The sequence below is a fragment of the Podarcis muralis genome, chromosome 5, assembly GCF_964188315.1.
Source record: "Podarcis muralis chromosome 5, rPodMur119.hap1.1, whole genome shotgun sequence".
NCBI classification, from domain to species: domain Eukaryota; kingdom Metazoa; phylum Chordata; class Lepidosauria; order Squamata; family Lacertidae; genus Podarcis; species Podarcis muralis.
The window spans coordinates 85124054-85268232 of record NC_135659.1 but is presented as its reverse complement, the minus strand read 5'-3'; the positions used below and the strand labels follow the sequence as shown (position 1 = coordinate 85268232).

Below are 144179 nucleotides of genomic sequence, written 5' to 3'. Positions count from 1 at the left end.
AAACTTTCCCCATGATCAGCTCCCACCCGGAAACTGGGGAAGGCCTGTGGATCCAGAATTGGCCTCCACAGTCACTTATGGACTCACTTTAAAAACCGTGTTTATGGAAGACAATCTTACTCAACTACGAGTGATCGAAGAAGAAGAAGAAGAAGCAGCTTCTGAAGACCAGTTCCTGGAAAATGCAGGAGGGGAAAGTACTCCTGAACTCAGGACCTGTTTGCAGGTTTTCCACAGGTACCTGGTTGGCCACTGGGAGAATAGGGTGCTGATCCAAGTAGGGCCTCTCTTATTCTTATGAAGTGGTGCTTAACCTCTTAGGAAATGCATTTCTTGGAGGTGCAGGGTTGAAGGTGGGGAAGAAGAAAAAACTTTTTTTGGTGCATGGTCAAGATTTGGTCCTGTCTAGTCTTTGTACCTGAGGTCTGCTCAAAGGAGAGGCAGGACTTCCCATTCCCAACCATGCACAGCTTCTTTGAAGTTCCAAACTCTGAGTTTTATGCACAGTCTTTCTGGAATGAGAGGAACTGAACAACACTGTCCTTCCCGTAGGACCTTTCACTATCTAAAAGAGATGTGGCTGGCCTTGAGATTGACCCAAATCTCCATGTCATAGCTGGTTAATGATTGGAGGCCACACACACTTATAAATGTGTGTGTCCACCTCCCATTTAGTTTCAAGAAAATGCCACTGTTCGTTTATTTCATGGGAGAACCTCTCCATATTAACACGGCCTGGTTGCACCCGATGACACAGAATGAGAAACTCTATCAAAACAGTTGACAGGAGGATTAAGTTTCGCAGTCATTGGGTTCATTCTGGAAAAAACACACACAATGGCAAAATGAATTCTTTCACTTGCCTTCCACTATTGTGATTAAATCCCAGATCATGTCAGAATGACATACTTTGTGTTAAACAAATATTTGATTTTTCTGCTGAGTACGAAGCATAGGAATGTGTGACATTTGGAGAAAAAACAACAATGCAGGACAAATAAGAGAGGAAATCCTGTGTTTTATGTAAGGCAGCAATACAGCTAAGCACATTCATAGCACAATTCTATTCATTACTCGGAAGTAAATTCCACTGGGGCTTATTCCCTGGTAAACGTGATTAGGATTGTAGCTTTAACCTACAGGAAGGCTGCAATCCAGCTAAAGTTAGCTCTGCTTAAGATTGAAACCCTGCAAAGTGTAAAAAAATAATAATACTGTTTTGATAATGGATGAATTTGGGGGACAATCATAACTTTGGGCATCACAGCAAGGGACTTACAAAAGGAAGCAGTAAAAAGGTGTTTGTTTGTTTAAAAAAAGAATGGCAATAATAATGGTTTTTATCCAATGTAGCACTATGCAACTCATTCCATTAGCACACAGATTTATGCTTCATTAGCAAAGTCATATAAATAACATATATGGAGTCCAGACAGAAAGTGAAGTGATAACACATTACTCTGTAAAACTGGATAAAAACAGTATATAATTTGAGGAGAAAGGAACGGAGGTTTTGTCTTTTGTTAAGAGTTCTGAGAATTGTAGCTAAGGGGAAATTACAGTTCCCAGGATATAACACTTTCAATTAAACAGGAAGCTAAGATAATTTTACCTATAACAATAACAGGGGAATTCAAATGCTGTTTGCTATGAGATAATACAAAACCATACCTGGCACCAAGTTACCATTTGTCCTGAAGGAATGGACCTTTCAACGCGCAAGGCAACCTTCAGTGCTGATCTTTCGAAGTATTTCTGAGAAAGGGTGATAATTATGACCTTCCTAGGAAAAAAATATGTTTAATTTATTTGATTTTTATAAACATACAAACATTACTGAGTAGTTTTACAGTATCCGAATGACTTTGTCTGTTCTATGTCAATTGTATATCACATTTCCCCAACATTCACAGTATAAAATGTGACTGGCCCGGGACTGTGATAGCAGCACCGCATATTCCTTATTTTTATTAATGTAAAGGATTGTGTAAATGATTATTTGTTTCACTCTTCATCCCGCTGAATTCAAATGAATTTATTCCCAGGTGTATGGATGGCTCTATATCACCTTTGGAATCAGTGGCAGCATTCTTTGACATTTTAAACAATTATGCAGTTGAAAGGGTGGAGGGAATCCTTATCAAATCTGCATGTGGCACATAACTGGGTAGCTAACACTTCAGAGGATATGAATCTAAATCAAAATGAACTTGATAGAATGGGAAACTAGCAAAGTGAAATTCAGGGGCAGATGCAAAGTTGTGTACAACCCTTTATATTTTCTTTTCATGTGGTGCGTGCTGCACAACCACCCTGTGATGCAGTTTAGGCTGTGGGAATACCTTTCCTCCATGGTTTCCAGGCATGGTGCGCACTTTAAAACTCTGTGTTTGAGCACCCTTTTTTGCTGTTGTTCCAGAGCTTCCCCGCTAAAAACAACAACTCGCTTTTTAAAACTGAATTGGAACAAACAATAATCTGCAGCAAACCCAAACAGAGAGGACGTTACATCCACACCATTTAAAACACATGGCTTTCCCCCAGAGGATCTTGGGAACTGCAGTTTACCCTTCACAGAGCTACAGTTCCCAGCACCCTTAACAACCAAAGTTCCCAGGAACTTCTCCATGTGCAGTGGGGCTTTCCCCCATCTCCTCTTCCTGCTTGCCCCCGCACCCCACAAAATTGGCTCTGGAAAAGAATCAGGAGAACTCCCCAGAAGAGTGCACAGTGAGCAAGGAGTGAACAGTGATTCTGTCTGGCTCTGGCAAGCCCAGATGCTTGCTTTACAGATCAACTGATGCAGTGCCACTTTGATTTCCTCCCCATGTGCTTTAAATGTGCTGGTGTGGATGTGCACAGCATGAGTGGCTGAAGGTCACCAGCAAGCTCCACGGTTCATCAGGGATTTGAACCCTGGATACTCTGGTTATACTGTAACCTGTTCCAATAATCTGGTAGAGATTAGCATGCACGGGTAAAGCTGCCCTTAGACTCCATTTACATAATCAATATGCTAGAACAAACAATCGCCTAAGATTCGGTCACGGCTACAGAGCAAGTTAACTCCGAATCAGACACGTTCTTAGTTTGCACCATTAAATAAGCATTTAAATGTACTCCCCATTCTGTCTCCCAGGCTCCAGACAGCTCGTAACATTGACAAAGACATGATGACTGTTTAATAGTGATGCTCAGGGTCGGCTTCCTAACACTCTCGTCTTATTGAACGGAAGCATTCCCAGTCTTGTTTACTGCTGCATATTCCAGGCGATGTCAAAAGAGCTGCCAAGTTATCCAGAAAAGGAAAGCAATCCTATGGAGGTTACGGGCAGTAGAAGAGAACAGTAACTTCTTAAGTCAAGCTGGATTTGTGCCAGCCATAGCACAAGTGGCTGTTGGTGGCTTTTCTGCTCTGTCCAACCTTTCACAACTAAATCAATCAATCCCTCTCATTTGTTGCATTGGAGATAAACTAACAGCTCCAAGTCTGAGGCAGGTATAGCTGATCTCCTTTGTCAGGGGCTTGTCAGTTGGGATGTGCAAGTCTGTCTATTTCAGTTTCTCATTTTTCTAGTCTTAAATTCAGCTCTCTGCATTTCCACATTGCTATTTATTATCCCCTTTAAAAGTCCCCATTAAACGTCACCAGCATTTTAGTGCAAAACTGCAAAACTCACATATTTTTTATGTGCATTGCCTGGCTGGCAGTGGCGTAGCGTGGGGGGTGCAGGGGGGGCCGGCCGCACCGGGCGCAACATCTGGGGTTAGGGCAAATCCACAGGTTAGGGGGCGCAAATCCACGGGTTAGGGGGCGCAAATTACTTGCCTTGCCCCGGGTGCTGACAACCCACGCTACGCCACTGCTGGCTGGTGAGACTGCCAAGTTGGGAGCAGTGTGAATTTTGATTGATAGCTGTGTATTATTTCAGACAGTGAATCTGGTCACTTTGCCTTCAAATGCAAACTGAACAGAATTTCTCCCCTGTCCTTATATCAGGGGCACAGGAGGGCTTAATGAAGAGTGCAGATCCAAGATACATAGGAACACAGGAAGCTGCCATCCAGCTCAGCATTGTCCACAATGCATTTCAGGCAGAGTGTCTCTCCCAGCCCTATCTAGAGATGCTGGGGATTGCACCTGAGAACTTCTGCATGCAAAGCAGATGATCTGCTACTGAGCCATGGTCCTTGGCATCTCCGAGAACCCTGAGATGTCCCTTTTCGCCAGCGGAGCAGCAACAGGGAAAGAGGTCTCCACCATTGCAAAGAGAAATCCTCCAGAGGTGGACCTCCTTCTCTGCTCATGGAGGGAGGTCAGAAGAATCCAACAGCCTCTCTGCCACAGTTCCCAGGAGTGTGGGATTTTTCCCTTAGAGCTAAACTTGTTTGTTTATTTATTTTTACACCACACAATCTGCAGGGATTTGTGCAACTCTCAGCAGTGGAGTCATATCAACATGACTGGCACCCTCAGCAGATTTGGCGAGATGCCTTCTGCATTGTGCCAAAACCAAAATAAGGATATTTGGCAACAAGCTCTTCATTATGCGCTCATTATGATGCACAAAGTGCTCTGATGACATGAAATATGGCTGGAAGCATCATAAACATGAATATGGAGTGCAGAAATGTTAACAAGGGTGCTGCAATTTCACATGGCTTGGCTCGTTTTCAGGATCGGAAGATCCATTTACCCTGTTACCAAACGACAGCAAAATAATAAAATGATCATTTCAACTTCCATCTTTATTATACAGTATAGTCCTCACATCTTTTATGGCATGTATGCAATCTCCAGGCTGAGTCCTGCAACAGCTTGTGCTTAAACAAACCCAGCACATCAAAAAACAACTCTGAAAACATGAACTATCCAAGAAAACAGTAATCATTCAACATAACATTCCTGCCTTCACCCCAATCATAGTCATGTTTAACCTACTTATTAGAGGACAAAGTACTTGTTTCCAACTGCTTCATGATTCATGACTGCTGGAGGCAGGAGAGATATCTTGCAGATGCTTGGTTACTCAACAACAAATAACATTTTGGGATTCTTGGAGCATCCCAGAGGCTTATTATACAAGCAACTCTAGAAAATTCTAGTTCTGTTTGATATACCCCATAAAAGGCTTCCAAATGACCTAATTCACTTTCTGCAAGTGTGTGTTTATGTAACTCAACAGCCAGGGCTGGCTCAAAACAGTTTTGTCTGAAGCAAAGGACAAGATGGTGCCCACCCCCGTTCCATATGCAGAAGCCAACCAGACTGGCAGCTGATTCGTACTTCCACACTGGCAATGGGGCACTATCTTCCACCGCACCTGAATTCAGCAGGCTAGCTTAGGGGATGCAGGGCAAACTGAATGGGACACACCTAGTTCTGTGCTCTAACACCTTTCTCCAGCATCCACAACTGAGGCAGCCACTTTGATTTGCCCAACGGTACAGCTGGCCCTGTCAACCAAGCCAAATGCTTTGTGTGCCAGCCTCATGGAACACCTTTTTCCTTTACCATGGCCATGCCCTCCCTCCACAGAGGGAAAGACAGCTACTGCCCCTATTCAGGACATCAGGAAATCTGAGATTGGGGGGGGGGGAGAGGGAGAGGAGGAGAACAAATACCCTTTGTACGAGGTACAAGATATTTCATGCTTGCATACACAAATGTACAGAAACTGGAGTTCTACATTCCACACTAACTTGATGCCAGTTGTTTTAGGGAAGGCAATGCCATGCAAGTTCCTACCAAGTCTGTCAAGTTCCAAGCCAGAAAGCAAGGGCCTGTTGCTATGGGGCTGGCATAGGGTGGCGCTGTGGTCTAAACCACTGAGCTTCTTGGGCTTGCTGATCAGAAGGTCAGTGGTTCGAATCTCCGCATGAGCTCCCATTGTTCTGTCCCAGCTCCTGCAGCTCCAACCTAGCAGCTCGAAAGCACACCAGTGCAAGTAGATAAATAGGTACCACTATGGCAGGAAGGTAAACAGTGTTTCCATGCACTCTGGTTTCTGTCATGGTGTTCCATTGCACCAGAAGCGGTTTAGTCATGCTGGCCACATGACCCAGAAAGCTGTTTGTGGACAAACGCCAGCTCCCTTGGCCTGAAAGCAAGATGAGCGCTGCAACCCCATAGTCACCTTTGACTGAACTTAAGCATCCAAGAGTCCTTTACCTTTACCTCTGCATAATAAGCTTCCATGGTAGGCAGTTGGCAAACTGGTACCATGCAAACTAGCAACAGACAAACCAGTAACTAGGGTTGCCAGACCCTCAGGGCTGCCCTTTAGTCCCCACTTTTCCTTGGCCCCCTCCAGGTGGCAGCAGGCCATACTTGAATATCCAGGTGAGTGTAAGTGCATTAATTTTTGTTTTGTTTGCTAAGAGGGCTATGCATGCAGCTTTCAAGCTGCAGCCTGGCAGGAGGTGGCCGCAAATGACTGCATAGACTCTCTTGGGGATCTGCCTTCCTCTGTTTCCTGCTTCCCTTTCCGAATTAACGTGTTTGCATTTTTATGCCATTATACCCAATTTGCATTTCCTGAAACAATGTGCAAGCTAAGCAGATTTGAGTCCAGAGAATGCCTGCATGGGGGACCAACTGGAAACTAAATGTAGAACACAAAGTGCTCTCTATAGAAAAGCAGCAGGAGGAAATCTAATAAATCACATGCCGTAGGGTTGCCCTATCTGTCCAAATTCACGTACCATCAAGATCTTCCCATTCATGTAGAACTTGAGTCATGCCTTTCATGTCCTCACACCACCTTTTTTGAGCAGCCCTTTCATGCTGTGACAAGATCCATGGATAACGTGCACACTGTTGTTCGTCACTGCTCCTCTTCTTTTTTGGACTCTTTGGTCAAAGGTTTATTCAACAGCTTGATTTCATGCAGTTGAAGAAAACCCTGGTGCCCTCCAGGTGTTTTGGACTACATCTCCCATCAGCCCCAGCCAGAATAATCAATAGTCAGGCCACTGGCTATACCAGCTGAGGAGACAGATGGAAGTTGTAGTATCAGGATCTGTAGTATCAGGTTGGAGAAGGCTGCTCTGGAGAGTTGCTGTCAGTCAGAGTAGACAATATGGGTCTAAACAAACTAATGGCAGAATGGCTTGAGAGATGAAGACGACAACGACAACAACGATGATGATGATGATGCTCTGCCCATCCGACTATATTGCCCCAGTCACTCTGGGCAGTTTCCAACATATCTGAATTTATTATGAAGTGCACAAAATCAAAATAAGGTAAAAGGAAGCAATGGAAGGTATTTGAGTGGCAGGTTTAAAACTCAGTGATATAGCAGCTTTTTTGAATTCAAAAAATTGAGGTTCAATCCTCAACATCGCCAGGCTGGGAAGGTATCCTGCCTTAAACTCTGGAGAGTCACTACCGGCCAGTATTGATGATGCAGATCTATGCTTCTCTCTTTGAATATTTTTAACTGGGAAGCAATGCATTGCAAAGGAAGCAGCTATCAAAATTGCAGACTCTGATCCTCAAGTGTCCCTGCTGGCAGAATCCAAATTTTATTCCTCTGGTATTTGGCCTACTGAAGCATCTTGAAAACTGAATTGTTAGTTATTATGCTTATTCCACAGTTTAAGCAGCTCTTGAAGGCACAATGACCCCTAGAAATGTTTTTGTTGGCCTGCCAGGCTTGTTGTGGTACTTATTTTTACCACAGCAAATTAAAGTTTTACCCAAGTTGGACTTTTGTCTATTTTTAACTTTCTTTCATAGAAAACTGACCAGGACAAACCTTCACGACTGACCCCTTGAACCTAGTGTGCTATTAATAGAAAGGGACTTTGGCCTTGTTTTCACTGAGGTGGCAAAATATGTCTTTGGTTTGTACCATTGCAGGCTGTAGCAGTGGTTCACAGCGGTGAATGCAAGAACAAAGCAAAATTTTCACACACACGGTGCGGGGAGGGAAGCCACCCATTAAACATACAATTCTTCTACACAGAAAACTAATGTAATAACTAATGTTCCCTCTGATGTTTAGTTTTCTGTGTAGGTGGAAATTTTGAATGAAGGAGCATTGAATTAGGTGAGTCATAGCACAATCCAAATCCAAGTTACGCTGGGATGAGAGTGTCAGGATTTGTCGGATATTAGGCTTTCGCAGGTCTCAGCCAGCATCAGTGTAATTTATGCTGGTATAAGTGGCAAAAAAGGGAGGCATTCTGGAAGTGTGGCCATGGCAGGCAGGGGCAAGGGAAGACTTTTACCTGTTCCAAACTTGTCAGGGGCTCAGGAACAGAGGCACAGGGGAGAGAGGAAATGGAGAGCGAGGGGGAGGAATCTGAGGGCAGCGGAGGGCAGAATGACAGTGACCCGAGAGATTCCATGAGCCTCTCCAGTGAGTCAGAAGATTCCCAGAAGGGGGCGCCGATGGCCAGGGCAAGGGGGGTCCCAGGGGGGACACACCAGAAGCAGGGGGCCAGCGGAGTCTCCCAGAGCAGTAGCTGGAAATCAGGGCCAGTTTCCCCACCGGAGCGTAGTGGGGGGGTGAAGAGTCCCATAGGTCAGAGTCAGCGTCTCCTCCGGCAAGCAGGGAGGAGGAGTCAGGCCCGGCTAGCGTCCCCGAAGAGGGGAGCAGCGACAGGAGCAGTATAACGGTCAGAAGGAAGGTGGCAGGCTGGGCGCGCGCGCCAAGTTCAAATGTACAGGCGCGCGGGACAGCAGGAAACCCGGATTGGGAACCAGGTCCTAAAGCCCGCCGGAGGGAGGGGGAAGACTCCGGGGAATCAGCGTCAGAAGAGTCTAGAAAGGGGAAAACCCCTGTGACTTTGTCACAGATCTGCCCAGCTCGAGAGGCAAAACAGCGGTGCTCGTGGTTGTAGACCTGTTCACCAAGATGGCGCATTTCATTCCGTGCGCGAAGGTGACCACGGCGGAACAAACCGGCAAGCTGTTCATAGACCACGTGTTCAGAGTTCACGGCTTGCCGAGGTCCATCCTATCCGACCGGGGGCGCCTGTTCGTCTCGAGTTTCTGGCAGAAGCTGCTGGGCATCCTGAACGTCAAGATCAACTTAGCGTCGGCACGACACCCGCAGACCAACGGACAAGCGGAGAGGGTAAACGCCATCATGCAGCAGTACCTGCGATGCTACGCGAACCAACAACCCTCGACCTGGGTGGACTACCTACCGCTGGCCGAGTTTGCCTACAACAACACGAAGCACGCGTCTACAGGGGTGACGCCGTTCTTCGCCAACAATGGGCGGCATCCCAGAACCTTCCCGGGGTTAGAGATGAAGGGGGAGGGGGAGCCACAGGGGGCAGAGCACTTGGCAGCAGAGTTGCAAGAGGTCCACGAGCAACTCCAAAGGAACTTAGAACTAGCAAAACAAGCCTACAAAGTACAGGCAGACAGGCACAGGAGAGTCGGGGAAGACATCCAGGTGGGGGACTGGGTATGGTTAGCAGCCCAGGCAGTGCCAGCCAGAACGTTAGCTAAGAAGAAGCTTAGACACAAGCAGCTAGGGCCTTACCAAGTCGAGGCGCAGATCAATCCAGTGGCCTTCCGGTTGACGCTCCCGGAGGGTTCCAGAATGCACCCGGTCTTTCACAGGTCGGTGCTCACACCCTACAAGGAGCCCCACAGGTTTCAGACCCCAAGGGCCGCACCAGACCCACTCAGCAAATCACCAACAGGGGAGGGGTCACCGAGGGCGGCACCACTCAACGAGGTCACAGAGATTTTGGACTCGAGATGGGGGGAAGAGGGAGTTGAATATCTCCTCGCCGAGGAAGGTACCCCGGCTAGCGCCAACAGGTGGGTACCGGACTATGCCTTGGAGGAGCGATACCTCAAAGACGAGTTCCATGCACTCTTCCCTCACAGACCTATGCCGGCAGATTTTTTCGACGACTGGCTTTTCACACCCACACTCTCTGCCAGCACGTTCCAGGGGTTCTCATCAGCGGAGGAACCGGCGCCAGACACAAGCTCCCCAGAGGGATCGCTCTCGGGGTTTGGCACGGACCGCTCTTATTGGTGGGACAATCAACCGGAAGTTGGGTGGAGCAGGGGACTCTTACACGCAACCTCGCCCGAGGTGCCAGGGGGAGAGACGGACATGGACGGGTTGGGGGAGGATCCTGCATTCGAGCACAGCTACAGAGAGATGGAAGCAGAGGAGATCGACGCCGACGAGCCTATTACGAGCTGGCCGGATCCAGATGACCGGCTGCGCACCAGGGGGAGAGAACGGTATCCCGCATTCACCCCTGCAGCACTGGAGCACCCGGAACCCGCACCCGAAGAGAGGGAGGGGGGAAGGGGGGCTTCAAGGGGGGGATGGATGTCAGGGGCTCAGGAGCAGAGGCGCAGGGGAGAGAGGAAATGGAGAGCGAGGGGGAGGAATCTGAGGGCAGCGGAGGGCAGAATGACAGTGACCCGAGAGATTCCATGAGCCTCTCCAGTGAATCAGAAGATTCCCAGAAGGGGGCGCCGATGGCCAGGGCAAGGGGGGTCCCAGGGGGGACACACCAGAAGCAGGGGGCCAGCTGAGACTCCCAGAGCAGTAGCTGGAAATCAGGGCCAGTTTCCCCACCGGAGCGTAGTGGGGGGGGAAGAGTCCCATAGGTCAGAGTCAGCGTCTCCTCCGGCAAGCAGGGAGGAGGAGTCAGGCCCGGCTAGTGTCCCCGAAGAGGGGAGCAGCGACAGGAGCAGTATAACGGTCAGAAGGAAGGTGGCAGGCTGGGCGCACGCGCCAAGTTCAAATGTACAAGCGCGCGGGACAGCAGGAAACCCGGATTGGGAACCAGGTCCTAAAGCCCGCCGGAGGGAGGGGGAAGACTCGGGGGAGTCAGCGTCAGAAGAGTCTAGAAAGGGGAAAACCCCGGCGGACAGGCGGACCCAGAGGAAGAGGGAGCAGAGAAAGAGGTGGAGCAAGGCTAGGGTCTTAAACTGGTGTCTGGGGGGAGGAGACTCAGACGGAGCTTCGGTGGTCTAGGGTTTAAGACGTAGAGCTGCGCGCCGTGGCTGTAAATGAGAAACTGAACTTCAATAAAGACTATTTAATATAACAACGGACTGGCGTTGGTCCTCTGTGAGCTGGGACCTGGGGCAGCTCTGACAAAACTCTTGGTCTCAGGAACCATCATGCAAAATTTGGTTAAAGTCATTGCAGTTTTGAAAGGTTTGTTCTACCACCTTGATTCAAAATGTTGTCCAAATGTATCCAAACATAGTCAAAAGAGATCTGTGAGAAATCTGATTATGATATCTTAAAAGTTGTCAAAATGCATAGCAACTTTCCAAAATATATAGAAGAAGATCCTAACCTAAACCACTTTAGGAATATTGAATGGAAATAGATCAAATACAAACTACTACTATTTTAGAAAACATATCTGGATAGATATTACAAAAACTGATCTGCAAAAAAGTACTTTCTGATAAATGTCTTTGGGATAAAGTAGGATCTTAAATTTCTCTTGCTTGAAAAGACCTTGGGTTCTGGCTAATGAGTTTGCTTATCTGTCCAGCAAGAATCATGGCAGAAGCAATAACTTCCTGGGTTGCAGCACTGTTTCCATTTTAGCAAGGCTAGAAGTATTTTAAAACTTTTGTTCTTTATCCGAGGATAGACACAGTGTCTGGTTGGGTGCAGGAACGACTCAGGTGTCTTAGCTAATGCAGCACCTGTTTTGAGACTCTCAGCCACTGCCTGCTGGAAAGCCTGTTTCATAAAGAACCAGAAGAAGGAAGAGTCGGTGGAAGAAGATTGGAAAAAATTCAAAGTATATTTACAGAAATAGTGTAAAATTAATGAATGTTAGAAGGATGCTGGAATGAAGTTACATGGTTTTAGCAGAAATGTTATAAAGAACTAAGCAAAAATAGATTGTTAATGGGCCAAAGTGTAAAATTTAAGGTCAGATTGTGTTAAGATAAATTATAGAACAAAAATTGAGAAAGATGGAAAGGATTTGCTGAAATAGCTAATTGAACAAGAATACAAAAAAGGGAGGTGTGAGGAGGTCGATGATACAAGTAAATGAAAGGTAGAGATATAGAGATATTGGATGTGTTTTTTAAATGTTTTTGCTTTTCTTGTTGTTTTGTTGTATTGTTTTTCCCCCCTCTTTATTTTTGATGTATTGTGAACTTTTTACTGTTTCTTTCTTTTTTTCCTGTAACTATTAAACTTTTAATAAATATCTTTTTTAAAAAAAAGAACCAGAAGAAGGGCAGCAATGGTCTGGTGTTGCCCATTTATGACTGGCACCACTTGGGCACCAGGTTGAACAGTCACACAGGTCATCTGACCACAGTCTTCTCCATTCTGGGGAGCTGTATTTCCATTTAAATAATTATTCCTAGTTCTACAGCTAGATCTAAGAATAACCGTGTGAAAATGCCATGCAAATCTGTACCCTCTATTGTCCTCTTTTGAGGGGGGCTCCTAGGAATGAAGGGCGGAGGCTGCCCAGCAGCATTTTGGACCAAAATGGAGTTTCCTAGCTATTCTCAAAGGAAAATCCATGTACGATAGGTTGCAGTAGTCTAATACAGAGTTCAGGACCGAAAAACCCAAACCCTTTGCTTAAATTTGCTCAGTTCAAACCGGTTCTGGGAATTCACCCTGTCTTCAGAGAATGAGCTGTTATGGATAAAATTGACACTTTTCCTCTGGTTGTTTTTTTTTTTTAATCCTTTCCCTTTCTTTGCCACTTGTCTTCCATGTATGGTTCAAAGGCTAAGCATCACTTCCAAGAATCGTTTTGTTTCCCAAGCTTCCAGTGACTAACATAAAGTTCAAGGGCTCAGCAAAAGGTCAGTTCCTCTAAAAGCAGAAAGGAAGTGTGAGGCAATTGGCACTCCTTGAAGAACCCATTAGATGGTTATTTGATACTGAACATTGTGCAAACAAGTAGAGGCTGTGTTTTCTTTGGGTCAGGATACACTAATTCTTTAGAATTCTGCAAGATGCAGCTAGGAAAAATGACAAAGGAAATGTCAAGGAAATGTTAGCAGTGGTTCAATATACGGGGAGGTGCATGGACAGGTTTTACATTCCATGCTTCATCCCTGCCTTTGAGCATGTGCAGAGTAACTTTACATCATCACTGAATGGCATTTCAGATAATTACATTTCCTTACTCACTTTTTAAAAATTATGTAAGGGAAAGAAGTTGGGGGAAGCATTAAGAACTGGCTAAAAGCATTAAGAACCATGCTAAAACCACAGCATAATTTGGAGATTAAATAGTGCTTTGAAAAGGTATGGGAAAATATGAAGGTATTTGCCTTGAGACAAGGATGAAAAGGCATTAAGGACAGTGGCAGGCAAGGCCTCTTTTGGGCTAGCATTCCACAACGGGGCTATGGGAGCCTACTGAAAAGCCCCTTCTCTTAGGAGTATCCTCTATGATTCAGATGATGGGACATTCAGAGACTTAGAGCATCTAAGAGTTCAGATATGATCTGAAGGCACATTTGCTGAAGGTAATCAGGTCTAGGTCTGGGCAGCACCTAGATGACTGACTACAAAGGAACCCCATTTATGCTGCCTTGGGTTCCATGATGGAAGCAAAGCAGGTTATAACTGTATAAGATAAAGAAATAAAAAAGAAATGGGCTGATCATATTGTTTCTTCATTCTTCAGGCTTGAAGAATAACTACAACAAGCATATTATTTCATCTTTTCGTCTTCTGTAAACCCAACTTGCTGTTATCTGGGAAGGGCCATAGAGGAGGATTTTCAGGGGAATACAGCATATTATTTCCCCGATAAGCCATAATATGATTGGTTTACAGCACGGAAACAAACAGCAGAGAGATAATTAAGGCAGATACTATGCTGAAATGCTGCACACTCTCTTTTTCTTCTCTCTCTTTGAACCTTTCGGCACCCTGTGTACAACTTTGCCCTAATGGGCTTAACAAGACACCTGGATGAGAAAGAGTCATCAATAACACTGGGTGAGTAAGAGTCATCAATGGCAATGAGAGTGGAGATAAGAATGACAGAGGCGGCTCATTAAATCACCCTTCCCCTCTGAGAACTCTGCCAAGCACTTGGTAACCCCAGAACTTCTAGAAAACAAGTTGTAGCAGCACACAACCTTATTAAAGGAGAGGTGGGTGAGGGAAAATGCTAAGTAAATGAGGGCATGATCCACTAAAGGCCACCACTTTACACCAAGGGATTTCAGCAAAGATGCATAGGAGGAGGAGGATGTGGAGCAGTAAGGAGGAGAGTGTGCCATCCTCCCTTGCCACACCATCCAATCGGTAGGAAGATTTGTCCCCTCTGGCACTGATAAAGACTGATTTGGCAGGGATGCATGCGCTGCCCAGGGGAGACTTCTCACTTCTAGGTTTGAAGCAGCAAATTCTGTCAACGCAGTAAGTTGGTGGGCAGTGGACTAGGGGAACTAGACCAGTCCCCTAAATAATGGTTACGAGACATCCCTGTTTCCCGGGGACAGTCCCCGGATTTGCACATTTCCCCCCGGACAAATTCCATTCGCAGAATGTTCCCAGATTTCATCTAATGTCCCTGGAAAACGTGGCAGCAGCAGTGGCAGTCTCAGCAGCCCAGAACCAGCCTGGTAGTGCAGTTGGCTCTGGCTGGCTTCAGGAGCGTCCTGCTGCCGTGGCGCTCATCATTTTGCCTCGCTGGAAGTCCCCATATGATGTGTTGCGCACAAGACACATCATATGGGGACTCAGTGTAGGGGCTGAAGACGTGGTGCTGGGTGAGAGCTGTGTGGGGTCGTTGAGCTCGGTGCGCCACTGCAACTTGGCACTCAGCTCGCCATCGGCACCACTGCCCAAGGCCGTTGGCTCGGCCTCCGGGTGGTGCTTGAGTGGCTGTGGCCGCTGCTTGGCTTTGCCATTGTGCTCCTCAACTTGCAAGCGGCGGCTCAGCTTGTTGGCCAGCTCATCGTTGGCCATCGCGGACAAGAGGCAAGCAGGAGACTAGCTGATCCGGTCCAAGTGCGCCTCCTCCCGCTGCCTCACCACTAGCTCTGCCCCGGACCTGCTGACTGGGTGTGCCACGGCTCGGATGGGCAGCCACTGGACGATGCCTGCGCAGGAGACACCCAGACAGGCAGGCAGGGCAGCAGCAGCAGGAGGGGGGGGTTTCTGCTAACACTTACTCCTGAGTAAGCCTGTAGGGGATCACAGTGCAAGACGAGGGAGGGAGGGAGAGAGGGAGGGGGGAAGCCCGGCTAGTGCTCCAAGAAAGACCAGGACCTAGAGGAAGGCCACGCAACAGAGGAGACCACAGAAGAGAAGATATTACTTCTTTATTTTTTTTATAACTTTCCCCCTCTTTTTTAAAATATTGATTGACTGACTGAGTGAGTGAGTGAGTGAGTGAGTGAGTGAGTGAGTGAGTGATTGAGTCCCCAGATTCACTGAAATAAATCTGGTAACCTTACCCTAAACCTTCCTGGTAAATTATAGTATTAAAGCCCAGCACCACCTTTCCAAAGCCCAGAAAGCATCTGCCAGGCTTAGGGAGGGTGAAGCGATGCTTATGCCTTTGGCCCTAGCTGCAACAGTTTGTGCCAAATTTTTTTAAAAGAAAATGTCTTCACAATAATTCATCAGGAATGTAGGGTGATTTCCTCTTCTAACCTATACATTTCAATGCAATGCTGCCTTATATACACATTTTCCCTCCAATACAATGCATTTTGTACATTATCTTTATTAATATATGCCTTTTTGAATTCACATTCTCCTAATATACACATTTTGGGGTTGTGGAAAACTGCATCAAGAAATTCTGAAAACTGAATTTCAAAGGAAAACTGTGTTTTGGTCTGTGTATTACTTTAGGTGTTGTGAATTAGATACCTTCACATAAAGTATGAACTGAATTGAATTTTCTGCATCCCTAGAGATGAGTAATATTTCTCTCTCTCTCTCTCTCTCTCTCTCTCTCTCTCTCTCTCTCTCTCTCTCTCTGAAAGCTTTCTCCATTCAGAACATCCCTGAGGACTCCATCTAACTCTTAAGCTCCATTATGGAACCATCAATCAGTCATTGACATCATTTCTGCCTGCCAAAGGCTATGGCCCTGCGTAACAATACCTGTTTTAGCACAGCTCTGGTTGGAAATGATGGTAAAAAGTTTGCTGTTGTTATTCAAAACCTCCATGCCTTATTGAAGAATACGCCTTTCTGGAAATTTGCACATAAGCAAATTCTGGAGATTTGCACATAAGCAAAAAGATTTTCACAACCCCTGATGTTTTAGCACAAACTTCTCAAGTAAATATTGGGTTTGGAGACATGTTCAAAGCGTGCTTATGTCACTTCAGATTGCTGAATGTTTGAAAAGTCAAGTATCTCATGTGAGTGGGAATGAAGTAAACCACTTCTAAAACAAAATGGATTGGATTGCTCTTAATTTGGGACACTGTATTTACTTGGGAATGCTGGCAAAAAGCCAAAAGCAAAACTGCTTCCTGGTCTATATCTGCTTTCTTATCTAGCAGTTGCTGCACTCAACAGTCACCCCCACCCCAAAGCTTTTACACTTTGATTTATCAATAATTATTCAGTAAAGGGGCACCTCTCTCCTAGGCTGATGTCTTGAAAAAAAACTAAACTGATCACATTGCCTTTGCATCCATACATGTACTAACATCACATTCTTAGCCAAACTCACATCAAGCAGGCCGTCAAACACCCACTCACTTTTTTAAAAAATTCTTCAAAGAAACCACTGTTTCTTCAGATAAAGGTGTGGTATCATCTATTTATAGAATGGCCCCCAAATGCCATTGTAGGAAGAGTCTCCATCATATCTACAGACATGGAAGAGTGATTTTGTCGAGCCTTCAGAATTACCGGTATATTTATATAACAATATATTTATTATATTCATTTTATTATATTCATTTCCCTCTACAGCATGTGCAGAAACCACCTTCTTGGCTGTTAGACCCACTACAGTGGTACCTCTGGTTAAGAACTTAATTCGTTCTGGAGGTCCATTCTTAACCTGAAACTGTTCTTAACCTGAGGTAACACTTTAGCTAATGGGGCCTCCCGCTGCACCACCACCGTGTGATTTCTGATCTCATCCTAAAGAAAAGTTCTTAACCTGAGGTACTACTTCCGGGTTAACATAGTCTGTAACGTGAAGCGTTTGTAACCCGAGGTACCACTCTCTTGGTCTCATCCACTCAATCCATCTGAGTCTGTCTTTGCATGCAGAGGAAGACTATAACTCGCCAAGGTTTTGAGACCCATCGACTACCCTCACCTGACACCTTCTAGGAATCTCAGGTGAGTGCAGGGTGGGGACCAAAGGTGGACAAACCACCCGAGAAGCAGCATGTGAGAAGGAGCTAGTGTTTCTCAAACCACAACTTCCATGATCCTTGACCACTGGTCCTGCTAGCTAGGGAGGATGGGAGTTGGAGTCTGACAACAGCTGGGGATACAAGTTTGAGAAATACTGCCGAGACCTCACACCCCTTGAATGCCTCTGCCTGGCTGGAATGTGTCCTTGAATTGCGATAATGTCTCTTGTTTGCTTGGGAGGAGGAGAAGGAGGAGATATGTGGAGTGTCCATTTGCAAGGCTGGACTGCAACCTACTGCACGAAGGGAAGAGTTGCATCCATGGCCCTGCTCACATCTTTGCATCAGGCCCTGTCCACCACAGGCATGCCGCTGCATACTCTCCAACATTTCTCTGACGAAAACAGGGATGATCTAATCAACACACACACACACACACACACACACACACACACACACACACACAATTTATATCCTGCCCATCTAACTGGGTTGCCCCAGCCACTCTGGATAGTTTCCAACATACATAAAAACATAATAAAACATTAAACATTTTAAAGCTTCCCTATACAGGGCTGCCTTCATAGGGAAGTTGTTAAATATTTAACGTTTTATTATGTCCTAAGGAAAAGCGGGTTATTTCGGGATCAAATCAGAAACTGGGATGGCTTCTGTAAATCTGGAACTGTCCCTGGAAAATAGGGACACTTGGAGGGTCTGCCACTGTAGGAAGGTTGTCCACGAGTCTTCAGCCTGAAAAAAAATCTTATGCCACCAATGCTGTAAACCCAGGAAGGTTAAAAAAAATGCAACGAGGTGGGGTGTGCAGTTCCTGCCTCATGTCCCCATGCATGTGGGCCTGAAGAGGATTTCTATCTGTTGAGTGATTGGGAACCTTTATCATGAAATGTTTTAAATCAGGGGTGAGGAATCTATAGTTCTCCACATGATGTTGGATTACAACTCCCCTCAACTCTGCTGGCAATGCTGGCTGGGGTCGATGGGAACTGGAGTTCAACAGCACCGCAAGGCCCTTTTTAAAAATGCCCACAAGTCCTATAAAAAGGCTAGAAGTTACCTTGTGACCTAAACTTAGCTGGTACAGTGAGGAAGCTTTGACTCAGAGTCTTTTCCATTGAAATCATCAACTTCCCATTCCAGAGTAAACCATTTATTTGCACTGGAAATTGAGGTGGTGCTAAATGTATTGTGTTGTTTAATCCCATAGTTGGCAACTATCCTGTGGGGGGAGGGAACTGTTCTAAGAAACGCAACCTTTAAGAGGGGAAATTCCTAATGCATACAAATGTGTCTAAATTTTAAAAAATTGTTTTCTTTGTCGCAAGTAAAGAGACACAGAGCTGACAGTGGAAGATTTGGGTATCATGGCCTGCTGTCCATCACTAGGGTCATATATGCCAGTGTTTTTCAACCACTATTGCGCGGCACACTAGTGTGCCGTGAGATGTTGCCTGGTGTGCCGTGGGAAAAATGGGAAAATTCGAAAGATTTAAAAATAAAGTATTTTATAATTTTTCATATTTCTGTTTACCTACTATTTCATAATAAAGTAATTATAAAATACTTTCTTTGTGTTTATTTGATTCCTATTCAAGAGAATTACTTTATATATAGTCAATATAGGCACAGAGTTAATTTTTTTAACATTTTCTAATGGTGGTGTGCCTCGTGATTTTTTTCATGAAACAAGTGTGCCTTTGCCCAAAAAAGGTTGAAAAACACTGATATATGCTACTATACCACCCATTCCTTCAGTGATGAAAGTCATGGAGCTCAGAGCACAGATTTCCTGCAGCTGAAACCGCATTGGTATACAGCTGTAGAATCCTCTTATTATTGCTCAGAAGAATACAAAAGTGGAGACTGCTTAGGGTATACTTAGTGGTTAGGTAGAATGAGTGGGAAGAAAATCAGTATATCCATTTCCAGTAATGGAAACCTCCAAAAAAGTCTTTTCAAAGCAGCTGAAACCAGAGAGTTAAAAAAGACACCAAAGCACTATTTCAGGGCTGTGGGGTAGACCAGAAGATGGGAAAATCAAAAATAGAATCATGTCAAGAACCTCAAGGTCTAGGTTTCTCCTTGTAGTACAAACCAAAAAGGTCTGGGTTAGCCAAGTTTCAAATGGGTCCTGGTCAGTGGGCAGACATAATGCAGCCCAAATTGAACAATGTTGCCTCCCCGTTAACATGGACACAAGGGGTCACAGTCATAGTATGCAAAGATACGATGTACCTTATGTATAATATAAAAATAATATACTTTAATACAAAAATACAACCTAAAACCAATAAAACAACAGTATACAAGAACATAGGGACGCGGGTGGCGCTGTGGGTTAAACCACAGAGCCTAGGACTTGCCGATCAGAAGGTCAGCGGTTCGAATCCCCGTGATGGGGTGAGCTCCCGTTGCTCGGTCCCTGCTCCTGCCAACCTAGCAGTTCGAAAGCATGTCAAAGTGCAAGTAGATAAATAGGTACCACTCCAACGGGAAGGTAAATGGCATTTTTGTGCGCTGCTCTGGTTCGCTAGAAGCGGCTTAGTCATGCTGGCCACATGACCCGGAAGCTGTATGCCGGCTCCCTCGGCCAATAAAGCGAGATGAGCACCGCAACCCCAGAGTTGGCCACGACTGGACCTAATGGTCAGGGGTCCCTTTACCTTATACAAGAATATAAAGCAAAGAGTCAGAGGATCTGCACACATAAAACAGGGCCCAATCTTATGAACCAGGGAAAGACTGGGCAAAACATGGTACATCTTTACGCAACATCTAAAGCAACTGATGCTCCCTGCTTCACATATCGCAGAGGGAAGGGTTTTCCACATTATAGTAGTACATGTTGTCAGCCACGAAGTATGGATCCTGTGTTAGCAACCAATTTATAGGTGAGTAAGGATGAATCATAATGCCAAGAAGGAAAGTATGCAAATTTTGTGGTTTGGAACTAATTCCAGACAGTTCCCCTGTGGCATTGGCTGAATTTCAATTGAGGGTACTGAGTTTTATGTGGGGGTTTCCCCCCCCCCCTTGTAAATCTGTGGGAAAGCAAGGAATAAAACAGGTAGCCAACTCCACCAACCAAACCAATTGGGGACCATTTTATTCAGGGCTACACCATATGCTCTAGTAAGCTTAAATGTATAATTCATACAGGCAGGATAAAATTAGTTTGCTCCATTGTTTGTGGTTTAAGTAGCTAATGGAAGTTAAAAGAAATGAACTCGCAGTGACAAGTCAATGGTATTGCTACAACAGAAATGCATTTGGAAAGACTATGTTGAGGCATCATCGCTGTAATGGTTCTAGGGGTTGCTCGTGCGTAAGCCGGTGCAAACACCTGGCTGGATTGCCTGAGTGAACCTTTTCTGTCCGGACAGCCACTCACCCGTGGCTGTCTCAATCGCTGGCAGAATCCGTCAGTGGGCGTTTCTTAAACTTCTTCCAGCAAAGAAGCTCTTTGACGCCTAGTCTCCTCCTACTCTCTCTGCGCGAAAGCCTTCTGCGCAAGGAGGGCGTAGGCAGCGGAGGACCTCTACTCTCCCCGCTGGTCCCCGGCAAGGAGTCATGGGACCGCCTCGCTGCTTCCCCCATCTGCCCCCCTTCTCCACTGGTGCTACGCTGATTCTCTTCCCCAGAAGATGGGCTGCCTCTCCCAATCCTGGGACGCTCTCCGGAATCCCTCTGGATTTTGCTCTCTCCCTCGGGCACTGATGGCAGTTCCCTGACAATCGCCTTCCTGCCATAGGAGCTATTTCAGATTTCATTAAGGGGGAACCACATGCTTTTGGTGGGGGGAAGGAAGTGAGATGAAAGGTTAAAAGGCCCATTGTTGGATACATTCAAGGTAAATGTACACAATAAATAAATGGATGTATTCTGTGCGCTGAAAACAAAATGCGTCCTCGGTGGCTGGTGTTCTATTAATAGGAGGAGACTTTGATGGATATTTAACCGCAGGAGCTTCAAATAGCGATGCTGCCCTTTCCTTAAGGGGTAATTGACGTGTTAGACACGTAACAAAGTTCCAAAACTATTAATAAACAATAGACTTAGGGGGCTGCTGTTCTGAGCAGAGGAGGGATCCTTGCCATCTATTTTCCATGGAAAATTGTCTTCTGATCCTTTCCAGATTAATGCTTACAAATAAAAAAGAATAGAAAAAGTCGGTGATTTGTTTCATGCATTAATGTTCAACACACCCTTAATTTTGTGGGATTGATATATTATTGCCTAAATGAGATAGAAATGGCAGGGCTGTCTGCCATTAAAGCCTTGAATGTGTGACATCTTGTGATGCTGGTGATGCAATGAAAACGGTGTTAGATTCAGACCATGAAGTTCACGAGGTGACCCTGGCCCTCTCCCAATTTCTCAGCCTAACCTAATTCCTGGAGATGTTGTAGGCCCTGCCCTGCCCTGTTACTTGGTATGCCGTCACAAACTCCTTCCAGGAAGATTGGGATGAAAAACCCAACAAATGAATTATGATTAACTATCTCTTCAGTGGTTCAGCTCATCTCCTGAAATCATTGGAGGAGTTCAGGAGGTCAGGATAAAATGCAATAAATGAATTATGATTAACTATCTCTTCAATGATAAACTTTACCCAACATGTAGACAGGCTAAAAGTAGAGTGTGGGTTGAGGAACAAATCACATGTGCTCTGTAATACAGAGCTGGGCACGGGGTGTCCTTCCTAAATGATGATGTTCACCAGGGTTGGAGGCAGGTAATGTGGAAAAACAAAATTGGCCTTTCTTAGGATAAATGATGGTCCTCAGTATGTGGTATCCTCGTAACTCAGAAGCCTAGAATGTTACTGTCCAGAGATGTTCTTATGAAGTGCCAAATGTACAGGAACAGGCCAAGACCTGGGGATACACTAAGACACTCCACCATTCCTCAGATAAAAATAGGGACATTTCTCACTCCCTACCCCAGCTGGCCCTCCTCAACCCCCCCCCCCATTTTTGTCGTCACCCCCCCCCCAGCATTTTCTTTCATTAGATGGGCAAGTGCCGCCACCACTTCACCAAGAGGACACAACACACACACCCTCCACTGTCCTGAGAAAACCCCTTAATCCTGATTTTATTTTATTCTTTTGGTAGATTTACAAAAAAGAAAAAAAATACACACCAATAAATGAATATTAGAAAGGGGCAAGATTTGACGTGGACACACGAAATACAGTGGTACCTCGGGTTACAGACGCTTCAGGTTACAGACTCCGCTAACCCAGAAATAGTACCTCGGGTTAAGAACTTTACTTCAGGATGAGAACAGAAATCTCATGGTGGTGGCATGGCAGGAGGCCCCATTAGCTAAAGTGGTGCTTCAGGTTAAGAACAGTTTCAGGTTAAGAACGGACCTCCAGAATGAATTAAGTTCTTAACCCGAGGTACCACTGTGTATATGTAAGTCTCCTTGTGCTCCATTCCTCTCTCCCTTCCTTCCCACCCAGGGTAGCCCTGCCCTCTGCCTATCCCTCAGAGATGGTGTGTCATATGGGCTGGGCCTCAGCAGCCTCTCCTCCTCCTCTCCCATTTTCTAGAAGCTGCTATGACCCGCCCAAGGGAGGAGGCTGGAAGCGGCAGCTGTGGAAAGGCAACGGGATGCTCCCTCACCACTGTTGCCACTGCTTGGGACAGGCATCGGCTCATCCTCCTCTCTGAGCTCAGTGGCAGCAGCACTGGTGGGGGAAATAGGGACGTTCTAGGATCAAATCAGGAGCCGGGATGGCATTCGTAATTCTGGGACTGTCACTGGAAAATCGGGACTGAAGACTTAAGCAGAAGTTGTCATATATCTTTAGTTTTCAGCTGCAAGGGAGCGGCATTTGCTCTGATAGAGGGTGGGTGGCAAGGCAGAGGAAGCAGAGTTTTGGGGGAACATGAGACAAGAGCATGATGTATACCCTACAACATTTCTCCGACGAAAGTAGAGATGATCTATTCTATACCCTCCAATGAAAATAGGGACGTCCGAAGGAAAAATGGGACATTCCTGGATCAAATCAAACCAGGGCAACTTCTGTAAATCCGGGACTGTCCCTGGAAAATAGGGACACTTGGAGGGTCTGCAATGATGCATGTAAGATATCCCAGGTGTTGTGGCATTTTTCAAGAAAAGTTTGCTCAAACATTTGACTAAATTCATCCTAGGATCTCTTCTGCCAATTCAGAAGAGGCAGAGGCAGGGAATCTGTGGGTCTCCATATATTGCTGGACTCTACCTCATCATTCCTGACCACTGGCCATGCTGGAAGGGACTGGTGGGAGCTGAAGTCTAGGAACGCCAGGAGGGCCACGGGTTCCCCAACTCTATTTTAACACTTTGGATCCAATGGTGAATGCCTAAAAGTGGAGTTACTGATTAGAACAGGGATGGTAAATGTCTTGGGGGATTGGAGCAGTAAACCCTGATTTTTGTGAACAATCTCCTTATTAAACTAAAACCACTAATTAGGAAAACCGTCTTATATATTGCTCAACGGAGTGCTTCCCCCCCATTAGCTCCTTAATGATGTTTCACTTTCCTACTCTTAGGTTAGCTGAGTAAAGCAATACATAGGAATTTGACCTTTATCTGAAACACTTTGATGTTTTTGTAACAAATCTGTAAGGAATTCCTCCCTGTGACATGGCTTGTTCCACTTCACATTTGCAAGTTCCTAGGAACTGATCGGCACAGAAGCTGGGAAGGGAAAATAAAGCTGCTAATGAAGGAGTTTACAGAAAGCAAGAGTGGGAACTGGTCCCAGGATTTTCCTGTAGTGAGAGAGTAAATGTTTCTACATTTCCAGACTATTTCTTGCACAATTAAGCTGTGGGCATGAGACAAACCAGCAAAATGCAGGCATGATTTCGGAAAGCTAAGCTTGCAGAAGGAAGGTGCATGTGCAGCTTCTTCTTCTTCTCGTTCTGAATCCAGTACACTCTCTTGGTTTGAGAAGCGGGGCACACATGAAATTAGTCACAATCCATATCTATTCTTCAGTTTCTTCTGAAATCCTTTGTTTTGATGCATCTTCCTCCCAAACTAGCTTTGATCCAAACAGAGGAAGAATGACCTAGGCTGAGCTTTAAGTCAGTAATGTGTACACAGCCTTGGACTCCCACAACATTGGGAGGGCTACAGGTTCCCTGACTGTTTAAAATGGATGCTTTGGGCATGTTTGTTTACCATGAACTTTCATAGACATAAAATACACTCCTAGTAGGTTTTAAGGGCTTTGTATAAGCCCTTCACCAGTAGGCCCCAGAGCAGTTTATATCAATAAAAATATACAACAGTAGAACAGACTAAAAACAAATGTAATAAAATATAATAAAACAATTCACATCTGCACCACACATTTAGAGCTTATAGTATTATAAGCTTTCATGGTATTCCCCAAAGAATTCTGGGAACTGTGGTTTGTTAAGGGAGCTGAGAGTTGTTAGACTCCCTGTTCCCCTTCCCAGAGTTTCCTGGGGAAAGTGATTGGTTGTTCAACCACTCTGGGAACTGGCTACATGAAGGAGCCTCAGGATTTCACATGCTAGTTCTCCATCTTCCATGCCCACAAGGATGAGTCAATGCCTTCTGTTTTCAGTTTTAAGCTAACCACAGTTCACCACGATGTACAAATTTAGAAAACCGTGGTTTTGTTTAAACTGTGTTAGAACAAGTCAGAATCAAGCTGTGGTTTGAGATCCTGGCTGGTTCTCAAACCACAATTCTTCAAGTCTGGCTGTCATCAGGAACGCTGGTTAGTTTGAAATAGAAAGTTTCTCCTCCCCACAGCAGGAAAGAAAGGTGAGGAAAGGCCCCACTATTGGAGGAGAGCTGGCTTGTTCCATATGTCTCAAAAGGGCACTGCACCAGGAATCTCCATGTTCTCTCCCCCCAGAGTTTGGAGAGGTGTCTTCTTGCACAAAAACAGTATTTTTCATAATATATAAAAAAATAAAAATTGTCCAGTAGCACCTTAGAGACCAACTAAGTTTGTTCTTGGTATAATCCTTTGTACACACTTCTTCAGACACACAATTTTTCATAGTCAGTACATTCAGCTGTCCTCAGAGCTGTCCCAACCACTAGGCAGAGTGAGACGACCACCTCAGGCAGCAGATGCTGAGGGATGGGAGGTGGTGACAAGGTGATGGAGAGCAGAGATGTGCATGCACAGCTTGCCCACTAAGCTATTCCGCTGCTTCTCTCAAGTGCAGAAGGGGAAGGAGGTGGTGGTACCATCTTGTCCTTCTCTCTCAGCCAGCATCCCATCCTGATTGGCTTGTGGGCTGTCCAGAAAGCAGAAGACCATTTCCAAATGCTCTGAGGCAGTAGGGCACAGTTTTAAATGGGCCACATGCCCCTACTCTTAGGAGCCTTTCCAACCTACATCGCCAATGCCCACAACCTAAAGCCCCCTTCCTATTGCTTGAGGACAGTTGGGCATGTTCACAGAGGGTCCGTGTGACTTCTGTGATGGAGTTGGTATGGTGGCCTGAAGTTTAGCATTTACTGGCATTATTAGTTTTCAAGGTTAAGCTCCTTCCTTTTGGCTCAGAGTGGCAGGGTATTGTTGCATGCCACCCCCAATCTCGGTGTGGTGTGAGACTTCAGGGTTTGTGTTTCCTTTTGGAAATGAGGCTCAGCAGAGACTGTGGTATCTCTAGGATATACGGTTTATTTACACATATATACAACCTGGGCCTACAATGGAGGGGTTCACAGCATTAACACCCCAAGAGGGTCTTGTCTCTCCCATAGGCACAGTCTTGGATCCAAAACAAAAATCAGCCACTGTGCTCTGACCCTTTCTCCAGCTCATCACCTTTACTAGGCTGCAACCATTTTCCTCCAGGTCACATCCCAGCCAACCCTAAAGACTCCAGTTGAAACTTGGCCTTTGTCTTCTAACTCTGAGCTGAGGGAGGCACGCCTGCCATTCACCCTTTTCTTTGGCTTTCCTAATGGCTCATCACCTTCCTTTTGTTCTCGTAGTGGCCCATCACCCAGGCGATTTCACCAGGAAACTGGGTTGCCTTATATTTTAACATTTGCTGAATCCAGGAATTCAGTGTCTGGCACCCAGAAACTCATAACACAAGGGAATCTGAAACTCTTAACATAGAGCAGTCTGACCACCAAACTCATAACAGTATGTTTGTAGTAGAGGAGTTACCTGCACTCTCCAGAGACCAATCACGAGGAAGAACAGATATTGTGCCCTCCCACATGGCCCTGAGTCTTCCACAGTTCCATTTTCATTGGGTGATTCTGGGTTCAAGTCTTGTGAGATATGCATTAAAAAATAACATTTTATCTACTTTTTCTACACCATGCACTATTTTGTCCTCCCACACTTTCCCCTCTAAACTTCAAAAGCACACTTTTTAATAAGGACAAAAGGTGTGAAAGACATTGCCCCAAACTCCACAAACCCGATCCAGAAAATTAAATCGGGGCGGGGAGTGGTGGTGTTAAATGTGAGTTGCCAAAAAAACTGCAAAAATGTTTTACAGATAACCCAGGGTCAGGTGTACATGTATTGTGTGTATTTGTGTGAATGAGGGATTATTTCCTCAAAAGAGATTAGTCCTATGGTAGGACAGAGAGGCTGTCGGAAAATCTGTTTTCTAAGCACCTTTTCCCACTTCACTTCATGGCCTGATAGTTTTCCCGGGCAGATTGGGAATATATTTAACGGCCTGCCTTTAAAATAATTCAATACTGTCATCTGTTGACCGTATCAGGGATAGCAAGCATGTTACCTAGGCTGTGGGCATGTGCTGGTAATAAATACATAGGAAATAGAAAGCAAGTGAAATAAAATGTGATTTTGTTGGCCTAATGGGTCAGTCACGCAAATGAACAGGTATGGTAAGCATTGATGGAAGATTAGCAAAGTATTTTGCCCATGTTTTTCATGATGGGCCAAGTACTATTTTCACAGGGCTTGAGTTCCAGGTCATCATGCATGTTGACTGAATGTGCACAAGCCTGTCACACCCCCATTCTGCCCTCTTCTGGGTCCGAAACAGTCGTGCGTGCTTTGAATGTATGCAAAATGGGAGTTGCCTGTACGTAGGGCGTTTCCATACTTCTTTTTGTCACTACCTATGCATTTGTTCTGTGATTTCTAGGCATGGGTCGGAGAGGTTTTTCATTTGCCCACTTTCCCCAGGAAAACCTGCTCCCCAGGAAAATCATCTATCCCTGGCATTTTGGGGCAAGAAAAGAGAAATAGCAGTTACCACAAAAAATGGCGCCTCTCACTGGCAGAAACCATTTTATTGTGGATAGTCCTGTTTTATTTGCCCTAAATGTTACAGAGCCGTGTAATATTTGGAACATCTTTGGCAAGGTGACTCCAAGTTCATTGCAGAATGAAATTGGCAGCATCCTCCTTGAGTCTTCTGGTTCATTGGGGCCCCACGGAAGCAGAGGACCAGCCCCAGTTTGCATTCCTTGTATGCTGTTTGAGGGAGAAAGGAGCAGAGTCTGACTGAAATACGTGGAGGGAGGTTTGAATCTGTGAGCATTGCAGGTTTACTATACAGAGCAAACCTGGAAGTGCATTTTCTAGAATTTCGTTGCTCCTGACAATGACTTTAGCAGACTAGTATATGACCTCTGCAGTGGTGCAATAAGGTAATAGCCTCTGAACTTAATGTCCTTCCAGATAGCTCTACATTCACTTGACTTTCTCATATTGGATGCCCTCTCCCTCACTAACGCATTTGCAGGAATATTGTTGTTAGTCCTGTTTTAAAAGTTTTATGCTGTCCTACCTCCCAATGGAATTGAAAACATTATCATCTAAAAACATTTTGTAAATATTTTCAAGGAGACAAGTTATTTCAGCCACTAATGTGTGTTGAGTTCCTTCTGAGAGTTAATAATGCTGGAGACACACACACATCACCAGAGAGGGCATCCCACAAATGGGAACCACCACCTAGAAGGCCTTGTCAAAGGTCAACACCAACCAGACATCAGCGGCACCACCAACAGGCCCTTTCTAGTCCATTTTAGTGGCAGGTGACAGCCAAAACAGGCCCTGTCAAGTCCCACCATGCCCCACTCTTGTAGACCCATTGCTGAGTAAGTGTCCAGAGCTCAGTGGAGAGTGAGGCCAAGCAAATAGAAGAGTCTATACTTGCCTGGAGGCAGAGGCAGAATATGAAGTCAGGTCCATTCCAAGGGTTGGACAAACAGCAACCCATGTAGTCAGACAATCCAGAGGTCAGGGAGTTCAATGATCATGAAGCCAAGAGTCCAAATGGAGAGCTGAGAGCAGCAAGCATTGTGACTGCTGCTGAGAGCTCTGTTTAAGAAGGCTGCAGCCAGCTAGTTCTCATCAGTGCCAGCTGGTTCCCATCAGGGCCTTCTCCCTTGAAGGTTGATCAGTTGCAGGTGGAGTCATTCTACCTTCTCCCGCTTCAGGCTGCTGTTCAGCAAGTGAAACCATCTCCTGGCCCATGACAGCCCCTATGGCATGTGCTGACACTGGGCTTGATGATAATTCCAGGCTGGTATCTCTAGCTGGTATCTTACCCCCAAAGCAGGCCAAGCCATTTTTTTCTGGCCAGCTGGCAACCTGAATAGGCACAATGGAAAATGAGGGACCATAAGTCTGAAGCAGACAGTAATGGAGGGTGGGCAGCTAGGGCTCATCCACACTTCTGCTCTGTCAGTGATTTCTTTCATTTGTCCGAAGATTCCTAGGTGTGGGTCTGATAAGTTTTCCCTTTGTCCTGCTGCTTTCCCCAGGAAAACTTGTGGGTTACCACTGAATCGGAACAAATATCAATTCACAGAAAACTGATTGATATCTGTGAGCATTCATCCTGATTTCTTTGCAGGTAGGTTAGATTACCTTGTGTCAAAGCAAGTGTCATCCCCCAGTTTCCAGTGTTAGAGGGGGATTTTCCACTGGTGGTAGATGACAGAGACTGTGACACCATGAGACCAGCGTAAAACCAAATTAAATAAAGGACTTTATTTCAAAACAACAAACAGCAAAGCTTGTGGGTGTTTTTCCTGCAAGCAGAGTTCAAACTGCAGCTTTTCTCCTTTTGTAGTCATGGCCAGCTGTATCCAATCAGCCCAGAGCTTACAGAAACTGTTCTTAAAGGTACATGCATGTTTACTGTTTTATTGCAGAATGAATCCCAACATCCAGTGCTTTTCCCCATCACTTTCCTTATTGCAAAAAGTCCGGTCTTTATTTGGGAAGCAGGTTGGCTACTTAAAACCTCCCAGCTAGAACGGCACAACCTGAATTTACCAGTATGTGAATGAATCCCACTCAAAAATGCCACCAGTTTGGAAGCGCCCTGTGCCAGGTCTGTGAGCAGGCAAGATCTGTTTGCATGCAAATTCTACGTCAACGGGCATTCATCCTGATTTGCCCATGAGAGATTTATTCATCTTCCCGTTAATCATTTGAGCGTCCCACACTTTTCAATAGATTTATGTGTCACTTTCTTAAGCACAAAAAGTTTGTGGTTGTTTTTAAAGTGGATTTGTTGCAGTGGTGTGACAGAGCACTTTAATCCCCTTTAATTGCACAAACCTAGATTTCCGGTTTGTGCTCGAATCCCTAGAGCAAAACTGGTGGCAGTCTAGAAGCAGATCCTCCTGCTGGTGCACTGTATCAGTGTTTGCCTTGGTATTAAAAAAGCCCCAGGCTGATCCTTGCAAGAAATGTTTTCTGTTTGATTACTGGACTAGCCTGGTAGTAGCAGCTTCTGAGCTGGCACTGCAGCAAAATACAGACACCACCACCATCAGCAAAGTGACATGAAAGAGATCAGTCTAGACATGAATAAGCCATTTGTTGAGTCAGCTGAGCTCCTCATGCTTTACTCTGAAAGAGAGGAAGAGAGGGAAAAGATGTCGGAGATAACAGCCTCGCTTAAAAATGCTACAACTGCTTTGACAAGAGGAGGGGAACCGTTGTCTCCACTTTGCAGCAACTTGCAATAATGGAGCGAAATATTTCGCATGGTATTGCAATCAATGGGGCATATTTGGTGGGAACGCAGAGCAGCTCGCACAAGGGGAGCGATTGTGCTTCCCAAATGCCTGCCCCACCCACCTCCCGGGCATCCTCACAATGGCTTTCTGTTTTAGTTTTGCTTTCTGACACAGTAACCTTCTCTCTTCTCTGGAAGGCTCCTACGTGAAGAAATAGCTGCTTTCAGTTTTGTCATTCTTCTTAAACATTATTCCCTAGTTAAAAATACGAATATTAGAGGTGCACTTATTCCTATCACTTTATTAAGAGCCTCTCAAGGGACAGCCTTACCAAGATCCAGAGACAGGAGGCCTTCTCACAAGGCAAATTTGCAGGGCACCACTTAAAGGTAGTGAGTGCCTGGAGGTGGTTGGAGGATGGATGGCGGCTAACAGATGGAGGTTGAATCCTGACAAGACAGAAGTACTGTTTTTTGGGGACTGGAGGCAGGCAGATGTGGGGGATTCCCTGGTCCTGAATGGGGTAACTGTGCCCCTGAAGGACCAGGTGCGCATCCTGGGAGTCATTTTGGACTCACAGCTGTCCATGGAGGCGCAGGTCAATTCTGTGTCCAGGGCGGCTGTCTACCAGCTCCACCTGGTACGCAGACTAAGACCCTACCTGCCCGCGGACTGTCTCGCCAGAGTGGTGCATGCTCTAGTTATCTCCCGCTTGGACTACTGCAATGCGCTCTACGTGGGGCTACCTTTGAAGGTGACCCGAAAACTGCAATTAATCCAGTATGTGGCAGCTAGACTGGTGACTGGGAGTGGCCGCCGGGACCACATAACACCGGTCCTGAGAGATCTGCATTGGCTCCCAGTACATTTCCGAGCACAATTCAAAGTGTTGGTGCTGACCTTTAAAGCCCTAAACGGCCTCGGTCCAGTATACCTGAAGGAGCATCTCCACCCCCATCGTTCAGCCTGGACACTGAGATCCAGCACCGAGGGCCTTCTGGCGGTTCCCTCATTGCAAGAAGTGAGGTTACAGGGAACCAGACAGAGGGCCTTTTCGGTAGTGGCGCCCGCCCTGTGGAATGCCCTCCCATCAGATGTCAAAGAGATAAATAATTACCTGACATTCAGAAGACATCTTAAGGCAGCCCTGTTCAGGGAAGTTTTTAATATTTAATGCTGTACTGTTTTTAACACCTGATTGGGAACCGCCCAGAGTGGCTGGGGAAACTCAGCCAGATGGGCGGGGTATAAATAATAAATTATTATTATTATTATGTGGGGGACTTATCACGCAAATCCCCACCCAGCCATGAAGGATGACAGGGAATAGGGAACGGCCTTATACCGAGTCAAATCAACAGTCCATCCTGCTCTGTATTGTCTACATTTCTCCAGGACTTCAGAACTGGCAGTGTTTCTCCAGGACTTCAGATTAATTTCTCTTCCAGACACATAGACAGGGGCAAGTAGGCGAGGGAATGGGACACGGGTGCCGGATCCTAGGGAGCAGACCCTTTTGGAGGCCTCTATATTTTGGGGGTAGTGTGGAGCTGAGCATGGTGTGCCTCCAGTGGCTGTCTCCTCCTGCTGCTGCTGCCACAGAGGGGAAGGAGGGTTGAAGCAACCTCCTCCTGGAGGCGGCATCATGGAGGAAGAACCAGCTGCTGGAGGCACACCATGCTTGGCTCCGCAACCAGCTCCTCCAGACATCACACGGGTGATGTTGGGACATCATGCACGCAACATTGAGCCCCCCCAATCACCCTCGCAAGCTGGTGCCCCTCGGTAGGAAGAGCAGAAGTGGGGGAAGCAAACCAGGACAGGACACATCCATAACATCTTTTATATCTCTTCTCAAGTCTAGATTAACTATCCAACTGCTTGTGTATTTTTAGGTATTGTTACATTTATATCCCACCTTTCCACCAAGGGTGTCAAGGGGCCATGACAAGGTATTCCACCTCTCTGTGAGGCAGGCTAGGCTAGAAGACAGGGATTGGTCCAAGGTGATATTTGTGAGCATCATGGCTGAGTGAGGACTTCAACCTTCATCTCCCAGGTCCTGGACTGACACTCCAACGACCATGCCATGCATTCCATTCCAGGAACGTGGGCCTAAAGTATTTCCCAATCTATTAAATTCCCACTTTCTCATTTAGAGCCAAGAGTCCCTCAATTCACAGGTAGGAGAATAAGATCATTGGGAGGGAGAGACCTATTTGACACACAGAGAGGCATTGTCATGATGCTGAATTGCACCACCTTGAGTTCCTTAGAAGAATGGCAGGACAGCAGCAGCAACAACAACAACATTAAATTAAACTAACCATTGGAAAGGGGTGGTTGGGAGAGCTTGTTCCTTCTGTCATACTTTCCACCCCACAAACGGACCTTGATGGTAGACCCAGGCCTCCTTCAGATTATTTGTTTATTAACCATTCATCCTTACTTGCTTTACACAACGGTTAGACTTCATTGAGCATTCATTCTGATTTGTTTACGGGACAGTTACACAACAATGAACATTCATCCTGATTTGCTTGCAGGGTGTTTGCACAGCTTCCTATTAGGTGTTTGTTCATCCCACACTTTTCGATGTATCACTTTCCAAAATACCATTTTATTTTTATTTTTGCCTTTTTAAAAGTCAGTTTGTTGCGCTAGGGCTAATGCACAAGCCTAAAGTTGCAGCATGAGCTTCTATCCTTCCTGCAAAATACTGACAATGTGTAGGCATCCTCAGAAGTCATATTCTACCTACACAAAGCCAGTTAGAATACATTTTAGTGAATAAGCAGAATATTATTATTTCCACCATGAAGAGTTTCCCTTTTGCTTGTCCACATAAAATGCAGATGTTTCAATCAGCGGTTGACTCAGATCATGTGGGCCATTTCGACGCCACTGTCAGCTGTTTGGAAGCAATTACAGATCACCTCTTACTGTCACCACAATGAAGTGTAATGCTGTAAATGCACCACAAGATTACGAAATGATAATGGTGTTTCACTTGTTCACATGTGAGACAATGGCACCGCACAGGATTACAGCCCTGATGAACCAGATCTTAAGTTTCCTCCAGTAGTGGAACAAGCAGATGATAGATAAGCAGGGAAGCAAACAGAAGGCTTGCTAAGTAAACACTGAGTAAGTCCCACAACATTGAAACAGTATTAGTAATTGTCACTTGAGCCCGTTGTTCCTTTTTAGAAGCACACACCCTTCAGGTGCTTGTGGGAACACGATATGATTGTTGGATTAACAAAGCCAGTTGAAATTTATCCCACTTTGGGGGGCAACCTGAAGCTAAGGAAATTGCATGAATATAAAGACATAATAAATTAACTAGCTGAACAAAGGATCCATCTCACGCCAATAATTTGTTTTCAGCAGTGACCAACCAGGTGATCCTGAGACAATCACAAGTAAGGCATGCAAGTAAAGGTAAAGGGAGCCCTGACCGTTAGGTCCAGTCATGACCGACTCTGGGGTTGCGGCGCTCATCTCGCTTTATTGGCTGAGGGAGCAAGCATTTGTCCACAGACAGCTTCTGGGTCATGTGGCCAGCATAACTATGCCGCTTCTGGCGAACCAGAGCAGCGCACAGAAACGCCGTTTACCTTTCTGCCGGAGTGGTACCTATTTTTCTACTTGCACTTTTATGTGCTTTCAAACTGCTAGGTTGGCAGGAGCTGGGACCGAGCAATGGGAGCTCATCCCGTCGTGGAGATTCGAACTGCCAACCTTCTGATCGGCAAGCCCTAGGCTCTGTGGTTTAGACCACAGCACCACCCAGTTGTGCCTCCAGATTTTGATATTCAGAGGATAGCAGAAGTGCTGGTCAGCACTACCAGCTGCCTTTATTGCCAGGGATGAGGAGCCTTCAGACACTGATAGGCTGCAACTCCCATTATCCCATACCATTTGCCATGTGGGCTAGGGCTGATGGGAGTTGGAATCCACAACATCTGGAGGACATCAGGTTTGGATGATTCATAGCTCAGTAGGAGAGCATCTGCTTTGCACAGAGAAGGTTGCAGGTTCAATCCCGACATCTCCAGGAAGGACTGATAAAGTCTCCTACCTGAAACCCTGGAGTCACTGCCTGCCAGTGCCAACAATACTGAACTAGATGGACCCAATGGTCTGACTCTCTCCAAGGCAGCTTCATAAGTTCATCTGGTCTCCACTCCTGTTGTAAAGGCTACAATCCTCTCATTCATACTGGGGAGCCTTTATAACCCGTAGGGCTTTTATAACCTGAATACACAGAGAGGCAGTGTCGTGTAGCGGTTCAAGTGTTGTGTTAATATGTGGGAGACTCAGGTTCAAAGATTCAGTCAGGAAGCACCTTGGGCCACTCTGCCTAATCTCACAGGGTTTTCAGTTTTAAACAAACTCCAATGAAGGGGAGCCCACCACCTTCCCATGGGCCCAAAAAGGGATACCAACTTTTAGGGTCCATTTGTAAACTGGAGAAACAATTGTGGGCATTGCGCATATACTGCAAACAACTGCACACACCTGTGCACACTCGCTATTTTGAAATAGGCTTCTGGGAGAGTACAGCTGGGGAGGGGGGACTTGACCTTTCTACTCCAGCTGTAATCTCCAAGAAGGTGGTCTCTTTCCCCCACTGCCCACCTTGTATAACTATTAGGCTTGGGAAAGCCTTTTATTGGAGCCAATGGAAGACTCCTTTCAAGCCTGATTTCAGCAGGGAGATGGGCAGGGCAGGGGACGCTGTAGGTGTGGACAGCCCATGGTGCAGAGGGAGTGATGGAGTGTCTGTGAGTCAGCTGTGTTCAGAAGAAGTGACCCCTCCCCAAATGCACACACCCACCACATCCAGTTTTTCACCAGCACCTCCCCACATCACTTCTCTGGAGAGCCGTATCCATTCACTTCTCTGGTGGGTGGGCTTGGAAGCAGTTTTCTACCAACCCCCCCAAAAAAACCACATTTCTTCTCCTTTATTTCCATGCCGATGTTATCTGCAAGTAGGCAGAAGGAAAACAGAAAGAAAGCAAGGGAGTATTTTAATTTCTGGAATGCATGAGTCAGGCTGAGATCAAGCCAAGTCAGGTGACACGTTAAAGAGAAATGTCTGGATAATGAGTGCCACAGAGGGTGGAATAAACCTCAAGCAAATAAAGGAAAATGAATATCCACCAGGGCAAATACGGCAGGGCAAAGCCCAGAGGAGGACATCCTGCTTACCGCAGGCAAGTTATGGACTGGTCTTATTAAAAGGAGACAATGTGTATGGACCCAAGCACCTGGGCATTATAGAGTCAGCGGTGTTTCTCAGGCATCTAGTAAGAACAGAAACATATTTGCCAGTAATGAACTGAAACAAGTGAGGTCTATCATCAGCAAAGTTTACAAAAACAAGGTTTGGTTGGATGGCATCCAGTGCACTTGCTTGGCATCCAAACCCATTCCTGATCCCCTCCCCTAACTTAAGCAGGGGTGGGGAACTTTGTTCAGCTTAAGGGCCACACTGGCCCTTGGACAGCCTTTCAGGGGCCACATGTCAGTGGTAGAAGAAGAAGAAGAGTTTGGATTTGATATCCTGCTTTATCACTACCCGAAGGAGTCTCGAAGCGGCTAACAATCTCCTTTCCCTTCCTCCCCCACAACAAACACTCTGTGAGGTGAGTGGGGCTGAGAAGAAGAAGAGTTTGGATTTGATATCCCGCCTTTCACTCCCTTTAAGGAGTCTCAAAGCGGCTAACATTCTCCTTTCCCTTCCTCCCCCACAACAAACACTCTGTGAGGTGAGTGGGGCTGAGAGACTTCAGAGAAGTGTGACTATCCCAAGGTCACCCAGCAGCTGCATGTGGAGGAGCGGAGACGCGAACCCGGTTCCCCAGATTACGAGTCTACTGCTCTTAATCACTACACCACACTGGCTCTCTGGTGGGTCCTGGTGGGACCAGGGCTTTTTTTCAGCCAGAGCTTGGCTCCAGCATCTCTGGTGGGCAACACTGCCATTCTAAGAGAACAAGGGAGAAGTTCACGGTGAGCTCCAGCACCTCTTTTTCTAGAAAAATAGCACTGGGCAGGACCATAAATTGAAGCTGGTGGTGCAACGGATGTGATGCTTTGTACCATAGGCTACATTCCAGCCGTGCAATAAGCAGAGGTTCCACATTCCTCTCTATCCAGGCAAGCAAGAGGAATGATCCAAAACAAGCTTTCAGCCCACGTTAAAGATGCATGTAGCTGGTTCTTTGTGGTTGCTGCCTTCCCAGAAGAATGGTTGCCAGTTATCTCATGCTGGCGCTGTGGGTAAAAGCCTCAGCGCCTAGGACTTGCCGATCGCATGGTCGGCGGTTCGAATCCCCGCGGCGGGGTGCGCTCCTGTCGTTCGGTCCCAGCGCCTGCCAACCTAGCAGTTCGAAAGCACCCCCGGGTGCAAGTAGATAAATAGGGACCGCTTACTAGCGGAAAGGTAAACGGCGTTCCGTGTGCTGCGCTGGCTCGCCAGATGCAGCTTGTCACGCTGGCCACGTGACCCGGAAGTGTCTGCGGACAGCGCTGGCTCCCGGCCTATAGAGTGAGATGGGCGCACAACCCTAGAGTCTGGCAAGACTGGCCCGTACGGGCAGGGGTACCTTTACCTTTACCTTTACCTTTACCTTAGCTGGTTCTTTGTGGTTGCTGCCTTTCCAGAAGAATGGTCGCCAGTTATCACATGCTAACAGTATTGTACCCAGCATTGCTCAGGAAGTCTAAGACACCAAAACAACAGAGCAGTTTTAAAAGGTTTGGCCCGCCATCTTGATTCAAAATGGTGGCCTATTGTATGCAAACAAGCTGCTCCTTGATATCAGGAACCACCATGGAAAATTTGGTTACAATACCTTAAGAGCTGTCCCAATTCATGATGAACAAACAAACCACTTTCCAAAATATATGGTTGATGAAGATTCAGCAAAAAACAGAGGAAAATTGTCACATCTAAATATTTATTTTGCAGTGCCGAAGGGGGGGAGGGAAGAAATGAAAACAGTTCTGTGATTGTAATCTTTGCTGATCTTCAGTGTCCATTATTATTTATGACTTGAAGTGTACAAGAAACGCTAGTTATTGCCCTTTATAAAGATAATGTTTTATTACACTGGTTTGCCTATGAAAACATTGCTCATTATTCCTAATAATTCCTGGAGATCCAGGATGGCCTAAACCATGGGTAGGCAAACTAAGGCCCGGGGCCGGATCCAGCCCAATAGCCTTCTAAATCTGGCCTGCGGACGGTCCGGGAATCGGCATGTTTTTATATGGGTAGAATGTGTTCTTTTATTTAAAATGCATTTCTGGGTTATTTGTGGGGCATAGGAATTCATTCATTCTTTTTTTCAAAATATAGTCCGGCCCCCCACAAGATCTGAGGGACAGTGAACTGGCACCCTGCTGAAAAAGTTTGCTGACCCCTGGAAACACTGTGGGCCAAAGGCGGCTCTCCATGTTTCCCTTGGGACTCTCCTCAGCAATACCCCGTGTGTGTGTGTGTGTATGTGTGTGTGTGTGTGTGTGTAACCCTTAACTTTTTATATCCTGCTTCCCTTTTACCCTTTCCACCTTTATCTTATGGACATGGAACTAAGTGTGATTTACATGCAAAATGTTCAAATTGGTTATTCTCAAAAGTCCTGAAGCTTTCCTCTTAGGGATAATAGGGACGGAGGTTCCGAAAAAGATGGTTAAACTATTTACGTAAGCAATAACAGCAGCCAGAATCCTGTATGCACAGAAATGGAAAGAATGATAAGTACTAACCAAGGAGGAATGGCTTCAAAAGTTAATGGACTATGTGGAAATGGAGAAATTAACAGCAAAAATAAGAGATAAAAGAGTTGAACTATTCATGGAACTGTTCATGGAAAATGACATTTTCCATTTTTGGACTATTTGAAGAGCTGCTACAGTCAAATGAAAATGTGGACAGGGTTCAAATTATGAACAGCAGGATGAAAGCAATGGTAAGTGAAATACAGTGGTACCTCGGGTTAAGAACTTAATTCGTTCCGGAGGTCCGTTCTTAACCTGAAACTGTTCTTAACCTGAGGTACCACTGTAGCTAATGGGGCCTCCCGCTGCTGCCGTGCCACCACCGCGCAATTTCTGTTCTCATCCTGAAGCAAAGTTCTTAACCCGAGGTACTATTTCTGGGTTAGCGGAGTCTGTAACCTGAAACGTCTGTAACCTGAAGCGTCTGTAACCCGAGGTACCACTGTAGAGGATAATTGTATTAGATAAAAGTATGTTATATAAAGCGGGAATAAAAACATCACAGAGATAAGGGTGGGAAGTCAAAATACAGTGGTACCTCGGGTTACATACGCTTCAGGTTACAGATTCCGCTAACCCAGAAATAGTACTTCGGGTTAAGAACTTTGCTTCAGGCTGAGAACAGAAATTGTGCTCTGGCGGTGTGGCGGCAGCAGGAGGCCCCATTAGCTAAAGTGGTGCTTCAGGTAAATAACAGTTTCAGGTTAAGAACGGACCTCCGGAACAAATTAAGTACTTAACCCGAGGTACCACTGTATTAGAAAAAACATATATTGAAATTTAAGTAAATTTGTAAAGCTTGTGGAAATCAATAAGAATAAACCTTTTTTTAAAAAGGAACTTGGTGTGATTTACCTCTGCACAAACATCTCCTTAAATTGCATTCAGCGTACAAGGAGTGCATGATACCTGACTGTGGAGACTTTTATTTTACTCACACGGAGTTAACAGGCATCATCAACTCCAGAAAAGGACGCTTGTAACTGAACAGGTTTGGGTGGCCCTGGAAGCCAGGAAGCAAAAATACTTGAGCAGGGGCTCCACCCTCTCCATATGTGGCTAACCCAGTGTTTGCGCTATTTCGTACGGAAGATTGCCCAAGGCACAGCAAGGCACCTGTTGGCCTCTGGGAAGGACTTTTGTAAACTGCAGCACCTCTTCCTGAACAGCTCCGAGAGAACTACGCAGCAGTGCCAGGGTCTTGGCGGAAAAGCATCCAGGGTAAGCTGTCCTTTTCTTTTTGTTGCTATGGTCTTCTCAGAGCTTTCAGGCTTGGAGCATTTCCTCCTCCTCCTCCTCTCTCCCCTGCCCCAAGGCATTTAGAAAGCTGAAGGATGGCCCTTCCTATGGGATTTTGCCAGTTTCTGGAGCTGCAAAACAGTGTTGTTTTGTTTGCCTGTCAACATGGCAGTGTGTGTGTGTGTGTGTGTGTGTGTGTGTGTGTGTGCTGTTCCTTCTTGCTTCTGCCTTAGAGCAGAATCATTCCTCCTGCCCTTGTTGAAATCAGATCTCTGATAGGGGATAAGGCCAGCTCAACTCCACAAGCAATCTCAGATTTCTTAAGGGTCGCAGAAGGAAGGTGGATAAAACTCAAGAGGTGTGCTTAAGGGTCCCTTGCAAAGTCACAGAGGATCCAAAGTGGCAATGCTTTAGCTTAGGGCAGGCTACTTCATTCTCACAACAACCCTGCGAGGCAGATTAGGAGGATGATGGGCTCAGGGGTCACTCTGTGAACTGAGATTCAAGCCTAGGACTCCCCAAGTCAGTTCCAACACTCTAGTTGCCTCATCACACTGCTTCTCAGTGGGATATTGATGTGATCCTCAGGCATGGAAGATCACTTTGCCCAGTTACTGTCTCCAGGCTAATCTACCTCACAGGGTTGTTGTAAGGAAAAAATGGACTATGCTTCTTGCTTGGAGCCCCTTGGTGGAAGGTTGGGGTAAATGAAAATACAACAGGAGAGCTGTATACAGTTTGAAGTGACTTATATAGAACTGTAGCTGTATCTTCCTTCTCGTTTTGGTATAGTCTCTGCATCTAAACATACTATAGTAAGTTTTAACATGATGATGCAGCCAGGAATCCAATACATTGGAGTATTTCTGCCCATTATCATCTGAGCTTTGGACATGACTACCAAAGGTGATGGTGGTATTATATTTGTTATCGTTGTTTTAATTATGTTTATTACATACCCTTAACCAGAAGGTCTCCGGTTAGGTCACAGCAAAATAAAAAAAAAGCATTAAAGACAGTGTAAAAAAATAGTAGTGGCAGCAGTTGTTCCTCTAGTTGTTTACTTACACTGTGTGTAGCTTAGCTGGTGTAAGGTGTCATCTTTTTTAAAAAAGCATTTTCTTAATCATTTTCGCAACACTCTTCTAAGGTTGATTACTATCATTCCCATTTTATAAAAGGAAACTGAGGCAGAGAGAGAGAGAGAGAGAGAGAGAGAGAGAGAGAGAGAGAGAGAGAGAGATTTCAAACAGAGTGAGTCCAGATTGAGAGATGTTCCACGCTTTATAATGAGACAGGGATAGGAACCTCACACACACCTTTTCACACTTTTGGAGTTTGCACAACTTGAGCATTATGCTGTCGACAAGAGAATGCAGCTTGCATACTTCACCCTTTGCACAATACTCAGAAGTGTTGACAGAGGTTGCACAAATGATTTTGCACATCTCCTCTTGCCAGTGTATTGTAATGCACAAATCAACCCTGAATTCGGAATTGCTTTGATTTCTTTCATTGAAAAGTACTTCGTGGGAAAGGTGGGCTCTGTGGAGGAATGTAGTGCATTCTCATGAATTATATAAATACATTGGTTAAGTATGCCATATTTGGAACCAATTCACATGTTACAACTGGCTGCAAATTTCCTTTTTCTTCTCTCCTCCGGCTCATATTAGCAGCCACGGGTGGCACCAGCAGCCAGAATCCTTGGGCAGCTGCCAGGGCTCCACTTGCCCATTTACTACCTCTGGTGTAGTGTTGCTCCCAGGGCATTGTGGGAGATTAAAATGACAGATCACATTGCCCAGCTAGGTCAGGCCTGACCCTATGACCAGCAATCTACTATCTGATGTCTCACACAGTTATGGTGCAACAGTGCAGCAGATGCATTATGGGAGATTATATTGGCACCTCACCAGCGGCGTAGCATGGGTTGTCAGCACCCGGGGCAAGGCAAGTAATTTGCGCCCCCTAACCCGTGGATTTGCGCCCCCTAACCTGTGGATTTGCGCCCCCTAACCCATGGATTTGCCCTAACCTCAGATGTTGCGCCCGGTGCGGCCGGCCCCCCCTGCACCCCCCACGCTACGCCACTGCACCTCACTCCCTACATCCAAGTGCTGCCTCTGCGAGGTAAGCCAGACATTGGGCCCCAGGGATGCATGGGAATTCTGCTAGAGGGCATTTCAGCAATTGCCTGGCACTGACCCTGCTTGCAACCTCTATGAATTTGCAATGTTGTGAATAGGCCAGGAAATTCCAGAGCATTGCAGCAGCAGTGTTCGTGACACATGGCGCTTCCAGATTACCTCCTTACTGAGCGTTCACCCTGATTTGTGTAAAATAAATGTTGTCCACACTTTACATTGTGTTTGCCCATCATTTTTCATATATCAAAAAAAGTCTGATTTGGGGGAGGCAGGTTTGTTGCACGAGATCACCAAATCTTTGTGCAACCTGAATTTGCTGGTAATGATTGAATCCCATCTGAAAATAGCAACAGTTTGGAGGTGCCTACAGTATTTTTGACTTGCACATTACACTGGTCAGCCAAGTAAATCCTGCATACAAGGAAGCAAGGAACAGAGGCAAGCAGGGGCAATGAACATTATTACGTTAACAAGGCCTGATCCTTGCTTTTTCTGAAGAAAATGAGGTTTGACTAGAGATGTAGCAGGTGAAGAGGGGTTGCTTAACCCTTTCCACTGCCAGTCGTTTTTCTGCTCTAAATCGCCCTCCCCTGATCCATTTCATCCCTTTCAAAGTTCCCAGGACCTGTTTGCCTGTGGAGTCCATTGTGTGAGTTTCCCCTGTTAGGAGAATTCAACACAGGGAATGAGCAATCTGGAGGCTTGCCTTCAAGGCCAAGCAGAAATCGCAGAGGCTTCAAATAGGACGTGAGCTCAGCTGGGTGCCTGTTTGAATTGTTCAAGGGTGGTTCTTGTTTACTCCGAGTGACTAATCCCAGTCCCTTCCCTTAGCGGTCGGCTCTGAAGCAGAGAAATTGCTTTCAACACAGAGTAGAGACAGATAGAAAACTTTGCCCTCCAAATTTGTGGTGGGCACCACTTGGCACACATTTCCTGGGACCAGCAGGACAATTGCAGAAATGCCAAACCAGCGTTTCTACAGGTTGCCAACCCTTCTTTCCCCTCGGGTGTGTACACAGGCAGTAGCATCCGTCTACTGAGTGCCACTGCTGGCTGTGCAGCCGGATATTTGCTTAGCAATAAGTCATGTGTCTGACATATTTCACATGTTCCACATTTTTCCCCACCCGTGTCTTTTGCCGTAGGCAGGTTGGCACCTAAGGCTTCTAGGCTCATGATCCAAACTTCATATTCCTGAATTTGGTGACAAAACTTCCTGCCTTTTACATTCTATTAGATATTGTATACATCATGCAGGGTTGTCCATTGCTAAGCAAACTTTGGGCAGCTGACTAACTCTAGTTTGCTTTGTAATGTTATGTACTTAAGCCTAGATTTTTGTTTTTTGTTTTTTTATGATTGAATTTATTCTGCGTTTGCCCAATTGTTGATTTTTGTCATTCTTGAATTTACTGACATGTTCTGCATTTTGTATATATTTGTATTTCCAATGTTATGTATTTTTATGATTTGAATGATTGCTGTAAGCCCCTTTGGGCACCGTTCACTGTGGAAAAGCGTCATATAAATAAACTTGTCCAATCAATTAATCAAAGTGGATGATACTTGATGGTAACAGTCTCACGCTTTTGCATGTAGGTCTGCCCCAATCATGTGCAAAGGCAGTGCAAATTAAAATACAAAAGTGAACAGTTTGGTGTGGGGTATTAAATTTTCCTGCCTGACTTTCAGGTACTTTTTGAATTATTGTGGAAATCCCTTCCAAGTGAGATCTGCTTAAGGGACCACACAATGTCTCTCTTGTTCGCTTCATTTTTAGTGAGTAGTTTGACTTGATTTATTGGGTGCTATCTTTCTTCCTTTGCATTTTCATAATGCTGTAACAGCTAGGCTCCAACAAGTCCCAGGTAGAGTCTGTGGAATTTCTGGGAAAGATTCAGTCAGTGTAGGCAGTATTGAGTTAGACATACCAATGTCATAAGGCAGTTTTCTATGCCAGTGGTAAAATACATGCTGTACATTAGGAGTGAGAGACCTCAGCCCTCCTGTCCTCTGTCCAGCTATTGGGGCTTTCCAGGCCACATGCCCATACCAGCCCTGCTCTGCACATCCTCAAGGGATTTTGCTTGGCTCTAGTCTTGCTTGCAGGCTTCTCATAGGCATCTGGTTGGTCCCTGTGAGAACAGGATGCTGGAGAAGATGAGCATTTGGTCTGATTCACCAGGACTCTCCTTATTCCTTATGTTGTGAACATAATTTGCATGATGGACGGCAGAGGTGTCATGCCTTGTCTCTACCACATGAGCAACAGATCTGGGTAATGGTGTCAGAAGTACTGCTGGAGACTTCCTTAATGGGACATTTATTGTTAGGAGAACTGCAGATTAATGGCTAGGGATTTACATGTGATGTTGATTCCATGGGACTAAATTGTTGAACAATTGCTTATTGATAAAGCATCTGTAGTTTTTCAAATAGGAAGGGCAACACCTTCCCCACCCCAGCTAAGGATGTTGTGATCTAGGTTTTTGTGTGTGAAAAGCGCAATACTACATTTTGAAATAGGTGATGAGACAGAGCTGAGTTTGGGCTCTGTGAGCTAACAGCATCTTGAGGTGCAGCCTGCCTCTCTCAAGAGGTCCTATGTGGGTGCAGTGGATTGTACAGGGGTAGAATAGATGCCCCTTTGGGTCCCTTCCAGGCCTACAATTCTATGAACCTATGGTTCTATGACTTTCACTGTCTGGCGGAGTATTTGTAAGTTAAGCTGTGCTTCCACCTGTGCTCTGCCCGTACATTTGTTAATACATGTAAATACTGCCTAATACCACTAAGCCTCCAGTAACCACCTCCCAAAGGTAATTTAAAACTGGGCAAACAGATGCATCTGAAACTTCTCAATGACTCAGAGAATGGTGGTGTATGTGAGAATACGATCTACAGTTTAGTATCTCTCACATCCCCATAGGGTCCTTCAAATACATCCCTGCTCTGAAGTGTGGCTAAAGGCTGCTCAGTCAACCCCATGTTTCCTAAATTCTGTATTTTCTCAAACACAGCATCCACTATGGGAAACACAATGTCCATGCAAAGGGAACCTGAAGACGACGAACCTGTTCACATAACAGCATATTCAGAGGTAAAAATCTGTAGATTTCTTTGTTCTGCTTCGTCTGGTCAAATTGTATTGAAAATGTACAAGCCAGGGGTCAGCAAACTTTTTCAGCAGGGGGCTGGTCCACTGTCCCTCAGACCTTGTGGGGGGGCCGGACTATATTTTTTTTTTGGGGGGGGGGGAATATGAATGAATTCCTATGCCCCACTAACTCATGTACAAACACCAGGCAGGCCCCACAAATAACCCAGAGATGAATTTTAAATAAAAGGGCACATTCTATTCATGTAAGAACACACTTATTCCCGGACCGTCTGTGGGCCAGATTGAGAAGGCAATTGGGCCGGATCCGGCCCCTGGGCCTTGGTTTGCCTACCCATGGCACAAACTGTGTCTCTGGCAGCCCCACACTACGCTTGTTGGGCTGAAAGAAATGCAGTCTGTATTTAGAGACTGGGAGGAGATGGAGACCCAGCTATGCAGCATTTAAATGTTGCTTTTGTGTTTTGTACAGTGTTGGGAAATTGCAGGGATATGTGCATGCCTGGATGGATGCCTCTACCTATAAAAATGGCACATGTAAGGAAAAGGCTCCAGGATGGGGGTAGGGATGGGATACATCAAGCAAGGACTGTGAAGGGCAGCAGTGAACAGGGTGGCTCTCTAGCTAAACGATGATTAGGTAAGCAAATAGAACACCAACCAGGGATAGACAAAGCTTTGCAGCTCAGAAGGGCCAAGTCCCATGCTATTTGTTTGTCGAAATACCCAAATACAAATGGGAGTGATCCAAGTACAAAAGTAAATTTAAGAATTCCACAGCTGAGTCTCCTCCACCCACACATCTCCTCCCAGGATGCATATACACTATACATTTAAAGCACATTTGAAGCACATTCTTTCCCTCAAAGCACTCTGGGCATTGTACAGTGGTAACTTGCTTCTCAAATGTAATCCATTCCAGAAGTCTGTTTGACTCCCAAAACGTTTGAAAACCAAGGTGCTGCTTCTGATTGGCTGCAGCAGCTTCCTGCAGTCAAGCAGAACCTGTGTCTGATGTTCGGCTTCCAAAAAAGTTTGAAAACCGGAACACTTCTGGGTTTTTGGTGTTCGGGAACTGATTTGTTTGTCAATTAAGCTGTTCGAGAACCAAGGTTCCACTGTAATTTGTTAAGGGTTGCCAGGAATTGTAACTTGTTAAGGGGTGAACTCCAGTGCCCAGAATTCTTTCATGCTTGCACATCTTAGGCTACCTTCCTCTTCCTTCCTCTACTTGCATTTTCTCATTCTTTCCCTGACTTCTAGTTTAATGGCAAGCCATGGTTTGTTGTTACACACCTGAGCCTGGAAAACTGGTTTGAGCAAAACATAGTTTGCCCAGTTCTGATGTAAAGGGCATGATGGGAACAGGGAGAGGAAAGAGGGAATGCATAAGCCCAAGTTAATCATGACCCACTCTTTTCTGAACTGAGTCAGGGTTTATTACTGCAGTGTTCAAAATTGTGCAAATGTTTTTGACCAAGCAGTTTCAACGACTAACCTTCAGTCTGATGCTCTAGGTTTCATCTGAACCTCCTGAAAACCTTAAGAATGGACCTATCACAATCCCGACTGTACAGACTGTTCCTTCTGCAAATGGTGATGCAGGTATGTTCAGAGAAGGAAAGGCTGTCATGCCCATTTCTGGATTGGCCCTCCAACTCCAGCTGATTTAAATAAGCCCCCTGTGCAAAGAGAAATCCACTCGCAAACATTTATGCAAATGTTCACATCCTGGGTATAAAAACGTGCAAGATTTTAGGGGACAGTTGTTATGTAATCTGATATGAGAATGTGCCTTTGTGATGCACATTAGTGGGTCAACCTCTGCTAATCTAGGTGTTCTGCTAATCTAGGTGTTCACTGGTAGAGAGCCAGTGTGGTGTAGTGGTTAAGAGTGATAGACTTGTAATCTGGGGAACTGGGTTCGCGTCTCCGCTCCTCCACATGCAGCTGCTGGGTGACCTTGGGCCAGTCACACTTCTTTGAAGTCTCTCAGCCCCACTCACCTCACAGAGTGTTTGTTGTGGGGGAGGAAGGGAAAGGAGAATGTTAGCCGCTTTGAGACTCCTTAGGGTAGTGATAAAGCGGGATATCAAATCCAAACTCCTCTTCTTCTTCTGTTCAAACTCTTTGCTAGCTGCAATGGATAGAGTGTTCAGGACAGCTCTACGTGATTGCTACATATAATCCAGCCCTTATTCTTGGACACATATGGGGACAATGGGTGTTTCTTAGTTATTTCACCCAGATCATTGTCTAGAAACAAAATACTTTTTATTCTGTGTCACTCATCAGTTTGCCTCTTCCTATACTGATTGCAGTTCAGACCAATAAAAGATACGATCTCTTTGGCATTTCTCTCTGGCATTCCTTTTCACAGGAGACGTATGTAAATCATACAAATTAAGCAGACATTAATCATATTGGTATACAGTCCACACTATATGCTATAGTATATTATAGGCAAAGGCTGGGAGCCAGAAACAATGAGAAGCCAGGAAGCTTTTATAAAACATGCATGAGATAAAACCATGTAAGACAAAACCACATCATTTATCACACCCCCGAGGAAACACCTGCCTCCTCAGTACGAGCTGTGTGGCTTCTGCATGGCTAGTTTGCTGCATTTATGAAAATGTGTGTTTAGGATCAAGGTATGGGAATCTATTTGCAAAACAGAGAGCTGCATATGTGTCATGCAGTGAATATTAATGCAGCTGGCCCTTAATGTGATCAAGTGATTCCACTTGGGGTCTGTAATGACTCACTTCCCAAAATGAGTGCAACTTAAATCTAAAATCATCAGGAAAAGTGATAGGGGAAGAGAGAGGGACATGTTGCAAAACATAAAGTTAGACATGATTTGAGGGAAAGTCGATCATTGCCAGCAGACCAGAAAGGAGGGGTCTGGCCTAGCTGGTTTTGTTTTCCTTTGAAACCGTTTAATAGAAAAACAAGGCAAATTTTGAATTCTTCCAAACTCCTAGCCTATAAAGGGTTTGGATGCTTTTTGCTGTGGGCTTTAGGACAATCTTCCAATGTAACGATTGGGATGGGGAATGCAGGGCTTCCTGGGTGTGTCTGTGAACAGGTTACTAGATTATTACTGGATCCCATGAACAGACAAATTTGTGTGGACTAATTCTGCATAACATTCCCACAAACAGACCTCCAGGGGATTGTTTCAAAATGGCTGTCCATATTCTGATGGCACCAATCTACAAATGAACCCTATTCTCCATAGCCCTGCATATATTTGATTTATTTATTGGTCACTTGACTCTTCTCTGTGTACAGTACATAGGTGGAGGTTCAGGCGCAGCACAAAAAGCAGATATGTCAATATCATATATAAGTTGTGGGTGTTAACTCAGAGTGATTAATGGTATTTGACTTCTTTCTCTGACTCATTCAAAAGTTGGCTTGTCTGCCAGACCATGCTCTCTGCAAAAGAGGACATTTGTCCTTGCTTATGTCTGCCCATCTTGTGTGTATGCACACTCAAGGACAATGGGAGTCTTCTTCAACTTGTAACACAGAGGTCACCAACATGGTGCCCTTGAAGTCTTCCCCTGGTGTGTTTGAAACCTCTGAGCCCCTATGCCCTGGTCATAAAGTGGTGGTAGAGAGTGTTCTTGAGTTTGAGTCTTGTTCATGGGTTTCCTGCAGACATCTGGGTGGTCACTTTGGGAACAGGATGCTGGACTAGATGGGCTACTGAACTGATCCTGCAGGGCTCTCCTTATGTTCTGATGACAATGCCTATACTCTCCCCCCCCCCCCCTTGGAGAGATATGAAGTGTTGAAGAAGGAAATCAGAAGAGTGCTGTTCTTTCTCACTTCCCATTTTACTCTATATGCTTTTCAGTGTGGTGTAGTGGTTAAGAGCGGTGGACTCATAATCTGGTGAACCGGGTTCACATCTCCGCTCCTCCACAAGCAGCTGCTGGGTGACCTTGGGCTGGTCACACTTCTGTGAAGTCTCTCAGCCCCACTCACCTCACAGAGTGTTTGTTGTTGGGGAGGAAGGGAAAGGAGAATGTTAGCCGCTTTGAGACTCCTTCGGGTAGTGATAAAGTGGGATATCAAATCCAAAACTCTTCTCTTCTTCTCTTCTTCAAAGCTTAGATTAATTTTACTAAATCCGACTGAATCCTACTGAGTGCACAGCACTCCCTCAAAAATCCAAATCTGCCCATGGGCCCAAAAAGTTTGGTGACCCCAGTTGTGTAGCACAACAAGCAGAAACAGCCCAACGCCTGGGGGTTGATAAGCCTCCTGTTTTTGTTTTCTGCTGGGACTGTAAAACAGGAAAGGCAAAAAAGCAAAAAACAAAACAGGAGGGGATGTCAAGCAATTGTCAGAATACAGACAACAGGTGTGCAGGCTTGGTGTCATTTAACTTGTTTTGTGTAACAACCTGAACAAGTGCAGCTGTTCACATAAAGCTTCTCTGAAGATAGTAACGCTTGTTTTAATGGCAATCTTGATTAAAAAGATAAGCACGTACTTCCCTCTGCCCCATGTCTGTATTAAATCAGAAGCATTTCTTTCATTAAGCAGCATGTTTTTGCAGCTGTTTGCTGTCTGTCTTATGGTGCCACATCCAGCACACATCGTTCTGATGCATCAAATTTTAGCTGAACCCCATTCTCAACAAGACACTTTGCTTATGTGGATAGTTGCTTCCAAGTTGTTGGGTCCCACACGGCATTCAAAACTGTGCATCTCTCAAGGCCTTCCTGTTATTTAACATCATAGCACAGGAAGTATTTTTACACACCTGCCCTATATGCAGTAAAATAATTCTCTATTGTTTCACACAAACACAAGGAGATGTCAGCAATATAGCAGTCACACTTTATCCATGTTTGTATCTAGCCTTGCCCACAAATGAAAGTGGGGGGGAAGTTCTGCACTCCCTTTCTCAAAGGCAGTGGTGTGATATTTGGAGCTGCACCTTTGTTCAAGGTTCATGAAACCATTTATATGCCTCTTAACATGTAGTCATGGCTGAAGGCACAATTGTGTATTCAAAGCCCTAATTTGAGATGTTGGCCTAAATGCCATGGATTAATAACCCTTCCTGCCAGGGCAAATAAGTGAAGCCCTTTCTCTCAAAAAACAAGCCTGGTCTTTCTGAAAAACAGGCACTTGTTTACTGCACTGGCATGCATAATTTAAGAAAACCATAAATCATTGCAAGATAATCTGAAATGTGCTAGATCTTGATTTTCAAGAAATGTTGCATTACTCTGTTAAGCTACTTACAAACTAAAAACAGGTGCTGGTTAAGAGTCAAACAACAAGAACCCTGCTGAGAAAGTTAAGGTGTAGCTATATGTGTCTATAAATAGATATTGATAGCTTCTATACCAGTGTTTCCCAACCGGTGTTCCGCGGCACACTAGTGTGCCGCGAGATGTTGCCTGGTGTGCCGCGAGATGTTGCCTGGAGGGAGGCGGGCGAGGGCGTTTGTTTCCCGGAGGACGGAGCGAGGGCGCCCCCTGCTGGGCCGGGGCTCGCTCTCCCCAGAGGGTAAATCTGGATCAAATGGGGCGAGGGGCGGGCAGAATTCTGGGGGCCACTGATGCCCTACAGACCCCCCCCAAGTCCTCCGGGGCGCGCGCTCTGCTGGGCTCTTTTCGGTCGTCGTGCTTGTGGGAAGCCGCCCCTTCCCTGGGCGACGCGCCGCCTCGTGACTCCGGAGTCAGTCCCGCGGGCTCTCGGAGGGACTCGCGAGCGACGGTGCGGCGGCTCCGGGGCGCGCTCAGCCGGGCCGCCGCGCGCCCCCGCGCAGCCCCTGCTGCAGCTGCCCGGCGTGGAGCGCGACGTGGAGCCGGCCGGGCTTGGAGGCGCCCAGGTAGGGCCGAGCCGGGCGGGGGCGGGGAGGTCTCGGTCTGCTGCGGGCGCAGGAGGGCGAGCGGGAGAGGGGGAGCCGTCGGGTCTCCTGGAAGGAAGCGAGGCGGCGGCTGAGGGGGATGCAGCCCCGTCCCCAGCAACAGGCGCTCCTCGAAGTGAGGCCACAAGTCGGGGCTCGGACAGGGCCTGGAAGCAGCGGCTCCGGCTCTTGGGAGCGGAGAAGGGGACTTCGAAAGCGGCCTGGAGGAGAAAAGCCCCGATGCAGCGAGAGCGGGGAGCGTGCTGCCTTGTCCAGGCCTCCTCGCTTTGTGCCGTCCGCTGCCGGGAGCAGGACACGGGGGCTCCTCGTTCGCATGCTTTCCCGGGTGATCGGTGAGGGTTAGGGTTAGGGTCCCTCAGTCCCTCGCTTTGCTGCCTCCTCCCCCCCCCACCCCCAAAGCTTGGAGGTTCCCCGGCAAGGGGGAGGGGAAAAAATTGAAAGTTACACTTTCGTGCGTCCCTCCTGGCGTGACGCTGCGCACTGACGTCACGGGGCTGTAATGGTGGTGTGCCTCGATATTTTTTTCATCAAACAAGTGTGCCTTTGCCCAAAAAAGGTTGGGAAACACTGTTCTATACTGAGGTCTTTAGGAACCTCAAAGTTTTTTCCATGAGGCTCCCAGGAAGTCTCCTCTGCAGGTAAGGGGCATCAAATGGGTGAGTTGGTGGGTAAGAAAGATGATGTCTTACTCTTACTCCCACTCCCCACACCATGCAAAGGAAAATTATATGGAGCAAACATAACCAGTCCCAGTTCACAATTACTCCATACACATTTATACCATTTGGAGATCAAGACCAATAAGCGGCCAAGCTCCAGTGAAGCTTTCTAGATCCTCCTCATGAGCAAGAGAATGAAGTATTCATAAATTAAGTGCCCCATCATAAAGTGCTAAAGAATAATGTATCTTAGTGATGCCGAAGGAGACTATAGAGAAACAAAGACATCATGCAGCACGATCAAATTTGCAATTTCTGATTCTTTCTCTGTATCTTTCATCTTGTTGATACTTTCCCAGACTTCATAGCACCCTGGCTTGTGTGTATTTAGCAGCATATTTAGTAAATGGGTGGCAGTAAGTTTACCAATCTGCTAAAATAACAAAAGCAACCCAGATAGTCAATGTGTCCAAGCTATTCCTGTGTTCTGGTGGAGCTCCAGAGCCTGAAAAGTTGCCCTCTTCATCTGTCGACCCAGTGGAGTCTACCTGCTTTGTTATATGGCCTGATTCTGCAGCTAAAATACCCAGCTTGTCATTATTATTTATTAAATTTGTATACCACCCTTCATCCATGGTTCTCAGGGCAGTTCACATTATTATAATAGAAGTTGGGTCATATGAATAGGCTGAGAGCTATGTCTAGACCAGGGGTGGCTAACTTGGGAGTTTCCAGATGTTGTTAACTCCCATCATTTATCATACTGGCTGGGGCTGATGTGAGCCGGATGCCTCTTAGAGGTGGAACTGTATGTGTTCAGTGAAGATGCATTTCTAGCTAGATTCTGCCACACAGATGTGAATGGGGAGGAAAGCCAATATCTGTGATTCTCGTGGGGCAGTTAATTAGCTGGGTTTATTAGCCGACCCTGGATTGTTTGGACCAGCTGCAGAATATGCATCAAACATAAGTACTACTTGGTGAAATTCAACCTTGGTGGGTCACAAGCTGTGCAGACCTGTTCGTGCAACAGAGCTTGAAATGGAAAGTGGTGACTGTTAAATATCATGTGAATATTGCTCACGATCACTTTCTTTTCCATTTTGCTGATGGTTCTAGACACCCTGAAATAAGCACCATTCCTATCATGCTTTGCTAGTTCACAGCTGCAAAGGCATCATCACAGTGGGATCTTTCCATTTTCCTGCTTTGTCTTGTACACTTGGCTCATGTCTTTCCACAGCTGTTTAAGAAACGCGTTTAGAAATGATTTTCATGTCTGTCTTGCCTCGGTGTAGTTTCTGAAATCAAAGGTATGTCAATCGACCGTGGCAGGCTTTTATCTTTGTGCTTGATTTCACTTGTGTGAGTGAAAGGACGCCATTTTCAGGCTAGATCCTGCTGCCTTGTACATGCTGATTAATGAGAGCTTATGGCAGGTTTTTTGATCCATTGCTCTAGAACCAGAGTTCTCAAATTAAAGTCTCTCTAAGGAGGTTCAGGGATAGGACAACAGTGACTCAAGGGAGCTTGAGGGTTGCAGGGATGGCCCCAGACCAAGGACAAGGTGCTATTAAGGACAACAGAGTGGTAGGAAGTCATGGTTCAGCCCTACCCAGCCCGGGAATCAAGGCTCTCTCTCTCCTTGGAGAAGGAGGAGAAAGAGTGCGATCCCTCAGCAGATCTCTGCACCACTAACGGCCCTGAGGACATTCACAATCTGGCCCCAGGACTGCTTGGGTTCTTGGCTGGCCCTTGGATCTTCCCTTATCACCCACCCCCAGGTTTACAAGGGCAGAAAAGAAAGTCCAGCTAGCTCAGGATTTCCCAAATTTGGGTCTCCAGTTGTTTTGGAACCACAATTCCCATTATCCCTGACCACTGGTCCTGCTAGCTAGGCATGATGGGAATTGTAGTCCAAGAACAGTTGGAGACCCAAGTTTGAGGAACACCAAGCTAGCTGCATGTGAGCTGCTTGGGAGGAGGGTGAAGCACATGTAACACCTCAAATCAGGACCTGGGCTAAGTGCTAGGAAAGGATGGAGCCTCCAGCAAATATGGCATGTTCCACTGCTGGCAGAGCAGGGCAGGTGTGGCTGTGTTGCTGTCCTGACGGTCCAACTGGGAGAGTGGGTGGGCCAAGGCAGCAGAGAGTTTGGCACAGTGCGGGCCTGGTAGCAGGAGCATCAAATTCGCTCTGCCACCAGGCCTGTACCTGCCAAGCTCCCTGCTGCCTTGCCACCCACCCACCCTCCTTCCTTGTAAGCGTCCATGATGCACAGTGTTGGGAAGTCAGAAGAGCAACACAGCCACACCTGCACCACCCGAATGCTGCTGCTGAAGTGGCAGTTCCAAGCTCTAGAGCAAGAGACAGTGGACTTCAGGTTAGCAGTAGGCTACTTTAGGGGGTTAATGATATGCTGGTTGGCACACTCAGCTCTGCCATTCAAGGGAGGGGAATAGCCAAAGGTAGGGCTGGCTCTGATTTAAAGGCAGCATTGGAATAGTCACAGCAAATAAGAACACAGATTCCTTCAGCTATTGTGCTTTGACGGGAGTTAACAATTAGATTATTCATTCTGCAATAAAAGAACAGGTTTTGTTGCATTTCCACATTGTTAATTCTCCGAAACTGTACCTTGAAACCTCACAACTTTCCTTTGCCTTTGAGGACAATTTTACACTGTTTTTGGCAAGGGGAATCTTGCCTTTACTTCTAGAAATCTCATCTTTCTCACAACAATGCAAATACTTATCAGATTTCTAAAGATTTCTAGCTACACTCAACTCAAAGCATGCTCTGCTTTTGAATTCTCCAGCATGCAGTTCCTTATGTGGTTTCAGTTTCAACAAAGAACGATAACTGGGAAGCTACACTTTTGTAACTTTTGTCTTTAAAAACAAAATAATAATTGTGCCCATTAACACACAGGGCATGCAGAGACAAAGCCTTTGACAAATCCAAACTGCTGCAAATGATTAACAGTAGGTTCCTTCTAACCCTGTCATTCTATGCCATCATCAGGGAGACCCCTGCATCTAGCAGGCTTGAATCCTCAACACATCAGCTGGTGAGCGGAGAGTTCTATCCTGCTCAATTGGCTTTATCTACCTGTCCCCCTACTGTGAGCAAACATACAAAGCCAAAATACAGTGCTGGGCTATTTAAAAGCCCTTTTGCAAACAGCCCCATGTTGCTCTTTAAACATCTGGGTTTAGGACATTCAAAGTGCAGCATGGAGCTGTTTGCAAAAGAGTTTTCAAACAACCTCCATGTTGCACTTTGAAGTCCCAACAGTTTGGGCTTCAAAGCACAGCATCACCTGCTGTTTCTAGGACACTCACCTTTCCAATTTAGTTCTCCAGAGGTAGGGAGATCTGGCCAGCTGGCCAGAAAGAGTTCCTCACCCTTGCCCTATAGCTTAAGAGAGCATTCCAGTGTCATCAAAGTGTGGGCCATAAATAGTCAACAATGACAATACAGTGGGCTTCAGCAACCCATATTCCATGTGTAAGCGGATAGGCCAAAGCTCACACTTTGTAACGAGAATGGCACGTACACACTGTGCTTGTTTAGCCATTGCAGTTTACAATCAGTCCATTAAATACACAGGCAGCTATGATTAATAGTGCATCTTTCCTGTCATGATGGATAATTGCTGTTTTCTTGTTTGTACTTGTAGTGGATGCAAGAGTGAGTGTTGTCCAGGATAATGTGGCCGTTTCTTCCCAGAAGACAATGGAGCTCAGCTCCAGCTCCGAGGCCAGTGGAAATAATCTTGGGAAGGAGGCCAAGGCGGCCCCACCAGCTGCCAAATCTCGTTTTGTCTTTGCATTTTCACGGCCTGTACCAGGACGTACCGAAGAGAAAGCAGCAAATGCATCGGCTGGATCGGCTCAGCTTGATGTCAGCTCAGAAGCACCCCAAGCGAACAAAGCCTTGAGTGAGAATGTGGACCTTCCTGCTGCAGCTGCGACAGAGGAAGCTTCAGATAAAAACCTAAGGGAAGAATCTCTCAGTGAAATTGAACTCACAGCACCGGGGAAGGCAGAGGAGGAGGATGCCGCTTTGTCCAAGCCCAAAGAGATAAGCTTTTTCGACAGACTCTTCAAAGTGGAAAGGGGGAAAGACAAGATCAAAGCACAAGACCAAAGCCAAGGGGAGGTGAAGGAAGAGAATCCAGGTGTCATCATCACAGCAGAAGGAACTGCAGGATTACAAAGCACGCCAGAGAATGTCTTGCAGGGGAAGGCAAGTAAACAAAACAGGACGGTATAATTTGTTTCTAATTAAGTCTGTCTGGAGGTGTTTTTGTTTTTTTTAATGGGACAAGATAGCATCACACTGTACAATGTGATAAGAAGCTAAATCCCCGTTGAGTGACATTGGTGGAACAGCCACCTGTTGGAGAGAAATAATAATCCACTGTAGCTGCAATGTTAGCTCTGCAGCACAAATTTGGCCCATTGAGCATCATTGCCTGCTCCCTGCCACAGTCTCACTGAATGGTAATTAAGGTGTGGTGAGAATTTCAACTACCTGAAATATTTCTATCATAAGAAAAGTTGTGAAAATTGGAGACATTTCTACCAATGCTTTTCTTATGTTTTTGTGTTCTTATCTTCCTTGGGTTTGGTGTTCAAGATTCAGCCATTGGTCAACTTGTGGTGACCTTAGTGTGAGGCAGGTGCCACCAAATTTATGTATAGAGTTTCACCATGAAACTATATACACGCAGAAGGCAAGGTGAAACCAACGTAGACTTCTTTCACTTTCCTAGAGCAATTTCTGGATAATACTCTTGAGATTACAACCATTTCTAGAGCTTAAATTCAGCCATGCATTTTGTACTAACCTCATCCCCTGCTTGTAAAGAAGTAAACTCTATTTATTGTGCAGGTTGTTCTTTAAAATAAAAGGTGGAATTACTACTAATAGGATTCTGTGAATCGGGGGGGGGGGGAGTTTTTAAAATAATCTCTCTTGTACCCCACCTTTTTATTTTTATGTTGGGTTTTGAGTTTGCCTGCAGTTGAATTTTGAGCGTAAAGACCCAATAGCTTTTATTTCTAACAACATATATTTTGGATACTTCATACATAACCCCCAAACATTCTGATGGCTTAAAAAAAACAAAAACTTCTGGGTAATGAGAATCCTATGTGGCTTATTCCATTACTGAGAGTTACAGGGCTTCATTTATTGTTGTTACATTTAGCTCAAGACTATCCACCCTGTCTGGCAGTAGCTCTCCAAAGTCTCATGCCCTTCTATCAAAGATCAAACTAAATAAGATGTGAATGATTAGCTATCCCAACTTTTTTTTTCTTTTTTAAAGCACACACAAACCAAACTAGATTTGGCTAAGGTTGATTACATTTTTCTTATAGCCATCTTATCCCAACTCAGAACATTGATCCATCCAGCCTGGTATTGTCTACTCTGACTCACAGCAGTCATTTAGAATCTCAGACGTCTTTCTATCACCAGGTCTTTTCCTAACCAGAGATGCCAGGACTGAACCTTGGATCTTCTGTGTTTAATGTCAGTGATAGGACATAAGTACTTGTGTGTTTTCCATGGTTAGGCAAGTAGCGCTTTCAGGGAAGCAGCTGAGATTGGGAAAATGTTTCCCCCAGCTATGGCCTTGGCGCAATTCACACCACCCAAGCATATCTGCAATTGCAGGGGGTTGGACTAGATGACCCTCAGGGTCCCTTCCAACTCTACAATTCTATGAATCTGGAGAGAGAGGGAAGTTACATCCCCTCTATGTTGGCCCTTAACCTCTGCAGAAAATTTAACAGATTACTCTCCTTTGTCTTCTTGGCATTTCTCAGTTCTCTAGTTTGGCTGTTTACTGACATATAACTACATCACACTTTTGTCACCGTGCTATGGGACATGGTAATTCACTGCGCAAGAAAACTGCAAAGACCTAACCAGGCCACACTAGACAAAATTCACTACTGTGTACAGCAAGAGGAGACAACGCGGTGTCCTCCAGATGTTGTTGGACTACAACTTCCATCAATATTGGCCATGCTGGCAGGAGCTGATGAGAGTTGTAGTCCAACAAAAATCTATACCACAGTGACTACCCCTATTGATTGGACGAAACAGCATTGGTAGTGGTTCATCCCATGGTTTGGGTTCGCAGTTAAGTTTTTTATTGGTCCAGTTGTTAAAGTCAAGTTTTGTGGATTGAAGTGAGGCAGGTGGTTCAAGCAACAGATGTTAGGCAGCAGGAAGGGTTGGCAATGTTTTGGAGCTCAGAACTGCATCCTCAAAGCTACCCTGAAGCCCTCTGGTGCAGTGAGTGAAGTTTTTCTGTCACTTGTATTGAAGTAAGATTCAGCTGCCAGTCTAGTCAAATTCTTTTCCTGGAATGAGAGGGATGCCATATTGCCCTGTGCTTCAGACAGCAAAATGTCCTGGGCATTCCTATAGCTCCTATTTACATATACCAAACCATAGATTTTAACTGCATTCATGCAATTAATGTTTGCGTTTTACTTCGGTCCTTAGAGCACTAAAATTATAAGAAGGCATACAAAAGAGCAAAAGATAGCAACAGTGAATGATATCCAACATGAGCCATGTTCACAATGGGCCCGTTGACATAGCTAGATATCACCCAATTATTTTCCATGGATGCATTCCAGAAAACAGCAATATTTATTGGTAACTAGAAGCAGTTGGAGCATAATGTGCTTACTGCCAGGATACGGTTATTGAGATAATGTATAGGAAGCAGGGTTTGTTTGTTTGTTTGTTTGTTTGTTGAGATTCTATTTAAAAAAACTGTGTGTAGAACTTGAAATGCCACGTATTATGAAATGCTAATGATTTTTATTTTGTCATCAAGCTATAAGCTTTATAAGGCAGATCTTTACTTTTCCAGACATATCTTCTGAAATAAATGCAATCTGCAGCTCTTATTTGACTTCCCATTAATTCCGAAGTGGTTTATTTATACAAGTGTTCAGGTGGGCAGAATTAGGCTCAAATAAAAAGCTCAGTGGTAATCAACACACTTTCGATAAAATTGGTATCTTTGGCCTCTGACAGACGGCAGAAAGCCGAACGTCTGATTACTGTATACAGATGAGATATTTATGCTGGAAGTCTAAATATTTGATTTAATCGTAATTTTCCAAATTTTGCTTCAGGCACACTTCACTCTTTAAGTAAGCCATGACTGATAGCTTCTGTGGGAGCTTAATCACTTCAAAGCTTTTTCCGCATGTCACAATGCCAACAAACAACAACTAACATTGCTGAGAGAGAGGGAAAGAGAGAGAGAGGGAGAGATGCCTCCATTTTAGATTCCAGTCCAGGAACTACACAGGCATTCTGTGTTTGGCTGAACCATGGCCTTATTTTCAAGCGCCACAAAACTACATTCAGGAAGCTGCATAATTAAAACAAGGGCAGGATTCATGAACCGATGAAGCGTTCGCTATTCAAGCCAAGGTAAATTATGTGACTGAAATGTTTCACTGAGTGAGCCGTGCTCTTCATGGGAACAAAAAGGGGCTTGGCAAGAATACAAGCTTTTCATATAGCTTCTCATTATACCCACCCAAAATGGCAGAGCTGGTGCTAACACATACACATTTTATAATAACCAGAATATTATGTATGTACAAAAAAATTAAATGGGTAGTGCTAACTCCCCCCCCCCCCCCCGTACTACAGATTTTATTACCCCCCCCCAAAAAACCCATGGATATAGATGATATAAAGGTAAAAGTAAAGGACCCCTGACATTTAAGTCCAGTTGCGAACGACTCTGGGGTTGCGGCGCTCATCTCACTTTACTGGCCGAGGGAGCCAGTGTTTGTCCGCAGACATTTTTTCTGGGTCGTGTGGCCAGCATGACTAAGCTGCTTCTGGCGAAACCAGAGCAGCGCACAGAAATGCCATTTATGGATGATATAGATATAGCTATATTACTGCAGGGCCAGACCATTAAGCAGAGAGACATGGCAGCTTCAGGGCGCAGACACTGGAGGATGGGGATTGGTGGTGAGGTTTTGAAGGATGGAGCTGTATGAGCTATGTGGCCTGTTATGCACCCTCTAGATTTTTCAAAGAGGGCCAGATTTGATGAACTGAACATGCATGAGGGCCGATCAAACTTGTTGAGCTTTTAGCCCAGGACATATACTGCCACGGGGGCCGGATTAAATTGGCCGGCTGGCCGGATTAGGCCCCAGAAACAGACTTTGGACATGCCTGCTCCAAATGAACCCTCAGGTGTGGTGAAGGAGGATGCTCTGTTGCCAGTGCTGAAGTAAGGTTCAGCAGCCAATATGGTTGGATTTTTGTAACTGGGAGAGGTAGCCATCTTGTCTTTTGCCACAGGCATCAAAATGTTTCAGAAGCTATGATAGGACAAATAGTGAAATGACCATCCTCAGAATAGCCATCTCTCTCTCTCTCTCTCTCTCTCTCTCTCTCTCTCTCTCTCTCTGCGTGTTCCCATATCACCTGTTTGTTCAGCATTCATCCTGATTTGTTTGCAGGTAGATGAGACATTGCTGGTTGTTTACTGAGCATTCATTCTGATTTGCTTGTGGGGAGGTTAGATGGCACTGAATCGAAGCAAGTGTTCTCCCACACTTTCTAGTTCATTTCTCCATCACTTTCCTTACTGCAGAAACTCTGGTCTTTGGGAGAAGCGGGTTTGTCACACGAGCTCTCCCAACCAACCATTGTTGCGCAACCAGAATTTGCCAGTATGTGACTGAATCCCACTCTGTTGCATAGCTCTGTGGCCTTTCTCCAGCAGTTCAGCCAGGAAATTTATTTATCAGAAATGCTTATGAAACCAACAGATGTCTTATTTGTCATCTGCTTACCCCCAAAAGCCCAACCCACTCAGCACACAAATCTAAGCCTTTCTGTTCATAACTCTTTTAGGCCCCTGTTGTGTCAAAGTTACCACACACAGAGAGATGTACAAACAAGCTTTTAGGCTTCCAGAATGCTCTCTGGCTTTCAGGGACAGCCTCTTTCCCCACATACATCTCCACTTAGGGGCTGTCTTTAGAGAGGTATGCAGACTTTATATTATATATCTAGCCTTCTTCAGGCATTGTTAGCCTAGCGCTAAACATGCGAGGGAAGGACCAGTGTGTATGAGTGTGTCACCTCTACCGCTCGTTGCCATACTTGCGCCTTCCAATTCATGGAAGGCAACTGAAACCACAATGGAGGGTGTCAGTGGAGCAAGGACACTGCCTTTGCTACTAGGCTAATGCTTTGCTTGAAGAGGGCTCTTGTCTGTCTGTCTGTCTAATAAGGAGTTCCACATTCTCTGTGTGTCAATTTCCCTAAATAGTCTCCATTGCTAAGGATGCGTACAAATGTTCATCCCTATGAGAACCAGTGTGTGAGGGGGGTTTCCTCTTCCTCTTCTACTTACCTACTTCCCGATTGGTAGGAGGGCTATGGATCAGCAGCGAGCTCACCATGAGCACTTCTGAAGACACCCTAAGACGTAGGGCTATGCAGATGATGGATTAAGGATACAGAAAGAGAAATTGGCTCGGTTCTGATCGACTCCCATTGAGAGATGGCAATACTTGCTTCTCACTACAACCTCTAGTAGGATCTCTGAGCTAGATTTACTTAACTATACAAGCAATAGCGGGGGGGGGGACATGTGCACAACCCCTGAGCTCCTTGGAAAAATGGACTACAAATTTAATACAGTGGTACCTCGGGTTACATACGCTTCAGGTTACATACGCTTCAGGTTACACACTCCGCTAACCCAGAAATAGTGCTTCAGGTTAAGAGCTTTGCTTCAGGATAAGGACAGAAATTGGGCTCCGGCAGCACGGCAGAAGCAGGAGGCCCCATTAGCTAAAGTGGTGCTTCAGGTTAAGAACAGTTTCAGGTTAAGAATGGACCTCCGGAATGAATTAAGTACTTAACCCGAGGTACCACTGTAGTAAGAATAACTCTATGTACTTACCTCTACCTTCCCTGGCCTGGCCTGGAAGTTTAATGTTTATTTATCTAATTAATCAAAATAAAGGAGGGAGATTTCTTCCTACATGAAAGGAAAAGGAGAATGTCAAAGTGACGCTAAAATGCTTGCTTTCCAATAAAGGTGCTACCAAACAAACAATTATTTCTCTTGCAAAGCCACAGTTTTATTAGCTGACTCTTGCTAAATATTCATTTATATCACAATATCACACTTTGATTCGCATCAAGTGCGGCACAATGACTGTAGGCTTTGCTTGCCTCATTTATATCTTTATCATTATTGTTACGATGACGAAGAATGGTAAAAAATGTGCACATTCTATACGGCACATTATTTTTTCTTGGAAAGCCTTCGCACTACTTTTGGCAGCTGCTCTTGACCGCTGCATTAAGTTTCTTATTACACGACATTTCTAAACAACGTATTAGGACATTCCAAGCCAACTGATCTGTGTAACTTTTTGAGGTCAGCTTGCAAAATGGTAGGCGGGAGAGATTAAGCAGGCATTATCTTGTGCTTTTGCCTTATAAAACAGATTCGTTTAACACATTGGATGCCAGCCGGAGAATGGGCCCTTTCTCCATGAACTTTCCATGAAGCTAAGAAGAACTTTTGTTATACTGCAATTCCATGCATGCAAAATTTCACACATATCAAGAATCTCTGTCCCCAACCCACAGCTGACCCACTCAGATGTATGTTTCCCTCTTAATAATATGTAAACCATTCTCTATAAATTCTTTATAAGAAGGGGAGGGAAGGAGAGAAGGCAGAACAGACTCAGCAATGTACCAAAGCAATATTACCTTTTTATTATTTTACAAATACTAAATAGATTCATAGTAGATTTGGCTTTATTATATACCCCCTGCAATGCCTGAAATTGCTCTTATATAGGGGCAAACATCCAAGCACACAAAAATAAAATAAAGTGTAAATATTTGGGATGTAGCAGTTGGATGCCATCATTTGCAACAAGAATTAACAAGAAATAAAAGTTACACAAATATTACACAAATACAAAGCTGGTTTTATCTAACTACTGGGTACCCTAAAGAGAAGCTTAGGAACAAACTAAAAATATGCATATTTCAAAAGGCCATCTGAACATTATCATGATTTTGAAGGCATTATGATGTTTCTTAGTGCCAAACTATCTGTGAATAAAATCTCCCACATCTTTAAAAGAGTTGGGCTGCATTCAGACAGCACTTAATTCCCTTTGATGTTTCCTTACCTGATAGTTTCCACATTTTATGTGATCTTTCACATGATGTAATGACTGCTCCCCACATAAAACGGGGGGCTCCCTTTGCATGGACGCGCGCAGCCCCTGGATCTGGAGCGGCTCCATCAACACAGGCTTGGCTTCGCCTTCTCTCAGGTGGGATACCTGGAGGTCTCCGCCTACCTTAGTCAGTTGTCCAATCCCGCCTGGGGGAAGCGTTGCCAAGGAGACCAGGCCAGGTAGGGGAGGAACTACCTGCCCACACAATAGGGGGAGGATCTTACCCAGGAATCCTCACTTGGCTCCAGAGCTTCACATGGTGTAAAAACAACTTGGAATCTAGTGGCTGTTTAGCATGTTGTTTGCATGTTAATTGTTTCCAGAGACAAAGAAAAATAAGTTAGCAACCTCATTATTAACTCAGAAAATTACAGGAAAGTTGCACTGTAATTTTCTGAGGTGAAATTTGGGGCGGTATCCTAGCATTTAGAATTTAGCACGACATGGAGGTATATCCATCAAAAGGCCGCAGTTCCATAATGCAACAGGTGCCGCAGTTTAAAAGGAACACTGGAAACTATGTCAGAAGCACTAGCATTATAACCAGGAGAACCAACCCAGTAATACCCACATCTGACTATAGCCTTGATAGCGGCCTAGTAGCCCACGTTCTGAGGGCACGTGATGGTTCCAAATTAAAGTTTACCTGGCTAGTACGATGGTCATATATGCAAAAGAGGACAAGGCTGTGCACTTCTAATAGTTGGGTAGAAAAGGGAAAATTTGGCAGGTGTAGCTACACCTGCTTAAATTCCCTCTCCTACACAACTATCAAAAGCACGGGAGTCTTGTCCTCTCGGCTAGTAGAACATAGGTAGAACATAGACATGTTCCTAGGGCTACCAGGTCCTTGTCGTCGTCGTCGTCTTCTTCTTCTTCTTCTTCTTCTTCTTCTTCTTCTTCTTCTTCTTCTTCTTCTTCTTCTTCTTATCTCTTTATTGCTTAAAGATTTAATTTTAACATAACATGCAGGTACAACGAGAAAAAGAAGGCCCGTCGCCCCATAACGGAGCTGGCAACAATGCCAGCAAAATACATTCTTCCACAAGTGAACATGTGCATTTGGCAGGTTCCAGATGTCTTGGTTGCAGTTAAAAAAGGTTATGAATGGATGCCCGGTCTTTGTCTTGAGATGGTACTTGCTCCTTTAAGTGCACCGAGCCTATATCCATGCTGTTTGTTTGTTTTTGCTCCCTTGATCCTCAACTCCTCTTGTCTGTCCTGGAAGAGATCATCAGGGGGGTTGGGCTGGGTGTTCATCAGTATGCGGATGATACCCAGCTCTACCTCTCTTTCAAATCAGAGCCAGTGAAGGCGGTGAAGGTGCTGTGTGAGTGTCTGGAGGCGGTTGGAGGATGGATGGCAGCTAAGAGACTGAAGTTGAATCCTGACAAGACAGAAGTACTGTTTTGGGGGGATAGGGGGCGGGCAGGTGTGGAGGACTCCCTGGTCCTGAATGGGGTAACTGTGTCCCTGAAGACCAGGTGTGCAGCCTGGGAGTCATTTTGGGCTTGAAGCTGTCCATGGAGGCGCAGGTCAATTCTGTGTCCAGGGCAGCTGTTTACCAGCTCCATCTGGTATGCAGGCTGAGACCCTATCTGCCCGTGGACTGTCTCGCCAGAGTGGTACATGCTCTGGTTATCTCCCACTTGGACTACTGCAATACATGCTATGTCACCTTTGAAGGTGACCCGGAAACTACAACTAATACAGAATGTGGCAGCTAGACTGGTGACTGGGAGCAGCCGCCAAGACCACATAACACTGGCCTTGAAAGACCTACATTGGTTCCCGGTACATTTCCGGGCACAATTCAAAGTGTTGGTGCTGACCTTTAGAGCCCTAAAAGGCCTTGGTCCAGTATACCTGAAGGAGCGTCTCCACTCCCCATCGTTCTGCCTCGACACTGAGGTCCAGCGCGAGGGCCTTCTGGTGGTTCCCTTGCTACGAGAAGCCAAGTTACAGGGAACCAGGCAGAGGGCCTACTCGGTAGTGGCACCCGCCCTATGGAATGCCCTCCCAGATGTCAAAGAGAAAAGCAACTACCAGACTTTCAGAAGACATCTGAAGGCAGCCCTGTTTAGGGAAGCTTTTGTTTGATGGTCTATTGTATTTTAATATTTTGTTGGAAGCCACCCAGAGTGGCTGGGGAAACCCAGCCAGATGGGCAGGGTATAAATAATAATAATAATAATAATAATAATAATAATAATAATAATAATAATAATAATAATTCCTCTCTTGCTGTGACCACCAGAAGCATGGAACCAAGTGTGGGGAGCCATGGGTGCCAACCTCCCTAATTTTCAATTAGAGGGTATGCCCCCCAAAAAACTTGTTTGCCAGCCATGCGCTTATGCTGCGGGGCGTCCACACACAGACCAGCATGTAGCATGCACATGCAACATCAGCATGCCGTAGTGTATGCCAACGTCATGCGCAAATGCCTTAATGATGTCGCACAGCCCTGGACCCCCTCAGTCACAGAGGTAAGGTGGTGCATATGAGCAGAAGTCTAAGTCCCTGTCCCCACACAGTAGGTGTAGGAGGGGTCTGGCAGTGCTTCTGGAGGATATTAAAGGGTTTGTGAGTATGTGTAGAGTAGAGCATCTGCCTTGCAAGTAGAAGGTCCAAGATTTAATCTCCAGCATTTCCAGGTAGGGCTGGAAAAACCTCCCTGCCTGAATCCCTGGAGAGCCGCTGCCAGTCTGTGTAGACATTATTGGGATGAATGGACCAAACGGTCTGACTCAGTACAAGGTAGATTTTAGCAATGTTCAGTAGTGCATGTTACAAGCAGGCAAGAGAGCCCCTTTCCTCATCTCTGAACGGCTGGAAGGTATGAAATCAATTCAGAGTTGTCAGAAGGAGGAGGAGTGGGTGGATGCATAGCAGGTGCCAAAACTGAACTTTGGACCGTGACTTGGCTTCTGTGCATCATGCCAATCGGCTGTACATTTCTTTGCACATCAGTGTCTTTGGCACCATTTGAAAGCAAGCTGCAATAAAACAGGGTTGACCCCCAGCCAAAACTGCCACTCTCCCTCCAGCCTACAGTTAGAGACAGAAGACGGTGCTTAAAGAAAACAAACGTTTAAGGCCTGAGAAAATGTAATATCGTTTCTCCATGCTTATATACTAGAGGAAACCTCATTTAAAAATAATAATAACATATTTGCCACAGGTTGTTTGGACTTCTTTGGTCAAGCATATATCTGCAGAGGTTGCACTTAATGGATGATTAAACTGCCTATGCATCCCATTAATTATATACTGAAAATACTCAAACAGCTTTCTCGGCTGTTCAGTTCTGTTCTTCTGAGAGCATTAGGGGAGACAGTTTTTGTACGCACTCTAAGGAAGCAAGTTCCTCCCATAACAAGGATCCTAAGATGAGCTTTATTCATTGACAATGCATTGTGTCTAAACAGATGTAAGCACCATTTAGCTCAATGGGACTTAATCCCAAGAACCTGTTCTTAGGATCACAGCATTAGGGTACAATCCTATGCATGGGGAAGGACCACAGCTCAGTGGTGAGGTTCTTGTTATGCATGCAGAGGGTCCCAGGTTCAATCCTCAATATCTCCATGTAGGGCTGAGAACGTCTCCTTTTTGCTAATCAACATGGACAATAAGAAGCTAGATAGACCAATGACTTGGCACAGGCATCTCCTTGTGTTCCTATGGAAATCCCGAGTAATCATGTTTAAGACTGTACTGCATGTCTGCTGGGATGAGGACAAGGATTTTGAAGAGAGCAACATTTTGATCACTCCCTGTATTTCCAAAGTAGTGTTTTGTGAACGTTCTTATGGCCTGTAGGCACATGAGACCACCACTTTACTGAAGCTAGGTAGGTTTGATCTGTGTATGTGGGCCACTTTGGGTTCCATAGTGGAAGAAAAATGGCATTAAAATATAAGGAAATGCATTTGGGATGCTCTACCACTGTGTATATCTGATATATATATATATATATATATAGAGAGAGAGAGAGAGAGAGAGAGAGAGAGAGAGAGAGAGAGAGAGAATTATATTTACTTTAAATAAACAAAGTAAATAAATAATTTAAATAAATAAAAATCTCAGTATTGTCTACACTAACTGACAGCAGCTCTCCAGAATTTCAGTCAGGAGACTTTACCTGGAGATGCTAGGGTTGTACCTGAGACCTTCTTCATGCAAGGCAGATGCTCTGCTACTGAGCTACGGTGTTCCACTTTGAAGGTACATTCCCCTGAGCTCATCCACTAATGGACATCACCAGAGATATAGAACCCTTGTCCTCTGATTCAAACTCAAGCGTGTCCCTCTCCTCAAGCAAGCAACATTGATTTTTTTAGCTGGATTTAAACAGATAAGCCAACAAACCTGAACTTGCAGTGTGTGTGTGTGTGTGTGTGTGTGTGTGTGTGTGTGTGTGTGTGCCTTGCTGGAAAAGGATAGTAAACTGAGCACGAGTAAACTGTATGTGGTGTGAACTGACAGTAAAGAATTCAGAGATCAAAGCCGCAGACATGTGTTGCTTGCTATTCAGTGTTCAGCTACACTGAACAGAAACGGAGATTGCGTGCCATATGCAACCTGGCTTCTTGTATTTGCTATTCTCTCTGGTTCGGAACAATGTTCCCCGGGCCAACGGCAAATGCTGCATATATTAGACAGGGCTTGCATAAATGCCCAATTGTTCTGGATATGTAGGCTGAAGAAATATGGATGGAATTAGGATTGTGGCTCAGAGAGCAACATGATGCAAGTGGCAAACAGGCTACTTTTACAATCTTCTACTGGGCATTCAACAAGCGAGGAACTGACCGAATTGTGCTCCCTTTTTATACAGGACGTAATAGATGAGTGCAATCAAAACTCTCTGCAGCCGGATTCAGCAGGTGTCAATTGTTTGGCTGCTGAGGATCTTGCTCAAGGAGACGTAAAGCCGGAGAACGTTAAGACAGCAGCAGCTGGGACAGACTATAACAACTCTGACTCTGTCATCATGAGTTTCTTTAAAACCTTGGTAAGATTTTTTCCATACTTTATCAGAATGGAATTGGTGTATGTATGAATTGTTGTAAGATAAAATTGCTGCCCCGCGGTTACAGAGAGAAATTTAGGAGGGAAGAGGTGCTTTGCATCACATGGGCAGCACAAACTAACCCAGTCAAAGCTGCAAAGGTTCAGTACAATGTGAAATGATTGCAAACAATATATGTGGGGTGGGGGATTCAATTTAGTGTGCATTTAAAGGCAAATTTATTTCATTTGCACATTGGAAAACACTACATGAATCAAACTGTCCTTTGACAGTTGCACTTCTCTGAATTTTGCAAGGCAGTTCTTTCTCCAAACAATGTGTACAAAAATGCATACGGCAGTGAAAATACAAAAAATGCTTTGCAGACATGGGTATATTGGGCACAATTGCATGCAAAAAGTGCAAATGGAGGGGAGGGGGTCACAAAACACAAACAAAACTGCAAACTGAGGTAGAAACGTGGAGAACTGAACTTAAGACTAGAAAAACAAGAAAGTGAGAAAAACCAGAAAAAACTAGAAAAACAAGAAAGTGAGAAAAACAAAAACTGATATATTCAATAGAATGAGTATCAGGTGTTGTTGACCGAGGCAGAAAGCAATTTATTTGTCATGTAGCTAGATGCAAAAAATGATGGTAATTCAGCACTTTTAATAGATGTATAGGAGAGCGCATTTCTGTGGGTGTAGCTTATTATGCAAGGTACACCTGTTGAAACTCCTACTTCTACATACCCAAGAAACAGGAGCCCTGCCCTCTTTTGCATTTAGCTACTCTACCTGAATTTTGAAATGTCATTTAACTAGAAAAAATATATCTTAAGTGTGTATGGGGATGTTTTATTCATTAGCTGTGAAGGTCAGATTAAAACCATTTGTTATTTTCTACTCAAGCATTTCCATCTAGGCACAACTAAAAGCTTATCTACACTTCCCTTTGCCCCACTGCTTCCCCCCGAGAAAATCCATGCTCTTTAGCACTGAAAACCTGCTCTTTAGCACTGAATCAGAACAAATGGCAATTGGATTTTCTGCAGATTGCCATTTGTTCTGATTTAGTGCTAAAGAGCAGGTTTTCCAGGGGAAAGCAGTAGAGCAAAGGCAAAACCACTCTGAACAGTGTCTAGAAAGCATGGTACAGATGGAAAACTACTTGGACCTGTGCTTTCAAGGCACGGGAAAAGTGGAAGTGTGGACGACGCCTTGGAGAATTGTTCTGCTGTTGTGGAAGGAGAAGGAAAGCTACATTAAAAGAGGAATCACAGGCATCTTTATTCGGAGAGAAGGTCCACTGAGCTCAATGGAACTTGTTTCCATTTATGGAGGACTAGGGGACTTGTTTAGGAATAAAAATGCATAGGGTTGTGTGATAAATCTAATAAAATATCTCTGCAATATGACGGGAAATGTTACCAAGGAACTTAAACTTTTCTAACATGCACTTTGTCTTTGTCTGCTGTTTAAGTATTAATCAATTTAGTTGGATTTGCCACAAAAATATTGTGTTCAAAGTAGCGCACTGGTTCACCATGGGGTGGCCAGATGCAAAAGCAGATAGGGCTCTTAACACACCAAGAAGCTGGCCTGGCTATTCCAACAATTGAATCCTTGCTGGATCCAAAAATTAGAAGGGACTTGGGCATACGGCCTAACCCCGTCCCTTCAAAACTCACAACAGTATGTTAATTTAGACATAAGTCCCATTGAGTTCTGTGGGGCTTACTCCAAGGTCAGCAAGCAAAGGATTGCTATCAAATTTGGTCTAGGAAATCACTGTTGCCTGTGATTGCTTAACTGCTGGTGAAACAAGCTTTGCAATCTTTTTTTTAAAGCCTAACTAAATATACATGGCTAGAGGCAATGGAAAACTCGAAGTATTGTGTACAGTTATGGCCACTACAGCACTAAAAGAAGATCATCAAGCTAGAAAAGGACAACTAAAATGATCGAGGGGCTGGAGCAGCTGCAAGGGTACAACATTTGGGGCTATGCAGTTTTAGCAGGCAAAATGTGGTTAAGAGGGGACCTGATAGAGGTGTATAGCATTACACAAGGTGTGGCGAGAGTGGACAGATAAGTTTTTCTCCCTTTCTCACGATACTAGAATTTGGGGGCCAATCATTGAAGCTGAATGGTGATGGGGGAATCAGAGCAGGCGAGAGAGAACACAACACATAGTTAAGACTATGGAATCGGATGTAGTGACGGCGGTCAATTTGGATGGCTTTAAAAGGGGATTAGACAAATTCAGGGAGAATACAGTAAGGCTATCAGTGGCTACTAGACAATCCATTGCCTCTAGTAACAGGGGCAGCATACCTCTAAATCCTAGTTGCTGGGGAGAGTTCTGTTGCACTCCTGCCTTGCCTTGCCCTGCTTGCAGGCTTGCAGAACCATCAGATTGGCTGCCGAGGAAACACTGAGCCAGACTAGCAGGCAGGCTTTGGCCTGACCCAACAGAGCACTTCTTATGTTCTTGCATTCTTGGAACAGTATAATGGGAAAGAAGAGGGGGCACACTACAAGCCATGATGGCTCTATCGTTTACAGCTGGGATTCTGTAACTGGGATTCCTGCATTGTAGAGAGCTGAGCTACAAAACTCTTTGGGTCCCTTCCAACTTTACAATCCTATGTGTCAGGTGCTGGTGTGGTTACTCGAGAGCAAACAGGCAAGACTCCAACCTGTCTTTTCCAGGCTTTATTCTTAGTGCAAACTATTTACAGTGAAGAGCATCATAAGTTCATGTCTGGCTCAATCGCTAGCAGAATCTGGGAGTGGTCGGTCCTTGTACCTCCCCCAGCATAACAGTTGTGTGACCCCCAACCTTCTCCTCCCCTCCCTGCGCCGAAACCTACTGCACAGAATGGGTGCTGGCAAAGGAGTACTTCCCTCCTCTCCGGTTTGCTCAGGCTCGGTGTTCAGGCTCTCCCTAGCATCCCCTGGTCCCACCACCTCCTCTCCACTGGAGGTGGGGCTTTCCTCCTCGCCAGAGGAGGAACTGCTTCACAAGATTTTCGGAGGTTCCCTATAGCACAACTGCCCTTCCACCTCACGCCTCTGAGCTGATGGCAGTTCCCTGACGCTATGGTTCCATCTTACCCCTTTCAGCTTTCTATGGGGGGAGAGTGCTCTACAATCTTGTCTTCATGCTGACAGATGCCCATTTAATTTGCCTTTGAAGAATACTTCATAATCTCCCAAGGTAGCTTGTTCTAGCTTTGAATTACTTTTACAATTAGGCTGTTCTTTCCAGTGCTTAACACGAGTCTGTCTCTGCATTTGAACACCATTGGCCTTTGTCCAATCCTCCTCCATAGAATTAGAAGGAACCACCAGGGTCATACAGCCCAACCCCCAGCAATGCAGGAATCTTTCTCCTAGCATGAGGCTCAACCTCATGACCCTGAGATTAGGAATCTCATGTGCTGAGCTATCCCAATTTAAAATTTGCACACTTTATGTTTCTCTTCCAGCTAAAGTCTTGTTCAATTCATATCAAGAGTTTAGTCTGGTTTTGAATATTGCACATTTCATGGATTGTTTTCTTTTCTTGAATTGAAAGGTATCTCCAAGCAAAGCAGATTCCAAGGGTGACACTGAGGACAAGGTGAGTGATTGGATCCTGGCAATATAAGTTCAATATAGACCCCACCTCCCTTTTCTTGGGATATTTTTCTAAACTGGCTTAATGTGTACTTTGGGACTGGTTCACACATGCATGCAAAACCCAACCTACATTGCAAATAATTGCGTTCGATTTGATGTCAGGCAATATTAAAGACCTGTGTTATTGGTTACTGCAATTTATTTATCTGACTTATTGCTTTCCATGCCACCTTTATTTCAAGGTACTCTGGGTAGCATACCAAATCACTGCCATGTTTTATCTCTACAACAACCTTGTCATGTAGCTCACACTGAGATACAGTGACTAGCCCAAGGTTAACCAGATTCCTAGCTGAGTGGGGTTGCTACATTTTAAGGACTATACCTAGGCAGAGGGTATTTAGGTGCATGCCAATAATGTAAATTGGCAAAAATATATTTGAGAGTACCTGTTTCATATAGGTGCATGCGTGAGAAAACTAAGCTGTGCTGCAACTCCCTGTTGCAGAGGGGTGTGTGTCTGGGGAGTTGCTTTTTTCTGTTCAGTGTATGAAATGGCCCTTAGAACTACTGTATTTTTCGCTCTATAAGATGCATCAGACCACAAGACGCGCCTAGTTTTTGGAGGAGGAAAACAAGGAAAAAAATATTCTGAATCTCAGAAGCCAGAACAGCAAGAGGGATCGCTGCGCAGTGAAAGCAGCAATCCCTCTTGCTGTTCTGGCTTCTGGGATAGCTGCGCAGCCTGCATTTGCTCCATAAGATGCACACACATTTCCCCTTACCTTTTAGGAGGGAAAAAGTGAGTCTTATAGAGCAAAAAATACGGTAGTTTGTTGTTCGCCTGTTTCAGCACTTCTCTTACCAAGCTGGAGCCCCAGCCTATTAAGAACCCAGACACTGATATTAAATATTTCTTTGGCAATTTGACACATTTGTGCAATTGGTTTTGAAAGCGTTCATTGACGGCAGAAAACTAAATTCTGCATATAATGGTGCATTTTTGCAATATATCAATTTACCTTTTTATGTATAATGTTGTGCCTGAGCACATGCTTAATAACTGGGAGGTCTTTACCACTAGGTGGCACCAACTTTATTAGGAAGCTGGCTGTTCTTGGCCCCTAGATCATTTTCTGGAGAGTACAGTGGCCCACAAGACATCTGTCTTCTAGACTTCCTAAGCAGGAAGTTAAACAGACTAAAGAAAAATCAGAAAGCTCCCTATAGCATATGACTATCCTTGGCAGAAGGACCAGTTTGCATAAGCAGCAGGAGACTCCCAATTATAGTATATTGCTTCCGAGCAGCCATTCTTGAGGAGCGTCATGATACCGGTGGCAAGTTCTCAGTTGTTTTGGGGCTGCAGGACTTGGGACCTTATGTAGGAAAAGGAAGCATCTTTGTGTGTCTGCCACCTTCTTGACCCTGCATGATGAGAAGTAGTGGCTCAGGAACATAGCTGTCAATGTTTCCCCTTTTTTTAAGGGAAATTCCCTTATTACGAATAGGTTTCCTCACAAGAAAAGGGAAACATTGACAGCTATGCTCAGGAGTGCAGCACACATCATTCAAAACACGTATTCTAAGTTGCGTTCATCCAGGACTGCTGCAAAGCTCAGCATGTACCTTTTATGCCTTTGCCAAATGTTCTGCGACACCCCAAAGATGTAGGTGTTTCTCAGCAGATGAATCAATATTTGAAAGGGTTCCATGAAGGCTGAAGGTTTGACTAGCGCACAGAATGGTGTGCTTATGCAGTACTGCATATAATAGTGATTTTTCTCCTGCTGTATGATTTAACTTAACACAAGGGTAGGGGACATTTTTAATCCTAAAGGCCACATTCCTTCATGGGCAGCCTTCTGGGAAACACATGACACTTGTATGTGGGGCCCAATGTAATGAAATAATAAAAAAGTAGGCCAATAGATGTAACTCTTGACCTTATTCAGTGGGCTGCATTCCAGCCACACCAAAGCCAGACGTTTCTTCAGAAATTCATCTCTCTCTGTTTTCCACCCAGGCAAACAAGAAACACTATCACAGTTCAAGGACACATTCCAGTCAGGCAAAAGCGCTCAAGAGCAGGGCTGCTAAGGGGGGTGACAGGGAGGGGGCTGTAATAGAGGCTCCCAGCCCAGCCTCAAGAATGTTTTGGGGGAGAGACAGTGAGATAGTTCTTAAATAAGTGAAACGCAGAGTCCTCTTCACTGGAGAGATGTGTAGATATGGGTACTATTTTATGACATTCTAGTGCATATAATTCTTCTCATGCATAGGCACATTTACAAGTGTCACAAAAGATTTGTTCTGCACTTGTAAGCAATTGATTTTTGAGTGTGCAGAACCTATTTTCTTGAACTCCCTGCCTGTTAATATTTGGCTAGGTTGTACTCAACACTGCTAAAAAGCTTTTTTCATTAGTGTGAGCTCCCGTTGCTCAGTCCCTGCTCCTGCCAACCTAGCAGTTCGACAGCACATCAAAGTGCAAGTAGATAAATAGGTACCGCTCCAGCGGGAAGGTAAACGGCGTTTCCATGCGTTGCTCTGGTTCACCAGAAGTGGCTTATTTATGCTGGCCACATGACCTGGAAGCTGTACGCCGGCTCCCTTGGCCAATAAAGTGAGATGAGCGCTGCAACCCCAGAGTTGGCCACAACTGGACCTAATGGTCAGGGGTCCCTTTACCTTTTTAACAGGATGTGTGATTGTATTATGTATATTTGGGTTTTTTAAAAAAAGAGAGCTGCTGATTTTTATCCATATTTTATACTGTTGTCACCTGCCCTTTTTAAAGGCTTTTTAAAATGAGTATTTTACGCTGTTCTGCAAACCTCTGCCATAGAGAGATTTCTTTAATTAAGCGGTATATATATCTTGCTAAGTAAATAAATGTTGTGAGCGAAAGGACAACAGAGCCTGCAGTGGAGACTCAGCCTTGAATGATGTCGCCCAAAAGGGATCTCAAACAGGCCTTGGCGGGCAGCTTTCTGAGAAGACGGCGGCTGATTCCCATGTGAAAGGCACCAAGAAAAAGAAGCCAGACAGCCCCAGATTAGGACACAGTACATTTAGCAAACTGTTTAGGCATAAGGTTGGTATTGGAGACTAACAAAAATGGAACCCTGAATGGCAGCAGATGAGTCTTCGCTTTGTTGACGCAGAATGAAAAACTGCAAGGATCAGACTCCCTGAAGGGCAAAATCCGGCTTAGTGGGGAGGGAGAAAGAAGACGTCTTGAGCGTTTTAGAGTATGGAAATCTACCCCTTAAGCAACATCTGTGAATTCAGGGTTCAGGAAGGAAAACCCTCTAACCAATTCATAATGACCATTTCCCAAGTTGTGTTAATAACTCCCTCTCACTAACAATGCCCTGGCTGCCTTTAACCTGAGGTTCGATCTGACAAACAATGAAGTCAAAAAGAGACTGTTAAAATTACACCTACCTGCATGTAAAGCGTTCAGAGAAGTTCACGTGTCATTATGTTAACGATCCTACAACAGGTAGGTGGCACAGTGGTTGTGCTATTTGCAGTGGCGTAGCGTGGGTTGTCAGCACCCGGGGCAAGGCAAGTAATTTGCGCCCCCTAACCCATGGATTTGCGCCCCCTAACCCGTGGATTTGCGCTCCCTAACCTGTGGATTTGCCCTAACCCCAGATGTTGCGCCCGGTGCGGCCGGCCCCCCCTGCACCCCCCACGCTACGCCACTGGCTATTTGTGGTGTCTCTTTCTAGCAGTCTTGAAGCTCCAGAAAGCTACTGAACCAGCACTGTAAAACTGTAAAACTGAAATATAGAATAACAGAATTCTATATAACTCCCATCAGTGAAAGGGGGAGATTTGAATGTGCTCTCCACTCGTAAGAAGCATTCCACACCATAGCGGCCACTTGCGCCTCCAGTGACAATGGCGGATCCAAGAGTACCCTCAAGCTACAATCTTGCTCCTTTAGGATAACTCTTCAGATAACTGTAGACAGCTGGTTCCCTGCAACTCCCTCACACTTGTAAAGCAAAGCAGTAGCCACAATTCAGCAGTAAAGACCCAGAATGAATGCATGGCTAATTTTGAAGAATCGTAGGATTTGTATTAGTACAGAATCGTAGCCAAAACCACGTCAACGTATTATTATTCAATATTAAGTATCAATATTTTTGTTTGGAGGAAAAGAATGGGAGCATTCTATCCTGAGGAATGCATATAGACAAAGACCCTTGAGCTGTGGATGGAAAATGAAGTTAATTTCTGAGTGCAGAAATTCCACTCAGACACCCACATGGAATTTTTGGGAGTAGAGGGGATTACATAATAAGTGCATTGATTTGGAATAGAATGGTACTAGGAAAGGCACTTAGGCTGCTCTGAAACGAAAGTATCGTATCGGTTGCTGTATTTGAAAAGGAAAGATCCACACATTCACCTGAAGAGGGATGAGCTATAGAAGTTGTAACTACAAGATCCTATTTAGGGTCAAGAGAAAAGTTTTGAGGCTCCAGCCCTAACCGTGCTTAAAAAGAAATAAATATCAGGTAGTTCAGGGGTAAGTATGTCTGAGTAGACACGAGGATCAAGCTGGGGAAAGGCTGCTTCATAGTACGTTTTGCTAATTAAATATATGCATTGATAGATGCACGCTCACACTTCAGCAAGACGTGCGTCTTGTCCCAGAGGGAGATGTGCAAACTTCACGCTGAAATTTATAAAGTGGCACAGTGAACAGGAGCTGCCAGTCTTGCTTCCTGTTGTCCCCGTACCTCATATCTTCTGAAGCCAGCACATTCTTCCTCAAAACCATGGTCACCTTCTGAACCAGGGAAACATTGTTTTTCAGGTCTTAATGTTAATACTAATTTCAACCAAAAGTATGTTTTCTAAAAAAAACAACCGAAATAACATAAATACTAATAGCTGGATACAGGTTCATTGGTGCATTGGGATTACATGAGGAGGTCATTATTGTATACAGTGGTACCTCGGGTTAAGTACTTAATTCGTTCCAGAGGTCTGTTCTTAACCTGAAACTGTTCTTAACCTGAAGCACCACTTTAGCTAATGGGGCCTCCTGCTGCTGCCGTGCCATCGGAGCACGATTTCTGTTCTCATCCTGAATCAAAGTTCTTAACCCGAGGTATTATTTCTGGCTTAGCCAAGTCTGTAACCTGAAGCGTATGTAACTCGAGGTACCACTGTATGAGAAATTTACAATGGAAGTTATGAATGCATACTATGTTTTCAAAAATGGTCACTTTCACAAGGAATTTATGGTGGAACAGGAACAGTTGCAATGACTGTCACTTTGAACAACAACAAAATATCTAGGCACACTTTTTAATAACAAGAATACAAAGCTGAAAATGAAAGAACTGCAGTTAAAATATGATGTTCATTTTTCACATGGTCTAGTCCTTCCCCTGCCCACCCCCCTAATATTCTTAAAAGGGTCTCTTCTTCAGTCTTCAGAGAGTAGCTGGAAGTGGGGAGGCAGAAAAAGGTCCTCCTTTCCTTCCACTCTGCAGTTTTAATCTGACATAGCCCCAAGTGACTTGTGTTGTGTATTTCCTCTTCTTTTAGGCAAAGAAAGATGCCCAGCAGGCAGCAAATACCAAAGTGAGTAACATTGTTGAAAAGCATTCATGAGTTTCCAGTTGCAAAGAACATTTCTACAAGTTTCAGATTAATAGAGAGCTAACAGCCTCGTACCTGGCATTGCTCAGGAATTCAAAAAAAAATATCAGTGCCATTTTGAAACTAGTGGTTAAAATCAGTGCAGAACAGCTCTTGATTCAAAATGGCATCCAGTTGTATCAAAATAGACAAAAACGTGCTCTTTGATCTCAGGATCCACCATGTAGAATTTGTTTACAATATCTTAAGTGTCCAAATGTATAGAGAGCCATCATGTGCCTAAAATGTGACTTTAACAGTCATTTCCTACAAAAGTCATTTCCTCTTCGCCCATGCTATAACCCAGCCTTCCACAACTGGTACTCTCCAGATGTTTTGTACTACAGCTCTCAGCAGTATCAGCCAGTGCTGCCATGCTGGGAATTGTAATCCAAAACATCTTTGTTGTTTAGTCGTTTAGTCGTGTCCGACTCTTCATGACCCCATGGACCAGAGCACGCCAGGCACTCCTGTCTTCCACTGCCTCCCGCAGTTTGGTCAAACTCATGCTCGTAGCTTCGAGAACACTGTCCAACCATCTCGTCCTCTCTCGTCCCCTTCTCCTTGTGCCCTCCATCTTTCCCAACATCAGGGTCTTTTCCAGGGAGTCTTCTCTTCTCATGAGGTGGCCAAAGTATTGGAGCCTCAGCTTCAGGATCTGTCCTTCCAGTGAGCACTCAGGGCTGATTTCCTTAAGAATGGATACGTTTGATCTTCTTGCAGTCCATGGGACTCTCAAGAGTCTCCTCCAGCACCATAATTCAAAAGCATCAATTCTTCGGCGATCAGCCTTCTTTATGGTCCAGCTTTCACTTCCATACATCACTACTGGGAAAACCATAGCTTTTAGAGGGCACTAAATTGGGGAAGGCTGCCATAATGCACAGGGTATGCATAAAAATGTAGGAATGGATGCTCTTTCATAAGCTATTGTTGTGTCATGTTATCTTGTCTCTTTCCCCCATCCTTATTATTCCCCCCACTTTGTGAAAACACATTCAGCACACATTACTCTCCCCGTCCAAGAATCCTGAGAACTGCAGTTTCTCCCTCACAGAACTACAGTTCCCAGCACCGTTAAGAAACTACTGTTCCCACGGTTCTTTGGAGGAAGCCGTGTGCTTTAAATGTGTGTTGAGCTTCAGCTTAATGTCTGTCGTGGGCCAACACCGCCCCATTCTGCAAATCTTTAAATGGCCCTTTGTCTATTTACAAATTCTTGTGTATGTTTCCAGATTGCTGAGCAGCCTGTAATCACTGCTACCGTGGCATCAGAAGCAAACGTCGCTCCACCACAGGAGAGTCCAGCCGCAAAGCAGAACACAAGGGCTCCTGACGCTCCTGCACCACAACCAGCCACAGCGACAGTGATTGTCACCAACGAAACTCCAAAAGAAATAATAATAACAAAGGAGAGATCTTCTTCTACTCCTACACCCCTAAGTAAATTCTTTCGAAAAAAGGTACGTGTGGATTTTCTGGATAGCCATTTTCCTTTCTGGCTAGATTTATTTATAGGAGTTTTTTTCATATACCTCACGATAGGTCCTGGGTTGACCCAGCGTTGAAAGGCTTCTTAGAATGGATGATGCCACAGCAAAGCCAGATTAAATGCAGGTTTTCCATGGGAGAGTCTTTATTTATTTACTTGTACATGTCAATGACTTCAAAAATCCAAAAATTGCTCATTGGGCAGCACAGCTAAAGAAAATAACCGCTCATTTGTCTTATATGCATGTCCATTTCTCAAAAGCTCAAAGCAACCTGCAATATAATAGCAACTTGAAACATCAAACGTCGCTTTTATTTGTGCTAGATTTAATTACAGGCAATTGCTTCAAACATACCTCTATTAACACATCAGCTGAGGTATCCCTATCAACAAAAGTAACTGTCATCAGCAAATGAGAGCCAAATCAGTAGCAGGGGTACCATCAATAAAACATTATGTTTTTGGTAAGCCATAAAATAGCCAGTCATTTAGGCTTCCTGGGTGACTGGATATTTTCCTTGAACCCAGACGTGCCTGGAATTTCCTCCCAGGATACAACTGTTATCACTAGTGAAACTAAACCCACTGCATCAACATAGCATGAGAGACAGAACGCATTTGGGCTACAGCTGTAGCAGCACTGGCTGAAATATGATCCCACACTATACTGTTTTTAAAAAAAACCAAGTCCCAGGAGATTGCTTCTGCTCTGCCTTATTGAGAATGTATTCTGCTTTGGGAAGAGAACAAACTCCTATAGCTAGATAACTGGTTACATCTGGTGAGCTGGAAGACCAAATATAACTGCCAATGGCATCAGTGCAACAGCTAATGCCATATGCTAATAAAATTTGCATCAATGGGGATGCAGTTTGACAAGCACCACACCAATATTTGTTGTTTTGGAGTGCTTAAAAGGCTTTCTTTGAACGGTGCCATTGGATTTTAATGTCCATACTGTATTTTATTTCATAGCTGTGATTTAAGGTATTCTGTCTTTCTGTTGGGTCATCTTTTGTTGCAATATAGCAATGCTGCATTACATTTTATACTAAGAGTAAAATAAAAGTTGAAGATGACATGGTGACCATATCACAGCCACTAATAATGGTGCTGGTTCTTTTTAAGGTTGTGTATTTTGTTGATTCCTGGTTTATTATTTGTTCTAACTGTCTTGTCAGTAAACTCAGAACCCCTCCAGACATCCATTTTATGTGAATTCATGATTGTTTGTGCTGATGGTGGTATCGGGGCGATTATTTGCAATCCTGCTTTCAGTGGGGAAAACATACTGATGCATTTCCAAACACTGCATCTCCCCAACTTCCTCCTGATACCCTGTAACATTCCATACCACAAATGTTCACTGGTCATAATTTGCTGTGCCATAGCACAAGAGTGCCCCTTCAGACTCCTTCCCAACATTTCAGCGGCATCTCCCAACAACTAATAAAGCGGACTGTCTGGTATAAATCTACCACTAATGAACACCCACAAATTTTCTGGAGGGGTCCTCAACTGATGCAATTTCTATTACTACTGTTAATAACACCACAGGCTAAGTAGCTAATAGTTACTTCACTCTTGAATTTAAGCGTGAAACTGCACATTGTGATGCAAACAATGGGTTGCTGGCAAGAAAAAGCAGCTCTGTGTTCAGTTTTCTCCTTTTTCCTTGTGACTATTTTGCTAATCTTGCCCACATGCTTGACAACACAGCTTTATGGGTTTCTCCAACTCTGCTCCACATAACTGACTGCCCCCTGGTCAGCAGCAGGGTAGCACATTATGTTGGTCAATACCGTGGGAAATTTCACTTCACGCTACCAAGGAGAAACAGACTGGATCACAGACTGCCACCTTTCAGCAGCAACTCTCTGCTGCCTAACATTCAGTTCCTCCCCAACATCTAAACAGGCAATAGGGATTTCATAGCCTACCTCCTTGGCACTTTGTTAACCACAGTGTTGCAGAAATTCCACCATTGCCATGCCAAAAGTGGACTGAGCAGTGATATTTACAGATACCATGGGCATGTGAATGTGAGCTTTATCCATACATACAATGAAATCACTTGTACTCTTGCTATACTATACCAGTTCATGCTGCAGGTAGGCGGGATGGCATGTCTGAAGTTTCCCTCACATAAAAATAAATGCCATGCATGTAGAAATGTAGCATGCCAGGGGAAAAGGTTCTAACCTAATTTTCCACCTGGCATGCTAATTTTCTTTGGGAAGGGATCTGATGGTCTGTTTGTTTAAGTCATTTGTGGACTATCAACAGATCTCAAAGTAGTTTACATCATTGAAGCAATTTGTTAGCTTTTATAAGCAGCTAAATATACTCAGGAAGTTACTAGAAAGGATTTTCTCCAAGGAAACTCTAAAATCCAGTTGTGTTTCACAGAAGGTGGGAGTGGCATCCAGGGTGCAAAAATCCAACCTGTTTCCTATAAAATCGGTCTCTTTAAGTTTGAAATAAATGTTCATCCTTCTGAGATGATGGCTCTTATTCCCGTAAGTGATTCTGAATTTCTAAAGTAGTCCATCTTAATTTATCTAAATGCATTCCACTGTCCCTTAACATTTGTTACAAATAACCTGCAGACTCCAACAGATGACATCGAGGTGATAAACACGGAGAGGATCGAAGCATCTCCCCAAGCCCCAGCTAAAGTCGAAAGCAGAAGTCAGGGAGCAGCGGAAGTAAAGTCCAAAGGAGAAGAGAAGCCCAGCAAAACTAAGGATCTGAGGAAATTATTTAAATTGGTAAGAAGGGTATTTTTGAATCTGTATGGGAGGAGGTATAAAGTATGACCTAGAAGGGATTAATTTGTAAAGTATTTGAAATAGCCAAACAGAGTAGTTAGAGTACCGCAACATTTGTTGGTGGCCTATGGTGGAGCAACTCCTCTCATGATCTCACCATCTCACCTCCCTTCCTTACTCCCACCCCCTGCAACAGGGACCATATTAGAAACAGCCAGACCTATAAATTCACCACCTCCATAAGTCATACAACTGATAATGGGCACTTAGAAGTTCCAGACAGGTGTGTGTTGTGGAATCAAAACTCTTCATACATGCAAGTTTCTTGACACTGCAAGCATCAAAATGCCAATGTACAATTTTCTCCCATTTAATCCCCATTTACCTTGATTTCTGGAGAACCTTAAGGCCATTCCCTCTTCTAAATGTTTGTTGATTTTTCACCCCACACACTCAGTCAAACAGCACCCACCAGTGAACTCTAACAGCACCTGCCCAAAGTTGTTGCCTGCCTTCAAAATTGCAGCAAGCCTATAAAGAACACCCGAGGAAATGAGAAGTCTCCACATTTGCCCTAAATTGACATACCGTATTTAAGGGGCTCCGTAGATTGGAAAGAGGGAGGTATGCATTATCTGGATTGGATTCATTTGAAAAAAGTTCACAAGTGTAAAAACAAGGTTAGGGGCTAAGGAATCTAGCTAGCATTGCCTGTTAAAGTCCTCTGTAACCCCAGCACTACAGAAACATGGCAAGAAGAAATGCATCTAACCCTTTGTTATTCTAGCCAGTCAGAGGTGACGCAGTAGTAGTTGCTCCAGAAGAGGTAAATGGGCAAGCCCCTGATGCCCAAGTAAGTGTATGGATTCGATTTTCTCTTGGTGATGGGTTCAGCTGGTATCTACTTCCGGAGTCTTACTTTGCTGTTCTTCTTTCATGACAGCAAAACTCATCTGTCCATTGAGCATGTTTTGTTCAGCCTCTGACCAATTGTGTTCCATGCTTTACTTCCTTCATTTTTTGCAGCTGAATTTGGGACTGTTGGGTTTAAAAACTGTCACTATCGCCTTTGGAAACAAATCTCTGTATCCATAATTGCAATCAAAACTAAAATTAATAAATTGTTTGGGTTTTTAAATGACCAGATTTATGAAAAGCACTGCAAGCATATATCCAATAGTTCATAGGTGTATGGATTTTATACATTTCAAAATTTTATACATTTTGTTTCCTGCTTGGCAGGGGGTTGGACTCGATGGCCCTTGTGGTCTATTCCAACTCTATGATTCTATGATTCTAAAGAACCTCTAACATCATTTTAAGCTATCAGATCTTTACAAAAATTCAACGTAAAGATAAATAAAGACAATTCCGTCTTATCTGTATGTTTGTTCTCAAGTTTGTCTTAAAACCCTCCCTGTGTTCTTATTTTTATGTGTAGTGCATGTCAGTCTGGCATCTGTGTAAAGTTCTTAATACTGTATCAACTCCATTCACTTCATATTAACTTAGTTTGCTATTTCTTCTACACTAGTGAAATAATACATTTAAAGTTAATGCGAGTGTATCCAACACCGCTGTTCTGCTCACACAGAACTTCAGAACTTCTCCCTCTTCTCCTTTCAGTCCCTGATCACCCTCAATAACTGTTCCAGAGGGTTGGGGGACTTTCCAGAGCAGATTTGGGGTGGAGGGTGTCACAGGAAGAGAAGAGGAAGGTCCTATCTTGCAAGTGGAACTCATGTTCCATTGCAAAAGTGAACTTCCAACTAGTATATTAATTTACTGTACTTAATTAAAGGTTAGCTCTTTATCTTGCAACCAGTGATTATAAGTACCTTTGCTTCTTTTTCCCAGTTATGTGCTGTTAAAACCTTTGCCACCATTAATACATAATGAAGTAGAAATGGCTGTACTGCAGTCTTCATATACTGGATCAATTGATTTGAGATTTAGTACCTGATGTGGACAGTACAGGCAGCGGACTGATTGCTTTCATTTGTGAAATCTGGAAACTCCTTGCTGTCCATTGTGAACCACAAAACACAGGCCTATTGCTGAAGCCTGTGAGCTAGCCGAAGCTTATCTTTTGGGGGCTCAGGGGTCCCACTGGCCCATTGCAACCCCTCCAGGGGCAACATGAAATTGGAAGATGCACCCAGTGTGTGGGGTGTGTAAGCTCTCTGGATGAAGGACTGACTGCCCATGAACCATATATAAGCCACTGTGAGCTCTTTGCAGGAAAAGTCAGCAATAAGTGTAACAAATAAACATCCCTTCTCAGTTTGCACTGGGTAAATAGGGGACACTTACTTTTCTTTACGATGTTTGGTGTTGGGCATTGCACTGGTTGTTATCAATTCATTTAGCCAGTGTGGTGTAGTGGTTAAGAGCGGTAGTCATGTAATCTGGGGAACCGGGTTCGCGTCTCCGCTCCTCCACATGCAGCTGCTGGGTGACCTTGGGCCAGTCACACTTCTCTGAAGTATCTCAGCCCCACTCACCTCACAGAGTGTTTGTTGTGGGGGAGGAAGGGAAAGGAGAATGTTAGCCGCTTTGAGACTCCTGAAGGGGAGTGAAAGGCGGGATATCAAATCCAAACTCTTCTTCTTCTTCTTCTAGCCGACCGTCCCTTTCAGTAAGCCTTGAGGCCTTACGTTATAACACTGTACATATGCAATGTGCCTACAACACTTCACCGTTGCTAAGGGAACAGTTCCCAATCAGCTCCGTTTAACTTCATGGTGGTGGCAACAGTATAGAGCCCTGGAAGAAGAGGGGAGAGGTCACCGCACAGCAAAAAACGTGCAGAAGCAGACTGTTTGCTGCACCACTCTGGAGCACTGCCAGTGCAAGGGCCCATTTGTCCTCTGATGGGGGCATCCCCTCCTTGGACGCTCTGCTATCCCTTTCCTGATCTTTACCGAAATGCAGTCCACCAAAGGTTGAAGAGTTTGATTGATTCAGGTCTCGAGTCAATTAAAATCTCTGGGGCAGACGTGAGTAGAATTCGTCAGGAAAACTATGATCCCGTTAATCTGGTTTTCCTTTCTCAAGAAATGCTAGCTGCCTACAAGCTGAGACAGATTGTTGGGTCTGGATCAGCTGTTAGGAAGGGGAGTGATACAGTTCATTATTTACAGCTTTCCTTTTTTCTATTTCCCTGTGTTCTTTCCTTCAACATTAAAATGTGCCAAATTTGCTGCTTTGAAACATGCTGATATTCTGCCTGATTCAAAGATAAGATGATATCCTGAACATGCTCTTTCCACTTAGCTCAAGGGTAACCTTTTCTTGACACCACCATTTGTTCTTCACAGTCAGCTGAAACTTGTGAAGAGAAGGAATGGGATGATCTTAGAAATCACAGGGTGGTTGCAGTGGGGCTGCATTGTAAAAAACGCAGAGCTCCTGTGTTCTTAACAGTTTCACGGCAGGTGGAAACGGGGTGGGGGGGACCAATTCTTTCCTCATAACTGTACATCCTTAGCAATTTCTAGAGGGTCACGTACTTCCTTTAGTGCTTCCCCAACCCACCTTTCCCTTATGTCAGTCCCTCAGCTTTTAATTCAAGCCAGCCATGAATAGTTTGTGTAGACACAATGGCCCAGTCTGCATGGGACACTAAACCAGATCATGGCTTAGTGCGAATGAGCAGGCATGTGGGTTCCTGGAGAGAACTGCTTTGCTTCTTTTCTGGTCCTGCTGCTGCCCTGCTGCAGAGAGCCAAGCCATGGTTTGGCTTAGTGTTACATCCTAACCCAGGCTCATTGTTTAACTAGCAGACAAACCAGGAACTGAAGCCAAAGTTTGTTCCACGGCTTACTGCTCATAGTTTGCTTGTTTGCATTAAGCCATGGTTCAGTCAGCCATCCCTAGCCTTTAGTCATGGTTTGTTGTAACCATGGTGGACAATGATGCACCTAAGCTAACCTTTGTTTCAAATACTGGGCTTGTGTTATCACATTGGTTAACGGTGTGGCTGATAAAAACTGTAGGTATTGGGAGAAACTGAAGAGCTACAGGGAGAAGAAGGGAAGAGTTACAGTGAGGGCAGGAGTGCCAGTATGGCCCCACAACCATGGTTGCCTGGGGCCACTGGTGCCACGCAGTGTGCATGACCATGGCACCAAAATTTGTAGGTGCCCGGCCCCTTCATGGGGAATTTTGTGGGTGCTCCCAGGGTCCCAGGGAGTTGGCAACTATGAGTGAGGGTCTCTGCAATCAAGCAGCCCACACCTACATCTCTTAATTGTGGTTTGAGTCTTGAGCAAGGCACTGCTTGTGCACTAGCCTAGACAATAAAGTAGGGATGTTTGAAAAGAAACAGCATGGGAACTTTCTTCATGCAGACTCCAGAAGCTGATTCTGCAAACTGTAAATGTTATTATGCCAGAGGTATGGATTCAGAGGTTTCATACACCAAGGCATGCTGCCCGAGCAAATTAAATTCAGAATGTTTTTTTTTTAAATAATAATTAAAACTTAAGAGTTTTATGTTAACCCACAGGTTGCCTATAAACCCTGAAAATATCATGACCTGTGACTTTCAGCCACCTTTAAAGCATGTGTGTGGCTTCCAGATGTATAGCTTGGGCATAACATCCCAGATGCACAATAATGGCAGGGAAAGGGGTGCATATTATTTTGTTTCACTTTGTAATCTAACATTGCTGTTCACTTCCTCTTTCTTTTAAACAAACTGTAGCAATTTGTTGTGAACCTTTTTGAACTTTGTCCATATCCTGTTCTTATTTCATTCCCTTTGCTATAGTGAACTGTCTTGTAATAGTTGTTACTTCGGAAACAAAAACAATAATATTTTAAAAATGAATGGATGTAAGAAGGTCATGTTTTCTCCATTTGCAATTCCATGCAGAATTTTCTATGGCATTGGACTACCTTGACCAAATCATGGCTTGTCAATCTTCTGGTGGAGTATTGTAATTTTACACTGTGGAAATTTGTCTGTACAATCTTTCTCTTCTGTAGCCCAGTGTCATTTATCTGTTATCTTGATTTTTCAAATCTTTCTCTGTTTCTGTCTCCCATCTTTTGGTTTCATGCTTCATGGCTTGGGAAGAGAACACTGTTACTGCTTTGTTGTAATGTGTTGTTGTTGCATGCATGCATGAGAAAACATTGTGTCTCTAGGGTTGTGTTTAGATGGTAACTTCCTAGGCTCCAGATTATAGATCCTATTATTATGAAAATTATACCTGCTGACATTTCCTCCTCTGCATAACTATGAAAGGTGCAGGAGCCCAGGTCTCCTTTGCATCTAGCCAGCCCAGCTGCCAACATGAGAAACTGCATTGTACCAAGTCAAGCCAGCAATCTATATAGTTCAGTACTGACTACACTGATTGACAGTGGCTCTGCAGGATTTGAGAAAGGGGTTCTCCAAGCCTCACCTGGAGATGCCAGGGATTTAACTAGGGCCTTCTGCATGCAAATAAAGTGGTCCCATTAGGGATTCCAAATTTTAGGGTTTGTAGTTCATGTAAAGTACAAACCCTGTCTTTGATGTATCAATTACTCATTTTGTGGGGTGCTGCAAAATGTGGGGTTTTCGCTGCAAAACAACTGCAGAGGTTTGGCACAGGTTTGGAGGGGATTCCCAATTTGGGGGTTCATAGTTCATGTCCAGTACAAACCCTGTGTTTGATGTATCAATTACTCAGTTTGTGGGGCGCTGCAAAACACAGGGTTTTCGCTGCAAAACAACTGCATAACTTTGGCACAGGTTTGGAGGGGATCCTAAATTTTGGGGTTCATAGTTTCGAAAAGAAAGTGCTCTGTCACAAAAAGGGGAATACCTTTTTGGTTTAGGAAACTGTGGCGGTTATTGCAGTGTTAAGCAGTACACCATGCAAATCCCACGTTCATCTGCAGCTGGTTCCAGTCAATTGGGTGAGCGGCATTGATTTAAACAGCCCATGTGTCTTGCCATGTGGTTCAAATATTGCCGCAGCCTTGAAGTCACTAAGCAGCCTTCAGCAAACTGCTACCTCTTAGCCTCAGAACTCCATCTATACTATGGGAGTGGCAGTCACCCTGGACTGCTTTAGAGGATTGTTGTAACTACTACCAAGGTTATATTTGTGGCGTGCTTTGGACACTCTCTAAAAACATGTTAGGAAATGCTGTTTGTGGGATGCCTGAATAAGATCCATCTAGACATGGCCCTAACTTAAATGCTTTTCCTCAATTTTTTATTATGCATGGAGACGTGTAAAAAGAAATGCCTTGCAGAAAGCCACTTGTGCATTTTCCTCCACGAGAGTAGTCCCACAACTGTAAAAAGGGCAACTTGGGGGGGGGGGAGGGTGGCAGGCTGAACATACTGGTATTATGATGTGCAGCCCGATCCTATGCATGTGCAGGGAGAAGTAAGCCCTACCATGGCTCTTATTTCCTCATTAAGTGTGCATGGGATTGCAGCAAATAGATTTTCCACCATTTGGGTTGCATGTGCATTGGAGGCGAGGTAGCTTTAATTTTAAATAAACTGGGGGGCCTCCTGCCAAATGCATTTCTTTCTTTCTTTCTTTCTTTCTTTCTTTAAAAAATAACTGCTGTTTGAAACTGCTTTAGACACTGGACTTCAAAGACAGGCCCTTGACCCAGGCTGAGAACAGAGAACCTGTGGCTGAGAGGAGCCAAGAGAGTTCAACAGAGAACCAGCAAGGAAACAAACAGGAAGCCAAAGACCAGCCGGACTCCACAGAGCAACAAAGAGCCGAGACAGACTCCCTTCAGAACGGAGGGGAAGCTGCGAAGGAAAACACTGTGAAGAGGATAGAGAAGAGACAGTCATTCGGAGGGTTTTTTAAGGGCCTTGTACGTTACCTTTCATTTTTCTTTAGCAATCCTGGTGTAGCCACCATTCTGGGAAGCTTTTGTGTATAAGCATGTTGGGTCTTAACCTCCGAATCTGTTCCCAGGAGCAGTGGCGTAGCGTGGGGGGTGCAGGGGGGGCCGGCCGCACCGGGCGCAACATCTGGGGTTAGGGCAAATGCATGGGTTAGGGGGCGCAAATCCACAGGTTAGGGGGCGCAAATCCACGGGTTAGGGGGCACAAATTACTTGCCTTGCCCCGGGTGCTGACAACCCACGCTACGCCACTGCCCAGGAGTTCACTTGTATGCCACAATTTGTCAATTGGGGTTGTAATGCGTTTGGTAAAGAGCAGGGCCGGTGCTAAATTTGAGAGGGGCTGGGCAAGGAACCTTCTGCTTAGGCACGGACAAATCTCTCAATTTTGGTTTCTCATTTTTCCAAACTTACATTCAGTTCTCCATGTTTCCATAGCAGTTTTCAACTTTTTCTTTTTTAAGTCCTCTGCAAAAAAAAACACCTGGGTTTTCTCCTGATCTATACACTTTCGTGTGCGATTTTGCCTTATATACACATTTTTGCAACCAATTTTCCTACTATGATGCATTGTTGCATGGTGTTTCTGCCTTTTAGTACACATTCCCCTTTTTATACATTTTTGTAAACAATTTTTGGTTGGAGAACTGAATTGCAAAATTCAGAAAAGTCTGGATTTTGATGGGTAATTGTGTTATGGTTCATGCATTGTTTGGGGACATACAAATTAGATATTTTTGCACTAAAATTGCATTAAAATGCAAGTAGGGTAAATTTCTCCCTACTACTCCTTTCTCCTTCCACCCCTGGTGGTCCCGTAACCTTGTCCGGTGGCAACAGAAGTGGGGTGGCACTTAGTCCAGTACTGAAAAGAGAAACACGGGGTAAAAAGGCTGATTCAACAGCCGCCGCCATCATACATTTCCTGTGAATCTTGGACTGTGAACCTGACTGCCTGTTTTACATCTTTTCTTCTGCTGGATCAATCCCACTTCTTACCCTTTCCCATCTCCTGTTCATATATGTGTCATGTCTTCTAGATTGTGAGCCTTTGGGCAGGACACTTTGTGCTTTATTTTCCCCCAATTGCTAATCATTTAGCAGGGGGCACTAAATTAACAACAGCAATACATACGTGTATATACTGAAAGCACTTTTACTTCATCTCTTCCAACTGCTTGCTATAAGGAAAGCTAAAGGCATAAGCAGAGACGCCTGGAACTTCTTGGGGCAACTGCTAAGAACACCATTTATTTGAGCCTTCCTTATACATGTGAATGCTAATGGTGATTTTTTTTTAAACAATATATGTACGTAGGGGCCAAACCTTTAATATGTTAGAACTCGCAATTCTACACTGGTCTAAGCTCTTCTTGCCCACCAGATCAGATAAGGCCCCACAACATACTGGCTTTCTGCATGAATAATTCAAACCACATGAAGGTTATCTTATGAATGACATGAAATGCAAAATAAACTTTCCTGAGACATGAGCTTTCAGATGCTACAGCTAGGACTGTATGTTTTCTGTGATTCTGCACAAGCACAGAGAAAGTGCAAAATGGGATCACTGGGTGCATAACCACGTCTTTCTTTTCTTAAAAAACCCAAGTTTCTAGTCCTTTTGCTTACCAACCTTAAGTTGCAAGCATGCAAACAGTCTCTGACTCAAGAGGTGCTGAATAAGATTTCCAGTAGTCTAGGTGTACTATTTCAAAGTCCTGGCTCCTCCCCATAACTTACTGGTTATGGACATATGACAGGTTTTCTTTTGATACTGTTTTTGTTTTACTCAGCATTGTGCAGAATTGTTTTTAAGTGAAAATTTACACGCAGCCTATTTCACTGTCTGTATAACATGGGCTACAAGCTTAGTAAGAATGTAAGTGGAAAACGCCTATGTGACGCTCCAACATAATCAGCTATTTAGCATCTTCATCAATATCTTTACATCTCTCTCTCTCTGTTTTTTCCCCCGTCAACAGAGCCCCAAACGGATGTCCGATGCCGAAGTACAAACAGATCCAGTATCAATTGTGCCTTTTGTGAAACCCAAGTAATGAATACACCGAACCAAGTGACAGATCGTTGGATCTCCGCTATCATTTCCCCTCACCCATGCAGTGTAAAAAAGGAGACTTGATTTGGTTCATTTTTCTTCCCTTCCACCCCCTTGCTTCATATGGTTGTTGTGCTAGGCTCAAGCAAAGACTGGTGTACATTCTGGATTTCTTCAGCAAGTTTTCTTCAAATAGGCTAACTTAAAGGTCACAGAAAAGCAATGGAGAAACTCTTAGAGTTGAGGAGAGCTCAGCTGCTGGGAAGGTTAATGGGAAAGGAAAAGACAAGAGAGTTGTGTCAGTCCAAGTGGTAGGGAGAGCAATATTGACTATGGCCACCAACATAAAAATCCTCACGACATAAAAGCTCACCATTCTTAGGGCAAAGCCAGATGTTACTTTAATAGCTCTATTATCAACCACATCTGTGTATGTGTGCATTTTAAAATTGAATACCAGGGGCATGTGGGGAGGGGAGGTTTATCCCTCCTCCCCAGCTACGATGCTGATTAAAATTAACCAAAGCGAGCGTCTTCTTCCCACTCTGTCAAAGCTAATTGCTGTTAGTGGAGGGCAATTTTTGTCAGGGTTGCATCTGGGAAGAGAATTGTTAAGGTTCCCTTTCCTTCATGCTGCAGTCCCTATGAAAATTGGGGAGGCGGGGCAAGCACGTGCCTGGTCTTGAGTTTTTCAAAACAAGATGTGGTTGCTAATTAGAGCATTAAAGTAATGCTTGGTTTCGACTTGAGACCTCTGCTCCCACATCTGGCCCTGTCATGCCATCTTATGGCAGGGTCCCCCCCCCCATGCTCTGTCTCTGGGCAGCCTCACTGAACCAAGACATACGTCTCTGATGACCAGATCTTAATGTGCATGCCTTTGTCCAGGGCTGAGCCCAGCATATTGATCCACTTCACATCCCCTGCAAGGGGAAAGCAAAATTATGAGAGTCTCTTACTACCCCCAGCTGCAGTAAACATGTTGGGCAGTTTATTAGAGCTGCCAAATTTAGTGCACCCAGTTAGCATATTCATAATTTGTATCTTCATTGCTTTTTTCTTTACACAATATGCAGATTGTGTTTCCCTGGTTTGCGGGCTGATCACAGCCCTAATCGTGCCTTATCCCAAGCCTGTATTCCAAGCTCTCCCTGCATGTGTACATATGCAGATAAGGTCTACTTGTATGTGTACCTATGTGTACCTATGTGCAGATGTCTACTTGTTAACAATCTTTACAGCACATCATACCATTTTAATCTGGACTGATTAGCATAACAGTGAGCACGCAGCAGTGTTGCAGTCAAGTGGTGTAGAATCCTTCCTTGTCATAAGTGTGGAGAATAGTGCAGACTAAGTTGGTCAGGGAGATGGTGTTCAAAGCACAATGTTTGCGTTAGCCAGCAAAACTGCAACCTGAAGATTCATATCTTCCCACTTGCCTATCTCTGAACATGGGGAAGTTATCTTATACTGTGTGAGACCATTCAGCATTGCCTCCTCTAAATGGTCATAGCCCTCTAAGATCTCAGGTCTTTCCTGTCCCAATATGTGAGATTGAATCTGTCACCTACAATATTGCAAAGTATGAGTTCTCTCACTATGCTGTTGTTCCTTTCGATTCCCTGTGGCTACTCTAGGAATCAAAATCAGTTTCAGTTGGGAGTTTTGTAGATGTACAGTCAGGTGAGATAGACAGCCTTTTAAGAGGAGGCAGTCTTCTTACACCTCTCTGTAACCTGGTGCAGATATAATGGGCATGGTTAGCATTTGTTGCTAACCCTGGTTCTATCCTTTGCAGTGAAAAGATCTAGTTTTCCTAGTTATGCTCTATAAACAGTGAATAGTTCAGTTCAGTTAATCATTCTCAGCTTCATAAATATGTAGTTTCATAACCTATGGCTTATGAAGCCTGAAACAATTGTCCAATGTATATAGGGAGAACTTGTTGCCTTAACCGTGGTTTGGTCATTACAGATGCAGTACATAACCACAGCTAATGCAAACTATGGTTTGCAAAAACACTTCAGTCCATAGTTTCCCACCCTATTTTCCAGGCAACTCTTAATGATCATCTAATTAATCAGATGCAGTGCTTAAGCATGGTTAAGAAAGTAAACCACAGTTAAGTGTTATGTCTGCATAGGGTAATGTGGAAGATGGGATGATTATTCTAACAAACAAAGTAAGAAAACATTCTAAGCCTGCAATTCTAAACAAAATACAATTACTCAGAAGTAAGATTTATTGAACAGTAAACATTGCATTGGGTTGCACAGCGTAATAAGGGTCCTGTTTAAAATAATTATAGTTAGATGGAGGTGATAAGAAGGATTCTGTTTTTGTGGCAAAATTATGTGGAGGGTGGAAGAATAAGTATAAAGCTTTTAGAATCATCATTTGATAAATTGAACATTGACAAGATTTTTTTTTTAAAAAAAGTTTGTGGTTATAAGTGCCAAGGTCATATAACTCAACTTTTAAGAGTGTGCTTCAAATTGATTTTCAAGTTATTAATATTGAAAAGGCTGAAATGTACAGGACTTCTAACTCATTCTCATCTATTTTCTTCCTTGATGTAATAAAATGGGGGGAAATTAGCTTTTGAAAAGAAAGTGATTAAAGTATTAACAAAAATGCAGCACAATGGAGCCCTTTATATCACTAACCCAAAGGATGTATTTACTTTTGTTATTAATTTTTTTCTTATCATTAAAGAAAAACACTTCAGTTTTACAGAAACGTTTTTTAGTTTATGCCTGTAACTAAACTTAATTCCTTAAATGAAAACTATACCAGATTATAAGACTGAACAAAATTTTGCCTGCTTCAAAAAGATCATATGAGATGCAAGTTTAATAGTGTTCATGGAAAATTCAGATATGTGTGTTATTGTAAAAGAAAGGAAGAATAAGACTAATAATATAAACTAGCACCTGAATTCTAAATAGTTGTATATTTTGATTTTCTTCTGATTCAATAAACATTCCTGAAGAGAACTCATTTGCATTTTTAGTGTTTCAACTGAAAGTCATCATTCATGGTCACAGTTATTTTAAATCTGATATGGAGTTGATGGAAGAAGATTATACAATATTATTTAAAATAACCAGTGATCTACTATAACCTTTCCTCTTGGGGGAATAACTCTACCCCCTTTTATCATTTTGGCTTACCTTTTCTGAACTTTTCCCAACTCTACAATATTCTTTTTGAGGTGAGACGACCAGGGCTAGTATAAGCTACTACAAGAACTTCAAACCTAGCCCGGTAGCACACAATTGGTAGCAAAATAATTTTAATACCAAAAGTATGTCTCTAATGGGGAGTGGAATGACCATGTTCTCTGCATTTCGGATGGTTCTTTGTTTTGTTTTTTTGCAGGGGGAGTTGAGAAGTGTGTTGTGCCGTTTCATTTCACTTGTATCCTGTCCTTCCTTCTCCTGCACTAACTGTAGTTGATGTGGTTCCCTTTAAAGCAAGAATCATCTGACTTTGTGAACAGCAATTAACAAGCATTAAGTGAATTGGGAAATGACTCCCAAGCAATTTCTACAGCACTTGAAAGAAGACATGTGTGCTTTCCTTTCACCCTTCATCTCTTCCACACACTGGAGCAATTGCAGGGCAGTTTTTTCCACCTAGTGCATCTTCAGCTCCAGATGTGCTTGAGTGCAACTGAAATCTGAGCCTCGCTTTATAGTGCTACACAATTTGTCGCACCACAGAACATCAGTCAGGCCAGTGGAGTGGGGGAATTCAGTTTTCCATAACAATGAAATAAAATGCTCCTGGCTCTCCCTGTGACCTCTGTGATGTTTCTGAAGGATATCTTCAGTTTTATTAGGTTAGTTCGTGAACTTAAGCACAGATACATGGATGCAAAGTAACTTTTATATCAAGGAGACTGCTTAGAAAAGCGTGACTGCGAACATCTGTCCTAAGAAGGAGGAAGGGACTGCATGAACAATTCAGAATTGGCTCTCGCAAGAGAAGAAGAAGAAGAGTTTGGATTTGATATCCCGCCTTTCACTCCCCTTCAGGAGTCTCAAAGCGGCTAACAATCTCCTTTCCCTCCCTCCCCCACAACAAACACTCTGTGAGGTGAGTGGGGCTGAGAGACTTCAAAGAAGTGTGACTGGCCCAAGGTCACCCAGCAGCTGCATGTGGAGGAGCGGAGACGCGAACCTGGTTCCCCAGATTACAAGACTACCGCTCTTAACCACTACACCACACTGGTGTAGAGAAGGCCGCCAATTTGCATTGCTTTAAAAGATTAGACAAATTCAGGGAGGACAGGGCTTTCAGCAGCTACTAGTTAGAATGGCCATGCGCTGCCACCACTGTGGGAAGTTGTGAATACCAGTTGTTGGGAGAGCACTGGTGCATTCATGTCCTGCTTGCAGGCTTCCCATGGTCATCCTGTTGACCACTGTGAGAAAAAGAATACCGGACTAAATGGGTCTTTGCCAAAAGGAAAGTTGAGGCTTTTGTAGAAAGTAAGATGATTAGAAAGGAAAAGTAGATTGGAAAGAATTTGAGAGGAGATCTTTCAGGTAAGGCAGAGAATACTGTCCAGGAAATGGTGGGAGGGAAATCAGAAGGAAGAAAATGAAAAGGAGCTTTGGCTATCATGACATAAAGCAAAAGAGTGAAAGGAGTGGAGATGCAGGCCAACCTGAAAAAGGGCTGCGCAAGACAGAAAATAATGGAAAGCTTGATTGGGATACAAGATACATTCAGGCTGACGCTGTGCTCAAGTCACTCGTGCACGCTACACTATGTGTCATATGCACGGTGTTCACCTGACACATCAGCAAATCACCCCTCCTTGAACATTTGGGGGGCCCTTGGCTCTTCTGCCCTCCTTAGATGGGACTCCTGCCACAACTGCAGTGATACTTGGGCCCTGTTGCAAAGATTAGGGATGGACAAATTGGTTTCTCTCCATTTCTAATTATTCCAGTCTTAAATTCTGTTGCCCACATTTCTACATCAGTTTGCAATTTCTTTTTTTTTAAGGTTTCATGAAAATTCATCACCCTTTTAGCGCAAATTTCCCCTAAAATACACATTTTTGTATGCCATCTTGCCTAATAGGTGCAATTTTGCAAGCGATTTCCCCCAACAGAGTGCATTCTTGTAAGTAATTTTCACTAACACATATACATTTTTATCCATACTTTCCCCAAATATGTGCATCTTGTACGCATAATTAGGCTGGAAAACTGCATTGTAAAATCTGGTGAAGTGCAAATCTTGAAGGATAGTTGGACATTGGTTTGTGCCTTGTTTTGGTAAATGAGAATTAGGAAGGTCTGCCTTTCAATGAGGACTGAACCAAATGTCTACCCCATCCCTAAAAGACATATACCGTGACACAGGATTGGTTTGCTAGCTGCTATAAATCCCAATACTTCAGCTTAATTAGCTCATGTGTTTGCCTTCAATTGTGTTGGAAATGAATAGAAAAGAACACAAGAATAAATGTTCTCTTCTGTACTTTCTGCTTCTGTTAAAATTCTAACACAAACCTTTTCCCAGATGACTCAGGATGCATTTTTCACTGGAAATTACATTTCTGGCTCCCCCAGATTTTGATTCACAAGAAAGTGGGTGTTCCAATTACATGTAGCTGACTCCAAAAAGTTGTCCGTCTCAATATTTCTGTATGGTATTTGATTGGGTTTCCAGCTCTCCACCTTAAAATGGCTCTCAATGATGTATAATACCAGTCTTGCCCAAACACTTGCAAGAAAGTAAAAAACCCCAGCGAACCTCTAATTCCACTGATAACCAGTGTAACAAAGTAGAAACGTTTTTTGGAATACGGGCAGGAAAGCTCTGGGCTCCTGCTTGAACAGAACTGATGACTAACCATAAATAGAGCAAAAAACATGGCCTAAAGTAACCTCCCCTTCTCACTGCCTTCAGCCCGCAAAGTAGATGCTATCTGATACCACATCTTTGCTCTGTCTTAATGACAACAACAATAAAGAGATGCAGCGATGTTGTTTATGGTGAACATAAGATGCCCACCTGGAATCCTGTTTCCTGCCGTGGCCACCAGATGGCAGAAGTCCACAAGGGGGTTGTTGTTGTTTAGTCGTTTAGTCGTGTCCGACTCTTCCTGACGCCATGGACCAGAGCACGCCCGGCACTCCTGTTTTCCACTGCCTCCCGCAGCTTGGTCAAACTCATGCTGGTAGCTTTGAGAACACTGTCCAACCATCTCGTCCTCTCTTGTCCCCTTCTCCTTGTGCCCTCAAACTTTCCCAACATCAGGGTCTTTTCCAGGGAGTCTTCTCTTCTCATGAGGTGGCCATGAGCCTCAGCTTCAGGATCTGTCCTTCCAGTGAGCAAGTGGGACATGAGGCAATTAGATCAGACACTGAGGGAGAGCTCCTTCCTCTGTCTTTCAGCCAGCCAGCTAGCCAATCCTTCTTTAAGAATACTCCATTCCGTTCGCCTGCAGGATCAGACAATTGGTCCATCTGTGCTAGATGGTTTCTTTCCAGGATCTCAGGAAGGAAGAGGATTTTCCCATCAACTGCAACCTGCAGGTGTCGTCCCCCCCCCCCATAGTACTCACCAACGCAGAGTGCCAGCACCTCTTTCTTTATTTCCAGAGCAACCATGTTGTGCCCCCCACCCTCTTATTAATATATGAGTACCGGCACCTCTTTTTTTAAACCACCACCCCCCAAAAGCACTGGCCACCTGAGATCCTTTTCTCCAGTGTAGTATATTGCACACTGTTGGTAACATAAATTATATTTCCCTAGTAAATTTCTGCCCAGAAGAGCAAGCACCCTTTTTGACTTTAAATCAAAGCAGGGCAGGCTGTTGCAGAGGAAATTAATTCAGCACACAGTTGGTGGGTAAGAAGTTTCAATTGTATTTTCACTCCATTGTGTTTAATTATATTTTTATGATTATATTTAATGTATTGTTTATGTAATCCAGCCACACTACAAATGTGAAATAATGAGATATAAACATTATTTACTTACTGAAGCAATGATTGATACTCAGCATGTATGGGATAGGGTGGAGGGATGATGCTTAGTGTGAGAACAGGTGTGCCACAAGTATACAACAGTATCCTTATTTTCATCTTATCCCTTATGCACGTGCTGCTTGCATACTGGCCAAAGCACTAAAAAAGATAAAGGTAAAGGACCCCTGATGGTTAAAAGGTGACTATGGAGTGCAGTGCTCATCTCGTTTCTCAGGCCGAGGGAGCTGACAGCTTTCCAGGCTGCAGACAGCTTTCCAGGTCATGAGGCCAGCATGACTAAACCGCTTCTAGTGCAACGGAACACTGTGATGAATGCCAGAGTGCACAGAAACGCCGTTTACCTTCCCGCCGCAGCGGCACCTATTTATCTACTTACACTAGTGTGCTTTCGAACTGCTAGGTTGGCAGAAGCTGGGACAGAGCAACGGGAGCTTACCCTGTTGCGGGGATTCGAACCGCTGACCTTCCGGTTGGCAAGCCCAAGAGACTCGGTGGTTTAGACCACAGCACCACCTGCGTCCCAAAGCCAAAGCACTGCAACCATCTGGAGAAGCCTTCCTGACAATCCCAGTTATGTCATATTCATTTACTTTCTTTTAGCACAATGACACCAGTAATTTGGAGTCCCAACAGGGGAAAAGGTGGGGTAAAAATAAACAGAACAACAACAAAATTTGGAGCACTGTTTTACCCACAATCCTGATATTTCACCACCTGCTGAAAATGTATTTGTTTCACCAAGCATTGGCCTGATTCCATATTGGTCTTTTGTTCTGTATTTTACGATTTGATAATTTCATGATTTTTGATAAGCTTATGGTATTTAATGATTTTATTGTGCAACAACTTGAATCTTTTGTATGCTCTTATAAACAAATAAAATATATCGGTGGAATTTTGGGGAATACACTGTTGCTTTCTGCTGCTTGAAGGGATCCTTTTTCTTCTGCAGATGCAGATTTTTGAAAACTTTGTCCAGACATACAATTATGTCTTCATGACACAGAAAGATAAACACAAAAAGAAAAGATAGTCATGTTGCTCATAAGAAAAATGTCTTAACTCCACATTAGGGGTAAACAGTTATCAGCCCAACCAAAGTGTTATAAAACTCTGCTCATAATAGCCTTTTCCTCCTCATTACAGTCATGGATCCTGGTATATAAGAGCCAGCATCCATAAAATATGCATGGGCTGCCTATGACTATCTCACAATGTCTTGCGACAAAGCACATTTTCTCCTCTTCCCTTTGATTAAAAAAACCCCTGCTCCTGCTCTATGAACTTTAAACTATAATACATCAATTGTACACGCCTCTCTCTCTCATTGTTTTGGCTCAAGGAGTGGCTGACAAGGGCATTGTAAACCAGCTGGTGCTTAGTGTTTCCATTTAAATAGGTTTCAGAGTGAGCTGCCAAAACTGTAAAGACGTTCTGCTTTGTGCGGAGGAAAAGAAAGCAACTTGGACGATATCTCAGTTCCATTTTTCTGGTAACTTCTGTCTCACCATCTTTAAATGTACAGAGAGAAAGAGAGAGGCGTTAGCACAAGGCCTGCTAACAATAGTCCTCACTAATGCTGCGATTAGAAGTTGCCTGGTTTTGCCCGGTTTCATTAACAAAGATCCTTCAACAATTGCTTCACATCACTTCCACCCTCCAGTTTCTGCCTGATTTCCCCACACACAGAGACTCCCAGAGTTTTAACCTTCCATGACCAGTAGAGGGGGCCTTGCTCTAATTTCTGGAGACCTTGATCAATAATAGCTCTTTTTCTCTCTCTTTTCCAGAAAACATGCAGGAACGCTGTGGAAATGCACTCCTTGTGTCTTCGTCAGATAGTTTCCCTTCCAGAAACAAGCTCAATGCAACTTCTTTTTTTGGTCAGTTTGCTGCAAAAGCCAGTACACAACCTTTTCTTCTTTCTTTCTTTTTGGCCAATTTGCAGCAGAGGCAAAAAAAACCGTAAGACGAGAGAGCTGAGGGAGCCCTATCAGCAGTGAGTCCCTGACCGCAGATAAGCAGCACACAGGTCACCTGATTAGTTTCACCAGCTGTAGTAGTGGTTCGCAAACTTTTTTCTCTGGGCCATACTTTCAGAATAAAAATTTGCTTGCGTCACACTGAAATTTTTTTATTGATAAGAAATACATTGGAAATATATTAGAAAACAAAAAGAAACAGTTCTCATCAGTGTTTGATTTATAATATAGGACACAACTACTTTATAATATGATCATGAGACATCCAGAAAGTATATAACAACGCAGCTACATAAGAACATGAATCATTTCCAAAATACAATTATAAACGAGCCTCTTACATATGTCCCTTAAATATATATACAAACTCAAAGAGAGGTGAGTTGGCTTTTGCTGGGTCCCCTCGTTTATATTAGGTTTAATTTGAGAACAAACTCCCATCTCCTCATCAACACAAAGAAGCCTTTCTCTTTTCTGATCTTTCATATTTGTCATAGTAGAAAATCCCCATTCACTACAATAAGTCGTGGAAAGCTGTAGAATAGCCAGTGCTCTTGAATATCTATCCATATCCTGCAAATAAATATACTGATACGATACTATACTATACCGAAACGTTTAAATGTTTCTCTGATTGTCCTTGAATCTTCCTGCCACACTTGCCATTCTCTCCTGCCATGCCGAGAACCACTGTGCTATATTGCGATGTACTCTGTTTTCTGCTTAAATCATGGCAATTAGTTATAATCTAGACAAACATATTAACACACATAGATTTTATGCAAACCAGTATCTTCTTTTTCTTTTCTTTGTTGGAGAATGCATTTCCTACTTGTTTTGGTGATACTTATGTGGATGGCGCTGTGGGTTAAACCACAGAGCCTAGGACTTGCCGATCAGAAGGTCAGCGGTTCGAATCCCCGTGATGGGGTGAGCTCCCATTGCTCGGTCCCTGCTCCTGCCAACCTAGCAGTTTGAAAGCATGTCAAAGTGCAAGTACAGTGGTACCTCGGGTTAAGTACTTAATTCGTTCCGGAGGTATGTTCTTAACCTGAAACTGTTCTTAACCTGAAGCACCACTTTAGCTAATGGGGCCTCCCACTGCCGCCGTGCCGCCGGAGCACGATTTCTGTTCTCATCCTGAAGCAAAGTTCTTAACCTGAACTTTGTTCTGGGTTAGCGGTGTCTGTAACCTGAAGCGTATGTAACCTGAAGCATATGTAACCCAAGGTACCACTGTAGATAAATAGGTACCGCTCTGGCGGGAAGGTAAAAGGTGTTTCCATGCACTACTCTGGTTCGCCAGAAGAGGCTTAGTCATGCTGGCCACATGACCTGGAAGCTGTACGCCGGCTCCCTCAGCCAATAAAGCGAGATGAGCGCCGCAACCCCAGAGTCAGTCACGACTGGACCCAATGGTCAGGGTGTTAGAAGATCTGCCATATCTCCTCTTCTCGGGAGAAACTGGCCACTCTCCAGGCACCCGGCATGATCTCCTGGTGACCTCCCTGTCTGCATTCCCTGGCAGATGCAGGCAAGGCCTTGATCGGCGATCCTCCTCAAACGTGAGAAGAACACACCGCTCTTCCCTGCCCTCCCCCAGCAGGGGAAAGAGAGAGACAGAAATGTATTTACATGCCTTTATTTCTGTCTTTGCAGCGTTACAGAGAAACACGTCTGCTCTCCTCAGAGTCCATCACAAGAGAGACTAAACTCCACCTCCTGTACTTCCTGTACAGGTCACTCTGAGCTATTTCCAGTGCTTTGCACTGAAAACAGACTCTCCCTCTGTTCCCACGGAACAGTTCCAACATTCCCATTATGTTTTGCTTTCAAGCCACCTGCTGCTCGCGGTTGCATTGCATCCATATCGTAACACAGGGGTCCCTTTACCTTTACCTTTTATGTGGCCACTCTATCCTTGGCTGGCTTCTGTGAGTCCACCCCTGTGGAACCAACTGGCTTGGACCCCCTTTGCTGGTAATCCCAAGGAGTGCTGAGCAGCCCCCATTGCAAGAATCCAATATATGGAGTTTACTAGCTGACTTGGATGAAACAGGCTGATGGAGTTTGTTAGAGTGGCCCATGCCAACCCTCCACTCCCATTTTAGAACCACTCCTACCACCTCCACCCCCAGAGTGCCTTTTTTATTATCTTACAAAAATCACGGGATGAATGTACATTTAATGGAATAAATATAGAGATGGGCAGGTTACTTAATGCTTTAAGTTCCATGAATAAGGTGCCTTAAACTGAAAAGCAAGGAAAAGGGGGACGCTAACCTAAAACATGGTTGATGACCAAATCGCAGTCTTATTGGTTGGTATTTACGTCTGTCTCTCAGAGTAAAGTTGGGGGCAGCTGGGCTTGTTCTCTGAAATGAAAAACACATAGTCCCTTGTTTTTCTAGCAAGAAAAGCAGTTTCTCACTCTGCAATAAAGCACTCTGTGGTTTGCACCTCATGGTAGGCCAAACTATGGCTTAGTGGGACTTCGCAAATGTCCACTTTACTCCTTCCTGGTCCTTTTAGCTCACTAGCTAAGCCAAGGTTAGTGTGTCGTCCAAAGCGGGGATCGTGGTTAAGCTCTTTCCTTCTTAACCATGAACTGTAGCCAAGAACAAACATTAGCTGTAGCCTCTGTAGCTATAGGAATCTCCAGCTGCTTCAATGTTACTGCTAAGGCCTTGGAAAGACTATTTAGGTTACAATGTAATGTTGCCAAATCCTTTGATCCCGATAAAAGTAAAGGGGGAAGAGACGAGAGGGAGTGGGGAAAGGAAGTTCTATCTGTGGAGGCAGGAAATACCAGCCTTTCTTTGTTTATGGGTTTTGCCACACCGTTTTTGAAAAATTACAACAGAGAGACTTTCACTATGATGCCTTTCCTGGAAATCAGTTTAGGTTTTGTTGCAAGTAGTTACATGACTATGTACTATTTTCACGGAAGTTGCCCAGTGGGGAAAAAAAAATCTTCTGGGTAATTTCCTCCAGCTGATAAATTCTCCCCCCCCCCCATTGGTAGGGTGGCAAGTTACACAAAAATGTGGAAATGCATCACCAAAAAAAAAAAAGAAGAGAAAGCAGACTTGCCTAAAATTAGCAGTTGCTAATGTACAGGTGCAGAATTAGAAGCCATTACTAAAATTCAAACAGAAATGCAATAGTGGGAAAGACTGTGGCCAGGTGTGCTGTGTGGCTGCTCAGTCTGCTGCCCAGGTGATAACAGCTGAAGGCCAACTCCAAGGCCCTTCCTGTTCTTATTTCTCAGGGTTATTTGTCTTTAACCCCCATTGTCTCCACCCCCATCGTTCTACCCGGACACTGAGGTCCAGCTCCGAGGGCCTTCTGGCGGTTCCCTCACTGTGAGAAGCCAAGTTACAGGGAACCAGGCAGAGGGCCTTCTCGGTAGTGGCGCCCGCCGTGTGGAACACCCTCCCACCAGATGTCAAAGAGAACAACAACTACCAGGCTTTTAGAAGACATCTGAAGGCAGCCCTATTTCGGGAAGCTTTTAATGTTTGATGTATTATAGTATTTTAATATTCTTTTGGAAGCAGCCCAGAGTGGCTGGGGAGGCCCAGCCAGATGGGCGGGGTATAAATAATAAATTATTATTATTATTATTATTATTATTATTATTATTATTATTATTATTATATTATTATTATTTAAAAATAGACACGTGCCTCATCCACACAACACATTTGAAGAACTCTTATACCACTTTTGACACTCATGGCTCCCCCCGCAAAAATCCTGGGAACTGTAGTTTGTTTAAGGTTGCTGGGAATTGTAGCTCTGTGAAGGGGGTCTCCTAACAACTCTCAGCACCCTTTACAAACCACACTTCCCAGGATTTTTTTAGGGGTGGGGGGAAGCCATGAGTGTGAAAGTGACATAATGGCACTTTAAATATGGAGTGGGTATGGTCTTGGACTTGGCAGTTCTTCAAACACAGCCCTTTTCAGGGCTCCTTCCAGAGCAGCAGCCAGCCATGCTGTACAAGAAGGAATAATGGAAGACCATTCCATTGGCCTGCTTTGACTTAGTTGCATTGCTTGTATTCAGTTTTGGAAAAGAAAGGAGGCAACCTATATACTAATTGTAAACTTAAATTCCTCAAGCGTTGATCTATTTGTTGTTGTTGTTGTTGTAGTAGTAGTAGTAGTAGTAATAATAATTCATTATTTATACCCTGCCCATCTGGCTGGGTTTCCCTAGCCACTCTGGGTGGCTCCCAACTGAATAATAATAATAATAATAATAATAATAATGTGACAAAACATAAAAAACCCTTCCCTAAACAGGGCTGCCTTCAGATGTCTTCAAAAAGTTAGATAGTTATTTATTTCCTTGAGATCTGATGGGTGTTCCACAGGGCAGGCGCCACTACCGAGAAGGCCCTCTGTCTGGTTCCCTGTAGCTTCACTTCTCACAGTGAGGGAACCGCCAGAAGGCCCTCAGAACTGGACCTCAGTGTCTGGGCTGAACGATGGGGATGGAGACACTCTACCGACATGCAAGAGAGTGGTGTCAGCAAGCTGCATGGAATTCCAAGATTTAAAAAATCATAGAACTGTAGAGTTTGAAGGGCCCCAAGGGGTATTCTGGTCCAACCCCCTGAAATGCAGTAGAACAATGCTTTAGACATAAAATCCGTAAGTGCAGCAAAAAACAACAACCCAAAAACCCAACCCAGTAAGGACTGAGAATGATAGTGGCTGTGGAATGCAGATGGAATGTTGTGGGAAGAGGGAGGGGAGAATGGATCATCCCCGAAGATGGCATCTCTGGAAGCTGGAAGGGAAGCTGGAAGGGAAGCACCCTGCACTGATACTGATACTTTTTATTCTGCATATTGTTCCCACACCCCCTTTCTCTCACCCTGGGCTCTGAGACTTAGTTGAGAGGGGATGGAGAAGGCCTGGTGGTCAGGGAGAGGAAATGGAGGGTGAAGGAAGGGTTCACTTTTACAGATATTTGGAAATGTGCACATGAAGGTCAGTGTCTGTTATGTTCACATAATGTAGTTCTCTTGCTAAAAATAGTCTATAGGGTTTCTGGTTAGTGTGGAATTCCCACGGTTAAGGTGCTTGCTGAGAGCGCAAAATGCCAATTCTAGCTATTCCCTTCCAGCTTTCTTTCTTTTAATCTTGTGGGACCTTGCCAAGGTGCTGTTTCAAACGTGTACAGTGGTACCTCGAGTTACATCCGCTTCAGGTTACATCCGCTTCAGGTTACAGACTCCACTAACCCAGAATTATTACCTCGGGTTAAGAACTTTGCTTCAGGATGAGAACAGAAATCGTGCTCCGGCAGCGCAGCGGCAGCAGGAGGCCCCATTAGCTAAAGTGGTGCTTCAGGTTAAGAATGGACCTCCAGAACGAATTAAGTTCTTAACCCGAGGTACTACTGTAAAGCCTTACATGGACCAAGCTTTCTACCTGCACCATTCAGTCCATGAACTGGGCCCTACTGTGTCTCTCACCACCTGTAAAAGTGTTAAGGTAGGTAAAGGTACCCCTGCCCGTACGGGCCAGTCTTGACAGACTCTAGGGTTGTGCGCCCATCTCACTCAAGAGGCCGAGGGCCAGCGCTGTCCGGAGACACTTCCGGGTCACGTGGCCAGCGTGACAAAGCTGCATCTGGTGAGCCAGCGCAGCACACGGAAACGCCGTTTACCTTCCAGCTAGTAAGCGGTCCCTATTTATCTACTTGCACCCAGGGGTGCTTTCGAACTGCTAGGTTGGCAGGCGCTGGGACCGAGCAACGGGAGCGCACCCCGCCACGGGGATTTGAACCGCCGACCTTTCGATCGGCAAGCCCTAGGCGCTGAGGCTTTTAGGACACAGGTATTGCCAGTTTGCTTCCAGAGATTCAAGGAAATCACACGAGTGTTTAAAACCCTAAACAGCTTAGCTCCCCTGAAAGACCACATCCTTTCCTACAGACCCTCCTGAGTACTAAGATCAGCAGAGGGGGCTCTCTGGGTGGTCCTGCCACCCTCGGAAGTTCACAGAGTGGTGGCTCAGAAGAAGTCATACACTGTGGCAGCACCTAGGCTCTGGAACGCCCTCTTCAGAGGAAGATCTCACAGGCTGTGCTAGTGCTATGTACACACACACACAGAGAGAGAGTTTTATTGATTTTTACCTTTGTATGTGCCATTGATGTTTTAGAATTAGCTTTGATTCCAGGCACATCGTTTTGAAGACCTGGTAGAAAGGTGACTCAGAAATGTATCCATAAAGAAATAAGCCAGCCAGCTGAGGCCTTGTATAATGCTCGAAAATTACAGCCATTGTTTCAGGCTGAAGCCTTCTCAGTGTGTTTAGTGTATAGATCCGAGGACGTGTGCAACATGGTTTGTGTCATGAAAGATGGGAGAAGATGAAAAGGAAAAGGAGTGGAGATGTTGACAATAGATATCAAAAGAGTCTTGAAACAAAAGCCAGAAGAACAATCAGAGCCTTTCTCCCTGCCGCGGGAGGTATTCCTCTATTGTTGAAGTATCACCTTGAAAGCATTCCATTACCAGCACACGCCTAAATGCATAGAGGCAGACACGGGCGATCCTTCCAACATGACATTTTATGGGTTGTTTCTTGCCATGAGTCACCCCGGGTAAGTTCACCGGTTTTAGCTGTTTGTACCACACCTGTGGTTTTTATTTACCATTGCTAAATTTGCGGCAAGTATCGCTGTCACTACCTGATAAGCTGTTAAAGGGTTTGCTACATCATTTGCAGAGGTTATGCAAGTAGAACTTGTGAGCTGGCATTTGAGCGTGGTTGATCCAATTTGGCTGCTGGGATGGTGTATCCAAATGTACTTGCCTCATGCAATGAGGATGGATGCAGGCAGTTATCCATTGGTGACTCAGCTTGGTAGACAAACATACGGAGAAGTGCTGAGCTAATCGTCTGCCCACCTACGTGGAAGAGAAGAATTTTACCACTATCCTGCCTCCAATAACATATGTTAGGGTGCAGCCAAGGTCACCTCCTCGAAAAGGAAGCTGCCTTATAAGGAATCGGACCATTGCTTCATCCAGCTCAGCATCGTCTCCACCGACTAAGAGTGGCTTTCCAGGATTTCAGACAGAGGTCTCTTCCAGCCCATTGAGCCTGAGACCTTCTGCATGCAAAGCAGATTCTCTACCAGTGAACTACAGTTCAAAGACAGTGTTCCCAAGTGTGTGCATGCATGCATGCAGTGTTAGCAAGTGGTCAGCTGGCGTGCCTCTACTCCTGCAGCAAAACAAGTCTTACATGACTCAGATTTCTTCCACTTCTGTTACCAAACACTTACACAGCACAAGATCAACCCACTTTATACTTTGGTTCGTTTCCTCTCCATTTGCATTACTCATCCCCCTCCTGGATGCTTAAACCCTAAATACTTCTGGATAGTCCTCATATCCTCTCTTAGTCACTGTGTCATCAGTTTATATGACCCCAATTCCAGCCACTGTGCTTGCAAATCAAATCCCAGAGGTATAAATTTGCTTCTGCTTTCCAAATCATCCACCACCACTCTGTTTACCAGTAGAGACATTTGGTTTTCTGGTCCTGTAAGGCAAGTAAATGCATTTTGGTGAGTGGGCAGGAAGATCAGAGCAAAGATGGAGAGGAACTTTTTGCAGCATCAAGTCTACATTCCCTCATGGGCAACCGTCCACAAGCTGCATGCCAGTGGTGGGTGGGGCCAAATGCAAAAGTGGGCAGGGCTAAAGTCAAAAGAGGGTGGAGCAAAGGCTCTTGCTACATTCGGGCCATGCATAAGTTAGAGGTTTCTATACACTCACTCACACCGGTCTCCAGGAAAACAACAAGAGGTAGTATTACTATTTAAAGACACATTCCTGCCAGGCAAACACAGGACCAGTAAGGGGTGTGGACCGAGAACAGGGTTTGTGGCCTAGCAGTGTGGCCACAGTGGGGAACGCATTGTGTGTGCCTACCCAGTCTGCTGTCATGGTTCCAACTATTGATATTTTGACTACTGTGTGTTTTCAGTTTTTTGATAGATTTTATTGTAATTGCATTAAGTATTTCTATTATGTCTGTAGGGGTGCAGGTGGCGCTGTGGGTTAAGCCACAAAGCCTAGGACTTGCCGATGAGAAGGTTGGTGGTTCGAATCCGCGCGACGGGGTTAGCTCCCGTTGCTCGGTCCCTGCTCCTGCCAACCTAGCAGTTCAAAAGCACGTCAAAGTGCAAGTAGATAAATAGGTACCGCTCTGGCGGGAAGGTAAACGGCGTTTCCGTGTGCTGCTCTGGTTTGCCAGAAGCGGCTTAGTCATGCTGGCCACATGACCCAGAAGCTGTACGCCGACTCACTCAGCCAATGAAGCGAGATGAGCGCTGCAACCCCAGAGTCGGCCACGACTAATGGTCAGGGGTCCCTTTACCTTTATTGTGTCTGTAAGTCATTTTTTATGAGTAAAGTGACTAATGAATAATGAGGAAGATGTGCAACCTCAAGCTCCTTGCTTCCCTTTCTTAGGATTCTCTACCTTTCAACAAGACTTGGACCAGGCAGCCTTCAAACAGAGGGCTACCCTCTGTAAAGCAGGAAACTTCGCCACCCCATCAATCCCTGTCTCAAAGGGCCATTCCCCTAAAAAGAGAGAGTTCCTCAAATGGCTGCTTTTCTTAGGATACTTCCTCTCTCTCTGAACCAACTCACTCTGTGGCTATGGAATTGCGGCTTACTTATCTCACCGCAACTGACTGCCAGTGGTTAGATGCATGTGAGAATCAGCTTTGGCAGTGCTAATATGGACCATAAAGATTCAATGCTGACCTCAACCAACAACATGAAAAGAGAAGTCCTCATTCTCACAATGCATTCATCTATTTAGTTACACTTCTATTTCATCTTTTTCTCCAGTGAGGCAGGGTACAAAGGTCTCCCACGCCTCCATTTTATTCTCTGAACATCTATGTGATGAAGGATAGGCCGAAAGGTCACCCAGTGAGGTTCACAACAGAGGGGGGGGATTTGAACTTGAGTTTCCTCAGCTCAGCCCACTGCTCTAACCAGTACACCACACTGTCTGTAGTAGAGAAATGATAAGTGCATGTCTCTGGGTTATTTATTTGATATTATAATGCATATACCAGCCTTCTTCCTAAGGTCGCGGGATGGGTTGCATCAGTAACAACAGAAACAAATTACAAACTCAAAGTCTGGATGCAGCTGTTTTTCCCTGTAGTATATTCAAGACCTGATCCAGTGGATCAGGGGGAGCTTATTTCCCTGTAATTATCACCCCTGCTAGATCAGGGCAATTGCTTGTTAATTACTGGTCTACTTTTTAAAAATATTGCATCACCACTATTGACCACAATTACAAGAAAGCCTGGTATCTTTCCCAGACTGTGAGTCTATAAATTACTGATTACTCTCTCACGGTTTAGCAGAAATAGTAGTGCTTTGTGGGGAGGGCCCCAGGCCCTTAAAAGAGGTTTGAATATTACCAAGCTGGTTTACAGGAAGTCTAGATTTGGGTTGGAACTGCCATGCAAAGAGGAATTTGAAAACAGCCACACACACACACACACACACACACACAGAGAGAGAGAGAGAGAGAGAGAGAGAGAGAGAGAGAGAGGATCAGTCACAAACCTACACTTCTGAAAACCATCTTTGGAAAGATCCTGTTTCCTTCTTCTTCCTTGCAGCTCACTACTTTTCAGTTAACAATTGGTGTTCTCTGCCTGCCTGACCTTCTGCTTTGAAAGATTTAAAGCTAATTTGCTTCGTCCCAAGTCGTTGTTCTACTTGTTAGAAAAGTTATAAAACAGAGAGCCTTCCTTCTTGCATACTCTCCCGTCCGTTCTTATGGATTATGTGCATTCCCACATGGTCCTTGTATACGTGATGTGCAGCCAGCACTGCAATCCGCTCCATGTATAATATTTCAAGAGAGGGACAGCTCTATCAGTGTTAATGAGATTAATGGTTTGCAAGGATCAAAAATATTGTGCTAACTAAATAGGAATGTTGGGTGGATTAGCAAAAAAGTGGGAAGGGAGAAAGCAGGATCAGCTGTGCAATGCAAAAAAGGATGGGATGCACCCCCTCCACACACACACACACCCCAGGGATAGGTCTAAATGTATGGATCCTGTGCGTCTCCCTATTTGCAATTCTGCCCTTTGAACAATACACAAGAGCTGAAACTCCCCCTGCTTCTCTCTCTACCTCGCCTCTTCTAAGCATACTCATTGGATGTTTCCAGACCATGTTTATTGATGGGTGCCTACTCATGCATGCAAATAGTATCAGGATCAAAATCCCAGCCTGCATCCCCCCACTCTGGTTTAATCTAAATATTTTAAAGCATTGGTAAACTGCTTTTAAAAACAAACAAACCAAAACTCTAACAGGTATACAAAAATGCAACATAAACACAATAAAATAGTGTCCTAAACACCAGTTTTTTTAAAAAAAAAAACAGAGATACAACATCAGTTAAACTTGCATTATAAAAATAGGAATTCAGGAATAGTAGTCTAGTCTTATGGGTCATGGAATGCATGGACAATAGAGATGCCCCAAGTAACAGATGGTTGGTGCTTCACTTACGGTAGAGAGAAGGGCAACAGAGAACACAGGGGAACTTGCAGAAAATATCTAGTTTTGAGTCACCAGAATTTACCCTTTCGGGGACAAATCTGGTAAGGTGTTGTTGCTCTTGTTTTTTTAATATCTGTTGCCAGGAACCCATTTGCAAGACTGAGCTCTCATCTAGAAGCACATGCATTTCCTCAGCAACTGCTTCCTGAACACATGAAACTACCTGCAGAAGCAGGTGGAAATTCAGACCATAGCAAAGATGCGCACCCCCAGGAGGTAGAGGGGGGGTAATTCTATACTTGTTGACATAGGCAGGGCTGGCTGGTATGCTTAAACAGTTGGCTTCAGTAGAGCACCACAGATTTAAATTCCTTGTGTTTAGCTCTAGTTCCCCCATGTGTGAGTCTCTGTAGTGCAATACATTATGAGAGGATTGTGGCAAGTTGGTTGCTTTGTTTCTGATTTCCCCAATCTAATAGTTTGGCTGAAGACAGGAACAGAAATGCACAGCGGTCCCTCTCTCAAAAATGCAGCTATTGTCAGCCACAGTGTGAAGCACAGAAGAGGAAATGCAAAGGAGAACCAGCGCACTGAAGTTTTAGAGGGTTTCTAATAGATTTCCAAATGGCAGGAAATTAACAGGCTTTCCATGAACATCTGTTCTACCTCAGGCTCAAAAGGTGGAAGGTAAATGCTATCTTGTTAAATTCAGCAGCAGGCAAGGGTAAGCTTATTCCGCAGCGACCATACAAAGGTTTTCATATTTCACCTATTAGTGACTTGTCATGTTATAGGGCAGCAGAATGCTGCATCCTCTTTTTATTCTTTATTTACTAGTGGTACCGTCTATTAGGGACGCGGGTGGCACTGTGGGTTAAACCACAGAGCCTAGGACTTGCTGATCAGAAGGTTGGCGGTTCGATTCCCCGTGACGGGGTGAGCTCCCGTTGCTCGGTCCCTGCTCCTGCCAACCTAGCAGTTTGAAAGCACATCAAAGTGCAAGTAGATAAATAGGTACCACTCTGGCGGGAAGGTAAACGGCGTTTCCGTGCGCTGCTCTGATTCGTCAGAAGCGGCTTAGTCATGCTGGGCACATGACCCAGAAGCTGTACGCTGGCTCCCTCGGCCAATAAAGCAAGATGAGCACCGCAACCCCAGAGTCGGCCATGACTGAACCTAATGGTCAGGGGTCCCTTTAACTTTACCTTTACCATCTATTAATATACACTGCCAGGGCCAGCCTGGCCATGAGGCTTTGGTAAGGCAGTTGCCTCAGGCGGCAAGCTGGGAGGGGCAGCAGATCTGGGGCCCAAGGAATGTGCCACTCACCATTTCTTGCACTCATTGTCCACCGCCACCAGCAACCACTGCTGCCACCACCTGCTCCTCTCCAACTTCACGTTTTCTCTCCCACCTCCAGCACACCAGGGTTTCCCCAGCGGCAAAGAAGGAATCAGGTGGCACCATTTTTGGATTTGCCTCCAGCAGCAAAATGTCTCAGGTTGGCCCTGTACACTACAGTGGTACCTCGGGTTAAGTACTTAATTCGTTCCGGAGGTCCGTTCTTAACCTGAAACTGTTCTTAACCTGAAGCACCACTTTAGTTAATGGTGCCTGCTGCTGCCGCACCGCCGGAGCACGATTTCTGTTCTCATCCTGAAGCAAAGTTCTTAACCTGAAGCACTATTTCTGGGTTAGCAGAGTTTGTAACCTGAAGCGTCTGTAACCTGAAGCATATGTAACCCGAGGTACCACTGTACTCCAAAGGATGACGAACTGATAGAGGTTGGGAACAACTGCATTAGAGCGTAGAGCAAACGGCTTAAATATCATACATAGATCTGAACAACTACTAGCCACATTTTGGCTACAGGTTTCCAGTTTAAACAGATGATTGTATGCATGTTTATGTCTCTCCCACCTTCAGCACACCAGAACGCAGATCTCTTACGTACAGCAGGGGTACCTCTGGAAATGTGGTGGTGTGGTGCTCCGATTGAAATCAGATCAGAAACGGTAGCCAGCAATTACTGCATGAATGAAGCTTCTCTGCAATCACCGGGAACGGCAAAGCAATTAGTGCACTGCTAATTAACACTAATGTTTTAAAGTATCTAGCCCTTACATCTTATGACAAAAATGCACACATTAACCTTGTAATGAGGTTGTGCATTGTGGCTCTGATAGGATTTGGAAATGGGAATCAAATCACTTACTCCTCCCAGTTATAAAAATGCACATTCTTCTCAGAGGAATAGCTATGTTTAGTGCTTTTTTTTGTACAAAAAACAAATGTTTAGTGGTACTCTCATTTTCCTACTCATATTGAAATACTGCCCCTCAATGAGGCCAAACTTAGATTCATAAAATGTTTAGGGGTATTCGTACCCCTGCATCCCCCCAGAAAAAAGCATTGGCTATGTTAGTCTGTTCCTACAGCAAAAGCAACATTTAAATCTTTTAGCAATTTATAGGCCATCTCCAACTTGGTTTCCTCCAGAGGTTTTGGACTACAACTCCCATCTGCCCACACTGACTTGAGCTCCTTGGAGGAAAGGTATGAATGAATGAATGAATGAATGAATGAATGAATGAATGATGCTGCTGTGTTCTGTCCAGACTGTGGTCTGGACTGAGGTATGGAGGATTCCAGCCGGGTCTGAATTCTGTTAGCTTCTGTGGTTACATAATGCTATCACTGACAATGAGTCAACCAGACTCTGCATTACTACTGAATCATCCTGATACAAGGGGAAATGTTTATATGCAAATACATTACACACTTATTTCCACTCCAAGTAGTAGATTGCATCTCCCTTTGAAAAGGTGCGTGGGGGGGGGGCGGACTGTCATCTCTTTCTTAGGATATGTCAGAGCATACATCCCAACTGGGGCTGGAAGAAATGAAGAAGATCCCAGCTAATCTTCAGCCCCATCAATGTGCCTCAAGGCATCTTCCATCAATGTTCATCTTTTCAACAGGTCCATGGTGCTATGCAGTTGTTACTCTTGCATTGTTGTTACAAGAGAAATGCAACTGATTTTCCATTCTAACAGGCTTTTACACTTCTTTGTGTACAGCCTGCTGTGTGCAATTCACACCACTGGGTGTGATGTAGCTGCTGTGGATGGAGCCATTTGAAGCTGAGAACACATTTGTGATTAATCCTTGTGATGGGTACCATTTTGTGACTCCATTTCTTAAAACGAATCTTTTAATTAGCAGTGATGCAACACACACACATGGCAGAGAGACACACAGAGAGTGCGCATCATAAGACTGTGCTGACATTGTTTTAAGGATCACAATTTGTCACTGTCCGTGTTAAAACCCCACTCTTCTAAAAAGATGAAAGTGTAGCGCTAAAGCATTTACAACTGTGCTGGTTTCACTACTATTTTTCTTGGCAGGGGGAAGGAACTTTCTGCAGTCTAAGAAAAACAGAAGAACTACAAGGAAAATTCTGAATGCTGATGACTGGATGACAGTGAGGGAAGAAAGCACTTTGTTGCTGTTGTGGAAAAGGGTGCGGGAAGCTCTTTCTGTGGATGTTTGTGGGCAACAATTCTTGCCTCTCAGGGGCAGAGCCTGGGTGAGTTGGAGAGTGGGGATGAAAGCTATTAAGCTGCTCAAATGCCACAGAACAGGCATCTGTTGGCACAGAGTGGGGCTTCTCAGAGTGTGAGGGACAAAGTGGGCAGCACCAGGAAAGAGATGGGGAAGTATTCAACTAAGTTTTACTCACCAACCCCGCCTTCCCTCCCACAACCCCCTTCACCAAAGAAACCCTCTTCTTTTACACCTCACCAAAGCCATCTTTCTTGCCAAAGCCACCTACCCCTTTCCTTTAAAAGGTAAAGGGACCCCTGACCATTAGGTCCAGTCGTGACCGACTCTGGGGTTGCGGCGCTCATTTCACTTTACTGGCCGAGGGAGTCATGTGGCCAGCATGACTAAGCCGCTTCTGGCGAACCAGAGCAGCGCACGGAAATGCCATTTACCTTCCCGCCAGAGCGGTACCTATTTATCTACTTGCACTTTGACGTGCTTTCGAACTGCTAGGTTGGCAGGAGCAGGGATTGAGCAATGGGAGCTCACCCCATCACGGGGATTCGAACCGCCGACCTTCTGATGGGCAAGTCCTAGGCTCTGTGGTTTAACCCACAGCGCCACACACGTCCCTTTCCTTTATACCTCGCCAAAGGCACCTCCTCCCCCTAGTCCTTGACCTCTGCAGCTCACCTTAGCTGCCCACAAGCCTGGTTTGCCCAGCCACTTACTCATTTGCCAGGGTGAGCCACTCACTTGCCTGCTTGCATCTCCATTTCCTCTCCTTGTTGGCTTCCCTCACCCTACTTTGACTTGAGTGTGCCGGCACCCTCTCCAGCAGCAGCGTGACAATTACAAATATGGTATGGGCTTATCTGCACTTACCTTTTCCCCAAGGATTTCCATTTGCTCTGATTCAGCTTAAAAGAGCGGGTTTTTTCACTTTTCTGCAGAGAAAAGTAAGAGCGGGTAAGCCCAGAGACAAGTACTTTTAAATCCAGTTTTATGGAACAGCCTACACTGAATTGATTATAATACCAAAATCCTTATATTGTGAGTTGCATTGCATGGTACGATATTTTCCAGACTGTATTTCAGCAAAGTATAGATGCCAATGTAACATGTAGTTGGAAGCTTAATAATTAGGCCAATTTTTGCAAAGGTAAATCAATGTTACGACCAACAGCTCGAGACTGACATTTTAATGAAAGGTCAAAACATTTGTAGATTAATGAAACTATGAAAAGCACAATTTATCATTTTTGGACTGTACATGCTAGGTATTTTCAGTGCAAACTGATATGCAGAGCAAGCACACAAACACAAAAGGCAGGAGACTATCTCATATTAAATATATGAAATAAAGCTGGTACACTGGCTGCCTGGCATTTTATTCTCTGTCATATTTTTTTTTTAAATAGAGGTAATTTTCTTTCAGCATATTATATTCTGACTTCCTAATACATGTATATGTGACTGTTTTAACGATTCTTATTTATTTAGATATTTATAAACCACACTTTCATTTTTTTTAAAAATGCAGCAAGGCAGAGTACATCCTATAATATTACAGTAACAGCAATAAAATGGCAGTAAAGCATCAATGAACACCAGCCGGTAAAAATAACTTCACACTGTAAAACCTGGTCTGAATTACGAACTGCAATTTATGTATGCAATTGTTTTATATACGGTATGTTGTTATTGAATGGCGAGATCGCTTTGAGATGCATCATAGGAAGCAATACATAAATGAAATAAACAAGTGTAAAAATGATAATAATATTATCCACTAAGGCCATGGCCAAGACAAAGGGCTGGATCCAGATTTCACTTTCCGATCATGCTCTAAAAGACTGCAGTGATAAATACGCCTACTTTACTGGGACTTACTCACAAGTAAACAAGCTTAGGATTGTGCTGCATATGACTAAAATAGGAACGACTACAAAAGAGTTAAAACATTTATTACTTATTCGTTTTTTTCGCTTTTTAAAAAGTCTCAAAGCAACTTACAATAGATGGAAATAGATAAAGGTTTTTTATTGATCCAGTAAATACTGAAAAAAGAGGTAGTGTCAATTTTTTTTGGGGGGGGGATGCCCTTTAAAATATGAGCGTTCCAATGTGTGTGTTTTTTAAAAAAATAAATAAGGAGGGTTTTTTCAAGAATATAATTAGTCATTGAATGCATAGTCTAATTAAAGGAAAAAGCAGCTCTTAAACTGCAGATGATTGCACTTGAGTAACTTCACACAAAGGAGGAAGCTGTGGTTGTGTTCAAGAGGATTATTCCAGTGAGTTCACTTGGTGTAACAGCTAAGCTCGAAGTCAACAAACATACTTTTGATTTGCATCTAAGGTGCCTTAAAGATCAGCAGCAATTTGTAAAAACTTCAGTGCGATGAAATATTACATGGATGCTTTCTCACCCCCAGCCCGTCAAAATATCTCTTTGTGTTTTGCAGCTGCGTCCTGATTGCAGGGCTGTCTGCTGGATATTGTTACAGCAGACAGTGGTGTTCCATCAGGGCAATTAGGCCAGATGTCCAGAGCAGCACACAGCAGAATGGGCAGGCGTGGCCTCAATGCAAGAGGGCTGGCTTGCCCCATTTTGAAGCATTGCTGGTCACTGAGTAAGACCATGTCAGAACACCTGTGCTCAGAGATCTAGACGGGATGCTAATTTGCAAGTACAGTGGTACCTCGGGTTAAGTACTTAATTCGTTCCAGGGGTCCGTACTTAACCTGAAACTGTTCTTAATCTGAAACACCACTTTAGCTAATGGGGCCTCCTACTGCCGTCATGCCACTAGAGCACGATTTCTGTTCTCATCCTGAAGCAAAGTTCTTAACCCGAGGTACTATTTCTGGGTTAGCGGAGTCTGTAACCTGAAGCATATGTAACCTGAAGCGTATCTAACCTGAGGTACCACTGTAGGCCCTTAACAGTTTGGGGCCAGTTTCATACCCTCCAACATTTCTCCGATAAAATAGGGACAGCCACTCTGAGCACCTTCGATCATACGCACATAAAAAACATAATAAAACATTAAACATTTAAAAAAAAACACTTCCCTATACAGGGCTGCCTTCAGATGTCTTCTAAGAGCTGTATACAGTGGTACCTCGGGTTACATATGCTTCAGGTTACATACGCTTCAAGTTACACACTCCGCTAACCCAGAAATAGTGCTTCAGGTTAAGAACTTTGCTTCAGGATAAGAACAGAAATCGGGCTCCGGTGGGGCTGCAGCAGCAGGAGGCCCCATTCGCTAAAGTGGTGCTTCAGGTTAAGAACAGTTTCAGGTTAAGAATGGACCTCCAGAACGAATTAAGTACTTAACCTGAGGTATCACTGTAGTTACTTATCTCTTTGGCTCAGGCGCCATGTAACCACTTACCTTCCAACATTTCTCTGATGGTTTCTGTAAATCCAGGACTGTCCCTGGAAAATAGGGACACTTGGAGGGTCTGTAGTTTACCTATGGGATCACCTTACCCCATATAGGCCCACTTGACTGCTTTGACCTGCAAAGCTGGCCACATAATACTTGCTCCATATGTCTAAGAAGTCAGTATTTTAAGGCAGCAGCACCTACACTTTGGAACATCAGGGAGGCGCCATTGCTGTACTCCTTTTGGAGCCTGCATAAAACATGTTTGTTTAGGCAAGCCTGCCTGGACGTGCAGAATGTGCTTTAAGCTATTTTTAACTTACGGTTGATTTTATTTGGCTTTGATTGTTTTTAAACACGTGTTTTAAACAATACCTTATTAATTTAAAAAAATTGTAAAGTGCTTTGAAGTTTTATTGCAATCAAGTGGAATATAAAACTTGTTGCATAAGTACCATCAAAAGAGAGCAAGACATGGAAGACCATTAAGACCAGAACATATAATCATGTAGCTGTGCTAGCGGGGGACATAGGATTCTGTGCAACAACTGATGCTGTATCCCAGGGGTTGTTGACCTGGTCCCTACCACCCACTAGTGGGTGTTTCAGGATTCTAGGTGGATGGTAGGGGGTTCTATAGCACAAGCTGAATCCTCCTTCCATCGAGCACTGGTGTGCAGTAAGGAAATTTTACCATCACTATGTATTAGTGGGTGGTAGGTATAAATTAGAGGGACGCGGGTGGCGCTGTAGTCTAAACCACTGAGCCTCTTGGGCTTGCCAATCAGAAGATCGGCGGTTCGAATCCCTGCGACGGGGTGAGTTCCCATTGCTTGGTCCCAGCTCCTGCCAAACTAGCAGTTCGAAAGCATGCCAAAAATTGCAAGTAGATAAATAGGTACCACTCCGGTGGGAAGGTCAACAGCGTTAACGTGCGCTGCTCTGGTTTCGGTGATCCATTGTGCCAGAAGCAGTTTAGTCATGCTGGTCACCTGACCTGGAAAAATTGTCTGCGGACAAGCGCCGGCTCCCTCGGCCTATAAAGCGAGATGAGCGGCGCAACCCTGAGTCATCTGTGACTGGACTTAATTGTCAGGAGTCCTTTACCTTTATCTTTTAGGTATAAAAAGGTTGACTACCCCTGCTGTATCCAGAGGGAAAGGGATAAACTCTGCACCTTTCTCAACGCAGTGAGAGTAAGCACAAATGCAAAACTGAAGTATCCAATTATAATCTTTCTCCTTAGATAAAATCTATGGTTTGTGCTTCCACCTGATTATGTGTGATGAGCCCCTTAGAACTGGAGCTTCAAATTTCATTAACAACATTGGGTAAAATAAGCTGCTGTCACCTGCTGCTGGCCGAGAGGCTTTCAAATGTACCTCACTTGTGTGCAAGAGGTTTCGGATGCTTAAATGAGCACTGAGCTCTTCATAATCTCTGTGCAGTTTAAGCAGAGGGAGTATTGTGGTTGTTCCAATCTGTCTCAGTCCAGCACTGAATAAAATGATGGCAAACCTAATCTTTTAAATAATAACAAAAAAAGAAAATCGAGATAAACAAATGACATCATTCTGTGTGTGGATGTGGAGCTTATTTATAAGTAGTAAGCGGGGAACAATGCTTTCAGATTCACTATGTATAAGAACATGCTACCTATTCCTCTCTAAAAGAAAGTAAGGAATCTTACTGAATTAGTTTTGGTACAGTGGTACCTCGGGTTAAGAACTTAATTTGTTCCGGAGGTCCGTTCTTAACCTGAAACTGTTCTTAACCTGAAGCACCACTTTAGCTAATGGGGCTTCCCGCTACCACTGCACCACTGCTGCACGATTTCTGTTCTCATCCTGAAGCAAAGTTCCTAACCCGAGGTACTATTTCTGGGTTAGCGGAGTCTCTAACTTGAAGCGTCTGTAACCTGATGCGTATGTAACCCAAGGTACCACTGTACTTCTGCAGGACTGAGATAGAAGCAAGTCCTTAGGTCATTTCAGTTAAGCCTGATCCTATACATGTTTGTGCAAGAAGTAGCTGCCATTGAGTTTAATTATTTTCATGTAAAAGTTTGCAAGCGATTGCAGAATGATTGACTTGTTTCAAGCCAATATTATAATTCTTGGCAAATCCTTGTGAGCAGTAAGGCAGTAAGGGAATAATGGAATAGTATATCTTGGCAGATGGCATAGCTGGCTGGCTGGCTGCAGCACTGTGTTATAGATCCCACATGTTCTTCACTAAACTCAGGTTATTATCAGCTCTTTGTAACCTCAGATCAGCTTGCAACAGTGCAGATTTCTGCTTCTTCATTCAGGAAGTGGGCCGTCGTCTAGAGAGACTCTGTCAGGTTTGGGGTGTGTGTATTTGTGTGTGTGTACCTAAACATGCAAAAAGGAAGTCAGGTTAAACGTCTCTTGGTTTCTCCAGTTCTGCAAACTAGTGTTAAGAAAATGCAACAGGTATTTCTTGTACCGCAACACTTCAGGGCTGAGAACAAAGCTTTAATTCCTCCCATTTACTACTATTTCTAAGCCGCTCTTCAGCACCGTAGCTTTCCCAAGACAGTTTGCATGAATAACAAATCCAGAGTTTTATCAATATCCAACATTAAATAATAATAAATAATAATAATTTTTATTTATACCCTGCCCTCCCCAGCCAAGGCCGGGCTCAGGGCGGCTAACAAGCAATAATAAAAACAAGTTGAATGAATACAACTTAAAAACAAGATTAAAATACAACATTAAAATATTGAAACATTAAAATATTAAAATGCAGCCTCATCACAGGAGGAGAAAGGAAAAAGAAAGAGGGGGAGGGAATCAAATTGGCTCCAAGCCAAAGGCCAGGCGGAACAACTCTGTCTTACAGGCCCTGAGGATGTAGCACCCTGCTTGTGGTTAACGCTTAGCTGGAATGAAATATTCAACGCAGCAATAGAGAAATTAAAATAATAATTTATTTGTCAGACAAATAAATGAGAGGCACAGTGGTATATGGTTACCAAGCTCTGGCCTGGCCTCCTGCCATTATGGCCAGCACTTATATTCCCTTAATCCAGCCCCCTTTGCTCCTCCTTTGGCTGCATCTGTCCAATCAGCCTGGTTGAAATTCCTATTGGCTGCCTGCTATATCCAATCACAAAAGATACACCCACATCCTCCTGTCCTTATATGGAGCACAAAGAGCTATATATTGTTACATCTATAAATGACAAATAAGTAGTAATATATCTTACATGTGTCTCAACAAGGAATATTAATTACCAGCTCACCTCTTGCCCTATTGCCCTCTAAAACAAATGGTTAATCTTAAATTTTTATCTTAAACATATGTCAAGGATCTTGAGTTTCACATCAACATTGAAAGATCTCCTTCATTTTGAAGGTTTCTAAACAAATGTCTGACAACCATATATCAGGAGCGCCCAGATGGCGTCTTCCTGTCTAGCAGGGGGCTAGGCTGGTGACTGACTTAATTTCAGGATAAATACAACTCTTACAACTATATGAAATAAAAATCTAGCATTTCTTAAATCCTTTGCATAATTACATTTAAGCCAATATATTTAAGCTAATATATTTCATACATTATCATAGGTAACCTTTTAAAAGAATAAAGCTTCTCAAAATAGAAAGGAAGGAACTCAGTAAAAAAACAGGTTTTAAAAGGAACCCTTTCAGTTTACCCCCCCTTCAGCCATCTGCTCTCCTCTTTAGCTGTTCCCAATATTTATTGCTCTCTTAACTCTCTCAGTTTAAGAAAGAAACTGCCTTTAAAAAAGACTTCCCAGAAATGCTCTTTTTCTGCCAGCTAGATGCTTCTCCATTGCTCTTGGCCTTAGAAAATACAGCTCAAGGTTTAAGAGAGGCTCATGGTATCATTTTTACTCATTCCTAATTATGTTTATCTCTGCTTTTTTATCTTCTGTAACATGTAGGTCAATGTCCTGCTCTCAGTCTGTAATTCCAGCTTTTACGACTTTGAGAATTGTTTTCTGCTATCAATCAAGGGGCCCCTTGTCTAGGAAGAAAACACTGTCAGTGTTTTCTTAAGCAGCTAGCCTTCTTGCCTGGCGTGAAACTTTTAAAAATCTAAGCCCTCTTTAATATACAAGCCCTGATCAAACATTAATAAAATGCAGGCTTATGCCTGATGCCTCATTCCCCCCTTTCAAGCTCAAGGACCTTCGTCCCAAGTGTCCTTGATAGCTTGACCTTCATCATATTCCTGAGGTAAAGCTCTGTATAGGGCCATGATATGAGGTAGAGTTTCATTTGAAACCATCTTGCTAATTGTACTTCTAAAACATGAAATGATACATGGCATCATACATAAAACCATTACCACTACTGTCAAGAAAAACAAGCAAGACAATAGTATCCCTTTGAGTCCTGTGACATTAGGTAACCAATTGGTGAGCCATCCCATATCCCATCCTTCCCATGTTTGTACTGGGACATGTGCTATATTCTCCATCTTTGTAGCCAACACACGGATTGCCTCACCATTATCAGAAATGTTAAAGCAACAGGCATTCCCTGTCAAGTTCAAGACTCCACATAGGCCTCCCTGCTTGGCAAGTACATAATCCATTCCCATTTTCAGCTGCAAAATGGCGGCTCTACTTTCATCCAACTGTTGTGCAATAAGTCTCAAACTCTGGGCCGTTGCATTGGTTACAAGTTCCACTACTGCTTGCAATCGAATTATTCTGTTTAGATTATAGATAGGATCCCGTGCCCCTTGTATGAGCTCACCAGGATTCCAGGAGGCAGGATCATAATAGGCTATAATGCGCTCTGGTGGCCAATCATCAGTACCGCTCCAACTTTGGGTACTTCCTCCTGCTATATGAGAAATATCAGCGTTTCTTCGTGTACGCTTGGCCAAATTAGTAGGCATAATCCACATTGGTGGTAATACCCATCCCAGGAAACAAGTCCCACTCCATTTGGAAGGGAGTTTCTTGTATGCCCATTCTCCACATATCCACCACAACCATCGGGTCTGAGGTTTTTGGTACGTGGAGTACAGAAGGCGAAATATCAAAAGAGGTAGAGAGTTCACAGTGCAGTATGTTAGATTGCCTTTTTCTGTCACAGTTATGTTCCATACCACTTTCCATGCATGAATAAAAGGAGGTGCACAGGGCAAGGTATTCCGAGTTCGATAGGTAGTACCGTGTGCCCAGGTATGACTATTCTTAAAATAATCCCAAGTATAGTGACAATGAGAAGAGCCTATCATGATAGAATCAGCTGCATCTGATGATTTATGTACACAGAATTCCCCTTGTACAGGTATAACTCGTAATGGTTTAGTTGAGTTCCATCCGTGGAAATTCTGTAATTCTGTTTGGTGTGGTATTTCGCTTACCATACCAATGGCATCTAATGGTATCGGTAATAAGGGCATACCTCCCTCTGAATCATCTGGCCCAAGAGAGCAAACAAGGCAATTGGTCCTATTTGCAACATTGGCTACCATTTCAGCTAAACCTACCCACATATTGTGGTCATGGCGGAATCCATATTTAGTCAATTTGGTCAGATTCAAGGACCCTTCCCCTTCCCAAGGGATCAGGATTAATAATAGAATCATGTTGATGTCTAGCATATGCATTCCTTCCACAGAAGAGTACCTTATTGTGATAGCAAATAAATATTAGTCCCAATATAATTCCCCCAGTGACAGGAATGGGGAACCACCAAGACCAAAACATATATCCCAAGGATCCCCAGTGAGTAATATCTCTGATAATTGTTCCACAAGGGGGGCAGTCAATCAATTGTATAAGAGAATCTTCCCGTTCACAGTCGCTGGTTCAGACGCTCCTCAAGCTTCAGGCGTGCGCAGGTCAGCCAGCTTCCAGGTTGTGGCTGCAGCAGGCCGGTCGTCTAATGTTGCCCGTGACCTAGCCCGTTCCCGGTAGGGCTAGATACAGGGGTTTTTGGAGAGAGTCAGTTTTAAAGGATTAGAGGGGTCACCTTTGCACGTCCAACTGCCTTCGGACTTCTTCAAACGAGAGTGATGAATCCAGGGGGTCACCTCAGCTACCTTCACCGCTGTTGGAGTAGAGAGCAAGACGGTGTAAGGTCCACGCCACTTAGGTGCGAGTGGATCACGTTTCCACTCTTTCACCCATACGCTATCGCCAGCCTGGAACTGATGAATCGGCTCGGCAATGCTGCACGGCGTGCGCTCGAGGACCCACCTGTTAAGAGAAACAAAAACACGGGAGAGAGATTGCACTTGTCCCTGTGTCACATAGTCTCCTATTTGTTTAAGATCAGCTGGAATATCCTGAACAAAGGAGGGCGGTCTCCCATACAGGAGCTCAAAAGGTGACAACTTAAGTCTTTTTGTGGGTGCACACCGAACACGAAACAGTGTTATGGGTAACACATCTACCCATCCCAATCCCGTTTCCTGGGTTAATTTTGCCAATTGGGTTTTCAGAGTCCGATTCATTCTTTCAGTTTTCCCTGAACTCTGAGGCCTATAGGCTGCATGCAGTCTCCATTTCACTTGTAGGACTCGACATACTTCTTGTACTACTTGATCAATGAACGCTGGCCCATTATCACTTCCAATGCATCTAGGTAATCCAAACCTCGGGATCAATTCAGTGAGGAGTCTCTTAGTTACCTCTCGTGCCTTTTCAGTTCGGGTGGGAAAGGCTTCAACCCATCCGGTAAGAGTGTCTACAAACACAAGGAGATACTTGAATCCCTTAGAAGGGACCAGCTCTGTGAAGTCCACAATTAGACTTTCCATGGGGACATATCCCACATGTTGGATTCCAGGAGGTTGTACCGGTCCCTGCCTGGGATTGTTTTTAGCACAAAGAACACATTTCTGTGAAATGCAAGTTGCTAATTGTGATAGGTTAATAATATACAACTTCCGACTGAGACTCTCTCTGGTTGCAGTACCGCCAAGGTGAGTAGATTCATGATAATTTCTTACAATTGTGCCTGCTAGATGATGAGGTACATAAATCCTATTGTCCGGCAGAATCATCCAACCGTCCTTCACAACTGCTCCTTCCTGTTCAGCCCACTTCCTCTCTTCTGGGGTATAGTGAGGTTTAACTTCTTCTGGAGCTACCTCTGGTATGAGGGCTGCTATAAATCCTCCCACAGGCTTTTGGGCTGCCTCTCGGGCTGCTTTGTCAGCCGCATGATTTCCTCTGGTTATTGGATCCCTTCCTCGTCCATGACCTTTGCAATGCATTACAGCAATCTGTTCTGGAGCCCATACTGCTTCTAACAGGATTTCTACTTCAGGTCCATATTTCAAGGCCTTCCCGTGGGCTCCTATTAGACCTCTTTCTTTCCATAGAGCTCCATGTGCATGCAGGGTTAAGAAGGCATATTTAGAATCAGTATAGATGTTTGCCTTACATCCGGCTGCCAATTGCAGAGCTCTAGTTAAACCTATAAGTTCAGCTTTTTGTGCTGAGGTGCCGGCAGGCAAAGCTTCAGCTTCCACAACTTCCTCATTGGTGACCACAGCATATCCTGCTCGTCTGGCACCTTCATGCAGGTAACTGCTACCATCAGTGTAATATACAACATCTGGATTTTTCAATGGTTCATCTTTCAGATCGGGTCTACTGGAATAAACTTCATCCATTACTTGGAGACAATCATGTGATTCCTCATCATCTACCTCTGGTAGGGGCAGCAAAGTCGCTGGATTGAGCATATTCACTACTCGTAGATGAATCCTGGGATTTTCACACAATAGGCCTTGGTACCTAGCCATCCTTGGGTTCGTTAGCCAATAACTACCCTTATATTCCATGAGTGTCAGAACAGCATGAGGTACATTCACATACATCGTCTGGCCGAAGGTAAATTTATCAGCTTCTTTGACAAGGCTTGCAGTGGCCGCTACTGCCCTTAGGCATGGAGGCCATCCTTTTGCTACTGAGTCCAATTGTTTTGACAAATAAGCTACTGGACGGTTCCAACTTCCTAATCTCTGGGTCAGGACTGCCGCTGCAATCCCATTCTGTTCATGTACATACAGCTGAAAGGGTTTTTCCGAATTAGGCAGTCCAAGGGCTGGGGCCTCCATAAGTCGTTGTTTGATAACTAAAAAGGCTTGTTGCTGCTCAGGTCCCCATACGAATGGGTCCTTCTCTGCACCTCGAGTGCTTTCATGTAAGGGCTTGGCCAGACTGCTGAAATCAGGTATCCATAGTCTACAAAACCCTGCTGTTCCCAGGAATCCTCTAAGTTGTTTCCTTGTGGTAGGTTCCTTGATAAGGCAAATAGCTTCTTTCCTCTCTGGTCTCAATGCTCGTTGTTGGTGTGAGATGTCAAAGCCCAAATATTTGACCTTTTCTAAACATAACTGTGCCTTTTTCTGGGAAACTCGGTAGCCAGCTTGCCAGAGCAAGTGGAGCAGTTCCTCTGTCCCTTTTTTACAGGTATCAAAATCCTTTGCTGCTAGTATAAGGTCATCTACATATTGCAGAACCACCTTTTCTCCAGGTATTGAGGGGTAACTTGTTAGATCCTTCGCCAAGGCAGTGCCAAACAAAGTTGGGGAATTTTTAAATCCCTGGGGCAATCTTGTCCAGGTTAGCTGGCCTTTTGTTCCTGTTAAAGGGTCTTCCCACTGGAAGGCAAATATAGGTTGGCTCTGTGGTGCCAGCCGGCAACAGAAGAATGCATCTTTCAAGTCCAATACAGTAAAAAATGTTGCTTCTGGTGGGATCAAACTCAGCAAGGTATATGGGTTTGGTACATTTGGGTGCAAGGTCTCGATAGCCTGGTTTACGAGCCTCAAGTCCTGCACTGGCCTGTATTCATCTGTCCCAGGTTTTCGAACAGGCAAAAGGGGTGTGTTCCATTCTGATTGGCAGGGCTTAAGCAGACCATATTTTAATAGGCGGTCCAAATGTTTCTGGATGCCCTCTGCTGCTCGCCGGGGTAAAGGATATTGCTTTACAGATACAGGGGTAGCCATAGGTTTTAAGGTTACTACAATTGGAGCTATATTCTTGGCCATTCCTGGTGGGCTATTTTCGGCCCATACTCCTGGTGGCACCTGTAGGGTTCGGAGGAGCTTGTTTAATTCTGTATCCAATGTGGGTTGGACTTGCAAGGCTGACATTAGGCGCCATGATTGTTCCTTAGGTACTGAAAGGGTAATTATTCCTGCTGCCTTTGATGGCAGTTTCATTTCTGGACCTCGAGGAGTGAAGGTGATTTGGGCCTGCAGTTTGGACAGCATATCTCTACCTAAGAGAGGTATTGGACACTCAGGTATATACAAAAACTGATGGGTTAAACGATGTCCCCCAATCTGGCATTCCAAAGGTTGGAGGAAAGACCTCTTAGCTGACTGACCAGTGGCACTTTTAATGACTACACTTTTGGATGCCTTTTTCTGCAATAGTTCTGGGAGTACTGAGTATTCAGCCCCAGTATCAATCATAAAGTCTATTAAATGGCTTCCTAATTGAATCGTGACCGTGGGCTCCTGGAAGCCTAACTTTATGGAGTCCGGTCGTTCCTAGTCTTGGGTAAAATCCTCCTCTGCCAGTCCAATGAAATTGTCTCTACTCTGTCCTTGTCCAGGTCTCTGATATCTTCCATTTCGGATCATTCCCCGTCCCCGTCCCTGGTTTCTTGGGCCGGAGCCTGGGCCTGGGCCTGGGCCTGGGCGTACTTCTTCCAACCTCAGGGGTTCAGGACACTCCCGCTTCCAATGACCCTCCTTCTTGCAATTCGCACATTGATTCCTTCCCAGTGGTGGATTCCTTCCCCGCCCTCTTCCTCCATTTAAGGGGCGGTAGTCTTGCTTCACTGCTGTGGCTAGCATTACCATCTTTTCCTTCTGCCACTTCTTCTTCTCTTGCTTCTCAGCCTCATCCCTATTCCGATAAACTCGGCGTGCAATGGCCATAATTTGGCTCATCAGCATCCCTTCCCATCCTTCTGATTTCTGAATTTTCTTACGAATGTCAGAAGCGCACTGGGCCACAAATGTAGCAGTAATCATTCTACTGTTTTCAGGGGCTTCAGGGTCAAAAGGAGTCCATATACGATAGGCTTCCTGCAGCCTCTCTAGAAAGTCTCCCGGACTCTCATTTGGTTTCTGTTCTACTTCTGAGACTTTAGACATATTAGTGGGCTTCTGGCATGCCCTGCGAATACCTTGCACAAGCGTCTGGCGGTAGGTGGTAAGTCTGGCCAGATGAATTGCATTGTTTGGATCCCAATTAGGATCTTCCAAGGGAAAGTTATCTTGGAGATGACGGTCAATATTAAAAATATTTCCCACTCTGGCCTGCTCACGCAAATATATCTGTGCCTTTTCAATTATGTCTCTTCTTTCCTCAGTGGTGAACAGAGTATTCAGAAGCTGGCGACAATCTGTCCAAGTAGGACTATGAGTATTTACTATTGAAGTCACCAAGTCCATCATAGCCTGAGGTTTTTCTGCAAAAGATGGGGTGTGTGTTTTCCAATTCATCAGATCCGTAGTTGTGAATGGAATGTACTGAAGGGTCGAAGTTCGAGGTGGCCTTGGTCCGAGTTGCCCGTTAACCAGCACAGGCTCCTCAAGTGCATCAAATACTCTTCTGAGAGGGGCTACTACGTGATCTTTCTCTTCACTTTGCTCTAGGGGCCTCAAATCATAGGGGATGGTATTTGTCCCAAGGCGTTCTTTTAGCAGCTTAATACGCCTGGCTGTATTGCTTGCTGACCGATTAAGATCTCCCTGTAACTTCTGTAATAATTCTCTAGGACTTGGATGTACAGGGGTTTGGGGTAGGCAATCAGTTGTTCCACTAAAAGAGACTGTAGATGGAGTTCTACTGGGACTCACAGATGGAATAACCACTTCTGCTTGGGCTTCATTATAGGACTCCAATGCCTCCTGAAGATATTTATCATAATCTATCAAGGAGTCAAGTTCTGTGTCTCTACCCCCATTATTCGTTCCACTTTCTTGCCTTGGGGTTACAACTGGTGGAGGGTTTGGATTATGCTCCCTTCGATGTGGAGCATAGGGTGGAGGTGGAAGCACCTCTTCCTCTGGTCCCTCAAAAATGGGTTTGAGTTTATTTGGCAAGATTCCTTTCCTAGCTTCGGCTTTTACAGCCAATAATTTGCATCGTTGGACTTTGCATTCCCTTATCCATGGAGGATTTTTATTTAATGTGCTCAGCCAGGAATCTATATATGAAAATTGTTCTGGGCACCCTCCAGTTTCTTTGGTGATGTTAGACCAAAGTTTGCTTACTAAATTTATATCAAAAGTTCCCTGAGATGGCCATCCAGTATTTTGTTTTGGCCATTCTAGTTCACATAACGTTCTCAAGCGCTCTGGCGTCATTTTGACTCCATATGCCCCTGAGAAGGCTTTCTTAAAATTATTTAACATACATTCAAGAGGTGTATTTCCCCCCTTTGAACCCCCAACTCCCATTGTATGGCCCTGTGAAGTATCCACTCAGTCACTCACACACACGCTTCGTGGGTTTCCTTGCCCAGATGGAGTCGCCTCACTGGGAACCGAAGTACTACCCACTCCACACTCAGGTCAGCTACAGATTGCTCTGTACTTTCTCACACATACAATGCGCAAGATACTTCACCACACTCTACCTCCCAACTTTCCTTTTCCCCCACCAGACCACCATCTGATATACCCAACCACCTAGCGTACTCAGTTCCCACTTACTGAGACGCAGAAGTTTGATCAAGACTTCTCTTCCTCCCAATTAATTGGAGGGCCAAAAATCCCTTTGTGCACTTACCCCTTGGTTGGTTCCGTTTCCCCCCGGTCCGTCGCTGCCAGTGAGCAGGGTATCAGACAGACGAGACTTCTGCGTTCCCCTGGAAAAAATTTTTCCATGCGCGCTGGGTAGGCAGTTTAGAGATCCTCTCTCTTGTACCCTGCTCAGTAGAGCGAAGGGGCTGCGTTCCAGCAGACCACTTATCCGAGTCACGGGAGCACCATAAAATGTAGCACCCTGCTTGTGGTTAACGCTTAGCTGGAATGAAATATTCAACGCAGCAATAGAGAAATTAAAATAATAATTTATTTGTCAGACAAATAAATGAGAGGCACAGTGGTATATGGTTACCAAGCTCTGGCCTGGCCTCCTGCCATTATGGCCAGCACTTATATTCCCTTAATCCAGCCCCCTTTGCTCCTCCTTTGGCTGCATCTGTCCAATCAGCCTGGTTGAAATTCCTATTGGCTGCCTGCTATATCCAATCACAAAAGATACACCCACATCCTCCTGTCCTTATATGGAGCACAAAGAGCTATATATTGTTACATCTATAAATGACAAATAAGTAGTAATATATCTTACATGTGTCTCAACAAGGAATATTAATTACCAGCTCACCTCTTGCCCTATTGCCCTCTAAAACAAATGGTTAATCTTAAATTTTTATCTTAAACATATGTCAAGGATCTTGAGTTTCACATCAACATTGAAAGATCTCCTTCATTTTGAAGGTTTCTAAACAAATGTCTGACAACCATATATCAGGAGCGCCCAGATGGCGTCTTCCTGTCTAGCAGGGGGCTAGGCTGGTGACTGACTTAATTTCAGGATAAATACAACTCTTACAACTATATGAAATAAAAATCTAGCATTTCTTAAATCCTTTGCATAATTACATTTAAGCCAATATATTTAAGCTAATATATTTCATACATTATCATAGGTAACCTTTTAAAAGAATAAAGCTTCTCAAAATAGAAAGGAAGGAACTCAGTAAAAAAACAGGTTTTAAAAGGAACCCTTTCAGTTTACCCCCCCTTCAGCCATCTGCTCTCCTCTTTAGCTGTTCCCAATATTTATTGCTCTCTTAACTCTCTCAGTTTAAGAAAGAAACTGCCTTTAAAAAAGACTTCCCAGAAATGCTCTTTTTCTGCCAGCTAGATGCTTCTCCATTGCTCTTGGCCTTAGAAAATACAGCTCAAGGTTTAAGAGAGGCTCATGGTATCATTTTTACTCATTCCTAATTATGTTTATCTCTGCTTTTTTATCTTCTGTAACATGTAGGTCAATGTCCTGCTCTCAGTCTGTAATTCCAGCTTTTACGACTTTGAGAATTGTTTTCTGCTATCAATCAAGGGGCCCCTTGTCTAGGAAGAAAACACTGTCAGTGTTTTCTTAAGCAGCTAGCCTTCTTGCCTGGCGTGAAACTTTTAAAAATCTAAGCCCTCTTTAATATACAAGCCCTGATCAAACATTAATAAAATGCAGGCTTATGCCTGATGCCTCAAGGAAAGAAATCAGATCCTTCAGGGCCCTGGTCTCATGAGGCAGAGCGTTGCCAGTGCTGAAAAGGCCCTGGCTCTGGTTGAAGCTAATCTAACTTCCTTAGGGCCCGGGACCACTAGGGTGTTGCTATTTATGGACCTTGAGGCTCTCCGTGGGGCATACCGGGAGAGGCGGTCCCGTAGGTACGAGGGTCCTAGGCTGTGAACATTAAAAGCAAACAATTCCATTTACAATAAAATGCACCAATTTCAGTGAGGGCCATATCTAGCATCTTCCAGGTTCATTCTCTGCCATGTCCAGGTTGGCTGGGAATATCCCATGCCTAAAATCCTGGAGACTCAACTGCCTGTTGGTGCAGACCAAGGGTAGAGAACATCAGGTCCAAGGGCCAAATGCATCCCTCTGCCTGGCCTGCGGAACCCTCCTGAGGCCACACCCCCTTTTCTCAGGCCACGCCCTGTCCACCATTGACACGTGGCCATTAGAACGTTGACCAGAAGGGAATATGATTCTTAGGCTGAAAAGACATTCCTCATTCATGATGTGGAAGCACTGAGCTAGGGCCCCTTTTATAGTGAATTCATTATGATTTGTGCACATGATTGTATCAAGGTGGCTATATACATATGTGATCCTATTTGCCCCTGCAAAAGGTTTGGGGCACGTACACCAGTTCATTTACAGTTACTGCATGCCCCATAACTTCCTGCTGAAATCCTGTGTCATATCATAAATGTTGGGCTGGGCTTTTTTGTCCCACTTTTGTCATGCTACAGCACAATTATTCCTTTCTAGGTGGCAATAATGTGGTAACATTGTAGAAGAATTGCATAACAATTAATAAAATGGAATGCTGTGTGGGTGGCCCAGTATAAATCCACTATTATTGTATCAAAATCATACTGCAACTGGGGGAAAGACCTCAGAACAAAAATTTTAAAAAACCACCAGTCTAGTGGTCCCCTAGGTAGACCAATGGTTGATTCCGTATGAGGCACATAGCTGTCAACTTTCAGATTTGAAAATAAATAAGGGATCAGCAGCCTCAAAAATAAGGGATCAGCAGCCTCACCTGTCCCGGGGACAGTCTACGGGATATCTAACAATCCGGGATAGCAGCGGGAAGCAGCGGGAAATGGTGCTGGAATAAGAGAATTTCCCGCAAAAAAGGGAAGGTTGACAGGTATGATGAGGCAGCTTCTGATGTCCCTTCCTAGTTTACCAGCTACTCCTTTCTTCCATTTAAGCACGAAGCTGCAGGTTTTAAGGCATTGCCTGAACGTCAAAGCAATCGTGTTTTCTGTTCTGGATTTCCCCTCCATGCATTTCTCCCATTAATCTTCAATAAAAGAAAGAAAGAAAGAAAGAAAGAAAGAAAGAAAGAAAGAAAGAAAGAAAGAAAATCCAATCAAATGGAAGAACAGCCATCTCTCCCAAGGCTGTAGACCAAAGCAGGACAAAAGCAGAAGAAGAAAAACGAAATGAAACATGCATATCGTACTACAAATGCTAAAACCTGACTTTCCTATAAATTCATATGCATGCATTAGGAAAGAATAAGAGAAAGAAATAATTGCAGGTATAGGACTTAAGAAATTTACCAGACAGACTGGAGACAGCTTATCTCTTTGATCAACAGATACCGGTTTTAAATCGCAGTTTATCAAGCTATATTGGAGACATTTACGCTTCATGAAGAATGCAAAAAAGTATTTTATTCTATCCATTTTGTGGGTGGGGTGGGGGAAAGTGAGCGGGTAGGAGAATGAAAATGTGGGTTTCTTTTCCCCCCTTGAATGCAGGATTATGCCATATGTGCTACATCCTCTGAGCCCTTTCATTACTCAACATGATATTGGATAACTGGCAGGGGGGTGGAGAGAAAGAGAGTGAGTTAATGAACGGAGGTAACAATCTTTCTTGGGCGTTTCTGCAAAACACACATGAGCAATTTTGATAGCTGTTAGCATAAGCATCCAGTTCATCCAGTTTCTTCAAATAATTCATGTATACTAGATGTTTTGTGAGGAATGCCTTCTCATTTGCTGAATTGCCCATTTATGGCCACTAGCCTACCGGAAATATACTGAGTATCCCATTAGGCCAAATAAAATATTTATCGCCTCAAAATCTGTACCGCTAAGGAAAACAACATGACAGGTTTCCTGATCCATGTCTTCCATTGTGACTTTCTTTCTTTCTTTTTTGCCCGCAAGTCTCAGATGTTGTGTTCTCTTTTGGGGGACCCACCCATCTGTTTGGCAGTCTGAAGGGGCAACGACATCACTGTTGTCATGCTGATTTCTCCACAGGTGACTGGTGGATCCAGCAGGGCTGGGTGGAGGGACACTTCTACCAGAGGAGGCTGGACCATTAGGGCAAACCCCAGCCTGTCCTCAGCTATCCCTCAAGCTGCCTGCCTTCTTACAACCAGTCCAAGGGGTGATGGCTGTCAGCTTATTCCTGCTCCTTAGCCTCAGTAATTGCCCTTGTAGAACTCAGCCAGGAAGATGGGGATAATACTACAATGTAGCCGGCTTTGGCTGCCAATGGCTCTGGCTCTCTACAGTTGACCTCCGTGCCTTCCATGTTGCCAGACCTAGCTGGACCCAGCCTCCACTGAGCTCTACCCAATCCAAGCCCCCCAGGGCAGAGCAAAGAGGGTTTGGCTTGCTTTCTTAAATCTGTGAAGGGTGGTGGTGAAGGCTCATGCAGGTAAATGCAAACACTCGAACATGATAGAGCCCTGCAAAACACACCCATTTCACATGCTGGTGAGGCTCGTTTTGAACTTCTGATCAATGGGTAAGTAAAGGTAAAGGGACCCCTGACCATTAGGTCCAGTCGTGACTGACTCTGGGGTTGCGGCGCTCATCTCACTTTATTGGCCAAGGGAGCTGGCCTACAGCTTCCGGGTCATGTGGCCAGCATGACTAAGCCTCTTCTGGCGAACCAGAGCAGCGCACGGAAATGCCGTTTACCTTCCCGCCGAAGTGGTACCTATTTATCTACTTGCACTTTGATGTGCTTTCAAACTGCTAGGTTGGCAGGAGCTGGGACAGAGCAACGGGAGCTCACCTCGTCGCGGGGATTCAAACCGCCAACCTTCTGATCGGCAAGTCCTAGGCTCTGTGGTTTAACCCACAGCGCCACCCACGTCCCTCTGATCAATGGGATTGTACGACAATTAGGAGGAATTCAATTGGCATCTTATTTTAATTCACTTTTATAGCAGAAGTCTAAATTTCCTAGAGTGCGCTTGAATTGCTCCTGCAAAATACTACCAATCTGGAGGTGCTCTTAGGCTTTTCATTTGCTTTCCAGGTAGGTGTACAATTCCACCCTAAGGGTGGAATCCTGGTGATCTGTTTATTTAACATTCATCCTGATTTGTCAGCTGGGAGATTCAATGATGTGGGCTATTTGATGAGCATTCCTTCTGAGCCATTTGCAGGGAGGTTAGATGACGTTGTCAACACATGCATTATCCCACACTTCTTGGTGCATTTCTTGATCGCTTTCCTTATTGCAAAAAGCCCAATCATTTGATCGCCTTGCCCTTAAGTGCAGCTTGATATGAAAACAGGAGCATGTTCCCCTCCATGCTGTGAAATGATTCATTTGCTGCTTTCAAGATCTCAAGCTGTTCAAAAAGTCACAAAAGCAAGCCAGGCAGTTCCAATGTTTCTGTATTTGTGATCGGCTGGCAGCCCCACCAGTAAGTGTGTTATATTTGCAGCCTCAACAAATGAGGTGGAAAAATGCGGCCCTACCAGCTCCACCCTCCACCATATTCATTTGTTTCTGTTCTAGTCACTTCACAGATTTTTGTTTTGCTTAGTTTAGAGTTAGCTCTTCTCTAGAATTTATAAAGCAATGTTAAGCACACTTGTATGCGTTAGAGACTTAAAATGCAGCGAGGTCATTCCCCCCCCCCTGCTTTTCAAGTTGCATTTGCACAGTGTGCATACATCAGAGAGGGGGTGGGGATGTCTTTCATCCAACACACATGGCCAGTTTTGTTCCCCCCATGGACCCCCCACCCACCCAAACTCCTATTCATGAAGCTGTCATCTGTGCTTGCATGCTCATCTGCACATGTGCAGTAGCTGTCCCAAATGCGGACTCCTGGCTTAAGTATAAAATGAATTTAGCTTACGTTTTCTAGTTGGATTGAAGTTGATTTGGGGGAAAACGCACCAAACAACAATATTTCTCAAGAAAGGATTGGTTTGATGCACCTTGTGGCGTCTGCATGCACTTCCAAAACTAAAAATGGGAGCACACTGGATGTGGAATAAATGGTAATGTGCACATAAAGGTAAAGGTAAAGGGACCCCTGACTGTTAGGTCCAATCGCGGACGACTCTGGGGTTGCGGCGCTCATCTCGCTTTATTGGCCGAGGGAGCCAGCGTTCAGCTTCCTGGTCATGTGGCCAGCATGACTAAGCCGCTTCTGGCGAACCAGAGCAGTGCACAGAAATGCTGTTTACCTTCCCGCCGGAGCGGTACCTATTTATCTACTTGCACTTTGATGTGCTTTCGAACTGCTAGGTAGGTAGGAGCTGGGACTGAACAACAGGAGCTCACCCCGTCGTGGGGATTCGAACCGCCGACCTTTTGATCGGGAGGCCCTAGGCTCTGTGGTTTAATCCACAGCGCCATCTGTGTCCCAGTGTGCACATACCCTAGAACAAAAGGAACTATGGCCATTTAGTGCTGGCCACTTCTCAAGAGCTTATCCTGCTGTGAGATAAACTTTGCAAGAGGCCAGTTGAAAGTTAGCCTGGATCAAGATTTACGAATTCTAAAATATATCACACCCTCCCTAGGAAATAGCATACAATATTAGTTAGGGTGTGTATTATGTGTGTTTTAGTTTTATGACGTATGCCTGTAGGAGTGGGATCTGAACAAATGCAAGTATTGAAATCCCTGACCTAGATTTCTTGGCTTAAATTTTCCACATGGATGAGGGTGTGGACCGCTGGGTTACGGAGTGCTGACAGTAGGCAGGAAACTATGAAGAGTGAAGCAGCTTAAATTTACTATTACAGGATTTTGAAATGTTGGCAGGCGTGAGTAATATAGCCTAAAATGCCCTGGTTTCACCTTAAAGATTAATTTGGGTTGTCTTATTCTCCTCTGAAGCCACACCCTGCTACAAACTTTTCTTTTAATGGACTTAAATAATATGCAAAACATGCATATTCACAAGGCACAACTTTACCTTTGATCTCTGTGGTCTGTAAACCTTCTGCCTTATTTCTTTAAACCATACCTGTTGTTAGCGGCAAAACTTGCTGTATCTGTAATGAATTCTTTCCAGGACGTGCAATTACTGTGTGCAAGGATGTCTGCCCACAGTTCAAAGCAAATTGTTACTCACTACAGTGTAGTCAAAAAAACCCATAAGCTCAGGGGTTTGGCTCCTCTTTTACTGTGTAGGTTGGTCTGCTGTCCTAGTTACTACTGTCTTGATTTTGCCCACTAGTTGGCTCCTTATCTAAAGCAAGCTGATTATACTCTCATTTTAGAGAGGAAGAAAGAAAGGAACTGATTCAGTGCTTAGATGAAAAAGAGAAGCGTGGCTTTAAAAGGGTGGTGCTGTAAAAGCAAGTGTTTTTTTAAACAAAGAAAACCTAAATTCTTCAAACTAAATACCAAGATTTTATACGAAAACAGAAAATCCCAATCTAGACTGTGTACACACTCCCGTTTACCTTGTATTCAGTGATTTCCCCACTGCTGCTTTGGGAAAGTAGTGTACACATGTTAGCCACAATCCATATCTACCCTGTCATTTCCTTATGAAATACTGTGTTTGATCCAAATAGAGAAAAAGAACATCTTAGCTGCATTTTAAGCCAGTAATGTGCACACAGCCTTAGTTACCGGTACCACTTAGTGATTATGACATAGTGTAAGGTCCAATGTGCAGTAGATGGGTCATATTTATATTTGCATTTGTCTGATAAATCAGGTATGGCAATTTATATTTGCAATAAGCACCCCTCCCCCCCCCCATACATAGCAAAACTTAATTTTACCTAAAACGATAAGGATTTAACGCAAAATATTTCATCCTTCAACTTTATTCTTGATATCTGACACTGAAGCTGAGTCATCTGTAGCTGTAACCAGGGATTTTACAGTGAAAGGGGGGAAATTCAACTAAGTGTTACTGAGAGTAGACTTGTTGAAATTAACCAACATAACAAGTGAGGCCCATTCATTTCGATAGGTTTACCCTGTGAAGGACTTAGTTGATTACTATCCTGTGTTTGTAATAGCTAATCTCTCCCCCTTACCTCTCAAAAAACCAAACACCAGCTCTGTGGAAGATTTGCTGAAACAAAACCCACAATCTTACATGCAGCTGAATCAATGTGTAGTATTTATTAGCCAAATGGCGCCTTGCCAGGCTTCTGGGCACTCTACTCTCATAACCTATTTAGATTTATAAAGGTTGCCCTTGTGGGATTCATAGCTAACAAAAAGAAAGCTTCAGCAAACCGGGAAGCATTTGTATTTCTTGGTATTACTGGGGATTTGGAAATGGGTGGGTCTATTCCTCCCTTCCATGAAGACATCAGCCCGTTTAAAAAAGTCTATCATTGCAAGAAGGCAAATGATGAGAGGCTATAGAAATTGCACACGGTATTTGTGTTCTGCCTTCTGCATTCCTGGAAAAGAACCGTCCCATCCAATGAACTGGCACCACCTTTGCTCACTCTTTGCTACAGGACACGTTGCACTTACTGGGGGCCTCTCCTGCCTTTGCCATTCTTTGAATCACAGCCAGGAATTAACAGCAAGATGTGGTTAACCTAATTGAGTCTTGCCTTCGAGCTTTTGAGCCTCAGATTTGTTTACTGTGGAAATAACAACTAGCTGTGTACACTGTACACTTCGAATAATTTTATAACTCCCTGCTGTCCAAGCCACCAAGCAACAGTATCAGGAGTCAAGGCAATCTTACACTAGTAGGTCAAAAATTAGAGTTTGAAAGCTTTCTGGAAAAGTTAAAGAGGCACATCTTAACCTTAAACAGGATTGCCAAACCACCTCCATCAAAACAATATCCTCAACTCCACACACATTAATCTGAAGTGGTTTAATTATTTTACTTGCTACAGCAGACAAATTTCAAATAGCTTGATGCTGGAAAATAACAACAACAGCAACACCTTCCATCAGAGGATGGTACATTAAAATTTGGGGCAGCCTAAGTTACGCGGGTGGCGCTGTGAGCAAAACCTCAGCGCCTAGGACTTGCCGATTGTCAGGTCGGCGGTTCGAATCCCCGCGGTGGGGTGAGCTCCCGTTGCTCGATCCCATCGCCTGCCAACCTAGCAGTTCGAAAGCACCCCCGGATGCAAGTAGATAAATAGGGACCGCTTACTAGCGGGAAGGTAAACGGTGTTTCCGTGTGCTGCGCTGGCTCGCCAGATGCAGCTTTGTCACGCTGGCCACGTGACCCGGAAGTGTCTCCGGACAGCGCTGGCCCCCGGCCTATAGAGTGAGATGGGCGCACAACCCTAGAGTCTGTCAAGACTGGCCCGTACGGGCAGGGGTACCTTTACCTTTACCTTTAAGTGATCTCAACTCAGCTGAAATTGATATCAAAGCCTAAAACAGAGAGTCCTGAAAAGAAGCGGTTTCTATTCTTAAGTGGCACTGACTCTTTGAAATCCTTTGGTTAACAGCTTCTAAAACATAGTGGCATATTTTAGCATGCTTTGTAGTTAACTTTCATTTGTAATATTTTATTTCTTGAGGTTTAGAGGAAATTATGTTTAGTGGTTTACTATGTTTTACAACATGGATTTTTTCTTGTATTTTATATTGAAGCTAAAGATGATGGTCTGTTAGGTTGTTAATTGTCTTATAGAATATGAAATTTTTGGGAGGTGCATGTATTTTTAAAAATTTATGATGTTTTGACCTTTGTTAAATATGATGTTTAAATATAAACTGCCCACATTAAAACTAATTATTAACTATGTTTACTTCCCTAACAAAAAATGCACATCTATGAGGTACACACAGGGATTTTTTTCAGGAGGAACTCACCTCTCAGGTAAGTGTCATTGCCATTCTAAGAGAAAGAGGGACAGGCAAAAATACTTGCACAACTCTATCATCTAACAGAAGGGAATCTAGACAAAACATTAACCATATGATGAATACTTGATCAGCAATATGCTCCAAACACAGTAATGCTTTTGCAATGTAAAATATGTACACATTTCAACATTTACACCACACCTTTATATAATTAAAATCATAATCAGATGGGTCTTACAAATTAAAATACAAAATTAAAAACAACCATAAAAATAACACAAAATAAGCAGCCGTAAAAATAAAAAAGCATCATGAAGGGTGTGTAATTTCTCTAAACATTAGCATAAAAGAAAACCTATAAAGTTATGGCACAATGGTACATCTCACCAGTGTTATTAAATAAGGCAAATGGAAGCTAAGTACCCACGTGCTGGAAATGCCCCAAACAGGAAGAGATTGTTGCATGGCGAGGCCCCACGCCCCACCCCCTTTCTTAGATAATGAAACACATGGACACCAATATTTTGGGTTAATGGGATAAATAAGGCCACAACTTTATTGGTTACAGGTGTGAGAGGTATTGGCTTAGGCCAGGGGTCAGCAACCTTTTCCAGCCGTGGGCTGGTCCACCGTCCCTCAGACCACGTGGTGGGCCGGACTATATATTTTTTTTGGGGGGGATGAATGAATTCTTATGTTTCACAAATAACCCAGAGATGCATTTTAAATAAAAGCACACATTCTACTCATGTAAAAACACAAGGCAGGCCCTACAAATAACCCAGAGATGCATTTTAAATAAAAGCACACATTCTACTGTGGTGTAGTGGTTAAGAGCACGGGACTTGTAATCTGGTGAACCGGGTTCGCTTCCCCACTCCTCCACATGCAGCTGCTGGGTGACCTTGGTCTAGTCACACTTCTCTGAAGTCTCTCAGCCTCACTCACCTCACAGAGTGTTTGTCGTGGGGGAGGAAGGGAAAAGGAGATAGTTAGCCGCTTTGAGACTCCTTAAGGGGAGTGAAAGGCGGGATATCAAATCCAAACTCCTCCTCCTCCTCCTCTTCTTCTCATGTAAAAACACCAGCCAGGCCCCACAAATAACCCAGAGATGCATTTTAAATAAAAGAACATATTCTATTACATTCTATTCATGTAAAAACACGCTGATTCCTGGACCGTCCGCGGGCCAGATTGAGAAGGTGATTGGGCCGCATCTGGCCCACGGGCCTTAGGTTGCTTACCCCTGACTTAGGCATTGGAAGGGAACCGACTATATCTGACGCCTGCCCGTCATGCAGGTAGTCTCATAAGGGTCAACCACCAGTAGGGAGAGCCCACTGCGAGCTTCCCCAGGGTCTCCGATGGGGTCGTGGCATGGCCTTAGCCCATAGCCAGGCTTCACCCCCAGTTCCTTTTAATGCAGTGGTTCTCAACCTGTGGGTCCCAGATGTTGTTGGACTACAACTCCCATCATCCCTGAGCTCTTGCGTTGCTAGCTAGGGGTGATGGAAGTTGTAGTTTAACAACATCTGGGGACCCACAGGTTGAGAAAGGCAGCTTTAATGGAATACCCTTAGAGAGGAGGGGCAGGTGAAGCCCACAACCTCCCCTCCCATAAACCAGGTTTACCAATGCCTAACCACCAAACCTTACAAAGATGTGACGATTGCTACAAGGCAGGCGAAAACCACATGGCTGGTGCCAATTTGCCAAGTGGGAAAATTCCTACCTGGCCCCCTCAACAGGCGACCGACCGTAGTCCATAACAAGATGGAGAACGCATGAAAATAGGGCGGGAGAGCAGGAGATCCGATGCAGGAGGAGAAAGGAGACAGCGCCCCGGGAAAGGTATGCAATTCCTTGCTACAGTTACATGAATCGCTTGATAAAAATTGAGAATACAGAAAAGCCTTGTATACGGTCAAATCGGGGCTATGTGTGTGGATATTGTATCTGCAAGGATTTCAGGTTGTCAGATGGAATGACACCCTCTCTGCTTCCCCCATAGGCTTTGGTGGGACTTGCAGTGGAAGAAGAGGGAAGAAAGTCCTTTTGTGCAAGAGGAAAATCTTCCTCTTCCACTGACAGGACTCCTCAGGTGGATCCCGCTCGATACAAGGGTTATTCAAAAGAAGAATACGATGTGAAACACCCCAAGTGCAATTAATCAAGATCCATGCCAGGCATAGGCAAACTTGGCCCTCCAGATGTTTTGGGACTACAATTCCCATCATCCCTGACCACTGATCCTGTTAGGTAGGGATGGTGGGAGTTGTAGTCCCAAAACATCTGGAGGGCCGAATTGGCCTATGCCTGATCCATACCGTCACGTGGGCAGGGGCTAATTTGAGATAAAAAAAATTATCACGCTACAAGTGTTAACAGCACAATCTTTACCATGTCTAGTCAGACATAAATCCCATTCAATTCAGTGGGGCTTGTACCTAGGTAAATGGGGTTAGGACTCAGTGTTAGGACCATGTTCATGGAAGACAATATTACAGTGGTACCTTGGTTGACGAACTTAATCCGTTCCAGAAGTCTGTTCCTAAACCAAAGCATTCTTAAACCAAGGCGTGCTTTCCCATAGCAGCAGGGGACTCGATTTACAAATAGAACCCCCCTATCAGGAAGCGAAACATGTTCTTATTCCAAGACAAAGTTCACAAACCAAAATGCCTACTTCCAGGTTTGCAGCGTTCTTAATCTAAGTTGTTCATAAACTAAGCTTTTCTTAAACCAAGGTACTACTGTACTTGGCTAAGTCGCCAAGGAAGCAGTAGTAGCAGCCTTAAATAGCTTATCATTGCCAGGATCTGTTCTAACTATGTGAATATAGCACCACTGCAGGTGTTAATGCAATCATTTCAGCAATGCTAAGCAAATTACGGTAATCACTAACCTGCTATTGCAAAAGCTGTGTCTGTTTAACATACATTTAAACTCTCACTGGTAATTTTTGAATCTCTTGCCATCCTGCTACAAGCTTACAATTTAGTCCTCCATGCATCCAAATTGGGCTGGACTCCACAAAACTTTATGACACTGTTGAGATGTTTGTCTCTAAGGTGTCACAAGCCTGCTGTTGTTTTTTTTGATAAAAGTGTAGTAAGAAAAAAATGTGGGAATTTGTCTTAATGGTTAAACTCACACATTTTGTAAGATTAAAAGAAAAGAGGCTGCAAAAAGATCACAAACCACTGATCACAAACCAGTCTGTTTCAATTAATTATTGTAAGACGCCTCTGACAATGCAATATGGTTTTTCAAGCAAAAATTCATAGTGATTTAAGGTCTTCTATTCATAGTTTAAAGGACTTTCTGTTAAATTGTGTTATATTAGTATTGTAGATTTTTTTCAGATAAGATACACATTTGTTTATGCTCAGTGCTCAGTATAATTTGTGTATATTTTCAATTTTTGAATTTAATTCATTAATTTTAAATTTGATAGAAAAGGAGAGGGGGGAAATTCCAGAATCATTAAAGTGACGGCAGCCTCCATGAGGGCAGGCTAAAAACATGATCAAAGACATTCTCTCTTGGGAGCAGTACAAAGATTGGAACTGTACAATCTTAAGAGCCTTTTAAAAAGTCGGCAAAATAAACACCTCCGCTTAAAATTTGTACGATGCACCATAAGAAAATGCAGTGAAATCAATTAACTCTGAGGCATGTACAGTTTGGGCTATAGGCCCAAATAAAAATAATAGATATAAATAAAAAATTATAAAAATAAAAACATAGATATAAATAAAAATTTATTATTTATTATTTATTATTAGGCTGGTCTAAAAAAGTACTGGAAGCAAAGATTACCCAAAATCAATACTGACATTTCTAGTAATGATTAGATGCCACCCTTTTTTTTTCTTTTTAGCTTCATAGTCATCTAAATAACAACAGCAAATCAGGGGTCATTATTAAGGGGGCACAACTTGTAGGAACCAGTTAATTTGTTTCCTTCGCCCATTTAAGGGTTTCTGAATAACCCCTTTTTGCTTTCAGAATCTGTAAAGCTTGATGTTTTGTTTTTCTTTCAAAAAATAATAATAGCGGTCATAAGATGAAGCACAAATTTTGGTGATGCAGTAGCTGCCTTTGCTTGCACTGTTAACAAATGGAGATGCAAATATTGTCTTCCCATCTTGGCTCCTGGAGAGGCAGTTCCATTGATATGCTAATAAAGTCTTTTCTCAGATTCCTGTGACCCAAGACTGTAGAAGCTTCAGCACTGAGTATGACCCAAGGAAGATATCACTTCTATATGGAAATTAGATATTTTCCATGATTATGGATTAGGAAACTGGGGCGGGTGGGAGCAAAACCTTTATAAAGCACTGGATTGATCGAAAGATGCTTTTGAGGTCAAGTAATAAAAAATATTTATTTATTCACTTCTCAGTCCTTGGCCAAAACGCCCCAAGCAACTAGCCATAAAAGTACAGTGAAACTTTATCACATGAGACACTAATAAAATGAATGTTTTCATGATTGTGTCAGTATTTCTGATCGAATCAATAGCTTGGAAAAGATTGTTGCAATCTTAGAACCTGGCAGCTGAGATGCAGAAAGTAAAACAGAATGTAAGAAGAATAAAAGTGAAACAGAAGTGTCTGATTTACGTAGTTGCCTTTTTAAATTTTGGTTTACACTTTTCAGCACATTTTCATGTTGTTACGGCTAATCAATACTAAACAAATCAGTTCCATTCTATTCTATTTACTCTCCCCCTCATCTTATTTAATAGGTTTGAGAGTGCAAGAACTCTTTCAAGGCAACCAGGCTAGTTAGCTTTAAAATCAACAACTCAACCACACAGACTAATGTCAGATTACAACAATTTACCAGATACAGTAAATAGGTGGGCAGTCTCTTGTATTACCATAATGGTCTTTGTTACTCTTTTAGCCTGCTTTAGTTTTACCACCTTCATATTGGGTGATTTATTATAATTATTTTGCAGCTAAACTGTAGGCGATTGAAGGTTAATCATACTAAGAGGAGACCCATTGAAATAAATGGATTTAAGTAATTTTAAGGCCTTTGATTTCCATGGGCCAAACTCTGGACATGACTAACTTCAGATCTCACCCTGTTTCATGTTACAAACAAACAACTGTAAACTGCTCTGAGAATTTTATTAAAAGGTTTTATATGTGGGGGGTGTGGGTGTGGGTGTATATACGCACACACACACATATAAGCAGAATGTCATGTGGAAATGGCTGGGTTTCTTATTTCTTTTGTTTTTTAGAAGGAGGGTGTCAGGGAGCCGGCTACGTACATAGGGAGGGAATGTATCACAAAATCCAATGCTTATCCTTATGGAAGCAGCCTGAGCATTACTTGCATATTTATTGATTTTTTTATCGAAATAAAACAAAAGAATAAATAAATGTAAATATAAAAACATATTTCAACATTTTGAAATAAATGCGGAAGAAGAAACACATACATCTGTGTTTTGCTTTTCCTTCCAAAGGATGTCAGCAAGAGTAAATGTCTACCACGGTGTTGTTGTTGTTTTATCGTTTTCCCAACTGCCTTTGAAAAGCGTGTAAAACAAAAATAGCACAACTACAATTCAAATTGCTAGAAATCTCAAACAAGGGGTTTTGCCTTCTCTCCCTTTTCATCTTTGTTTATCTTTTGTCTCCACTTCCACAGCAGATAAATCATAGCTACAATGAACACATAGGTTCAAGTCTAGTGGTGGCCATGCTTTCTGTATACACAATAACATGCAATTGTTATATAAGCATTTGATGATTTAATGTAATTATCTATAGCCTGCTTTTTTGTTGCTAATTCATGATTTTACAACAATAACCCCACTAAGTTATATTTAAAAATACAAACACGGGATTCTGCATACATCTCTACTTGCTGTATTTTCTTTGATCTAATATGTTACTTAGAGCAAACTTCAGCAGTTGAGTGAGGGAAAATATTTGCATTTGCTCCTCAGCAAATCAGCTTCTTGCATTGTAGGAAAAAAAGATCGCCTCTCAACCCAAAAGAAAAAGGCATTCATATCATGTTTCTCTATAAATATGATCAAAGAGCTAATGAGGGACTTCCTTAGCAATATACTGCCATTGCAGGAGAGGTTGGGGAGGAGGAGCCGCCCCCCCCCCACATGGGATGCAGCCATTATATAAGCCTGACAACCCACTAGAGGGAATACTCTCCAGGGATTGCTATGAAAAGAGAAAAGTGGATGCATTTTTAAAGTGTGTGTGTGTGTGTGTAATTATTTATTTTTGCAATCCTCATCATATGGAAATCTTAATGCAGCTTAGACAAAGCCTGAAATACTGAT

The 144179-nt window shown here is 44.2% G+C and overlaps 1 protein-coding gene and 1 long non-coding RNA gene across 5 annotated transcripts; one reads left to right on the top strand and one right to left on the bottom strand.

The window, feature by feature from the left end:
• The first annotated feature begins 39162 nt into the window (after positions 1 to 39162).
• BCAS1 (brain enriched myelin associated protein 1) lies at positions 39163 to 92968 on the top strand. Of its 4 annotated transcripts, XM_028735234.2 has the most exons (13): positions 39163 to 39313; positions 44502 to 44581; positions 46117 to 46204; positions 54844 to 55412; positions 67299 to 67475; positions 71058 to 71102; positions 74064 to 74198; positions 76679 to 76714; positions 78007 to 78234; positions 80873 to 81034; positions 81822 to 81887; positions 87632 to 87877; positions 89896 to 92968. In XM_028735234.2, exons 2-13 carry the CDS (start codon positions 44510 to 44512, stop codon positions 89968 to 89970), a joined length of 1899 nt encoding a protein of 632 aa, XP_028591067.2. In that variant the 5' UTR covers positions 39163 to 39313; positions 44502 to 44509; the 3' UTR covers positions 89971 to 92968. The 4 variants fall into 4 exon arrangements, with proteins under 4 accessions (XP_028591067.2, XP_077785424.1, XP_028591068.2 ...); XM_077929298.1 differs by lacking the exon at positions 74064 to 74198; XM_028735235.2 differs by lacking the exon at positions 81822 to 81887.
• Positions 92969 to 97378: 4410 nt separating this feature from the next.
• On the bottom strand, positions 97379 to 114060 carry LOC144327697 (uncharacterized). Its single transcript, XR_013392777.1, has 3 exons — positions 113996 to 114060; positions 101256 to 101347; positions 97379 to 98501 (listed from the first exon to the last, which is right to left on the bottom strand). It is a non-coding gene; the product is annotated as an uncharacterized LOC144327697 (long non-coding RNA).
• Between the last annotated feature and the right edge of the window lie 30119 nt (positions 114061 to 144179).

Excerpts from the sequence above, each read along its gene's own strand:
- BCAS1 (XM_028735234.2), top strand. The coding sequence starts at position 44,510 with ATGGGAAACACAATGTCCATGCAAAGGGAACCTGAAGACGACGAACCT. Across the intron at positions 71,103-74,063 it reads AGGGTGACACTGAGGACAAG|GGATCTCAAACAGGCCTTGG; the intron begins GTGAGTGATTGG and ends GTCGCCCAAAAG. Across the intron at positions 78,235-80,872 it reads GTAAATTCTTTCGAAAAAAG|ACTCCAACAGATGACATCGA; the intron begins GTACGTGTGGAT and ends AATAACCTGCAG.